This window comes from Coloeus monedula, assembly GCF_965178545.1.
Source record: "Coloeus monedula genome assembly, chromosome: 7".
NCBI lineage: Eukaryota > Metazoa > Chordata > Aves > Passeriformes > Corvidae > Coloeus > Coloeus monedula.
In genome coordinates, this window is record NC_138787.1 from 26,657,883 (window position 1) to 26,802,061 (window position 144,179).

At 39.6% G+C, this 144,179-nt stretch overlaps 1 protein-coding gene across 1 annotated transcript; it reads right to left on the bottom strand.

Annotated features, from left to right (window-relative positions):
- Positions 1 to 37,870: 37,870 nt before the first annotated feature.
- Positions 37,871 to 71,055, bottom strand: GYPC (glycophorin C (Gerbich blood group)). The gene is made up of 3 exons (XM_082285208.1): positions 70,883 to 71,055; positions 45,132 to 45,182; positions 37,871 to 42,924 (listed from the first exon to the last, which is right to left on the bottom strand). The coding sequence occupies exons 1-3, from the start codon at positions 70,914 to 70,916 to the stop codon at positions 42,728 to 42,730; spliced, it is 282 nt and encodes a 93-aa protein (XP_082141334.1). The 5' UTR covers positions 70,917 to 71,055; the 3' UTR covers positions 37,871 to 42,727.
- Positions 71,056 to 144,179: the final 73,124 nt, after the last annotated feature.

Sequence of the window (144,179 nt, forward strand, 5' to 3'; positions counted from 1 at the left end):
TTGTAGCTTCCATAGCTCCCATCTTAAAGGCCTGTCCTAGTATCTGATTACCATCCAAAAATGCACTCTGCTTGAGAGAGACAGAAACCACTATGGGTAATGCAGTAAAATAAGACCAAAAATCCTGAAGTTACTGAGGAAGGGAACATTAACTAGTGATGTTTATGTTTTTCCTCCAGATGTGATTAATTTAGTCAAAGTGAAACTACACAACAGCCTACAAAAGGGATAAGTTTCTGCTTGCTTTAATTCTCTAGGACTTTCCCCTTTTCACAGCATCCATTCATGCAGCACATTTTTGTCTCATCACAAAAGCTACCCTCGCATGTGTTTAGGTACCATTCACAAACTACTGTGAGGTAGCAGTTGGCAGAAGCTGATATTTAAAAAGAAACATTTTAATGGCAATTAGAATAATTTATTCCCATTCCATTTGCAAAGTTAAGCTATGTTCTTCTCTAAACATAAGGCACACAACTAGATAAATGGATAATCGTGCAGGCATCACACTGTCAAATCTAACATTGGTTGATCACAAGGCAAGATTACATTTGGCTTCTCACTCTGCAAATGTTGCATTTCCAGAGATATCTGAAATATTTTTCTACATCCTCAGTGGAATTTTGTTCATTGTTTTGTGAGAAAGTCCTCATAAGGAAAGAAATATTTTCCATACTTGGGATCTGAAAATAAACCTTAACTGGTTTTAAACTCTAAACCACTAAGAACTGATAGAGGTTTGGTCAATCTGACTGTCTATAAAGCTGTTCAGAGACCAGTTCTTGCTGATGAGGCCAGTGGCAAGTTTGCAAATAATGATGTTCTTTTGAAAGTGCTTTTAGCAATTACTTTATCTGGAAATATATTCATATATGTAAAAGTTCCATTTTGAAACAAAAATCCCAGACTAGCATTCCTTTCCCCCAAAATACATCCAGTCAAAATGCTATTACTGACAGACAAATTCTGATCATATCTATTTCATTATTACTTCATGGCTGAATATTTAATCCTCTCATAAGTAATGCAATATTTTAACTTATTGTTTTCAAAATCCCACTGAAGAAAATGCCTCTGCTTGTTCTGGTCTGGATGTTACAGCTGCACAGCAACTGCAACTGTGTGTCCTTTGCTGTGGTCGTTTTCCCCTATCACTGCTTGGGTTCGTGTGGCTATTCCTGAGCTTCACAGGGAAACAATTCCAGGCTAAAATTAACTTTTTTTTTTTCCTCCCCCACTCCAGGAATAGCTTGGAACTGCTAAGTAATTTTATTGTGTTTATCATTAACTGTTTCATCAATAGTGACTCATTACCTCTATTAGCAATGAAGTTAGGAAAAAGCATGGGAAATACAAGGATGACCCTTTGGCAGGTGTCACTGTACAAACACAATGTTGAGAATGCTTTGCTTTCTATGAGAAAAGTGCAGAAAGGATCAATCATTAGGACTACACACATCTGTGCTTGAAATTAAAATATGATGAAAGTTTAAGGATGTATAATGAAGAACTAGAACATCCAGGCTTCACAAGGCAGTCAGTTCAGGACCCAGGGCATTTTATTTGATATATTAATTTTTCAAGTGATCCATACTGAATTTAAATGCTGATAACTCATACGTCTGTCTTTTAATTTACTGCCCTAGAGCAACTGGGTACTTCCTACAGCAAATTAACTCAGGGGATGAACATGCATAAGGTGGGTTGTGCTGGGTTTTTTATTCTTTTTATCAATAATGTATTGCTTGCATCGATGGGTTTATGACATATGAACTGTGGTCTCGCACTGGTGGGCAGCTCTGTGCCATGTCTGGGGTCGGGGCAGTTCTGGGCTTCACTGACAAACAGAGCAGACCTGGAGCTCCAATTACACAGTGGAAACTGTTGTATGACACTGCTTTCTTAAGGGTAACAAATGGATGCTTTTAGGGAAAAAAAGCCAAAAAAAAATTCCCCAACAAATGCACCCCAGGAAAATTTCTCATTGCATTATGAAGCATAAAGACTATTTGTGTTGTCAGCCGAGGAACATTCATGATTCATTTGGATTCCATAAGAAAAAGGATCCAACCAGCTGATAGGAAAAAAGAATTACTTCAAGCATGAAAGGAAAATTTCATTTTTATAAATATACAGGAAATTCAAACCAGCTGAAGTTAAAAATATCCTTTTTTGCAACCAGCCAGGCGAAATTTTGTTTTGACAGAGTTTTTTGCAAGTATTGTAACCACTGACTGATATGAAAGCCTGACATAATGACAGAAGTCTTTATGTGCCTGTATGCCAGGTGATCCTCATCTCCTTCCAACATCCCTGTAACTAACATCACACACACACACATCCCCCAGGACTTGAGATACATGGAAATAGTCAGTTGTGTATTTGTTCTGGAAGTCTTGTTATACACATTGATACATATACTATTAAAATATAAATCAGATATTCACAATCAGGAAGGGGATTGTTTGCCTTCTATTGCTATTTTCTGGATAACCCAATCTACATCAGGATAAACCATATTTTGTACATCTTAATCAATTTATCCAATATAGCAACATTTTTTTTCAGTGATGCTTTCAGACTTTGACCTGATATTTTGTTATTACATCTGTCCTCTTGCATGAAAGGATCTTCATAATTCTTGCAGCAAGTATTCAGCTGACATTGTGGTCCCGAGATAGTATCAGGGAACAAAGGACCTGAGGGAGAGGACAGATGCACAGCAGCCTGCTTAGCAGAATAGGAATGATAGGAACAGTGTGGGATGGTGCTGGAGTGGGGAGGTAGGTCAGATGAAGGCTGAAATGGGAGAATGGATGGATGCGCGAGGAGGCGGCCAAGAGATCAGCAAGGAGGCTGAGAGGGCAGGATGAGGGAGCCGTGGAAGAAGGGATAATGAGATTAGAGGATCAGAGAGTTCAGCTGCAAACTAGCTTGGCAGGGTAGGTGTGAGAGAAAGTTCAAGGAGGTCAATGTGTTCTTGTTGGAGAAAGCAGTGATGCACTGCAGGAGAGTACTTGGGGCTGCAGCAGCCAGAAAGTGGCCTCTGAAACAGGCACAAAGATCATGAGCTCAGATGCTAAACTATTTGAGCAAATTAATTGCATAAATGCTGCATGTTCCTTATTTAACGAATGGAAAATTAAAGAGGCTTACATTGCAAAGCAAACAGCAATTAAACCTGCTGCATCTGCACATGTGTATGTGCACCTGGATACCAAATCACTGTTACCCAGGGCCAGGACAGTTTGCTTCAGTGGTAGCAGCTGAAAGGTAAAAAAAAGAGTGGTGAACTGGTGAGAAAAGCAGTAGCTGCTATAATGGTTTTAGGGGATACACTTTCAACTAAAACATAAATATTTTAATTGAGTTATTTGCCATAAATCTATGGATTTATTTCCATAAGTCTACAGAAAATAGATTCCTATTTTCTAGAAATCCATTTCTAATGTATATGCATGAAAGAGAGTACTGGAAGCCAAAAGTTAAATCCTGTGGTACATAAACATACATGCATGCATGCATGCAGTTGTTGGAAATAAATTTGATGTAGAAGTGGGTCGTTAAGCTGCTGTAGTTTTTAATTAAAACAAAAAGTAAGAAGGCTGGATGCCATAAACAATACCGAAGTGAGTAGAAAAGGGTCAGGCAGGATGTCAGCCTTGAAATTCAGATTAAGGCAATTACTCAAACCAAAGGCACAAACAAGAAAGCCAGATGTAGTGAGTACTCAAACAAATACCTTCTTCAGAGGAGAGCAAGCAGAGTGAAAAGCTGCCATTCACCCGCTGTGTGATGTCCTACGGCTGAAATATAACAGCTGGGGAATGACTGCAAAATTTCGACTGAAGTGCAGATCAGTTTGGTGTTGTGCCTCTGTGCACGGCATGAGGAATGGGCTCAGCGCTCCCAGAGTGGGGACAAAGCAGGTTCTCCTCTTGACAGAGGTTCCATCCATACCAGGGTGTTGCTTAGTCAGGGTCAAAGAACACTGATACCCAGCTGCAGAAATGAAATGCAAACTCAAAAAAAGGTTTATTTTATGTCTTGTGACACACTCCTTCTCACCTTGCCTTCTGAAAACCTTTATCTATTTCACAGGTGCTAACTTCTGTCTCTCTCCCCTCCTGTAATCTCTTCTCCTGTGCTAAATGCATTTCTACTTCTCTTGGTGCTAACCTCCCTTTCCCTTCAAGTACCTGATTGATTAAAACATTTAGGTTAACCTGAGGGTGTAATTTCTAACCAGTGGTCACAGCTTCACTCTTTCTGCATCTTTGTTGGGACTGATGAAGGAACTGCATATCTCCTAGCTTGCATGCTTTTCTACCTCTAAAGGGTGTCAGCTATAGACTATGTCACCTGAAATGCAACAGCTGCATCTTTGACCCATTAAAGTAAATTTCCTCAGGAAATCCACCAATATTTTAACCTGAACAGGAGAAGAAGAAAAAATGCAGAAGATTAATATGTCAAAGTCATACACTTTCCAGCCTGCACTGAATCCACCGTGTGGCAAGTCCCTCTCTTTTGACCAAGGGAATTACCAAAGCAAACAAAAATACCTCCAGAAGTGAGTGTGACCCTGGAAGCACTTGCAGGTCCCCTGGGTAGGAATGACAAAGATTTACTGGTAGCCTTTTTGTCAGCTTCCAGCCATGAGCACAGCTGCCTGTATTTGCAGTGCTGAGCAGCACCCATCCAGACTTGAAAGGAACGACAGTGATATCTGGGCATCAGCCACTGCCCTGTTCATCCTGCTGGGCCAGCCCGAACTATCTGGCCTTCTTTCTGTCTCTGGTCAAAGCAGGGGCTGTCTCGCAGCTCCTCAGTGACTGAAGCACCTTATGCGGGCAAGTGTTTTGGTTTTACCTCTCGTATAGTACTTGAACCCACAGATTTATATCTGTGCAATGTACAATTTTGAAAACACATCAGTGCTCCGCCTGGCCACAAAATGCCTCATTGCCCTTAAAAAGCAGAAGGACAGTTTATAGCCTGTGAGAGGCCACAGGCTGAGACTGGGGCCCTGGTGTAAAGCTCCCAGCAGGAGCCAGGTGGGAGGAAGCAGCCCCTGAGCATCCCCACAGAAACCTGTACAAGCCTGAGCCCTGGGGAGGGAGTCCCCAAGGCCCTGTGGGGAAGTTTCTCAAAATGTTTCTAAATTTCGCTTCTGATTTGGATCAGCTCTTTGCTGATTTAATTTGGGATAAATGAATAAGTGGTTTAATGGATACTAAGAATCCTTCTTGACCCTCCCAGCGATACGTTCTCGGACACAACAGCACTGGGCTGTGGTGCTCCTCTGAACAAGATTTATCCAAAAATAGAGCTGGACACCTTAGAAACTGTACAGATGCTGCTGTTGTCCTATTGAGGTTTAGTGAATCTGTGCTGGAGTTGAGAGGTACCAAACTTTGTTCCTGTACTGTCCCTGAACACTGTAAGTCTGGATTCCCAAAAGGTCCAGAATCACTCCCTTCAGTGTGCTCAGAAAATGACTTTCAGTCAAGACATTAGCAGTCACAGGTTATTTGCAATTCTCTTAAATGTAAGGACTTTAAACGGATCCTCTTCCTTTTGTTCTCTCTGAGCCTCAGGGCTTTTTAGCGCAGAGCTGCTACAGTTTTCCTTTTGTTTACTCAACTGTGTAATAGCCTCAAAGAGTTTCCTTCTCCGAAGCACGGGCAGGAAAAGTCCTGGTGCGGCTGCTGGAGAGAGCAGTGCTGCTCCTCTGCGCTAAATTAAGGCACACTCACACATTTCTTTGTAACCCGGATTTGAGTTTACATGGGGATTATAAAGGCAGAAATACCCCTACCACTAACAAAACCTCAAAGTGCTGAGGTGATAATAGTCCTCCTGTTTCCTTCCGGAGGGCTGTGTTACTTCAGCTACACAGGGACAGATAGATGGATGGAGAGGGCACACTAACCTAGTAATGGGTAGTAGTCTGATAAAAGGCTCACCAGGATCAGTCTTAAAGTCAGTCTTTCACAATTCCTTTTCCCAGGGTGGCTAACTGTGTGTGAGCACTGCAAAACTGAGGGATTGAAATGACCTGCTGCCTGATGCCATTTTACCAGAAGAGTGAAATATAAGTGTCCTCCTTCTAATACCAGCTTCTGGGAAAGGTAGTCCCAACAGACAGCAAGAAAATTGCCATGGCCCCTGAGGCAAAAGTTTGAGCTTGGTTTTATTCTGTTCTTCCATTGACTGATGAAGCTGCATGACATTCAAGGTTGGGAACCAGAAAACTGGATTCCTCTCTGATGGACCATCAGGCCTGCTTCCTCCTCTATTTTGCTGGGAAAAAATATTCGAGTTGCCTGAGGATCAACCCTCTCTTTCCATGCTTCTGCACAACACCCATGATTGCTCCACTCACCTGGGATGCTTCAGAGTCTGCTTTAACATATACAGACCTCAGCAGCTGAAGTCTGCTTTCTTCAAATCATTCAGTAAACCCCAATTTTTTTGCAGGTTACCTTAACCTTTTGCCTCACATCCAAACTGATAGACACCTTGTTAGATGGAGAACACAGCCATTTTAAGGCACACTTTCTTGGAAAGTTTTAGTAAAATCAGAAACAAACTCACTCAGTGTTTCTTTATTTTTTCACTCAGGAGGGGTTGTAATTCACCCTACAGGTTTGGAAAGCAAGGCTAGGGAGTTCAAACTGTGATATGTATGCTCTAAAAATGAAGGAAACCAAACCTGATAAGCAAATGCAAATGAGCCAGAATCAAAACCTGCAGATCAAAACACTTTTGGGGAAATTCAACAGGCTGTTATGGGGATATAGATCTAAATCTTGCAGGTGGCTTTTCCTTCTTTTCTGATAAGCTGAAACAAATCCCTACATCTAAAAGTCTCACAACTTTCAAATGCCCTAAGCTTGGAGCAGTTCTGAGTTCCATGGTGGGAGCTGGGCTCCATTCAAAGATACGTGAATATGCTGCTCGTCTACAAACACATTTGCCTGCACTGACTCAACCTGGGGTTGTGTTCTGCATAAACCACCTCCCATGTTTATATGAAAAGCTGCAGAACACTGCCTTGAGCTCAGTGGTGAACCGTGAGTTATAAGACTGATTCCCTGTTAAGCCTTTGAACAAGCTACAACTTACATCACTGGCTTGAGGGTGGTGGGGAGAGAAGCTGTGAAAAATATGTTGTTCCAGCTACAGACTATGCAAGCTGAGATCCAAAGATGTGTTTCTGACCTAGGCCATCAAACATGGAGCAAAGGATTGGACCTCAGGCCAGAGAAGCTTCACAAGCACCAATGATTTAAAGTCTGGACTTTACAACAGACAATAATGTCTTCATGTATTTGGAAAGATGAATGCCAGTTTCAGGAGGGAAGTTGCTAAGAAGCCAGAGACATCACATGTGGTTTGAACAGCAGCTGTTGTTGAAGCATCTCAATCAACATTTTCTTTAATACAGTGGCCTTGTGTTACCACCCAGGAAGGAATACTTGAAGGAAAAAGTGTTTTAGAAATACTCAATTTTATTTAGGAAAGGGGTTCCAGTGGAAAATGATAAATTTGTTCTTTTCTTCTAAATTTTCTTGGGAAAGGTAATTTTTCATAAATAAAATTCATAAAAATCTCTTACATTTTCAGTCATCTGGCAAAAAATTCTCCACATTTTTGAGAGATGGTGGCACTTCTACTGTCATCTCAACCTCTTTTTAACCTTTGATGGAAAATTGTGGCTTCGTGGGTGATTTCCAACTGGAGACCCCATCAAGAACAAGAGCAGCAAAAAAATTACCAGCCTCAAGAGCAGAAAAAAAAAATGAATTAAATGACACCAATATGTCCAGTAATTACTTGCAATCACTCTTCTCTGTGTTTTATTCTCTAGTAGCCAGGCCACGCTTTATTAATTTAATTACAGCGCTCTGAACTCCTCAGGTGGCTGCCATGTCTGAGTCTGAGTGGCAAAAGGAGCAATGTGGCAGAGAGCTCCCCCCAGCCCTTATTTTTAGTGGTTCAAAGCATGGCATCTTATTAAATAACAACTTAATTGCCAGCAGCTCCAGTGCTTTTGTAGATCAAAGGTTAATTTTTATTTTCTCTCCCTTGCAGCAAAGCATGTCTCCCTGCAGTCACTATGTGGTGGTGACCCTGGCTGGAGGGAAATGGTGTCTCAGAGTTTTGGGGAATATCTTCTCTCTTTTTTATTTCAGTGGCCTGGTAATTATAAAAATCTATTCCCATCCACAGTGTTAATTTTCATTAAAAACAGACAAGGGTAATCAATCCTCAAGCTTGTATTTGAGGGCCTTTTATAAACTGCCTAAACCAAACTGCTCCAAAATGCCGTAGCTTTTATTAACACTGGAGAAATCGAGGGTCCAACCAGAAAGGTTGCAAGGCCTCCCAAGTCCTCAGCAGTGTAGAGGAATTGGCCTTTCAGTGAGAATAGTAAAATGCACCCTTTTCACTCTGTCTTGCTCAACCTAAACAACTGATGTCATCTCATCCATCAGGATACTGAAAATTATATAAGCCCATCATTTACCATCAGTAAAACCAGATTGAGTCTGCCTATGCAGCCTGAGTTTAGTTCAATATTTAATGACTCGTGTTGCATTTTATTTCATCTGCAGTAGTTTTCTGCTTCCTTATTTATTACAATCATCTTTACTCCCTGTAGTAGCACCTTGCAGTCAGGCTGTATTCCCAGCTGCTTTGAGGGGTTAAAGAAGCCAGCTCCAGAGCTATGATGATGTGAACAGAGAAAATGAGAGGGTGAAGGAAGGACAAGAAGGATGAAGAGCAAAGGAATGGCAGAAGTTGTGCTGGTCTATCTGTTTTATGCAATGAAGTAGAGGATTTTTCAAGGTCCTTTTCTATCCTATTTGTGAGGGTTCTACAGTTCATACTAAACTTGTGTGTGAAGGTCTCAGAATCTTTGTGACATTTTGCCTTCATTTCTGTGAGATGCAGCAGGACTCATCCTGTTGTGCACTGCTCCCCATCTACCTGAGGTACCTCAGCTGAGTTTAGGAGTGGTGTTCCTGCAAGTGGGGAAGTGAATGCTAAGGAAAGTCTCCAGGTAAAGCAATTTCTGGAACAGATGGCAAATATAAAGAAGTTGTCAGGGTCACTGAAACAAACAGCAGCTTTGGGCTAAGAAACTTACCCTGTGTAATATTTTAAATCCAAACAACTAATATGAAGACCATGAAGATGAAATCAAAGGGCTCCCTTTTATCTCAGGATGGGAAACTGGGATTGGCGTCAGGGTCTGCTTAAGAGATTTCTGGTGAAAGAGGCTCCCAACAGTAATAAATCCTGTGCAAGGTTATTTGCCACACAGAGCCAGAGCTGAGCCAGCCCCATCCAGCTCTGAGAGTTCAGGTTGGCTCTTCCTCAAAGGAAGGACTGTCACATAAGGATACATAGTGCCATGGCTAAAGGGGCAGAATATAGTGAGTCAAGTAAACTGTCTGCTGTGAAGACAGCCCTGGAGTCAGAAACCTGTCCTTGAGAAGCATTTGGAAAGTTGGTTTTACTGTTGATATAATTATTGGGAGGGATGGAAATCACTCAAAACTTGCTATGAGGTTGATGTGTTTGTCTGCCAGCAGGGATTCTGGTGTGGGAACTGCTGAGACAAACAGGATTGTAGAACAGGTTTTGCTAAATTTGAAAGCACTGTTTTTGTCCCTTTAAAAAAAAAAAAAAAAAAGTCTGGACCTTGTAGTTCACTGGTGTCATAAGTTTAGCCAAAGCATAAGAACAATGCTAGATAATTTGGGTGATTTGTCTGAGAACCTAGTGTACCAACATAAGGGAGATCATGGCCTGACACATTCCTGCACATCAGCCAAGCTGTGATCAGCATCCAAAGGCAAAAGGCAACTCACATCTTAGAAAGTAAGATACCTCTTCTGTTAAGAGTGCTGTTACACCAATCCATCCCCTGATTACCACACCCTTACCTGCATTCCAGACTCACATTCCTCCTCTTGGTAGGAGCTCTCCTGTGGACTTCTGCAGGGCCAGTTCAGCACACGAAGTGGAAAACTATCAACTATTTCACCATATTTTGCCACTACCAGGTAAAACAGCTTTCTGCTACCTAGCTATATTGCTGTAGGTTTCTGTGGCAATGCTGCTTGAGGCTGTGTCTCCAGGAATATTTCTTCTGGCAACTGGGTGAGCTGGGGTCCCTCTGCTTGAGCTCACCATGCAGCTGGTGCACTGCTGTCCTCTGATGAAGAGTTGAAATGGGCTGGGAGGATCACACTGGACAGCAGGTAGTAATGCTCACACAGTCATGCAGTGTAGTTTGGATGATGTGAAATAGTAACTTGTTACCTGCAAAACTGCCATTTTTTTCCCTAGGTCTCTCAATGAAAACACTCATGTTTGAATAGGAATTACTTTTCAAAAATCTGTGATTTGTTCAGTGCCTTGAAAGTAGAAAATACAGAGGAATCAATCACAGGAAAATTCTTTCAAATGGATCACATATCATGAAGAATTTGACCACTTCAACTGATAAATGTAAGCAGCTATAAGCCATTGATTTCATCTGTGCTCCTGACTAGAGTGATCTTAACTTCAGTGTTATGCATTGCAGTCAGGCCTGCAGAGACCTTAATGGCTAACAGACAGCCTGACCTGGAGAAGAAATGAAGCAGATCTCTGGTGTCCATGTGCTCCTGGTTCTCCTAGAGACTCTTGTGGGATGCTCCTGTGTGTGTCTGACATTCACCCACCTTTGTGCAAGAGATGTGATTTTTCTTCTCCCTTATTTTGGTTGACTGCTTTGCCAGAGGGAAGGAAGAATACTCTGTGGAAAAATGTTTTCTCAGTAAAGGAGGATTAATTAATTTTAGCAAGAAGGTCATATTATTTAGATCAAGACAATTTGTGGTGTCTTATGGGGACAAAAATGTGCATCTTTATAAAAACCAGAAAAATCCACCCCTAAATGTAATCATCCTCAAATAGAAGACAAAAGATTTTGCTTTATTAATTTTAAAAGATTCCATTGACTTTCAAAGCCTACTGTTCAGGAAACTCAACCTTGGGAAAATGAGATTGAAAAACTGTTGCTGAAGTTAATCTTTTCCGGTGAAGGTCAGCTTGTGTATAGAGGTTTACTTCAGAAGATGAGCTAGTGACTTGAATCTTAGAGAGGCAGGCGATAATATTGTGTAAATGGGCCACCTTTAGAACCAGGATTCATTAGAATATGACTTTACAGGATTTATGTCTATTTGTCATAGATGGAATTTAGAAACTGTACTGTGTTGTCACTGAGGAGGGGTATAATTTCTGCACAAAAAGAGATAAAAAAGAGGTCTGCCAGGGACTGAGCAGCTGTATGTGTGTGTCCACTGTACTTTATGTCACCTGAAGCTGCCTGGAAAGGTCTGTCCCAGCTCAGAAGGGAGGAGATAAGAACAGATAAGAGCTCTGTGTCACCAATGATTCTGTGCTGTGGAGGAAGTGGTATGGCCATAGCCACAAGACAGACCCTCAAATTCTTCATTATACCTTTCACTGACATAACTGGAACTAGTAGTGGCTGCTGTCTTGATTAAATCTGAGCAGCCTTTGGGGTTCTCTTTCCCTGAGATCAGTCCTGTACATGGCACAGAGCTGCATGTCACCCACAGGAACTTTGTATTTCACAATGGTCCCATGAAACAGGAAAAATAGAAAAGAAAAAAGAAAAAACCCAAACAACAAAACACCCTTCAAAGCAGATGAAAGGGAAAAATCAAACCATAACAAATTGGTTAGTGAGAAAAGTTAAGCTTTCCAAAGTTTTTTGAAAGAACAGGTCTTTTACCACAAACTCTAAAATATAGAAAGAATGGAAGAAAGCCCCAAACAATGTGATGTAGAAGCAAATAGACTGACATGTTTAAATGAACATTTAGTTACTAGGACATCAAGAGCATTTAAGGATCCAAACTTTTGTCTTGAGTGAAGAATTGACCCAGGAAATTTATAAATATGCAGATTAACTGGGTTACTCACTCTGGAATGAATATGAAGTGGATATAGTTCTCAGTCTAACTCATTTGGAGAGTTTTTAGTGACCACTAAAGTGTAGATTGTTCCTAAGCATCCAGTGCAGATAATAAACAGAAAGTTAAAAAAAATTATCTGTCTCTGTGTTTACTCTGGAGATATGGGAGGAATCCCATTCCAACACAGGGAATGAATCTGGAAAAAACTTCTAAAATTGAAGTTTTAGTGTAAAAAAAAGTTACATATACCATAGTTAATTGAAGAAGTTAAGGCATGGGCTGAAATAATGCCTTAGGCTGATTAAATATGCTTGGGTTTTTAGGATGTTTTGGGAAGGTACAATCAAATTACTGGGGCGAAAAAAAAAGTGTAAATAATTATATTTGGGTAAAGCATAAAATAATTGTGAGATAAGGCAAAAAGTCTTATAAATTAATACCTGTTTGCTAAAGTCATCACTTTGCAAAAGCTGCTGTTAAAAGGAGTTGCAACACAGTGCAGAAGAGTTAAAGATACCAGGCACCTGGAGCTATTCAATATATTAATGAATGATCTGAGAAAAGCAGGGAGTAGTGAATGACAGAGTTTGTATTAACACAAAACTTATTTTGGTTTTACCATCCTGAAGTTGATGGTGCAGATAAATAGTTGGGGATTGATAAAATGGAGAGGCTGAGTAATAAAATGGTAAATGAAATTCAGTGTTGCTAGGTGCAAAATAATGCACAACAGGAAAAATAACTTCAGCTATCTATGCAAGTTAGATTTAAGCTAGTCATTGCAGATTTCCCTGAAAACACTACCCCTATGCTTGGCAGGGGTCAAAAATATCAGTCAAATCAAAGTATAGAAATGTCTGTCAGAAATTATGAGGAAAAGGGTAAGAAAAGGGCAGAAAATACCATTAATTCAGTCTCTAGATCTGGGCTGTGCCCACGTTTCCTGTCCACAACATAATGTGAGCATAGGGATGACACAGTTTGGGTACATGGACAAGAACAGGATCAGTCTGCTCAAGTGTTGTGCTGGAACCATGAATATCTCTGGGACACTGCTGAAATACAGCCTCGGGGACAGGAAAGAGGTGCACACAAGGGCTGTCCCCTCCCAGCACCTGGCTGAGATCGCAGAGGATTGTGAAGGCAGTGAAATGCTGCTGGCCCTCTCCTCTTGCTGCTGGCCCTCTCCTCTTGCTGCTGGCCCTCTCCTCTTGCTGCTGACCCCTTACGGAGGCCGAGGCTGGAGCAGTCACCTCTGGCCCGATACAGTGGGGAGGTTTGTTTCTTCCCGTATTTCCAGCTGCTTCAGCTGCATAGCAGATTGCTGTTATTTAGCTTTGGTAAATTCTTGACTTTGTAATATTCAGATTACGCAGCCAGCTGCATTATAGACTATTAGGCCAAAGCTGCCTCTCACTCGCTGTAGCTCTGCTATAATAAATATTCATAGCTTCATTACAGGCTATGGTTTTCCAACCTATGTACTAAGGGATTATTTGGGAGTTTTGCTTTAATGATGCACAAAAACTGTAATAGTCCTTTCAGAGTCTTATGCAACAATATGTTTGCTTCTTCTAAAAGCTAAATAACTCTTGTTTTGAATGATTTAGTAGCAAACTCACTTAGTCACTGTGCTGTGGTTCAATGATCTGCAAAATTTTCTTTTTAGAAATACAAACCCATTATGTAAATACTAAGGAGCATCTTCAGGAAAATTAACTTCAATTTGTTTTTGTCGGGTTTTTTTTTTGTTTATTTCAAATTTTATAAGCTTGAGATCAGTTGTACAGACTTTTTTTCCCCTTTAAAATATGCAAAATAAAATTGTTACCTGACTCATTGATAAAAGTTTTAACCCTGAAACACTGTTCAAAGTGAATTTTATATCTCCCAAAAACAGAAGATAGAAGAAGAGGGGTTTGCTGACCAAATCCCTGAGAAAGGATGTTTATTTGATTAGGAATTGTGGTTTCATAGCCTGGTCAACTTCTATTATTTTGTATATATTCTCTTCAGTTTCATACTTCTAAATGCCTTCCATCTCAAAATGCTATCATCTGCAGAAGGGAGGGATCTAAACTTAGCATTTGTTTAAAGATGTGAGAATCGATTTTTCTGTATGTCCAGCTTCTTCCACACAGGTATCTTGATTCTCTCTGGTACGTTTATATACTTGTGGAATACAGTTCTTGCTAAACAGTATTTAATGCCAGAAAAAAAATACCTCATCATGGATCCTCACATTTTAATGACTATAAAATCTTACACTGAATGAATTTCAAGACTTAAAGATTCCCTTCCTCTGAGGACTCTCCTTGGAGAAAGGCTTTAACCTTACAGAAATGAACAGGGTAGGTATCTCCTAGCATGTGCTAAGTCCAGGATTCATATTTCCCTAAGATAGAGCCCTAAAGCCAAGAAAACTTTTCTATAAGCAGTTGCAGGAGATTGAGATACTGACTGAACCTATTTTTCACCCAGTGGCATTTATTGAGCTATTAAGTCCACGTTATGAAAAGTCAGGTCATTAGAAGAGCGGTGCTGTGCTGATAAAAATAAAATGTGTGAGAGGTGGCAATGGCTGGGAAGGAAAGTCACATTTTGGTTTATTTTTCCCATTCTAAACAGCACAAAAGTAAAGTGTTTAATTAATTGTTTGCTCTGCATTTAACAACTTTGCATTAGTTCATTTGCTTAAGCACAGCAGCAATCAAGAACACATTAGCTGATGCTGTTGCTCAGCGAGGGGGGAGGCTACAGGCAGGTGCTGGGGTCAGTGTGTGCAGAATCAGGGGACCATCAGTCTCCTCCTGTTTTAATTTGTCTGCAGGAGTTTTCCAGAGTCACAGCAGCACACCTGGAGTCACCAGCCATTTTCAGATGGAGCACCGAGGGTTTTTATGAGTAGATCCAGCTGGAAAAGGTCTGAAGTCAAAGAAGTGTATACTGATGAGTGACACATTGCACTGCCCTCCTGCCAGTCTCTATTATTTCTGCTGTGTGCTTCATCCCCTGCCAAGATGGATGGTAAAAAAATGAGGGCACTGTGCAGGAGCCATGGAAATTTGAATTAATTTACTTCTCCTCCCTAAACTCCTTTCAACAAATAATTCATGGCAAGATTTGAAAAGGAACATGAAGGTATGGTTTCAAACTTTCAAAAGAAGGTTTAAAAGAAGTCATCGAATTATCCTTGTTTGGCTTCACTTGGACCAAGACTCACAGTCTCACACAATTTTCAGATGAATAATATGAGACATCGAGACTCAGCTCAGGTTTGGCAGATGCATTGCAAATGAGGTTTATGAGAACTCTATGGGAAAGAACCTTTAATAGGGGACCAGGAAATCTTACTTGTCAAGGGATTTTTCTCAGAGATTTTCTTTTGGTTTATTTTGCTTTCATCGGAATAACGAGGAAGATTTTGGATTTCTGGGATACATGTATTCTAGATATATCTGCCCCAGAGAGGCTAGCTGGGGAGAAGCTGACATGTGTCCAAGGTTTTACCTCAGTCATCCAAATCATGAGCTATGATGAAAATTTAAGCTCCTGTTTAAGAGCAATGAGATGTGTCTGAGCAATGAGGCATTAACATTAATTTTACCCCCCATCAGCTGAACAGCAGTAACCAGCCATATATATACCTCAAGCTCACTGAAAATATGACATGAGTGCCTTGGCTTGAACCACCACAGGAGGGCTGTACATCACATTTGCTCTGAACAGGAAGAAGACAACTGGCCAGTGTAGTGACACCAAGATGAAGAAAACACTCTGTATTTTCATCCATATTCTGTATTGGGGAACTCTGGGCCAAATACCATGCATTCTGATATTTTATAGCTTTTCATTTTGGTCCTTTGATTCTATAACTATCCCAAAGCAGTATCCCAAGTCTGTGACTGGGGAGCAACAGGGAGAAACCCAGGAAAAGGGCCCAAAGGGGTCTGGATAAAACTATTGAGACACAGGAGCTCAATGATACATTTGACTACATAAAACAGACCTCATAGGCAGAGACTTCTCTTATTTTTTAAATTCCCCTCCACTCCCTTCTGGGTAGTTGTATTTCTATAAAAACCTTTTAAATCTTGGGCAATTAAACTTGCTAGCATTCAGCACTTAACAGGCATTTTCTTTTTATTTCTTTTCTTTGTTTTTAAAGAATGGCATTTGTTGATGATAATAGCCTTCTCAACCCAAGAGGCCCTTTTCAAATTAAAACAGATAAAGGAAGGGATCATTAAGAACAAATATGAGTTTGATTTTTGATTTTCAGATGCTTAAACCTTAATTGATTTATTTTTATTCCCTGGCATGCTTTAAAGCATTTTGCTAAATATATCTGCTCTTTTCACCTGATGACAGTGTCAGGGACAGGTAACTGCAAGAAGAAACATCACAGCTGACTGGGGATGCAGGACAGAAAAAAAGGGTACATAACATGGCCAGAATATCCCCCCTTTAAAAGTACAGTGAAAATCCAGGAACACTTACTGAATGCAAACCATGACAAAACTCTCTTGCTCCTACAGTCTCATGGTGAAACCCATATTTGCAATAGTCTCATCTGTTCCCTTACCCCACCTTTGGACTCACTATTCCTGAAGCTTTCATGGCTTGTGCCAGTTTTTGCAGGGGTGCTGGTGGGTTACAGCTGTTGGCTGCAGGCTGCTGTATCTGCAGGGGCTGTACCACCAGCCCTTAGACAAAACCTGTGCCAAAGCTTTGGAGCTGCTGTTGTCATCTATGAGGAAGAAGAAGGAGCACCTGGATGATCAATTCAGCACCTCAATGCCACACCTTGCGCCTCCCGCTGCCACTCTTCATCCCCTCATCCCTTTTCCCTGTCTGCAGCAGGAATGGCCTGACCCAAGTAATCTCTTGGGTGACCACATTCAGCTTTGCCTACATTTCAGAGACGTGGCCTTCCCACTCACCACAGCGTAGCAGAAGCAGGGGTTTCCCCATAGGTCCCTGCTCTTAGCAAGGAGCTGGATGGAAATCGTCAGTGACAATGTCTCTTTGGGTTGCCTGATCATCCCACTGCCTGGCCCAGCTCTCTCACAACAAAGTACAGAGACAATCTACATACAAATATACCATTTGAAAAACCTATTCTGGGAGGCAGAGCAAGATACGAGGCTCTTTGCACTTTTTTTTTTTTTTTTTTTTAATTTAGAAAGACCTATTGAAATCTTTTACAGCATTTAACACCTGCCATTCTCAAATTGGTAGATAAAAGACCGCAGTTGTTTATTAACTGTACCACTGCAGAAGTGAGTTCTGCAAAAGCATGTAGAATGGGCAGTCGTGAAATCTTTGCTTTAAATGGCAGAAGAAGCAATACAGAGCTTCACTGCTTAGCTGTAATGTTGATAGGCTTCAGTCTCTGAAAGCTTTCATATTTTTTCTATTTTGTCACAAAAACCCCTGTACTGGGCTGTCACAAATGACTGGAAGAGAGGAACCAAGGGTGGGATTCTGTCAACAATGGTGCCAATATGAGATTCCAAGGTGGGATACTACCACACACACAGAAATATGATCCCAACCTCCAGGGCTGCTATCTTCATATTCAGCATCACTATTTACATTGATATCATTTTTCCATTATTTATTCAAATTCCATTTCAAACCCATGTCAGCTTTTAAAATCACAGACTAGGGCAAAATCTGGGTCAGAACTGTATAGCAGGGCTGCCCAGAATAATTTCCTTGTCTTAAGTTTTCCTTATTTCTTTGTTTTAGATCAATAAAGTTGTAAGATGAAATGCATCCGAGCTCTTCAAAAACCAGTGGGAATCTGTCAGGAGGTGCAGGTTGTTATCTCTCCCTCCAGTGCTGCTGCTGGCACAAACCCACAGCTTTCCCCAAAATGACATTGGTAAAACCAGGTCAATAAATTCCATGTTCACCAGCCTGGAGGGGATCTCCTGCTCGCTGGCCTATAATGCACGTAAAAAGTTTTAACAGGATTTACGTAAAGCTTAGTCCTCAGATAAAATGTGAGAGCTGGGCTCTGGTTTATCCTTTCACGCGTGAGTTGCTGGCATGCAGAGTGTAACTAGCCAAGGAGGAGATATATCTCTGGAAGGACTGTACTGTCCTATTCCTGGTTCAGCCCACTGCTTAAATTGCAGTGATCCCAGCTCAGGCATCCTGCTGCTGCCTGGGAGTACCCAGGCGTTCATCAGATCATCAGAAATTACCTTACATGTCTCCCAGCTGGCAAGAACCTGTGTTTATGGCAACACTCAGGATAGCAAACTTACAAGGACAGCATTTTTACAGTGAAGTTCAGATCCTCAGTCAAAAATAATGGACCATAATATTCCAAACTGCCCATTGGTTCAAACAGAGGGTTGGCAGTAAAAATGCTTTCCAGTGTCCTGTGTACATCAGATCTATACAGTAATAACCCTGTAAAAAAGAAACATTTAATGAAGTAGCTGAATAAAGCACTTATACAGTGCCCATGGAAGTCAGTGGAAAAACTCCCCGATTTCATCAGGCTCTGAACCCTCAGCAGTGTCCCACATGATCATGAGGACAGCACATGGTGCTTGATCCCGGAGATGCAGTTTTCAGTAAGGGTAACAATAATTTTTCTATTGCCTCAAAGGCGACAGGCCGTAAAAATAAACAGCTTACACCAAAGCTGTAACAGCATTTAAAGTGAAAGGATTTCTCTGTTTCTATTAGGGTACCTGGATGTATTACTGATTGCTGGAATAGGAGAGTGTAAGGACTCCCAGCTTCCTTCCCTATCTGTGCCTCAGAATCTTTTCTCAGCTCAGAGGGAACCAGTTTTTCTTTTTGCTCTGAGTCACACATAATGTCATGAGTCAGGCCTGGGGCAGATGAAGTCCACAAACACACTGTTTTAATGGCATCTCTCATGGATTTCTTCTGAGAAACCCTCCATCTGCTTCTTATGGCAAATTCTTTACCTAGATTTTATTCTGCCAAAGACAATGATGAAGAACAAACTTTTCTGCAGAGTTTCTTGCTCTTTCTACTTGCATTTTGTTACAAACTAAATAATGATGGCACATCTTCCACAGCTCGAGAATTTGTTCTCATTTTGCGGGGAACTCAGACAGCTCTGAGGAACTACTGTGTCACAACAACAGCAGCTGTGTTCTCAGCTAACACACAAGTGTCAGAGGCTTTGACTGAGCACACACACAGCACAGTGCCTGAGATCTGCAGGTCTCATACAGCATATTGCTGCTTTCAGTAGTGAATGAGCTGCTTGAGGAAGCTCTTTCCAGCAAGTCCCAAGAAGTGCATTGGAAAATCCTTCCAGTGTGTTTAAGGCAGCATTGTGCACCTACAGTGTCTCTCTTCAGCAAGAGCTGAACCTTTCATTTCATCCATCAGCAGAAAGAGAAATGAGTTGCTTCACATCACTGCAACTTACTGCTCTCTAATATAAACCTTTGGAAGTTCTGGGAACAGGGATTGCCTTTACTGCATGTGACCAAAGTTATCATTAATAATAAAGATTTTCCAGTTGAGAGAAGTAAAGAAATCCACAGTGAAGCCAATTCTTCTTACAATGGAGTTGACAGAAGATGACAGCCTGTTCAGCACATAAAGAGGGGTTATTGTGATATCCATCGGTATGGCAGCAGGCTTCTGAATGGGCTTCTGAGTATTATTATAATATAAATCACTCAGGGAAAGAGAAGGAATCCCACATGGGATTGTCCTGGGCTGTGGATCAAATCAGAAGCTGAATCAGCAAGAACAGCCTTTGCTCACATTGCTCATGTGGCACTGCCTACCCAGGTTAAGACAAAGTCCTGCCAGTGGTTTGACGCAATCATCAGCCAGGTCGAGCTCTAAACTACCTGCTAAGGACACAGGAAAGGTCAGGGTGTCACATATGCCACTGGGCAGCTTCTGGCCCTACCAGAGCCTAGGATCAAAAGATTTGTTATCCGAGCTGATGGTGTGCCTCATCATCATCATGGCCCTCAGTGGACAGACTAGATAAGTGACAGTAAAACAATGGCACTGCTCTCCAGTGCTGCATCAGAGGTTAGGACTGGTCCAGTAACAGTAAAGGGACAGCAATTACAGCCACCAAACTGTTCAACATTACTCAGTGAGTGGTGCCCATGAGCTTTGCTCAGTGTTGGCTGCATTTTGTTGTACAAGCCAAATCTTCTTCAACGCCTTTTTGGTCTAGAGAACGTAAACATCACATACGGCACAAACTTCTTAATATTTGAGGTGTAGTCTGAGGATGAATTGTATAAGGTAGGCTATCTTCAACCACATTTTTGCTGCTGCAGTGAGGACATTGTTTGGATGACATAATGCTGGTAAAGATAGTTAGATCTGACTCCTTCAGTCCTGCAAAAACTGGTTTTTTTCCTACTCAATTATTGTCTTTGAAACACCCATACGAATTTTATTCAGTTTTTCATAGAGAACAGGAGGTCTCTAGAGAGGAGAACTCCAGCATGTTTGGTGTATATTTCAGAGACAGATGGCAGCTTTATAGCAGAGAGTTTGTGTGTAAAACTATTGAAGAGACAATCAAAACCTCCCAAGAACTCAAACATGCTTAAACAAAACCAGATGAAAATCAAAGCAACAGGTTCTTGGGAGTGTGCAGGATACTAATGAACATAATATATCAAAGAGCTAAGGGTACAGTCTCCCTGTTTGACAGGGTGTGACTGCCAGACCTACAGGTCCTATTGATGGCAGCTGAGGGAGTATTCTAAAGAAATAACAGCACCATTTTCAGAGTTCCCAATACTGACTTGTGCCCAAATATTGTAGTTATTTAGGCGTAAATAGTGCCAAAATGCTAAAGTTTTCATTTTCAGAGAGATTAATCAAAATCTAATGCATAGCAAATGATGAAAGTTAAAAATAGACTGCAGAATTCAATGGCAGCAACTCCCGTGCCAGCAGAAATGTGTGACATGGGGTGCTACTGTTGAAACCATGCTATGACACCCTGCACTGCATAAGAAGATGGGGCAAGGCACACAAGAACTATTGTCCCCCACAAACACCAAAGGTTTTATGGAAAAAGCACAAAATTGGCATGGGATACTTAATTTTGTTTCAGTCAAAAGTTAATTTCATATTGTTTATATTTTATATTTATGGGAAACATTTTTTTTTAAATTCTGAAAGAGTTTTTAACTGAGTATTTTCCCTGTATTGATTATGAATCATCCCAGATGAAAGAACCAAAATTAATCTCCCCTTTCCTAAGCCCACACTGCTTTGAATTTTAGTAAAACTCAAAGTCTGAAAGCCAGAGAGTGATGATCAGCTTAGTGCATTCTCATTCTGGGCTCGCCTAGAAACAGCTCAGAGAACTGTATACTTAGAGAACACCAAGAGCTGGAAAATAGCAATTCACATGATAAGGTAGGGTAATATAGGATAGTGGCATGGCTCTTCTCTAATAGAACTGGAGAGTCTCTTCAGATTTGTGGTTTTGGACAGGGTGGGGAGGTGCTCTGTCTTATGTCTCTGCCAGGTTTCACTTTGTCCTCCTCTCTCAACACCTTCAGTTTTGTGTGTTTTTTCTCTGAAGGACAATTAGCCTTCAAATGATAACAACCCCATTACAGAAACAGCAAGCCTTCTTAGGGGAGACAAGAACAGCTCAAACCCTGCCACACAGGGAAAAGCAAATCTCAAGGTTTCTTTCTAGACTTCCCTTCCCACCCTGTGGCATCCTGCTGCTACCTCCAGCTTTAACCTCTCTGCCTTTCCCTCAAGAGGTTCAATTACTTTCATCTTTATATTTACAGATCTTACAATGACCTGTCACAACATGAGCTCCTAGCAGCAAAAGGAAAGATGATGATTTAGACTGGGGGTGGATGAAAGCTCACTCCTTTTATTCTTCTTCCTAAATCCTGTTGGAAAGAAGAAGTAAGAGTTTTCAGAGAGAGAGGTAAGACCTCCTGGGCTTCCCAAAATCCAGCTGTCTGTAGGTACCTACTTCAGAGCAGTTAATCTATATTTTACCAAGCATCCTATGATCATAAGTGCTTTACACAGTAAATCAAAGCAATCCTGCTATCCTGGAATAAAACTTAATGATCAGGTATCAGACAATTGTATTTAATTCCCTTGTAGGAGGGAGGTCTGCAGGTCTAAAATCTGATTATGTTGATATACATGGCCTGTATTGCTATTTCTATCGCCTTTCAGTCATTTCAATCTTAATGTTTCAGTTTTCACAAAGCCACACTCAGATAAATAGGAACTTGTTTATGCTAGGTAGGGAAGGAAAGTTGCAAAAGTAACCCCAGGGTCCCTGTCCTACTGTTTGCACTCATGCTGAACAAAAACTTCTGCACAACTATGCAGAGGAGGTCTAGAAATACTCCCTTCTTCACTTATTTCTACTGCGGTGTTACCTTGCAGGAAGTGTGTCAGGACTTTTGGCATGTAATGCCCATTGGGCTGAGTTCATAGCCCAGCAAACACTAAATTTAGGGTTGCAAAATGCTTAGAGTGCTTTGTGTCAAAGGCATGGTGCATGCTTAGATGAGAGTTCCCAGTGCTGCAGTGAGCACTTCATCCAAGAAAAGGGCAGGGACCCATTGTAGCATTGCTCTAGGCAACACTGACCTAGGAAATATGAGAGTTTCTTGGCTAAAGGATTTAAAAATGCAGCAGCCTGCATAGACACAAACAGAACAAAAGAAGGTGTCAGTGATGAGCTGCTAACACAGGAGGTGAAAACCCCGGTCTTGGTCTCCTAACTCCAGGAAGCTTGGCAGGAGGTGGGAAGGAAGGATAATCTTGTCATGTTTTCAGTGCACAGATCAGGTGAGAGGTGCAAAACCTGTTTAATAGAAACAATTATGATTGTGAATTGGTGTGAGAACTAAATTCACCACTGTATTTTCAAAGCATTATCAGTAATTTCAGTTTTATTTATTTTGCTAAAAACCAATCTGCAAATTGAATTTTGATGGAATGGAAAATAAAACTTTAAGTCAGGCACATCTCAATAGGTAGTTTCAACTTATATTTTTTCAGCTAAATATGTAGGAGTTTAGTCTAGATAGACTCATTCTTGCTGAAAGTTTTGCTTTCAAAGACAGCTTCAGTTTTTTGAAAGCTAAAAATGGTAATAGAATTTCCATCTCCCTTTAAAACACCAAAAAGCTTAAGAAGAACATCACAGCACTGTTGCTAGAAGTTGAGGTAATGTACATAAAAGGGTTATTCTGTCTGGTCTGTCACAATTGCTTAGGCTGAGTCCCCTGGGAAGTGCTGTAAATTAATCTTTAGAAAAATACCCACACAGTACATGCTACATTCTGAGTTCCTGGACTTCATCTCCAGCTCTTGATTTTTCAGGACACATATTCATTTCCATCAAAACAATTTTGAACTCCTCAGCAATGTACCTTGAGTAATTTGGTATGAAGGAAAGCATCTCTAGGGTAACATGTGCAATATGCCTGTTTATTTCCTGCCTACTCTAAAGGCTGCTGCAATAAATGAGAGGTTTTCTCTTGACTTCCTTGGGCTTTGGAGCCAGCCTGTGGAGGGGTGGTATATTTGCAAATGGTGGTGTCAGAAAGACTGGCAGATGAAAAGCAAATTTGCCAGAGGTATGCAAGATGGGAGGTAATTTCATTGGGCAACTGAGTTACGAGGCAGCACCAGAGAGGTCCTGCTGATTTATAAGTTGTAGATCTCTGTACTTTGCTGTGGGGACCCAGTTTTCTGCTGCCTATTAACTTACATTGTTCAATTTGCAAATAGGCAGACACATGTAAGTTATTTTGGGCATGCTGCTATTCAATTCGCATAGCAAATAGAGCCTGAGACATGCATGAAAAATTCCCTGGACAACTGCATGAAAGTTTTAAAATCTTTGGTTCTGCCGTGAGACATGCAGGTGTCTGAGTGTCATCTCAAGGAATGGATGAGATTTACAACATTCCTTTTACAGGTGTTTGCCCAGAAAATAATATGCTAACGTTGTTTTGGAGCTTTCTCATCTTAAAGAATTTGTGACACAAAACGTGTGTAACTTCAGCGCAAATTTGGGGAAAATCTTCACATCCAACACTACAGAAATTTTATTCCTGTATAGAAGTGCTTCCTTCTATGGTAGTGTCATCTTGTCCAGCAGTACGTTTTAAGAGCTATTTGTTCAGATTCCACTTAATCCACTTAGTGACTCCTCACCTTCTTGTCAAGACCCCTTTATTACATTCTGACTAATTCCTGTGGTTGCCTTTGGGCAGGAGGTCTCTGATTTCCAGACTGTGGATGACACCCTGAAGGAGAGGAACCACCCTTTAATGCACTCTGAGCTGGACTGTCTTCTCTCCTGCTGTCAATCAGGTCTCCCTGTGGCAATCCATATGGCTATTCAATTGGAAAAGAAGCACCAGGAAAATATTTATTCTTTCCATATCCTAAAGCAAAATTAGCTACCTGAGTACAAGCAGAAGCCAATCTCCGAATGAAGCATCCTTGAAAGATCACAGACCTCATTTCAGTAACCTGTGCTATGTTCATGTATGACAACCTGCATGGAAGAACTTCCAGCTTTTTGCCACAAGGGAGCCAAATGGTGTTCCTGGAACCAAGCTGGCTATGGTAATAATCCATCTGCCTCCCAGAAAATGATTCCTCCTTGCATACCAGACACACAGCACAAGCAAGATGTACTGCAGATAAACGATTGTGATGCCAAAAATGATTATGGAACTTGGAAAAAGATGAAACAAATTTCAGACCCCTGTGTCACCTCCTTTTCCCAGTATCTAACTGGGATTATTCTCTTCACTCTTCAGCTGTGAAATGAGCCCCACAGCGCCTCCTTTCAGTGAGTCAACTATGTGGCACAGTATCTCACTATCAGCAAATTTTCATTAAGACTGAATTCCTTTCCTCAACTGGGTTTTAATAACTTTCTCTGTCAAGTCCCCCTTCAAGTGATAGGTCTACACTTCCCAGTTTTTCTAATATTTTCTTACAGATGCTTAGATTAATAATGATATTCTTTTAAACACATTTTCCCATTTAGATATATTTACTGCCTGGAAATCTTACCTAGACAGAATTTGAGGATGTAGGACATTTGTCCAGAATTTCTAGCTGTTCCATACATATGCATGAGCACAAATTACCCAAACCATCATGTGTTTCACAGTTTCTTCCTGATTTTATCTATTTATAACCTGGAAATCTCAACTTGAAATTCGGGAGTCCCATTCATCAGGCATAATCTTCCACACAGAGTCTGCCATTGCACCAAAGGTGAGTAAGCAGCCCAGATCAGATACAGCAGAATTTCTCAGCTGTGGGGTAGAGCTCAAGTGTACACACATGAGGCCCCTAAGGCAGGGCTCTAGAAGAAGCCATTTGGTTTGCAACAATGAAATATGACCTTTTGCAGGCAGGAAAAAGGGATTAAAGTTATGGATTTAATTTGGAGGGGGGAGCTGTGAAGTATTGTATCTAGGAGAATCTGAGGCAAATAGTATTTGCATCAGCTTCTACATCTCTGCTTTAGGTGAATTCTCAGCAATAAGACTACTCATTAATTCATCTCTTTCATCACCCTATTTGTCATTCCTATTTTCCTTCTCTACTGAATTGATTCAAGCTAACCATAGTGTCTGAAGTGTGTGCAGAGAAATTACGGCATCTGTCTTTAAAGTGACCTGCTTTTCTTTTCAAGCAATTCTATACCCTACCCAGGCTACAGAGGTTCTCTTCTAGATAATGTAAAATGGCACCACCTGGGCTATTTATAAATGTAGTACATGATGGGATAATTAGCAATGCTATATCTGCTGGAGTGAGAGACAACACTGCAACACGTTTTTGTGTAAAGCAACACAAACAACAATACCTGCAGGTTAAACAGCACCTGAGAAGCTGATAGGCCTCCTGCACTTTTATTTCAGGAGGCAATAGCTACTGGCTTCACTCATTCATGAGGCACAGCTGTACTGTGCACAGCTGTACACAGTTGTATTACTTCTTGCAGTACTTGCCCTCCATGAAGATAAGTGCTTTTTGCAAGCAGGCTTGCTTTGGGCAAGTGTGGGTATTCAATACATTTTGTGAACAGGGAAGGCTGTGCAGATTTGTAGATCTGCTGACCAAAACATAACCCTTGGATGGAAAAGACCAAGTGCTTGGCCAGTCAATCTCACACTTTTATTCCTGGATGGAGTCCAACAGCCTGTACTATTTTGGCTTACATATTGCTTCAGAAATGTGTAAGACAGCCATTCTTGACCTGAATCCATAAAAGTGTGACTGTGATCCCTTTAAGCCCACATCTAGGCTGAAAGATTATAACTTTGCTGATGAGAATCTGGTTTGTTTTTAAATTATTAACAGACACAGGCACAGAGATCAAGAACTTGCTATGCTCTGATTCTGTGCATTTCAATGGTTAATCACACTCATTAAAAATATTTAATATGAATTAGCTCAATTTCAATTTCAATACCTTTTCTGTTATGCCTTTTTCTGCAAGATTAAAAGATGATTTTGAATATTCTATTTTCTCTTGAGGAAGGTTACTTATGCACTAATCATGGTTATCTCAAGTCCTCTTTGAGATAAGATCAAATTAGCTCCCCATAAATATTTTTCTCCATCCCTTGAGCTATATTTGTGACTCCTCCCTACACACCCTGTAGTTTTTCAACATCCTCTTTAAAATGTCAACACCAGAACTGGATATACCATTTCACTATGCAGGAAATGTGTCAGCATCAGGTGAGCAGGGCCAAATAGGGAAAAAAATCATTGCAGTGCTTGTCTGCTGGTGCATCCAAGGAAAGAGTTTGTTCACCCATTATATCGCCCTTGCAAAGTATGTTGAGTTGTTTTGTTGTTATGAACTATAAACACGTCACACTTGTTCCCAGCATTCTGTTCCTCACTTCTTTAGGTCAGTATTTTTATATTTAATGAAAATGCACTTTGTCAGATGGACCAAACTTTCAAAGTAAAATCTGTAGCTACCCCTATTGATCTTAACTCATCAAATCACTGATGAGCAATTCTATATTTACCTCCATCTCACTGGTATGATACACCATAGGAAGGTGGACTAGGAAATCTACAGGCTTGTAATTCCCTGGTTCTAATGCAGAGCTGATTCATGTTTCATGAAAAGACAAGAGAAGTCCTACTTAACCATGGTAAAGAATAGCTTTATGATTGTGAAAAGAAGCTGGAGAGTGATGTGTGAAACTCTGATGGGTGAAACATTCTGATAATGTTCCCATGCTGGTGAGAAATTTGCTACCGCCATGACTAGGATTTACCCCATCTGCAGCCTGCAGCTGTTTTGTATTAGCAGAGATTCCTGCCACCAATTTATCTGGATACCATAACCAAGTCCACCCAAAATAAGACAAACTTAGGGCTCAAGTCTCTTATGTATCCATCAGTATTTTGCCTTGCAAATTAGTTCAGTCCAGTGAGTTCTGTTCGTTATCTGGGGAAGAGAACAGCTTTACTACAAAGTGTGGAAGCCGAATATAGTTTGTTTGTTTGTTTTTTTTTACTATCAAAACTATTCATGAAGACAGTCCTGAAAACCCTCTAGTGGTCTATAATAACATGAAGATTAAAATGCTGTCTGTTGCATAGAAGCCATGGATTGCAGAGTGTTATCTTCTTGAATAAAGCTGCTTCCACAAAAGTAGTGTCTTGCTGACTGTATTATGCAGAGAATAGTTGTCAAGCTTTAAAAGACTCATTGAACAGAAGTTGAAAGCTATACCAAAAAATCTAAAGAATGTAACTTTCTAGCTAATTCAACATTTTTTGAAACTGCCACTGTAATTTTCCTCACGCAAGACAGGTCATGTTACTGCTAACGTTTTAAATAGCCGTGCAGAAGGTGGACAAGACTTCCAAGGACCACCAAGGAAGTTAATGGAAATAACTCTTGGTCATATGTTCTGATGAAAAGACTATCAGAAGTCTGCTGAGAAACTCAGGGACAGGTTCAGAACAAAGAAAAGAACGTACTGCTTTATTAAATAAATAAAACTGCGTAGCTTCTTGCTTTAGCATGTCTGAGACAAAAAAAGAATTATGTTAATTCAAAATATAACGTATTATTAATGAATTAAAAAAATTAATGAAGGAAAAACCTTACAATCTGAGAATACAGCCTTCCTCTGATATGAGAAATCTCCAAATCATAAGTATTCAGAGTATATTTTAGAGAAATTACACTGCAAGGTTCCTCTGTTCTTGTAGTCTTCCCTTATACACCTGCTATCAGTAAAGATTTGGAGATGAGGTACCAAGTCACATGGATCTTTCTCTGTTCCACTACAGTTCTTTTATATTACTCTTACCTTCTTACAGAGCTACACACATTCCCTACATCACCAGAGTCAGACTCTAACTGCTTCTGAAGTTTACTGGGATGTCACGACAAGGAAGGTGAGAGAGATTTGTTGGCCTGAATCAACTAGAGACAAAATAAGCTGAAAGAAAAGCTCACCACACAGGGAAGCAGACTTGGTATTCACTGGTGGGAAGCAACCACTCTAGTAGCAAAGAAACAAGGGCTGGAAAAAATCAACATGTTGGTAGCAGGGTAACAGCAAGAGAGGGGGGTAGAAGAGGCACTGCCCAGAAGAGCAGGGTGTGTGAGCTGTGCCTGGTGTGGCTCATTCCTCAAGGGGAATGGTGCAATGCTGAGATCTGACTGAAAAGTCCACTCCACACTGGATGAAGTGAGCAGGGAAAGAAAAGGAGGGTGGAAAAAATTGCTCCCCCTCTAAGTATCGTGGTCTGCCAGGAAAACAGCCTTACAAAAAAAAGCCATAGAAAATTATACAGAAATATGGACCTGCTCTTTTAATTCAGAGTACCCTGTTCTCCAAGAAGAGAGATTTTTCGGTCCTCTTCACCAAACATCACTGTATTTTCACACTGCAGTTTTTCTTCCTTTAAACTTTTCTCCATATTTCATCTTTGGCTACAAGTACATTCTGAAACCCAAATGAGCACCATGCTGATTTGCACCCCTCTAGTCAAATCAGAGGATGACTGAAAAACTTCCTTATAAAATCTTTTTCCCAGCTGTGACTATTTGCTAAATAAGAGAGGATTTACTCCCTAGTGGAAGCAAGCACAGAAAGTTAACTACACCTAGTTGCTGTGTTAGATTGCAAACCCTAGGTGACTGGTAGGATTCGTGACTCTTGGATAATAGCAGTATTTTGGGGAATGAAGTGCAGGTGTGCAGCAATTGAGTCAGTGCTAAGAAGCAAAGTGTGCTGGGAGTTCTGAGTCATTGATAAAATGCTTCTGGTCATTGAAGCCTAAAATAGCTTTGGTGGAATATGAGTTTAGGCGAAATGAGTTTGAGGCACTTAATGGTAAAGTGCTATTGTCAGTCTTAGCAGCAATGCATAAATAAAGTCTTTGGTATTGACCCTGCTGGTCAGTAAATCCAGGCTTTCTGAGACACCTCAGGTGCAGAGGTTTACCTCTCAAATGCACCTCTGTTCAATTTTCTGTTAGGTCTAAAGGATCCAGCTGTGTATCTCTATAGCTTACTTTGAAGCTGCTACTGATAGGAAGGCTGCTTCTGAAGATAGGGTTCAACTATGACTTAAAAATTCTAATCAAGTCAGGGGGCTTCAGGCAGATTCTGTCCTCAGTTATCTCTGTGGAAATTGAGCAGCTTTATCAAAACCAGCTGATAGTTTAAGGGCAGAACGGTGGGCAGCAACTGCTCTGTGTAGCTTTGTCTTCTAAATAACCTTCCTTGTACTGCTACTAAATCACTATATTCCAGTTCAAAGAGTACCTGCAATCACTACTCTGCAGAACCAAAAGAGCAGCAAAATTTAGAGTATTCTTCTGGATTCTATTTCACTCAGTCCTGCACTTAATTAAAAAGAAAAAACCCAAACCAAACAATAAAAAAAAAAACCCTAATCATTCAAAATTAAACAACCTTGGACCTTCACCTGCAGTTCACAGATTGGAAGACAGGGGAGAAGGATGTTGATTTTCCTCTTATTTTATTATTTATTTTCCTCTTATTTTATTCCTCTTATTTTTATTTATTTTATGCTTTAAATTTAAGGGTGATATGTTTACTTTGCAAAATTCTTGGGTTATGTATGATGGTAGAACAAATTTTATTTTCCATTTCTGATCTTGTTTGTAACTAACTCCAAGTTCTGCCCTCCTTTCCTGCCTGCAGTAATTCCTGATTGCCATATGAACAAGATTAACCATTTGATAGTTCCATCAGTCAACTCCCAGATTGCTGGGAATTCTGAGTCAGAAACTATACTGTATGTAGCTTTTTAACAGTAATAGGAAACTTAAATATAGTTGGCTTTTTAAAATGTATTTTTTCTAAATCAATGACTTTCCACGAATTTTGATCAAAAGAAATTGTACTTGTAAAATCCATATTTTTTCTCATCTGTTTCAATTTCTTGCCACGCTGTTGCTCTCCACAAAAAATGTGAACAATTGCCTTCTTAAGAGAGACTCTCTAGCTTACACCCAAAGAAGATTTTGTGCAAGAGGTGAAAAATCAATAAAAATTTTTTTTTTGGTCCTCTAGGACGTTACACTCTTGTGACATAAAACTTTCAAGATTTTCCCCTTGATGTGAATATTCCTGTGAGGTAACTAACTTTAGACAGGCCCATAATAGTAAAACATTGTCAGTAAGTCTTCCTTTCCAAAAGAGCAGAAAAACTTGTTTAAAGCACCTTCCATCTTTGAACGCATTTTCCCCCTCATAAACCTTGAAGTGCTACAGCAAAGCTGGCGCTGTCTGCATACAGCAGCAGCCTGTCACTTATGGAAAACTCAAATTTCATATATCAAGGGCTTGTGTGAAAATTGCTTTGAGTGTTAATTGCCCAAATGATTCAGCTTTATAAGAGCCTCTCTTATGTACTGAAGTATGTCTCATAGCACGCTGAGTGCCAAGCTCCAATAGAGAGCCAGCTGTGCTCTGCTCCCAGATGTTTGAAGAAGATAATTCTTGCCCATCATTTCAGTCCTCCATCACAAAATCCTGAAAATTTTGTTTAATGAAGTCATTAATGCACAATAGCATATTTCTTCCTTTTTTTTCCCTGATACTCTCCCAATAATGCATGCAAGTTTGCCTTGGCTTATAATTACAGTAGCACATTGTCAGATTAACTGTGCTGAGGAGATAAAAGCCATCAGTTCTGCAAAATTAAGACTCTGCCAACATAATTTAGAAAGGATCACAACCCTCTGCTTTAAAAGATGCTGGTTTTTTGCTGTGTTTAAGGTCATTTTCATTCTCCAGTTTACCTATTGCAATATTAATTTTTCTTGGAAGCCTAACAAAAAGTACACTCAGTCCTAAGTGTTGGATTCAAGCCTTTTCATAACTTCTCTTCATCCAGATCTCATTTTTCAATGTGTTCATTGGTCCTTGACAAATTTACACTGCTAAAGTTTTTTGGTTTTTTGTTCTTGGTTTTGTTGTTTGTGGGTTTTGGAGTTTTTTTTTGAGTCAAAGTAGCTGAAGTGAATGGCACTGAAGTGAAGGGATCTGTGTTAGTTTATACCAGCTGCTTGTGGGCTGAGTAAAACTCCTGGATACAAACAAGAAAACAGCTTTTACAGGGAGCTTGGACCTTGCCTGTCAGTGTGCAGGTGCAGAGGATTTCATGGAGAGGTTTTTTGTGCTATATGGTGATAAAATATTTGTGAGAACCACAGCTTGATCTTCCCAGCGAGTGACTACCATCAATTCCTGCTGCTTTCTGACTCAGCTGTCAGAAGAGATTTCTCTTTGACTTTGTTGTAGCTGAGTTTGAACAACCACAGATAGGTGGGGCTGGGTTAATTCAGCCTGTCTTTGTGGTCATGCTGCTCTTGAATACAAGTATATAGCTGTGTTTACTGGCTAGGTAGTATGAATTCACTTTTCACCATTCCTAAGGTACCAGGGGACCATTCACTGCCTTCCCAGCCCCATGTGTTTGTGTGTTCACCCACCAACACAGCATTTCAAGATCATAGGTTGCTCTGGTTTTACTGCACCTGATCCAATTGCTCCTTCAAGTTATGGCCTCTGTCCAGCATCTGTGGCTGTTGTCAAAGTTAATACAGAGTCCACCTTTGCTGTTTCAATTGCAGGTGATAAGACCCTCTGGAAACTATTCTGTCAGTAGCTGATGGCCCTCACAAATTGGTGGCAGATGTTGGTGTGGAGGTTATTGATTGCTGAGACATGAACCATCAGAGCTCCTTGTGATAGCAGTGGGATGAAGCAGCTGCTCTGTTATAGAGCTTCTGTCTCTCAAATGATCCAAAATTAGGGCATACACATCTGGGGATAAAAATAACTCCCTGATCTTGTTCAGAATGGTGTTAATGAGTACAGTGGAACAAAGCTTAATTTTCTCTATATGGGCTTAGCATTAGAATGAAGAAATATGATTTGTATTGCTATCTCGTCCTGTTAGCTGGAATGTGAAGTCCTGTATTACACAAGGTTATTTCAGCAAAGTGCTGTGTAACTACAGGTGCTGGTCAGAGTACACATGTGAGACGTGTTGCTGTTTCACTCACTGTCAACAAGAACCCAGAAAACATAGGCAGAATCACATAGAGACTGGCAAACTCCCAAGGTATGGAGAACTCTTTACTGCCGTTCTTTTACGCTCAGGTGTTGCCTGTAGGTCCAAATACTATTTGGACTAGACTAGTTTAGCAGCCAGAGCAGTCACTGACATGCAAAAGGAATGGATGTATGTATGTTCTACATCCCAGCAGCTGGAATAGGAGGCTTTGTATTTTTAAAGAGGTTATTTTATTTTACTTCTATCAGGAATTTTGCCAGCTGGGCTATACTGCTGTTAGAAAAAACCTCCAAACACCAACAAAGAAACAAGCAAAAGCCCTGTAACCCCCCATTTATTAAAATCCCAGGGCAAACCAGGGCACACTCAGACGTATTCCTCATGGAATGAACGGAGTCTCTCATTCCTGCTTTTCCAGCTCATTGTAGACTCTGTTGTCTTTTTGGCTGGGAATTCCACCTTGAGAGAGATACAGCCTAAATATACAATTTTAGGAAACTTTATAGCATTTTCTCAGTAGTTTAATTTGCCATAATAATATCAATAAAATGAAAAAGAGCCCTTGGAAGATGGGAACTTTTGCCTGGACTCAGCTAGACAACGAAAGATTATATATATTTTTCCAGCTCCACCTTAAATACAATTCACATAGAGGGAGAGGGCAAGACCCTGGAAGACACTGCACAAAAGAGTATTTATTTGTTGTGGTGAGCCATGATCAGCCAAATTACGTGGACCAAAAGGTCCATTGGTTTGATGCTTCCACAGCCCAAAAGCCTTGAGCATTCAAAAGGTTGTGAAAAATATATAAACCATTGGCCGCAGCCCACCCCTCCCCTTATTTCTCATATTTGGTTGTCTTTCCAGAGAGTTCTATGTCCTTCGGTAGCTAATTGGCCCTTGTTACTCCTCCCCGCCTACCCCCTCTCCCATTTGCTGTAATTTGGTAACACCCCCTGGCTGATGTTCCATTGGTTACTGTGTGTTTCCCACGCCCATATGGTGGGGTACAAGACCTCCTGCAAGCCACGTTTCTTTGGCTTTCCCTGTGGATTTTCCTCTCCAATGAACCCTCTTCCCCCACGAAGAAGTCCCTCCGCTTCTTTCCCACCTCCTTCGCGCGTCCTCGCCATCGGTGGGCAAGGGGAACCCGAGTGGGTGCCGTGCTTCGCCTGCCCTGCTGCGCTGCAATCGGTCTCCGTCCTCCCTGTTTGGAGCAGGCAGAAGGTTGCCTGGTGCCAGGACATTGGGCTAGCTGGATGGCACCACGGCATTTATTAGCTAAAGTGACACAAACACATTTCATGAATGTACCTGCAGAGGGAAGATGAAACAAAGTGTTACTTCGTCTTTTTGTAGTGTATCAAATTTTACTGTACAACACAGAACTGCTGGAAAAAAATTGTTTCAGTGGATAATGACCTCTTACTCATCTGATTAAAAATGCTGTTTCTTCAGACTGATTATTTATTTACTCTTTATTTCAGAGAGGAGACAATTATGAGGAGTTCACAGGTTTTTTTTTTCAAAAACAATTCAACTTTGGCCAAGAATTTGGTTTATAGAAAAGGTATTGTTTGATCCCTGTCAGAACAGTATTCTGGTACTGTTTTCTTTTAAATCTTCAATGCCCCTATGCTTTGGGGAGGGAGGCTGATCTTCTTTGGGAATGTGACCTTCACTCACAACTATTCCATTATCTTCCTTACCAAAAAGCCTGACGGACTGGAGTTTAACAAAACTCCAGTTTTGTCAAGTTTTAATTTTTTTTTTGCATGGGGAAAAAACAAGCACAACCAAAGCAACAAGAGTCTCCTCTCTCCCCTGAAGACTCTAACCATGAAAAGGTCAGCCAGAGTCTAATAAGAAAATTCCCAATCCTACAGCAGGAGAGGATGAAAATAGGACTTGAGGCCTGGGACAAAATGAAAAAATGGGGACAGGCTTTCAAAGCCCATGTAACTTATACCTGTGAGTGGGGCAAGGAGCAAGCTGACTTGGTGGGTCTGATAAGGTTTGAAGTAATCTGTTCCTGAACTATTTGGTCTTATCCTTGTGCTTGTAATCCATTTTTCATTGCAGGCAGTGAAGTTGCAGAGATGAGAGATCTGGTTAAAGTTAAACACAGCTGCCAGATGTTTCTTTGCAGGGAAGAAGGTGAGAGAGGTATTGAATGAGAAGACAAAGAAAAATAGTTCTGTGGGGGCTTTTGGCAAGTTTTCAGCATCTTGCTGTTCAGGGGAATCAGCTTGTTCCTGATCCTGTGCTCTGCCTTCCATTTTTCATTTTTCTTTCTTGCATCCTGGTGTCAGAAGCATCACTCATGTCATGCATGAAGAAAGACTGAGAGAGTCCTCAGCTCCCTGCATGGAACAATGGTCTTTATCCCTTTGCCAGAAAACTGAGAGATGTAATAATCTCTGATTCTTCAACTTTTGTTCTGGTAGGTAAGTTGTGCTGCTGCTGAACAGAAGGGAATTGAGATATTTCAGCTCTATGGAAGAAATTCTGAGCACAAGGCTCTATTTATGCAGTACATTACAGGAATATGAGAAAAGGTATGGAGAGCCCTGAGGGTCTCACATGCATTTGTGGAACAAAAACTTATGAATGGAGAAGAAAGCAAAAATTGACAGTAAAGAATGGCAGAAAGTGTAATTTAATTGAAATACAATATAAAATCTTATTTATGTTAAATATGAATTACAGGGGGCTTTATTAAAATGCTATCATCACTCCATTAGGTGTTAGAATGAATAAAGGTGATTGTTCCCAGTAAGTAAGAATGTGACACTGAGTTGCATTTTATCAACGTATCCATATGTCACACTGAGAAGTCCTTCCAAATGAATTTGGTAGCAATCCCTCAGGAAGATTAAATACTTTCTTTTCAAGGTACTGGAAACTGATTTGCCATTCGGGTCTTCCTGGTCACTAAGTGAACATCAGAAATTAAGAAGCATCTCTATACATAGTCCTAGCAAGCCTGGTTGTTAAGGCATTAAACCTGTTGGTTTTTGGTTTTTTTAAGCTGAAATAGAAATGTTAATCAAAATATTTTCTGGGAAGCAGGTTTATTACTGCAAGGTCTGGACCCTTTTATTTCTCAGTGTAGTCAAAATATCTTGTACCGAGGCTTTAGGTTGATAGAATAGGTATGAAATGAATCATATGTATGTGTAAGGTGATGTTATGTGAGGGCACTTCATTCTGAAAGCTCTTATTTTCATGTACTACCCTTTATTTGCTAATTTTTTCTTTACTCATCTCTTTGTTTCTGCCCTAAGCTTGTCAAGTGCTGGCCATCCATAAAAGATTCATTTGGTGTGAACACACCTTAATTATTCCTTGGCAATGAGCCTGTGGGCAGCCTCTGTGGAATTGCCATGCAGTGCCACTGGTAACAGTAAAAGCCATCACAGATTTGGGCTGCTAAATTGGAAGCACCTCCAGTAACACTGAATCCTGTTGTCTCATGTGGTACGAAGACCAGGTCCAATTTCCACAATTGGTGGCTAACAACAAAGGATCCAGTTTACAGTGTTCAGTAGCCTTTCCTCTTTGCTTATCTTTGCTTCATCATTGGAACATTGCTAATGAGCCATTAGGCTGCTGCTGGCCTCCAAACAGTCCTACACATCAAAGTCCTATGGCCCACGAAAGGCCCCTTGGAACAGCTTCTCTACAGCTATCAAAACTTAGGGGATCCACTGTCCTTCTGGTACCCTCTAGGTTTCACCATTTTGAGGTATCATTTTGACCTAATAACGTATCACCTGAAGACCTTTTCTCACTGACAGGAGTGATCTTTGAAAAAAAGGAGTGGCAGTGGCAAGATTGTTGGACTTGATGATCCTGCAGGTTTTCTTCAACCTTAACGATTCCATGATTCTATTACAATACTTGTTATACCAGGCATATCCTCTCAATACTCTTTACCCAGGGATATGTTAAGATAAAATAAAAATTGTATGAAGAACAAAGCAGAAGTATTCACATTTGGTACCAGCTGGGTGGAAGGCAGGTCATCCAACAGCAAATAGCCATTAGATGTTTATAATCTGCCCAGAATTTTTAAGAATACCATGCCTTAGATCATAGAACGGTGCACAGGTCCACAGCAGCATCCACAGGGTAATGTTTCTTCAGAGAGAATAATTGTTTGATTTCTCATTTGAAGATTGACTCCTTCTTAGATCTATCAAAAGCTTCTCTTTGTTTGCTTTTTAATGCAAACACCAGCAGTATATCTTTTAGGGTTTGTATGCTCTACTAAGAAAAATTCTAGCTGACTATTCCTTTTTGATCTACATTCTTATGAAAGCAACATAATTGGCAATTCTAAAAGTTCATGGTATTTTGAAAAAGAAGAAAAATATGAGAAGAGCCTTTTAAATGCTGAAAATTACAACTTTAATTATAAAGTTATTAATTTCTTTTATTTTCATAATTTTTTTTCAATTCAAAATATAGTAGATTTACACCATCAGTGTATTAATAGCTTTTGTAAATACAAACATCATAGTCAGCTTTAACATAAAATCAGCAGTAGGCTTTGGATGCTGTTTTCCTCTATTCTTGTCATAGCAATGCTGCAATCCAAATGGACTTTAGTACAACATATCAGATACTTTCCATCATACATACAGTTTGAAACAACAGAAAAGGTGTGAAGACAAGAAGTTATGCTGAAAGATCAGCACTTATAAAGATTGTACTTTAATTTAATGTGTTTCTTTCTGACATGGGTGGAAATACAATTTTTTTTGCAGGAAGGGTAAATATAGTCAGTGAAATGCTTGTCCCACTGAATTCAGTGGGATTTTGTCCCAGACACACAGGAAATAGACATGTAGAATAAGGATTCCTTATTTCCAGTCACTGACAATACTACTGTCTTGAATTATAGAAGGATCTCTACTACAACAACTATTTAACTTCTTTGTAATATATGGTTGGAATTTTTGCTCACCATCTATGTTTTATTTTTATATTATTAGCTTCCTTTATTTACCCAAATTTCCAGACATCAGATGTGGGTCTGTTGATTGTTCAGGGATTCTTTAATTTTCTGTCCTGAATGAACAGCTGCTGTGAGGCTTCTGCACTTTCTAAACATACAAAGCTTTCTTATGTGAAGAACTGGGGGATTTTAGAAAATGCAATAAATACCTTTTAATGTGAGTATTCTTTTGGTGTGTATGTACCATCATTTTTTGATTGGACTTGAACACACAAGGAATCCAAACATCTCATTTTATTCAAAGAAAACATCTCATATAATTCAAAGAAATTTGTTGTCAGCAGTTACACTGAGCAAATACACTTTGATTTCTCCAAACAGGAATATCTATTTTTTTTGATGAAAAGCTTCTCTCCATCCCTATTGGCATCTGATTACCTTCTCTTGCTCTGCACCTTTTTAATGATTTTCTCTGCATCTTGTCTCAGGGTTTCCTCTGTTCTGTGAGGGATTCTTGCAGGCTTTAGCAGTGCAGTACTTTCCTGCTTATCCCTGAACTGTAAATGTTTCAGCACTTTGTCTGCATTCCTTGTTGAAAGACAATAGTCCTTTTTATTTCCCTGTACTGATGCACCACAGTGATCCCTAGATTTGATTTAAGAGAAAGCTTGATACTGAGAAATCCCATAGTCCTATTTTTAATAGGATTACAAAATTATTTGGTCTTGGTGTTCTAAAAAGAAAAAAATTACATATATGTATGTCTATATATGTCTCGTTTCCTCGACAAGGGGCTGACTAAATGCTCCTCAGGCCTGTGTTAATGTGCAATGGCACATTGGACCTGGGGAAAACCTGGAACAATAGAGGCCAAGCCCCAGAAAAAATGCATACCAGGTCCATGGTCTGGTTGGCCAGGTACACATTTGGGACTGACTTCTTTTGGACAGAATTACTCTGCTGAGCTGTAATAATGCTTCAGGGGCTGAGATGGGTGCAGGGGAGGACTGTCAGTTATGCTCATAAAATTAGAAAAAATTGAGTTTCAGTTGTTAAGGCATAATGTCAGAATATTGAATCCGTGAAAACTCTTTTCAAAGAGTGACAAAAAGAAATTACTTAAAAGGAGATTAATTCCCCTTTGCAAGGGATTATTTTTATCAGTGAGAGAATTTGAAAGCTTCATGCACCCACTCTTAAAGCTCACCAGAAATACTGTGTTTAATCTCTTTCATTTTCATATATCATAAAAAAATGTCCTGTGTTCCTACAGGATCATATTTATTTTCTGTCTTCCAACTTCAGCAAATATTGGTCATTTTGGAGCATTGCTTTCCCATGCATCATTGAAAGATGGCTTACTTACGCCTGTAAGTGTGGACCTATGACTTCCTATGCAAAGTGGGATTCAACAAGTTTTCACAGGGCATTAAGGCATGAGGACAGAGGGATCATCATAATGCTCCCTTGTTTAATGAGCACTGGAGGTTTATAGCACTAAATTTAACAAATACAGAACTTGCAGTGCCATTTTTAACAAACATGTTTTCTGTAAAAATGTGCCATATGTGATCACTCTGTAAATCCATCTCAGATCAGGTTGGTCAAATTTGCTCAATTTTGACATAGGATTGGCAATCCAAAATTAAAACCTTTTTGAAAATATTTACTGGCTAGCAGAGAGGGGCAGAGCACCTTCATTGATAAAAATAAATAAATAAATACATAGGTAAATGGCTAATCCCTTACCATAGAGAAGGCAGTAGAGATCCAGATGGGAGCTGGAGGACTGCAAGCAAGAACAGCAGTCACAGCTGAGGAGGTGGGGCACCAAAGAGCTGTAGGACAACAGGCCACAGCATTAGAGGGACCCTACATAAAAGTATGGGGGGGGGGGGGGGAAGAAGAATCTGTTTCATTAATTATTCTATTCAGGCAGCAAATTGCAAAAATCATTTAACCATCAGTGATGAAACACTATGGCTGCCAACTGAGATGTCTCAGCACTGTACATGTTTGTTTTAGCACAGCATGCTGCTTGCAGAAGGATGTTTTGCTAATTAGTTTTAAAAGTTACAGGAAGTTCACAATACACTCTTTTTACAACTAAATTGAATGACTCAAGACAGTAGAGTTATTGTATGAGCGAAAAACAGAGGATGGGGCCATTAGAGTCTGCCAGTCACCACATATCATGAGCTTTCTTCATTGCAAAGCAAAGTTTTTCCTGAAGAAAACAAAGAAACAGACAAATCTCCACAAACCATTTATTCTCTCTGTTGAGTGTGCTTGAGTAATTTCTAAATACACAAAGCCCTGAAACCCAGAAGGACACAGTAAATAAATAACCTCACTGAAACCATAACTCGTGCCAGAATTGCTGCTGACCAGCTATTCAAAGTGGCTTGTTACCAATAGGGAAGCTGTTCCTGAATGCTTGGAGTGTTTGTCAGCCTAGATAAATAGGGAAAATGGGATAAAGATTGTTAATTAAGCTACTAAGAAGAGATGTAGTCAGACACCAAAAGTTGCATTCAGTTCAGATTTAGGGGAGGAAATGACACAAAGCCTGAAGTTGTCTGAACTGGTAAGAATTGGCTGAGGTACTCTTAACCCATGCTGTACCACCAGAAAATCTGGCCTCTATAATTCCAGTGTGGCACTTTGTCTAAGTCTACCACATAATTTAAAAAACTCACACCCACACCAAAAGAGACACTAAGTCAGGTTCCTGTGTGTAACAGGTATGACACAGGTGTCTAATTAAAATCTGCAGGCTCAACTTGCAAAAGCCAGAATTTCATGACTGGGGAGAGAGGCAGGAATTTATTTCCTATGTCTATCAAAATTTCCTCTAAAGTCAATTTTCTTTAACAGTTATAATAATGTTACACGTTCTGAATGCATGAAAGGGGACAAAAGGCTGGTAGTCCTCTATAGGTCCTGCTAGGTCTGGAAGAAAGTTCTTTGGTGTTCCCACACTTTATGTGGGAGGTGCAGCAAATCTCAAGTCACCCCAGTTCTACTTTTCTCAGAGGAAATATTTACATTTTCATTGAACTGGAGGGTCAGGTGTCTTCAGTTTTATAAACTCAGTCTCACAGTTAAGATCAGTGATTTTTTTCTAACACTTGTCCTAGAGAAATAAAATACCTCCTATTTCAAAAGTAATAAAAAGATTAAAATATTAATGTGTCTTAGAAGGAGACAGGTGCATAATATCAAAATAATTTGGGCTCTGCCAGTGCTATGTTTTGTGCATTTTTTACTGCAGTAGCCACAGAATACAGTGTGGCTGTGCAATGGTATGTTACAAAAAGTATCTTAAGCATTTAATACATTTGGCACGAGTTTCATATTCTTTGGTTAAAATGCTAACGCACACGGATTTAAGATCCAAAAGGAAAGGTGTTGGAATTCTAAAAATACTTCAGAGTCCATCTTCTTCGAGTACTGAGGAAGGACTGAGATTGTGATTGAAAGACAAAAGTATCTTGTTTTTTCAGTTGGGGTCCTCAGAGTCTTGTCTTGCTCAGATCTCTTACAGCGTTTTTGTGACCAATGTCAGTAATCGACACTGGAGTCCAGGAGCTTTCTGAGCTTTGGTGCCAAGAAGTGAGCACAAGTGATAGCAACAGTGTCTTCAAAGCACAGCTGTAGATGACTTTATATATATGTACACACATATATAGATCAAAGCACAGGAAAAAATACATCAAGTTGAGCAGAGCTCATCAGTATCTTATTTGTTATCTTGTATTTCTCCACCTCTATTTTCAGTAGCCCAGGGCACCATGACAGCTGTGGATGAGCAGGTGCAGAGAACAATTATCCTATTTCTGGAGCAAACTGTGGGCTTCATTTAGGAAGCCAACTTACTGGGGTAAAGAAACTCATCACTGTTGATTCTTAGGTGAGGAATAAGATCTTTTCATGCAGCCCACCATGAATAATCTATCTGTCTATTTATTTATTTATTTATTTATTTGTAATAAAGCATTGATGGTCAGTGTAATTCTCTGGTCTAGCACACTGCAAAGGATATACAGAAGCCCTACAGAGTGAGAAACAAAGCCAGAGGGATGCAGTTAATCTGAACAAGCTTCTTTATAGTGACAGTCATATGGTTGCATTTGTGAATAATGTATTGGTATCTGCACCAGAACTGAATTCCTCTCCCTGCAAAAATCCACAATCCTGCTGGTGGGCACTCAGAGGATTTTCAAATGCAAAATAAATAAATAAATACTCAGGCAAAAATATCTTGCATGAAAAAATGTAGCTGAGCTCCATTGTTTCAAGGGGCCTGCTCAAACCAGGATGCTTTACCTTTTAATATCTATCTATGCATGTGTGCCAAGAACCTGCTGATTAATTGGAATCATATTTGTACATCCACTGGCTGTTATATACTACATTGTAAATTCCAGCGTTTTGCAGTTCTCAAGCTGCCATGCAGAGAAAGTCAGTAATAAATCCTTCATTCTTACTTTTTCCATGTTTTCCAAGAGTTTTATTTCTTTGAAGTGTCTTTGATTTTTTTATAGATATAAAATTCAAAAATTAAAAAAAAAAAGATCCCAGTGTAAATCCCCAAACAAACAAAATAAACTCCCCTGTTCCAATAAAAATGCACATTTAAGGGGATGGGGGTGTATCTGGACTATAGATTTATTTTTGTTTGAGCTAGATCAGCTTTATCTAGTTTAATGTTTGTTCTGTTACCATTTGAAATTCAATTTCAGGTAGTTCTTCATCATATCAGAATAGGATGCATCATTAACTCTAAGAGGATGTTTTCATTTGGCATCTGCTATTTTCACCAAATGTCAAGGCTTGACATTTGCTATCTTTATCTGGTTTTGGTGTATCACTCATACTGAGATTTTGTTTCTTATCTGATATTGATTTCAACTGTGACCAGCTGTGTTGCTAATAAAATCAACAGGCAAGTATCTGGCATTTAGTTCTTCACTGGTAGAGGAAAAGAAACAACCCAGTGACAAAAAAAAGTAAAGAGATACTTTTCAATTAGGATGCTCGCCTGTATCCTCATATTATCTACCTCTTAGTACTTCTGTTGATGTTATATTTCTGACTGATTCCCTTGGGGAAGTCTCCATGGAAATCCTTGCCTCTCAGATGAAATATTCCTTTTTGCTTTCATCCACTGCTTCCTGGAGAGCGGGGTCATTTTTCAAAGCGGCATCTGCGCTTTCGGCAAACTCAGTTCCTTTGGCCTCGTTGGTGTGGTAGGTGCCCTTGTGCCTGTACATGTACCGGACCATCACCACCAGCAGGCAAATGAGGACGAATACCACGGCAGCAATCACACCTGGAAAGAGACCACTTAAATGTATCACCAGTAATAAACTCACAGCCAGACATCATGACTTGAATCGCTTGGTGGGGAAAAGCCCATGTGTCATAAGATGTTTGCATGTTGCAGTGGCCAGAGTAAGAACACTGGAAAAACCAAGATAGGGTATAGATACTGCAGGAATACAGGACAAATTCTCACTAGCTTTCTTTCAAATCAGTGGCTTGGTTTGATTGAACACATTGGAGCTAAAAGGTCACTGCAAAATGAGGAGAAATAAGAGAACATAAAGAAAAACCAATAGGTTTCCTTCCTCCTTCTGGTAACGTATACCCGGTGTTGCAGGCAACCCAACCCTGCCTTCTCAAGTGTTCTCAATTTCAGGAAATGTTCAGGGCAGAGTATTTCCAAGAAGACATTAAACAAATAGCAGGAGCTGTGTGGCTCTGGAACTGCTCTGTCTTTTCAAGCTGCCATTTCATGCTGTGCTCTAATTAAGAAAGTCTGATTGTAATGAATGTGGAAGTGACACCTGGCAGAAGGAAGGGATTCTGGGTAGATCCTTCTTGTCTCCTGCACTAAGGCTAATTTCCAGCTATGTGTTGACTGGACAAAAATTTCTATGGATGAACCCAGTGTGCATAGGACCAAATGGTGAATGGAAGCGCTCCTAGTGAAAGAAATTCAAGGTCCTTTTCTACTGTGAAAGGTAGAAGTCCATAAAGGGACAAGTCCTGACAAGTCCAAGGAATGACAAGTCCATGACAAGTCCATTGTTAAAAAACTGACAAACTCTAACCCTTTCCTCCCAGCTCAAATTTTTGACTTAAAAATCCTGAAAATAAATTCTTTTGAAGTTTATTCAACTTGCATGACTTTTGTAATTTTTAAACATGTTTTTTTGCATGGATCCAGGATGTGCTTATAAGTGCTTTTGCTGTGATTCTGTAAAAGTACATGATACTGAGGTGATTCTATATTCTTATTAATAAACCAAACATTAAAGAAACACACAATAAAAAGAACTAGAATGGAACATTCCTAGGGCTTCCTCTGCTGTCAGTGAAGAGTGTGTCTGTTTTTGTCTTCCAGAAGTGAACTCTACATTTTCTCAGAATTGCTCTCTGGAAATGCCTGCTACTCTGCAGAGACAATGAGGGGAAGGTAGAGAGTATCTCCTTTCTGCCTCTTATAGTCAAGATAAGTGGCGAGAGTGAGTATCTTCAAAGCTTTAGATTTATCAGTATCAGTAAACTGAGTGGGGATACCCTACTGGTGTGAAAACATAGGAATAGACAGAATATTAGCAGAGTAAATAAAGATTATAACTCTGCCTTAAAACATACTCCTTAACATTATCCCCCAGATTTCATGGTGTCTGGTTCTGGAATGTGAAGTTACTGCTAGCAGAAATGAAATTCCTTATACAAAGAACTCCAGATTTAAAATAATATCATGGTTACAGTGTGGGCTTCATCAATTTTTAGGACCTCGCTGCTATCCCTTGACACAAGAGGCTCTAATAGGCTTTAGATGTAGCACAATATTAATAAGCCTAAGGGACTAAGTACAAATCAATTTACCTGCTACTTGTTCATAGAAAGCCGAAATTAAAGTTACAGGAGATGGGACCTGAGGGAAATATAGCAGAACCTCACCAATTTGCACTAATGATTGGTATAGCCCCTTGTGAATGACTGAAATTAGTGTGTTAGCATGGAAATGAACAAACACAATAAAAATAAAAAGACAGGTTCACTCCGTGAACATAGCTTTGCTCATTTATTCTGACAACTGTATTTAGTTTAAATGCATGAGAGAGCTTTAATGGAGCACCAGGAAATATAGTGTGGTGAATTCTGTAACAATAAAGGGTCAGCCGGTGTAAGCTAACATTGCTCAAATCAAAAGTGCTACACCAGTTCTGTACTGAAGCTTGACCCAGTGAATACTGAAGGAAATCAGGACTGTTTGGTATTTGTTTGTCCTGAAATGGGGAATGGATGGGGGTGTTACTGCTCAGTATATGGCTTATGCTCATTATCTCATCTCGTTATCTTGCAATAGCCCCTCTGGGAGCAGATTTCCCACTGGCCTAATTAACTCTAATTGTGCCGCTCCTGTTGTCTTGTCAGCAAAGTAGGGGATTTGCAAAATGCAAGAAATCAACAAACCTGCTGTTTTAATTCTTATTCTGCTGCTTAGCACGGTCTGGTACTCACCTCCAATAACAGCCACATCTGCTCCAGCTGTGGGGCTCTCCACTTCTCCATCTATAAATAGAACATACAAAAGTTAATTATAAAAAAGGAATTGGATCATATAGAGCAGCAGTGACTGTACTGGCAGTGCTGTATTATTTTAACCTGTGAAACTCAGACCTTGATCAATATCTCTTGTTAGCAAAAGACATTTATGAAACTTCACATTAGAGTTAGCCATACTGTAACAGTTTTCTGCCACCATGACACTGGAAAATAAATAGCTAGCACATTATGCAAACTATCGTGGCCCTCAGGGCAACACCTACTGTTTATTATGAGCACTTACCTGTAACATCCTCCAGTGAATGATTAAATTAAGAGCATTTAGGTACTGTGATTACTCTCAGAGAGGTAGTTTTGGGAAAAAAAAGTTGATGTCTATTTATTTTCCGATTTATGGCTCTTCAGAGTATGGTCTGGATCTTGATTTGATGCAAATTAATCTGTAGGTATTGATTTCAATTAGTATTTATTTATATGCAGTGTCCTGTTTTTCATCTTAGCATTTGTTTTCTTTTAAGCTTACATTTGGAATCAAGGCAAGCCTCTCACGTGTGTGGCATAAAATACAGTGTCCACTTAGAGTAAGTCTGGAGTCAGTGTTGATAAATCAAATAACATTGTTTGTAAGATTATAATTTATAAAAAAACCCAAAAAACCTTTACAATCAACTGTAAAAGAGAAGTACCTGACCATGTTTATTTGTGAGGTAAGAAACTGGTCTGAGATGTTGTAAGAAAGAGCAGCTAGAATTTGAACTACACTTTGATCTTAATTATAGCACTTAATAAGAATACCCAAAACAACTAATGAATAGGCAAAGCTTTTTAAAGAGGAGATGAAAAAACATCCCAAAACCCAGTGAGGATATTTCTCTCTTTATTGTTTGAGATAGACCTTAAATATAAGTAAACACATACAGACAAGAATTTCTTCACCAACTTCCACTTAGGTGATCAGGATACAATTCTGAATTGTTTTCTGCTCCTTATTCCATGCCAGTAGTATCAGCTCACCTAGTCCTGCGTTATGTAGATGTCTGAGAGGGTGATGAACTCCTCGAGTTTTTCTATGCTAGGATAATGACAGGACACTCCTTTCTTTGTTTAGTTTTGTACTATTTATATAATTCTAAATGACACTGTTTTTTGAATAAGACAAAAAGCTTTATGTGAGGTCTTTTTTTTTCAATTTCCCTTTGGTAAGTGCAGTACATAGAAAAGTTCTCTGGAAAAGGTGAAAATCTAACTCCAAATCCTTCTATAAACTCAACAGTGGCACTATGGTTGATACCTGGGATGCCTTTTGCTATGTCTGTATATGTGATTCAAGGACAAAACACTATCAACAGTTTTCTCCTTGCTCTGTCTCTAACATCAGTTTGCAACAAACTGAGGAGAGCTGAGATTCAAAGGATCCACTCATTCTCAAGCATGGGAGGTGCTTTTTCTAGAAAGTAGGAGCGCTTTTCTCTTCCCCAGAGATCCTTCCTGCATTTTCTTCCATCTATATACTGATGGAAAGATTGAGCACACCTTCTGTAATTTAAAAACTCTAATTATGTCTACGTCCATTCAAAACCCACATGCTCAGAAGAGATTAATTGCCTCAAGGTCAAAATGCTCTGTATTCCTTTACACACCAAATACATGCTGCTTGCCAGAAAAGCAGGCTCCTCTACAGCAATCAAATACTTGAAGGTGTGAATTCTAAAGTGCTTCCCTAGCCACACAGCTTGCTGCCAAGCATTAATTCCAGATCAAATTATTATCCCTTTAATTACAAACATTTATGAGTAACTCTCTGCTCGTACCTGGGATTCCCAGGTGCTTCTCAGATTCAGATTACAAGCAGGTGCCTTATCTCTAGTACTTGCCATCACAGTGCTTTTTGATAGTGGAATACAGTATCATCAATTGTCAGAAAAGTTTTCATTTCCATGCTGTACTTTCTAAGTTTGCTACAGAATGCCAGACTCATCTTGAGCTATGGTGTAGCTGGCACTGATCTGCTAAGCTGGCACTGCTGTGCCCTTCAGCAACCAGCTGACACCGTAACGTGGCTTCCCGCACCACAGTCCCCATTTTACTGGGAGCACCAGGGCCTGACTACCCCATTGAATGTTCTCTTTTGACTACAGAACAGGCTTGCTGCCCTACCAGACAGCCTTTTGCTGCATCAGTCAGAGTGCCAGAACATTGCAGCTACCACCAATGACCAGACATTTCCAAGGTCTGCTCCCCAGATCAGTTTAGGAGCAATGTTGATGGAGAGCACAGAGACACTCTTAATCCCTGTTTCGCTGTCTCTGAAATTTCCCTTTGTCCAAAAATAGCTATGTGATTCATGGCAATATCACAGCAGTGCTAGGCAGGTGCGAAAGTGTTGGTGTTGTTTGAGGTTCAAACAGTGTCACCCTTCCTGAAATATTGAGGAGCACGCAAGGCGTGTGTGATGGAATGAGACCCTCTTCCCTGAGCAGGACTGAAACAGCAGTTGCTGTCCAGAAGGGAATCCATGCTTGGCCAGGAACCTCAGCATGGCCTCTCTAAACTCAGTCTATATGAGAAATACAGTGCATTACTGTAGGACTGAATCTTCACTTTCTGAGGCAGAAAAGACATCCAGTTTACTGAAGGAATTTTTAGCTCAGCAATGGCTTTGACCTTCTTGTACCTTCTTCATTCTGCTCTTCTTCACATGCAGAGTGCTCAGAGGTCTGTGTTTCAATAGCTGCTGTTGCACCTGTTTTGATTGTTTCCCTTTGTTTCAAGGACATATTTTGTGTTATCTGTTGCTAAATTGTCCTTGCAAAACTTTCTCTCTCTGTTTTACTTGCCCTTGTCCAGCTACAGTCTGGTTCTGAAAGTGTTTAAACATTCTTGTTATATGCTGCCATTGGTTACCATGACACGCAGAAATCAAAAGATTTTGGGGAAACTTGTTTTTCATAAAATATCTGGCCATCAGAATGAGTTGACTAAATCAAGAATAGAACATGCAAATCAAATTGTCTGTTGTTGGAAAGTATATTTTTAAAAGCCAGAATGACGTGAAATGTGTCGTGACCTGAAATTCATCAAATTCCCATTTTGCTCATAAACTTACAGATAAGGGATTTTTGCAATAGAATGACAATTGCTACCTGTCTCATCCTCATCAGTCACATCCTGCTGAGAAGGCAGCAGCCTCTGAAAGCCCCAGAAATATTCCTGACTTAAATACTGCAAGCAGATCTCTGGCTTTTTGCTTCCCAGGTGGCAAACCAGTACAACTGGTTTGTATGTTAACATGGCCAGTGGTGACATTTTCCTGCTCAATTTGTTGGTAAATTTGTTAAACTTCCTCCTCCTGGTGCTATTTTCCAATAAAACTTGATTTTTATGAATTTTATTAGTTCCTTCCCTCCCCCCCAGTTTTAACCTATTCTCTTCCATTTTGACTGAGGAACACTTGTTTGAAGCAGGCAGGTCCAGCACTGAAAATCTTTGCTCGAGATTCAGCACTCTCCTACTTTTACTGTGCACTTCTCTGACAGCTGTAATGGTTCCTTTTCTTCTATAAATTGCAAATCTGAACCACTAAAAGCCATAAATCACTTCCTGCCCCAGAATTCTGACACTGGCTTTAAAATAATTTATTTTTTTTTAAATTTATTCTTTCTTTTGTATCTGAGCTTCATTCAAGTAGTTCTTTCCAGTCCTTCTTTACAATACCAAGGACTAAATGTGCTTTGTAGGTGGAAACTGTTTTGGCATGATTTTGTGACACCAGAAAACAGGTCTTTAAGGAAAACACAAAGTATTATGGAGAGTCCTGATAAAGATGCAAGACCTATCAGTGAGTTACTTTAGAAGCCAAACCATGTTAAGGCATTCCAATTGACAAGCTGTTCAACTTACATGATGGTGGGAAGGGGCATATTAATTCCCCAAATACTTTCTCCCATTCAGCATAGAAGGCTCAGAGTTTAGATCTTGCTACTTGCAGAAAACAATACCTTTAAGTGATTCTGTGGTTACTATCAGAGGCAGATGGGAGAAACTTGTAGAAAGCATCAAACTTTCTAATTTTCAGGCATCATTTTTGCCTGCTAAATTAGTTTCCAGAAGACAAGTCCAGTATTTTTACTTTTGGTGGTTCTGCAGTCAGCACTCTTAGTTGACAATTTAAGCACCTACATGTTTGATTGCTATGCATTTACACACGGAAAAGGCATGAAAGGAAAACCGTACCTGCAAAAGGATCCCCATTGGGCACATTTGACAGGAGTGCATGGGAATCACACCTACAGGATAGATCTAATCTACTGGTGTGAACTGCCAATTCCCTACTGCTCACTCCACAAGGGCAATTTGATGCTTTAACATTGACCTTACCCCAAACTTCTCAAGGCCTCTCCAATTTCCTAAGATAAAGTTCCAGACTAAAGCTGGTAGTGTTGAGCAGAGAAGGAAAAGCCTGAGATTGCAACTCACATTGCCATGGTTCCCACGGAGCTGTGGGTGATCCTGCATTTTGGAGTTTGTCAGACTGGGTGAGTATACAGATATGTGTGTGTGGTAAGCAGCTCTGACAGCACAGGTTTCAAAGCCACTCGACAGCAGTTAGGCAGCACTGCTCCTGCTCGTGTCTTTCAGGATTTTCCTACCCACAAGCTTGTGTTTTTGATTCTTAGCAACCCCAGCCACCTCTTACACAATGGTCCGTTGCTCCCTTCAAGGTTACACTCTCAGACAAAGCCTTGGCTGCTAAATTGCACTCAGGTAGGTCTTTAAGTGCTTTTTTGGGCAACCCATTTTCTCTCTTGATGTACCCGTTCATTGCATAAGAAGTGCTTGAAATTCGTTCGATCCATGTGAATGGTGGGTTGAACACCTCAAGGCAGTGATTTCCTTCTCAGGGCTTTCCTAGGCAAGCAGACTAGGAAACACACTGGAAGATTTCATCTTTAATCGGCTCACCTAATCGCTTCATGAAAAGCTGCTGCTAATGGGACTTTCCAGATGAGGAACAACCCAACCTTATCTCAGTGTATCCACGGATGTGCTTTGCAGAATCACCCAAGGGAGTGAATCAAACAAGGGAGATGTTCAAACTGAATGATGTCCAGTTCATGACTCAGGCCAGATAGAGAGGGAATTCAGAGGAAGGTTTTGCCTCAGTGTTGATTCTTCTTTCATTTTATTTGGCTTGTATCAATTGGCCTAGCACAACATACCATACTAATCTTTCCTTACTTTTAAAGAGTTGTAATTTAAAAAGATGACTGCCTTTTTATGTAAAGACCTTAGGTGAGGTTCTAACTGCCTCTACTCAAGATGATACTAAGGTATTTGATTGGGTTCCGTAAAACGTTATAAACTTCTGAAAGCACTGAGGAGTATATGGAATCTACCAGGAAGCTTTTGCAGTTGTTAAAAACCTTTACTATAATTACTGCAATTTTAATTTTTTTTTTTAATATTATGTATATAAAAATGTATTTATCATAACTGTTCCTTTCCCAGGTGCTCTTTTTGTTCTTTTTATGCTCTTCTGCAGTCATTGTTCCTCTTGACTGGAAAAGCAGGTCCTAATGTGTCTGTGTTGTCTTTACTGAAGCAAGACTTTTCTTACCACACATTTAGTATAGAAGAACTAATGAAGTCTTAACACCGCCATTGTTTATGCAACAGTGGTATGTCCTCCTTGCCCTTTGGTTTATATTTGTGCCTTGCCAACACACTGCATTCATGAGAAAATCATTAATCTATTAACCTTAGCACACTGATTTAATTTACAAGCTATAGTTAGAACTGGTTCACTGCAGCTGCATCTGTAAAAATGAGCTGAACCAACTTCTGAAAACTTCATGTTAGAAATATGCTAATTGCTCAAGCTGCTCTCTGGCCCGTTATAATATCAGATGCATCACAGTGAGGCCTTTCTGAATTAAAAAAAAGTCATTACCTATTTTAATATTTGCTAGTAAGTGTGCAGTGCCCTGCTAGAGCTGGCATCTTTTATCCCGAAGGGTCATCAGCCTGAACCCATCAATTTGACATATTTGGCTGAAAAAGTCATCGCCATCTCCCATTAGACTATGAAACACATCAAGGCTGTTCTTTTAAAATTAAGGAACAGTTTCTCATCTGTCAATCTGGAAAAGAGACAGAATAATTTGGCTGCCACTTGTATACTAAATTATTATAAGGACAGTAATGGTGTCATATAACAACAACAATCACATGATCTTTTGAGCAAGTAAATAAGCTGTGTTCCAAACGTAAGTTACATCATGCAGATTAAAAATATCTACAAAATAAAATGCTCTGGGCCCAATTCTCTTGCTATCCCAGCTAACAAGTACTTCGTCATTAATTCTAAGCAGACAAAGTATACAGTTTAATTCAAATAAAGGTCTGTTTAAGATTTTTGACACTTTGTAATATAGTATGGACAAAAAGCAATTATCAAATTAGTTTAATTAGGTTAGGATTGTCACATAATTTTAGAAGTTCTCATTTGATTCTGGTACACAGTGTTAGCAAAATATTTTTTCACCATTCTAGAATGTGATGAAGTAAATAAGAGAAAATATGTTTTATAATGTTTGTGGAAGCAATGGCTTCACTTGCACAGTGTTTCTTTCTTTTGCGAAGCTGAATTGCCCTGGGTCTTGGGCAAAATCAGAGATGGAGAGATACACTAAAAGTCACTTTGTCAAAAAGTAATCATATTATATCCCTTAATGATAAGAGGGGAAAGAAGAAAATATTAATGAAATTTGGGAAACTATTTTAGGTTAAAAAATAGTAAAGATTTTTTAAAAGTGAACAGATATTCTATATTTTGAAATAAAAGCCACATATCGAATTTAAAAAGAGAAGCAAGTTTTGTTTTAAAAAGTTATATAAACTAAAAACCCACACATTTTTCTTTTTAAACTAACTTTTCCGTTTATCCCCTGAAAGAACTGACAGCTTCCTCAAATTCCCCTTTCAGTTTGAGCAGTTTGAACCACATACTTTTTTTTTTTTTTTTTTTTGGTTTGAAGTTACTGGAGACTTTAGCTCCTTTCCTCAGGGTTTCTGGATACCTACCACCAATTCTGATGGCAATTAAGGGCGTCCTGTAAGAGCATTACAGTGGCAATTCCCCCTTAGGTGTACTATAAATGTTACAACCTTAAAGCTCCCATTCAGCACAGTACTTGAGAGAAAGCTTTTTGTCAGCCCACGTGCCCTCTGGTAACAGACTTTAATGTGTCCCGTGTACTCACAAGGATGTATACATACAGTAAAAAATTGGAAGAGAAATTTAGACAGTTCTGTCTCTGCTTATTGCAGCAGGAAGGGTGAGAATGTTTCAGGGCTGGCAGAAGAAGCTCAGAGCAGAGAGCAGACAGAGAAAGGAGCTGCCCCCCTGGCAGAGGAGCCGCCTCCCTGGCACAGGAGCCCCTTGGCAAGCAGGCAGTGAGGATGCTGTAGAAATCGTCTTTAGAGATGGGATGTGGGAGCTACCAAGGACCACTCTGTGAAGCACTCTGCTGCTTGTGCATGGTGACTGTATTTTTGCCATGCTTCTATGGGAAAGATGCTCAATGTCTGAAGAGCAAATGTCGCCTCCTTATCACACAAAGGTGCATGAAGTGTGAAGACCTGGAAGAAGGTCTAATCTATTAAAAAAATGCTTCATTTGGCAATTTGGAATTTGTGTCCTGTTTTTTCTGCTTCAGGTATATAGTTATATCACTGCAAAATTTCCTTACTTTCCCATGGAAATAGGTTAATGTAACCAGGCCATCATTTACATTTTTCCTCGGAGCCAGCCCATGTACAACATCTTCCTGGGGAAGATAAATTGACCTGGAATTGTTTCATTAAGGAAGGAGTGACAAATGGAGTATGAATCAATCTTGAGCATATAGTCCACAATCAGGACATTTTCCTGCCTTTGTCTTCTCCTCCTCCCACCTCTTCCCTCTTCATCAGAACAGAGGACTCCTTTTAAGGGCTTTATAATTGGGAAGGTTTTGAAAGAAGCACTAAATATCCAGTGAATCTGACGATTCTTGCTAATTTCTAACTGACTTTCCTCCAAAGTCAACAGTTTTAAGTTCTACTCATTTTTGAGTGAAAATGGGAACAAACAGCCATTTGCTCCTTTACTGAGGTTGAAGCTGAACAGACACTAGTTGCTGGCTTAATTGATTAATCATTGCAAGTGTTGCAGATGACCATAGGTAGTCAAAGCTGCTGACTATGGACACAGTGAAAGCCCATCTGACAACCTGTAACCGATATTTATCTTATAATTCTTAGAATCAGTTAATGAAAGCAGCATACCCCACTGATCTAAACCTTTTATGTTTAAAACATAACCATAAAAATTTGAGTCAGAACCTTTTAGTGAAAAGTCAGAGGCCAAGAGATCTTGGAGTATGTGATTATTCCTTCCCAATCCCTTGTGTAAGTGGTTATATGAAGCAGTAAGACAACTTAACTGCTAAACTGCTTGTAATTATTTACCAAGACAAGCTTTTAATTTGTACCTAACAGGTCTACCACCCTCAGACCTGCCTCTCAAGCCTTTTGACCGTGTCATAAGAGGATAAGGTGATCTCTGTTTCTTAATGTTGTTGTGCTTGATTTTATGACCTTAATAACCCCTAAAGATTAGGTTTTGGTTTACATTTGAAACATACCCTCTTTTATGGACATGGCACTAAGCATTTATGGATTTGGCACTAAGACAAACATTAGTTAAAATTAGTCCTCTTAACTAAGACAGTCAGAACTATTAGAATTTGAAACACTTTAATCAAATACATTCAACAGCATTTTTGCACTGATTTTCTCTGTTCCTGCTGTCTGCCTGACTGTCCTTTTATCCTTCACAAGTTTCGACTCCATTATTCAGCTCCAACTGTTTTTAAAGGAAAAGCAGGCAAAGATAAGGACTGCTTCAATTTTCACGAAAACTGCAGACTGGAGAGGAAAAGGAGACCAGAGTAGCGGAGCACTGAAGGAAAGGCAGTGAGGACTCAGCATTTTTAGGCTCTGTTTAGAGTCAGTTCTCTGGTAACCACAAACTTTCCAGCCATCAGGCACAGAGATCCAGAGGACCTGCAGCTCCCCCTCCCCATGGGGAGCCGCTGAGGGAGGGAGCCTCTGTATGCTGGGGGTGGGATTTAGGGGCCAGAGACACAGATCCAAAAGCAAGAGTGTTTCACTGGCTCTGTTGCTGGCAGAAAACTCATTTTAATGAACACCGACATGCTGAGATAGAAACACGGCCATTATTCTATTGAGGCTGACAAATGCCTATTTCTCATTGAGATGAAAAAGCTTGACCTTGTGCTTAAACTAGAGATGATGTGATCAAAGTACAAGTGATGTCACCTAGAAATCACCTGGAAACTGGTGAAAGCCTGATATTATTGTAAGGGTTCAAAGAATGTAGCAACACGCTCCTGTCCTTAAAAAAGTGTAATAATTTTCCCGACATGGGCAGGGTTCTTCCTTTATGTTCATTCCCACTGTCAATATTTTGTAGCAAAGCAGTCCAACAGGTGATAATTCTCGGACATGGTAGTCCTCTGTGCTCTGTCTCCTGGCTTATTTGATATGAATTGTATTCAGCTCCATCCAGCTCATACACCAGTGCTTGCCTAAGGCACTGTCTACTGTGCGTTGCAAGTGGAAATGTCAGGATGTTTAGCATATGCTCTTCAGGGACACAGAGATCTTTCCTGGAGCACAGATGAGATTAATATTATTAATGGAGATATTGGTAGTGGAAACAATCTTCCAAATGCTTTGAATATTGAGCATATTAAACAAAGAAAATAAAACATATTGGAACACCTTAGAAACTTGCAAGGCAAATAGTAGCTCAGGGCAACAACATTTCTTATTTCCCAAGGTTTCTTTAATGAATATGCAGATTTCTTTTGCATATTTGCTCTAAAGACAAAGGCTACTTTATTATCTGAAAAGCACTTACGTATCAGTCCAAGCTGTCTGAACAGAGTTGAGGAATTTTAGCAAAACTTTACCATCTATCATTCATCTGAGCAATTCCAGACAGATTGTGCAATAATTGTTGGGGAAAAAAGGAAAAAAGGATCATTGTGTATTATTTTTGGACAATTGTCTGGCATTATTTGAAAAATAGCATATTGAACACATTAACAGAGCTAAGCATGAGAAGACCTGCAATGAAGCCATATACTGAATGTTTTTCAGTGCAGACTTATATTGTTGTGAGATTCATTAAGTTTATTGCTAATGTTCCTCTCTCCTAATGCAACACGAATGTCAAGTACCATGTAGGTGGGAGGCTAATAACCAGCCTGACGAGATGTTTGACTGCTGGGAAGGAGTCTGTATGATCTCAGCTGTCTCCACAGGTGCTGCAGGAGGATACTAATAGGCAGCTGGCCGAGATGATAGCTGTGTGTCTCTTCCAACTGGAGCTATTCTGTTCTGTTCTGACATGCCCTCTTGCAAGAAGATCTATTCAGCCTCCACACGGTGTGGTGAATTCTGGTCTGGTGTGGGAATTTCCTTCCCATAAACTAATAAGCAAACTTACAATAGCTTAAAGAAGCCTAGATTTCTAGAGTCTATAATTAGGGAGAATAAATCCCAAACATTATTGTTAGCACTGCTTAACCGTCCCTTTCCAAAGCTTGTTCTGAGGGCTTAACCTTGCTATGAGGTAGTGAGACCTTTTTTTTTTTGAAGAGCTTTGAACATGCCCTGGTCAGAGGGGCTTGATGTCTCCTGTAGGTGTTTAGATGGTGTCTTGCTCTCTGTGTTTTGCCTGTTAAGCTGGAGTCACGTTTATGGAAGGAAACTTATAATGCCAAAACTTGATGCTACTACATTCCTAAGTAGCAAAGAACTTAGTTTAATCTTCTAATAAGGAGTCCTTTTTGTGTTACTGTTCACTAGAATGGCTCTCTGTAGACAGTGTTGACTTTCATGCAACCTAGAAAATTATAATAATTTCCAAGGCTTTTGTTTCTCTTTCAAATCTGGTTGAAACTGGTCAGTGGATCCAAAAGTTCTTGATGAGAAGTGGCAGATGGATGAACAGATGATTAAGCAGACAGATAGACAGCAGGAACACATAAGACTCATTTCATTAGGAAACTGGACTGAAAACAGAAGTAGCAGTGGGTACTTGGATAATATTTATATTTTGGTCACCAATTTAAAAAATGCCATATTTTTGAAACCATTTCAAAGCTTGTAGATGACATCCTTAGTGGTTTAAACAGCAAAAGAAAAAAACAAAGGAACATTGCTGATACTTTTTCCCAGCTCCTTTTTTTGTTCAGAATGTTGCATTGTTATAGTTTGGACTGTATTTTATACCTTTAAAGCCAGATTCAGCTTGGACAGCCCTGGAAATTTCAATGGAGGATTAATGTGTGTTGTTAAGCAAAGAAATATGGTCTAGTAGTTTTCAATAGCAACAAAAGCTTGCTATGGTACTTCTCTGACCAACATATTTTTCACTTACTGTAAAGCCTTTGGGCTGCTCTTAAGTGTATGAAATATCCATGCAGGAAAGTTGACAGTGAATTGTTGTGATTTGAGCTGGCTGCTACATTCCTGCAGCAAAGGGCATTCTTGTTCCTAAACATTTTCCTTCCAAGCTGATCCAGCAGAAAACCAGCTCACCAAAAGGAAAGCCCCTTGCCCCATTTAATATTTACTTATTTACTCATATTTACTGTTTGCTTTAGAGGGCTATTTACTTATTGGCAAATTGATCCAAGTCAGCCTGTAGTCAGACTGTCAGTTGATCCATTAACAGGGAGAGGTTTGCTAGGTGCAGACAGAGAGGGCAAAAAGCAGGAATGCTCTTTTGGGTGGCTGAAATACATCATAAACCTACATGCAGGAAAAACAAGTTCCCCAGAAGAAAAGCATTAAGAGAAAAGCAGCTGGTTAAAGCTGGAGACTTCCTTTCTGGAATGCTCTGAGCAGAGCAGACAACTCCAGACATTCACAGCCTAGTGACTCCTTTGAACTACAGTAGCTCTAGAAGGCCATGGAAAAAGTTGGGCTTGGTATTCCCTGTGTGAGGTTATATTGGAATGCACTAAGAAGTCAGGTGCCTCTCTCAGCTGTCAAAATCAGGACCCTAGGGCAGAGCTGTGCCATCCTTCCTTCAGGGGTGCTGCTCTTCCACCGCTGCATCAGCAGTGACAGGACTCTGAGGCCAAGCAGCAGCAGTCACTGCTGGCCCTGCTGGCTCAAAGCAGGGCACTGTCCCAACACACAGAGTGGAACACCAAGTGGTTCACATACAAGGTGGAATTTGCAAAGGCTCTCACTGCGAAACTGCTTCTGCTTCCTTTGAAATTGGCTCTCTCACACATTCCGCCTGCTCAGTCGGGCCAATGGTGAAAGTTTTGAAAACTCCATTTTATGAGTATGAGAAATATGATAGAATCAAGCCAGGAACATAATATATAGCCTCTGCCCACCTTCTCTGCTTTCTAACTTCCCAGTTTAATTCAGCAGTTGATGCTCCCTAGCAGGTTGCAAAAGTCTGCCTTCTCATGCAGTCATGAGAGAGCCTGCAAACTTCTCAAAAGAATTTTCATAATATATCAAAACCATTTACCACTGCTCCAGAGAAGTATGCTTTGGAACAGTCTCATAAGGTCAAGTTATCCCACTGAAACACCTATTAGTATAAAGAGAATGAAAAAAATAAGAAAGAAAGAAAAATGAACAAGCCAACAGCAGTAGCACAGCCCTGGAAAATATGAAGTCATAAGCAGAGTTCAGCCAGAGCAGACTCCCATTAAATTTTGTTTAAGAGCCAAGTTTCACCCTGAGATATATGTGAGCTGCAGTTTATTTCAGGGAGAGCTGTGCTGTACTTCATGCCATGGCAAGGCTTGGACACAAATATGTGTCTGTTACAAGACAGAGAGGAGTAAAGCCCACTTCCTTTTTGCATTTTTTTGGTTCTGTCCGTATAGATGAAATAGAAAACTTAAAGAAGTGGATAAAACAGGCCACAGGACCTGAGCTTTACAGGGCTTCTCTGTCAATTTAATTCCTTCTTCCAAAAGACCTAAATGTCTGCCTTTCCAAACCCAGTAGGCTACTTTCTTGAGACATGGTTTTCTTTCCCTATGGCCCTGCTACACCCACGAGTGTTAAACACACAGGCAGGAGCTTTAAAGCTTGTCTTTCTAGCTTGTCTGCTCTTGAGAGTCCCTTTAGGAGACAGTCAGCAAGAAGTACTCCCTAGGAGATACACATGCGCTATAAAGAAGGGTCATACACAGCAATCTGGCTTTAACTCTTTAAAACCTTACCCTGTATATTTTTGCCTGACAAGTAGGAGCTCTACTTAATGAGGAGGGAAGAAGGGGTGGCAGAGATATTCCCTGTCCTGGCTTCATTGCAAGACAGGGGCTAGGCTTACCAGCACCTTTGTACTGTGCCGGGTTGCACAGCTGGCTTCACACAAAAGTCTTTATTGTTGCTGGGGTGGACAGCTGCTGCACAGCTGGCTGATGGAGGGGACAAAATGATAAAGTCATGGTCACACGCCCCTGGAGGCACTGGGGTTATCTGGGAGAACTGGACAGAGGAGTTCCCTGCTCTCTGCCACCAGCTGTGCATTCAGTAATGCTGAGCTTCAAAGGTTGAATTCTTTCAACTAGAAGTTTTAAAAGAGCTCGCTCAAGAAGAGAGGCAGTCAAGGCTCAGTCCTGCCAAGCACTGAGTCGATGTGAGCAGGAGGTTAAAGTGTTTCGTATGAGAAACTCTGGTAAATGCAAAAGCTTTTATACCCCAAGGCAACCATTTAAACACTGAATTACTAATTCTGGCTCAAAACTTTCCCATTCCTCAGATCCCTTGATTGTTGCCCTGTGCTTTAACTCTCCATTTAGCATCTGCTACTGGCTCTAGTGGGTTAGACAGACCATCAGCTCCATGCTCAGTGCAGCACTTTCATGGGCAGAGATGAAAAAGCTTTTAAGTCCTGCTTAGTCAAGAATACCCAGCACCATCAGGATCAAACCTGCACTGGCCATCACTTGTCATGGATTCTGTAGCAGGTGGGTAGAAGTGGCAATGTCCCCAGGAAAGAAAGTCTCTTTGCCTTAATACTTGTGTAACCTAACAGCTGGTGAGGGCCAAGGGAGACACACAGGCAGCTCTGGTCATGCCACAGCATCACTTCATTGTGCAATGGCAGTGAAACAAAGGATGGGGAAAATCGGTACCAAATCCCATTATCTAGAAGATGGATTGGAAATATCCCAGCAAGGCTGGGGAATGGAAAAGAGAGATGTGTGTGGCCGTGGGAGTCTGGAGAGACATATGACCCTTGGCCACAGCTGGCGTGCCATGGCTTTGCTTCTGTTAATGGACAGAATTTGCATTTCTTGCTACATCTCCTCTCACCCAGGATATTTTCAGTGGAGCGGGGAGTGGGAGGAAGTGATCCTCTTAGGAATATGGATGCTCATGTCCACAGACAGCAAGCTGGTGCCTTAAAGTGCCAAATAATGGAAAACAAAATCAATTGCAAAACTGAACACCCACATTTATCAGTATTTCCCTTGCAGACTTCCCTCAGCCACCCAAAAGTACTGGACATTGCTCTGCGCTGCAGGCAGCAGGGCGTGACTCGGGAGGGTTGATCCCCTAGGGTTAGACAACTTCTTAGGTGTGAGCTGTGAAGGAAATTGCTTGGGTGGAAAATGGCATTTGCTGTATGTTGCAGTTTCCAAATCTCTTTTTCTCATTCAATGAGGAAAATATGCCCCTCTCTTCCGGAATAAATCACAGATACAAACTTTAAATACAGAACGTGCTTTTCCCCCTCCCACATCTCCCCCCAATGACTGCTGCAGTTTCATATCTGACAAAAATAGCCATCCAGACCTCCAAAGGGAGGAGCTTGTATTTCTCCCTCTGGCCATCTCCAGCAGCTGCCAGCTCTGCAAGGCCCTGGGGCTGCACCACGGTTGAGAGGGGGGAAGATTCACCCAGAGATTTGGTACTCAGATCACTTAAAAGCAGCACAGTGGCAGCAGCAACGTGGAAGTTACGCTCCCATCTGCTCTGCTACTGGACTCTGGAGAAAACAGGACACAGGATATGCTTCCTGTCTGGGGAAGGCTTGTAGCAGCCTGGGAAAGAAGGCATGACCTTTTCCTTAAAGGAAATGCATGTCATGGAGAGGAATAGGGACGAAAAGTCCAGGCTGCATTTTTTTCTTTAAAACAGTGTCATTCAGCTGTACCTCATCTCGCTTTCTCCCCTGTGTTTAAAGCTGATCTTTACTTATTTAGCAAAGCCACATTTTAAAGAGTTTCATCCCTCTCTGCCACCCCATTTTTGCTCCAGTCAGTCACAAATCTTCTGACACAAGTCAGAGGCGCTGAAATGAAAGGTTTCATTCATTGCAAGCAAAGGAAGCCAGAGGAGGTACCTCAAGAGAAGAAGGGCTCAGCTTATGCTCTGTTTCCAGCTCACAAATGGTTATGTCCCCAGGATGTAGAGATTAAGTATATCACACAGACCATGGGAGGAGGAAGAAGGGTCTTTGTCTGAGATTCACAGATTTTAATGGATTCCAGAAGGGGAAATCTTTTACCCCAGGAGCAAAAGCAAAGTTCAGAGAAATGTAAAAGCATTTATCTCCCCAGTTACGTTCCTGCCTGCCAAAAGCAGGAGGGGTGATTTACTCCTCCTTGGTACAAAGAGTCCCTTATGGATCATTATTCCACAGGGAGAATGAGCTCAGGAGCCACATCTTTTCTTAATGTGCAAGAACCTTGAATCAGCAGGAAGTTTTCTTTAGGAGCATACAGGATCAGTTTATCTTTATTTGCTTCCCACTACCCCCTGTCTTCAATAGTGTTTCCTACAAGAGGTCTAGTTACCATTGATAAATCACTTTGCCTTCATTAAAATCTGTGTTGATAGTAGATGAGGCTGCTGTGAATGAAACCAAGGCATTTGAAGCAGAGCAGTATTAAAAACTTAAGATCTGAAATCAGCAAATTCTGATACAAAGTCCAATAAAATCAATATGAGCAATCTCAAGTTCCAGGGTACAAGGACCTCAACAACACTGATTTCAGCACTGTAATGGCAGCTTGCAGTAAGGAAGGCATTTCCCAAGAAAATGCAGAAATGGGAAGGACACAGAAATGGCTGACTATTTGTTTACAGGCCAGGACCTCAGGTGATCTCAGGTGATGAAGCCTTCTGTTTACAGCTACAGCTGTACAGAAAACATGTACCAAAACTTATGGTAGGAAAGGGGTTGGATCTGGCGGGCACCACTTGTTTGATATTTTCTCATTTCTTTAGGAGTAATAAAAAGAAAAGTAGTCTCATTTTGTCTCACTTTGGCTCTGTGAAAGCATCTGAAAATATTTCTATAATGTCTCAGTTGCTAAGTGAGGAACATTATAGACTGTGTCTCTCTATATATATTCACAATACACAGACATTCACAATATGCCACTGCTCTATGGTGGATGGCATTTTATACTCTTTACCTCTGCAAAAAAGAAGTGCAGCAGAGAATTATGTTTCTGTATTCAAATCTCCCAAGAAGCACTCACTCCATGCTCAGATTTGCCAGGTTCCACATAAGTCTGGTAAATCTACATCCTTATTACTGTAAATGACTTCCAAGATCAAAAATGTGGCTGAAAGGGAAAACCCAAAGCTGGCTGGTGTCCTTGGGTTTTATGCTCTCCTGTGTGTCTGCATGTGCACACAGCATCCTTTATTTTGGCTCTTTGTCACACAGTTAGGCTTTGACAAATTGTAAAGTATTAAGATTATAACAATCATGTTTACATGTATTACCACCTGCTACTCCATTTCTTCCATGGTGCTTAAATGTTCAGGCATGTGGCTTTGAAACACTGTACCTTTAATGCACTTAAAAACTCTGCTGGATTTCCAGCTTGCTTTGATCTCCACAGTCCAGAGACTATCTCAGAGAATACAAAAAAATGTGTTTAGGGGAAAAATATTTTCAAGGAGAAACCCCTAAATCCTTTCAGCTTGATATGCATTACCAGTTGATGTCATACTGAAGGTTGTTTTTTGCATTTTATCCTCATACTTCAGGAGGCTGAAATCTCTGTCCAGAATCAGCAACTTGGTGAGGTAGCTTGAGAAGACAGATGTAGTCAGTGCCACATGAGCACCAAAGTGTCAAATAATTATTTGGTGATTTTTGTTTAGAAAGGAGATAGAAGGAGAGATCATTCTGTCCTGATAAATTTGCAGACTAAACAAAATAAAAAGGATACACTTTTGCAATGAAGACTGTATTTTGTCAAGAGGAAATGGAAAGGATGTGAAAGGAAAGCTTGCTATTAACCATAAGTAGGAAGGAGACATTAATTGGAGACCTGGAAACAGAGGAAAGACTTAGATAACCAAGGCTTTGAAAAAAACCGGCTTCTTTTGAGGGCTGAGCAACACCATCTTTTCCATCTCTCGCCATGCCAAGTTAGCATGCATCACTACCCTTGTGGTAATGGCTTGGATTTGAAGTTCAAATTGTCCCCTGTACAGCAAGTAGAAATCAGATCTGGGTTCTTGCGTCAGGATGTGGGATGGTTAACTTGAGGAAAGGTGTTTCGAGGAACCAGATCCATTCAGTTATAAAAAAGGTGAGATAGAAGGGTATTTTTCATTTTTTTGAGGATGTTCATGGGTCCAGTCACACTAACCATTGCTTGAGCTCTAGATATGAGGAATAGACAGCTCTAAGTGGGAGATGGTAACGTGCCAAAGGCACAGCAAGGTTTCAAAATAATTTGTTTCTTCACATTAGGAGTACACAGCCTTCACGAGAAGGACCTACCAAGCACCCTTTGAATCATATAATCATAGAAAGGATTGGGTTGGAAGGGACCTTAAAGATCATCTGTTTCAAACCACACCCCCATGATCAGCGGCATCTTCCACTAGACCATGTTGCTCAAAGCCCCAGCCAACCTGGCCTTCTTCTCCCTGACCTGGTGGTGTTCTTCTTGGCCTTGGTGATGTTAGCAGAAGCTGTTCACTCTTCTTCATGACTGGAGCAGGGATAGGATGAGTGACAGGAAAAGTGACAGAGTGTTCAGACCACACTGTGTGGTTTTGTAGAAGAGTGAAAAAACCCCTTTTTCCCCAAAGCAAAGGGGAAGCTGAAAAGGGGTTCCCAACTGGAGATTTGGTTCCTGGTGTACTCAGCACTTTATTCAGGGTTTTCTGTAGAGAGAGATACAGCCTCATCCTGTGTATAGCCCCTATTTGCACCAAGGGCTTAACTGCCCTTAGTAACTGGTAGCATAGGCTTCTCTAAACTAAAATAAAATTTCTCTATGAGTTCATAAAGGCAAAACTGGATTTTTATGCAACAGAGTCCAAAACTCGAAGGCCATTGACGTAATTATGGAAATTCAAAAGAGACAGACAATAATCGTCTCTCCCAGTCGTGTGATCCAGAATGTAAAAAGCATGTCCCAGTTGTAAATAAAAATTGCTATGTGATGAGAGGAAAGATCTGGAGAGGGGAGGTGTTGTTTCGTAGCAAGCTGTGAAGATGAGAGAGCAAAGAGAAATCAATGGAGAAGAGGGGGAGAGAGTGGAAGTAGGGGCAAGTCCCAGAGGAAACAAAGCCTCAGCCCAGATGGTGACAGGGAAAGATCTATGTCTTCCTGTCCTGTTCTTTTCTTCCTTCCCACTGGCAGAACTGTGGAAGGTCCTTGAGAGAAGTGGGGAAATGGCATTTATCAGCTGGGACCTGTGTCTTTTGTATGTTCAGATATGACCATTTACTTGTGGGCTGAGAACGGGACAGACAGGTGGGATTAGGAGGTGCAGAGGATATCTCAACTAGACAACATGAGAGAGCAGGTGTGAGAGAGGCCACAGATACATCAAGGATTTAATTTCCTGCTTGCTTTGTTGGATGGGACTGGAACTGTGCTCATTACACTTGAATGAAGCATTGATAGTTAGAAGAACAATCTCAGCTAGCTCATGAGTGCTGGTCATAGAAGTTTCAGGAAATAAAAGACTCGACTGTTTCATAATAAACTGGTAAATTTCTAGCCCTAATACATGCTATGAAAATCTTGAAAGCAGAATTCAACAATATATCATAGAAGACAGAAATAAAATATAAAAATCCAGCATGTCATTTTAAACATCAGGATTTTTGAATATGTACACAAGTTTCCTGAACTCTTGGATTACTACATTTTTATGGTAACTCTTCACAATCCACTAGGAATATTTTTTCCCTCTATTAATTCATACATGTAACTCTTCAATCACTTGTGTTTTGTGATTTAACACTTTGTGTTAAGTGATTCGTGGGCTATTTGTTTTACTTAAGAATTATTTGGTTTATCTAAAGTCAGCCATCAAGACCCACTTTTTCATTCCTTCTTAAGTGACTGAAATTTTTGAAACATCCAATTAGTAGACAAGAAGCGTCTTGCTTTTGTGTTAGTGAGAACACTTTTCAAAGGAAATGAGCTGAAGAGCAGAGAAGTTTGCCTAAGTTAAACTGGAATAACAATTCTGTAAAATCCATTCCAGTAAAAATGAATCTTCTCAGCTGTTTGAGTGGGACACAGAATTACATAATATGAGTGCTTCCAAAGGGGTTTAGTTTTTTTTAAAGAATAATTTCAGTATGAATATACTAATCTTATCAGTGTTTCTAGAAAAGTGTCCTAAAGATGCAGCTACCAAATTCTCCCAGCACAGATGAGCTAGAAGAGGGATATAAATCTGAACAAATAAAGCCATAAAAGTAGTGGAAAGGGTGGTGTGTATAAATATGTGTGTCCTTGTATATGTATGCATACAGATATCTGGTATATTGTATACACATACACTCTGGGCGTGCATATGTGTCTGTACAGACAGAATTCAAACTCGTTTTCTAGGTTTGGTATTACTGAAAGAGTCTCTGCTTGCAACTCTAAACACCTACACATATGTAAGGATTTGATGTCTGATTCTGCATGGCTGTGACCTTGTCACATATGTTCTTTATGGTGTGGACTGCCTCATAAAACTAGATACTTTAAACATGCAGTCCCCAGTAAAATAGGCATTTATCACTCACAATAACAAAGAACTGTCTCAGGGTGTGTTCAAAAACCCCCCTGCAACTTACTGATAAAAAGCTTAACTCTGTTTCAGGACTTATCTGAAGAAGAAAGAGGTAAAGACCCTCATGAAGTAACCGACTTTTTTTCCCCTCTTAAGATGAAAAAGGGAGGCAGAGGAAAGGAAAAAAAGCCACTTTAAAACTCCAATGCAGCAGAACAAGTTTAACCCATTGAGATTTTAAGTGAAGTTTTCTGCTTCATCAGGAAGAACCCTGTGGTGAAACATATGTCAGAAGAGAAGAAGATATGAGAAACTGGCTTCCTTTGCATATGAGATGATTAATTAAGAGGAAAATCACTTAGCCAGCTGTCTCATTGGTGAAACTACACGTGCAAGGTACATCTGCAATAAGGAAACAGCATAGCACAGGCAATGTGTTTGATTTCCATGCTAACATAGCAGAGATAGGAATCTGGTGTGAATTAGATCATGCTGACTCTTGGAGAAACAAAGGAGTCCAGACCTTATTTCAGCTACAAATTATGAGCTGCATGTCTGTTGTTATAGCATTGCAGTATTGTTACTTGCTGCAGTTGAGTTATCAGTTACAAATAAATTACCCAGAGAAGAGAGGCCTTTCCTCCATTCGTGTCCATAAATTGTTGGCAATCCAAACCTGATTTCTCCAAGTGACACTTTTCTCCATTCTCCGAGTAGTTTTTCAGAATGCTTAGCAGCTGGTGAATTTTTCATTGACTCATTACTGGGGTAATGCTGTCAAATGCATCTGACTTAGGAAATTAAGTAAGTAAAACACAATTGTCTACTGCCCCAATACTTGCCCTCCTAAGGTGTTCTTACTTTTTTGTCACTGTGGCATCTGGGTTTTTCATGCATTTTCTATCACAACTTGTATGAGAAGCAAAAAATTGTAAACAAAGTTCCTACTTATGCCAAATGCTGTTTTCAAAAGTTTTCTGGTCTTTCTGTGGGAAACAAACAGGGCAGTTGCTAAATGTCTTCTGAGCTATGTTTTTTTTCCTGAGCATGCATTAAAAAATTAGGGAGTGGGAAGCAAAGAGCTGTTGCCCCAGTGGATCTACTGGAATCAAACCAACTCCTACCTCCCCAGCTTTTCCCAGCTAAAAGCTGACTCCCCAGCAGTGTCTATGGAGAGCAGCCATTTCTCTCCCACCTGTAATCTCTCCTTTTTGCCAGCCTTTTGAAGAAGAGGTGACTGTACAGCACCTAGCACAATCAGATCCCTCTGTTGGCGTGAATTTCTCTATGCTATAGGAATACTAATCCCTCCCTGACAATAGAGACAGGCACTGCACAGAGCACACACACAAACAGACATTCATTAGAGAATGCAGTCCTGAAAGCCTGTTTCACAAAAGACTTTGCTGATTGGACTCAGTCATTTGAGCAGTGATGGCTACAGGGTATATTACACAAGAGCCTAGAAAGAAAGGTGCAGCAGTATCAGCAATGAGATGCAGACACTGCATAATTCTGTAATATTAACAGGCTTAAGCACACAACTAGCCATAACCTGGATCTTTAACATCTACTGTGTAAATTTTTTTTTTTTAAATGATGCCCAGCAATGCTGAAAATTGCGTATTTTAAATCAGCAGACTCCTATTTGGGTCGACATCCTCCCTATTCTCTCCAGTTCAGTGGTTTGCCAACATTTCTGCTGTTAATTACTGAAATTTCAGGTGCATTCTGAGCCTTTCAATTCCCAGGCTTTCACATAAATATGTCAGATGGTGAGGGTGTCAGGATAGCCCTGGGGTATAAAGCCAAATTTTCCAATTCGTATGCACAGTGGTGGGAAACAAACATACAAGCAGAGACTTTCAATTTACATAAATGCTTGTGGGATATGTTTTGAGATTTCTGTGCTAAAAATGAGAGCTTATTATAATCTGTAGGTTTCCTTGTATATAAATGCTCACAGGTTTACCAGTGAAGACCAGATTTTCATAATCAATACCTCTGTTTTAGTTTATCACTTACTGTCACAGGCAAGCACTTCTGTTGATTAAGGGCAATGAAATCACATATATTGCCAAGGCGTGAATAATATAATTAAAAGCCTACAGGGTTCATTCAAGACTTTTCACAGGTCATGTGTGAAAGGCAAGTGGTATTGCTCCAGGAACATGTAAAGGACCAGTCTGCAGCACCGAAATATATCTCATCATGAGTTAAGATGGGGCAAGGCTGTTCTCAGAACCACGCTCCCCATTCACAACTATAAGTCACTCTGCCTTTGTCTGAGGCCACCTTTGCAAGGTCTCAGCCTCTCTGAGGGGACAGCCCACCCACACATGACTCATTTTGCCAGAAGCTGTAGGTTTCATTGGGGCAGGTGGAGAAGCTTAGCCTGATGGAGCTGAGACCTCCTGCTTGTAAAACAGAGGCAGCACCAGACTGCTCCCCTGAGCAGGGCAGTGCCTGGGTTACTGCTGGAGGACAGCTGGCAATGCAGATGGAGTGCACACAGCTCAGAAGGCTGGCTTTACTTCACACTGTTCCTCACCCTCTTCCTCCCTCTGCAGCTGGGGCATGGCCTGAGGACCAGCCTTACTTCTTGGTTTGGTTTTGGGCCAAGTCTTCTTCACTGAACACATCACACTGCTTCCCTATCCACCCAGAAGGACCTTATTTGTTGATGGGTGAGGAGGAAGAGAAGCCTCCACAAACTGCTCTCCTTAACCACTAACTCCTTTGGCAGCTGGCATTTGAAGTATGAGAGGCCCCAGACAAACATTCCCAGCCTGCTAGGTACAGATTAAATCCTGTCAATTGCAGAGCACCTTCTCCAAGGCGATGGACACGTTTCACCCATAAAGATGGTTTTGCATGGATCACTGCCTCCCCAGGTTGAACCTTTGACCTGGTGACGTTTATTGTCCTAGTCCTTCACCTCATTTGAGCTGTCCCGCTGCCTCAAAATAGGGTCACTGCTGTCTAAAAGGAAGAGGGCAAACGCTGCCAGCTGAATTGAGATTGCCAGACCTGTGGAGGTCCTCAGGTTTCATAGTAAGTCAGGCAGCTACTGCTTGTACATCTGAGCAGGAAGCAAATGCATCACAGAGTTACTGTCTCCCTGGCCTCTGTTATGTGTACAGAGAGCCCACCCAGATATCTGGTGGATATCTGAGCTGGGCATGGGAAGTGCCCAAGGTGAGACAGTGGGGCATCCCCATATGGAGGCAGAATACATTTACAGTGTTCACAGAGTTGAATACTTCAAATCTGAAACAGTAGTCTGGTCCCCACTGGATTGACAGGATCATACTGCATTTATAGAATGAATAAAAATTTCTTATCAGCTGTGAGTGAATACAAGGAGATAAGCAAAGAACATGAGCAATAGGTAACTTAACACTGTTGAGTCAGTTGGCAGCTGCTCTGTGGGCTCACCTGCAGGTATTCAGCAAAGAATTAATATGTTCAGTAAAGTCAGAAGTTTTTGATGATTTTTTTATGCGTTTTCACACCCGTCTCTAAGATTTTCACTGTGGCTATGAAGCAAATTTGTTTTCCCAATTATTCTGCCTCTCTGGCAAACATCTGCTGTCCATGCTGCGCAGTGCCTGTCAATACACTGAACTTTCAATTGTTTCTTGTCTTGTTTCCTGCAAAAAGAGCAGGAATTTTACTAGGCAGTAAGACCCTTTTCCCAAAGACCTTCCCTCAAAACCTCAACCATTATCAATGCACCAAGCTTGCATTATACAGAAATATGGTATTATCAGACTCACCTCTAACTTTTGTTCTTAATCTATAAATTGGATCCATCTAATTAAAAAAAAAAAACAACAAAAAACCCCAACAACTAAAGACAAGAATATATTGTAACTATTTTTCAGCCAGAATACTTCTTCTAGCCGGATTGCAAGCCATTTATTTTCACAGAGAGTCATATGATCTTAAAATAGTTCAAGTTGAGAATTCCTGTCCACATTTTGGAGAAAAACAAGAGAACCTGGTGCATCCGCCTTTTTTCATTATGAACAGACAAAAGGCCCCTTGGGGCACTAGCTCCTTATCTGGTTTTCCCCTAGGGCCTTCTGTGGGGTCTGACAACCTGGGTCTGCCAGAGAAGTGGTTTTTAACGTATTCAGGACTGTAGAGACGATCCTGCATATGTCACTTGGCCAAGCCTGTCACTAAATAAACAAGATTGGCTCTGGACCCTTGTTGGTATTTCACAATACACAAGAAGAACCTCAGTGAGTCATGACCACCCTCCCGGACACGCTTGGAGAGCAGAAATAGCAGTAATTTACTCAAGCTCTTCCAAACCCAAGCTCTCAGAATCCTGAATTAGCCTGCCTGTATCTTTCCTGTCTATAGCAGAAAACAAGCTGCAATTGAAAACAAGCTATAATATTCTGAACTGCAGAATGAAGTAGAATAAAATATAAAGGTAGCATCTAATATTTCTTGTTGGTTAGAACTCGCAAAAAGGACTAAAGAGTAACTGGAAACTGCTGGTTGAGATTACAGAGGTTCTGCTTGCTGTGTCTTTTCTGCTGGATCAGCCTGCCTCATTCAAAGCTTGGGAAACATTGTCAATGTCTACAGCCATACAGAAAAAGTATCCTTACAGAAGTATCCTGATCAAACCCTGGACTGCAGGTTGCTCCCAGCAGTGGTGTCTGTACTTTCTGCCTTCATTACTGATACCATGGTATGATAAATAATTCTGCTATTGGCAGTTTATTTATTAAAAATAAAACAAACATACTTTCTTGAATTAAAACAGGAAAGATCACACAAAACCATAAGGAAAAAAATAAAAAAGATATATTGCAGCACCAAAAACTCAAGAGTTTTTTCAGCTTATCAAATCATAATCCACCCCCTTTCCCTCACCTTTCTTTTTAATACTGTCCCAAAATGAATACTACCATACTGCAGCTGAGCCTCTCACTTGACTGTTCGGGCCAAATTCTCTTTCTTAAAATTTACTGAAATATGTGGAGTTATGCAAACAGAGGACTTGCCCTCCTGTACCCTCTCTTGCTGAAAAACTAATTTGCTTGTCCTTAAGCCCATGTTTCTAAATTTCCAGGAGCAGAAACACATTGTGGCTTTAAATATAGACTGCCAGTTTGTGGCTTGCGTCTCATGTTACACACAGACAGCTTGAGACTCTAAACGCAAGTTGAGCAGCACCATTACTATCTTAGAAAAGCGTCACTACGCTTTCAAAATGCTCTATAACTTCATTCCTGAAGGCGGGGGGAGGGAAAAACATTCAAATGAAGCTTTTCTAAGCTGGGGTTTAGGCGGAAATGTTACTAACTTTTCTCGGTCCTATTCAGGAACCGGAGTTTGCAGAGCCTGTTTCAGTTCTTCACTCACACACGCGCACACACAAACACAAAGAATTAAGAAAGAAAACAGTTTCTTCACAACTTCTTTCCTTCAGGATCGGTCTCAGGCATTCCTTTTTTTCTTTTTCTCCCCCATATGAAATGCATTAGACAATCTTTTCCTTCAGCGACAGACTGATAAACCCACTCTTATTGTAAGGGGGGGGGGGGGGTAAGGGTACTCACGTGGTTGAGATGTCGCATTGTTTTGGGAACTCATAATTTACGCCTTTGAAAAATGCCTTATTTGTGTTGACAGTCTCTCTTCCCTGCTCAGAACTGACGGCGGGATTGAGCAGAACAGCTGGAAGAACCCAGGAAAATGCTCCTCTTGTTCAGGCTCTCCTTGCCTGGCTCCTGACCCCTTTACAACTGGAAAAGGAAACAGCACATGTGTCATTCTCTTTTGCCTGTGTAGCTCACATGAGCGGGGAGGGGCACCCATTTGCAGATAGCAGTAACTGTATTCAAGTTTTGCAAGTTGGATGTATTCCACCCCTTTGCTTTTATTAGCCAGCAACCAGTGGAAAGAAAATGCTCTTTTCATTCTTAGCCAAATCCAGACTCACCTATTAAATCCACTTCCCAAACCCCTATCCACTGCTGTTGATGTTATTCCTGTTAAGTGCAAAACTTGCTGCTGACTCCCTTTCCTAAAATGTCTACCATTAGTGCGTAAGATTGAAAGTAGGACTTCCAATTTTCATTGCCCAGCATCCCCCTTAACACTCACAGTCTGACTGATTCTGTCCTTTTAACAGGTGAAAATTGAGGATGACATTTACTGGGTCAGAGTAGTTATGTCAGCAAATACCATGAATCTACACTGCTCAACAAGGAGGAACCTGTGGCTGCAGCACAGGCTGAGGCACAGGTAGCTCCAGTCATGGCTCTGACTCAGGCTTCCTATGGCACCTTTGGCAAAACATTTAATCTCTGCCCCAGTTTGCCATTGGTAGGATAAAGATGAGACACCTGGTGTCTCCCTAGTCTTGTTATTTTATTTTAATGTACAGGCAGGTGTTATTTATAAATAAGATGTATTTATTGGTCTGCAGAGGTGAATTTATTCATACTCCACTGCAAGTTTTTCAGCCTGATCTAGGCTGCCAGCTGCCTTGTTTATATAGCTGCCGTTTAAAGCTATCTGTTTGGCTGTCTGCATGCTGTACTGCAGTCAGTGGCATGAAGTTCTTGTAAGTGTGCATACAGAGTCTGTAGTTGACATGGACTAGGATTTCTAGGTCATACCAGAATACAAGTAATTTTAATACATATGCCTTAAACACTAAGGAGAATGGATAAAGTTTCCATTTTCCTGGTGTCTGTTCTGGAGTCAGGATAAATTAACAGCCTGCCTGTAACAGCAAAAACACAGTAACCATCAGGATGGAAGTGGAAAAAGCCAGAGTAATGAAATTCAGGCTGGGACCATCCTGTTTTGCAAAATTGTCACAGGATATTTCTGTGAAATCATCTCAGTGACCTCCTACAAGAAATCAGTGCCGTGAACTTGGCTCACAGTATTTATTTAACAGCTATAGGATGGAAAGAACTGTGACTTATTTACATGCCAACGGCAAATAACAGCTTGTTTGTGAGCATGGATGCAATAAACTACTTCAGTCAGCATTTCCACACTCTGGGCTCATGGTAGAGAGCTCTGGAACATTTAGTGATAGAGCAGAGCAAGGCACAAAACAAAGACAGTGAAATAATAGGAAAAACTCCTGACGTTGCTCCACTGGCTTCAGCTCTATAGCGTGACATTCATTTACACCCGAAAGCTTCTCTATGAAAATACTGATGGGCATGTTTTTGATTACTGCTTCTTCTGTGTAAGAAATACAATGTGCTCAGGTAAAATTGGGGCTTTCTGTTCTGGGGCATGAGAATTGTTGTCATGCAATGTTTTTACATTTAAATCTTTCATCATCCTGATCGAGCACAAGTTGAGTGGGCTTTGAGCAACCTGGTCTAGTGGAAGATGTCAGGAGGGTTGTAACTAGATGATCTTTAAGGTCATCTAACCCAAACCGTTGTATGATTCTATGATCCTTTGATCCCCAAGAAATTTCAGAACTGCTGTTGAGAACTTAGCTGCTGCAGATGAACTGAAGCATGGTGGTAGTGATGCCTTTATTACATTAGAGCCAGTTGTCTGGTCCTTCTTAAGAATTCTGTGGCAAACTACTGAAAACGGCATGCATGATTTGCTCCGGGTGCTTAACCCCTCTGCATCTGTGCAACACTTCCTGCATCTGTCTGTGTTCTTATTAAAGCTACTCTCCCACCACCAAAATCACTGGAAGTTTTGCCCAAGTTTATATAAGAGGATTCTGGCAGAACCAAACCCACATGGGAAAGTCCCCTTAACCCCTTGTTATCTTCTTGGGACTTCTTTCTTTGCTTATTGAATAGACTGGGATTCCCAGAAATCAGAAAGCCATTTCCCAAAGCTGTTGTTTGCCCTCAAACAGGCCATTAAAGAGACCTGCCTGACCTTTTCCACTTGTCATTAATGGGAAATATGTGATGTTGATAAGGGAAGCACCATGCAGCCCAGCACGCTTCCGGAGGAGCCTGAGACTGGGCACTAAACAAAAAGCATCCCAGCATAAGCCAACTGGTCCTGGGGGACAGAAGGCACCAAGGGAACCCAGAACAAAAGATGGGAGTGGAGCACTGGTGGGAAAAATGTGTGATTAATCATTAATTTTCAATTTGACTGAACTTTCCTAATCTTTAAACAGCAGTTGCTTCTGGCAAGAAACAAAAGCTCCCCAAAAGGGTTAAAGGAAGAAAATAACAGAAGAGTATCTGAAAACAATTTTTGTCTAAGGACTGTGGCATTCATACAGGATTCACCACATCTGTGGGATAACACAGGTATGCTAGGAAATGTGTGGGAAATGTGTGTGTCAGCTCTGTGGTTTTCATCAGCCGATTACTTGATCTTGAGGCCATGGTGTTCCCATTAACCTACAGAAGAAGTATTGCTTTCCTCCCCTGGTGAATACTTTTGCATCTCCAACCTTCGAAAAAATGTTTTTCTGAGTAAGGAAATGAAAATTCCCTTTTTTTCTCAGTAGTGCTTTCAGATGTGACAGTGCTTTCGAGTCCAAGAGTGTTAGCTCAGAAGTGGGACCTCTTTTGCCTCTGATAGTGCAATTTATCCTACTCCTCCTAAGCACAGCTATGTAATGAATGCATGGTCAGGCCCACATGGTTGTTCTCTTTGATGCTATCTTGCTCCAAGATAAATGATATTTCACAGTCATTCAGGCTTGGCAAGCTGATACAGCATGCTGCAGCTGTTGTTCCCAACAGGAAGGGAGGGTTTGGGCTGCACTTGAAGGAAAATAAATAAATAAAACAAAGGAAAGAGGCTCTCTTCAGGAAGTTATGCCTTACAACAACAGGACATCACACTAGAAATCCCTCTCTGTGATGGATTTTCATGGCAAAACATGATGCAAAATCTGTAATCTCATCCTGTAAAAGCAGTGGCAAGATTGAAAGAGGCTGACTGGAAAGCTATCAGTAATGTTCTTCACTGCCCGCCCTGCACAGCCTGCAAACTTCAGAGAAGGTGTTTGGATCCATCATCTGGAGGTTTGAGGAGAGGATGTAGCAGCAGTTGTGTCTGGCTGTGAGCTCAGCATGGGCCTCATGACAGTACTGGTGGTCACATTCAGATGAGCCAGTGGTGTGTCCCACTGGGCTGCGTGCCACAGTCACCTGGCCAGCTGGTGGGAGAGGTGGTGTTGGCTTTCTCCTCTCCTTTGCTGGCTACACACTTCAGGCTGTCTTAAACATGCCAGGCTGCTGAGCTGTGTGTGGTTGGGTGGAATCCTAGGTTTTGAAGACTTTGTGCAGGTCAACACAAGCAGAGATTTAACTGCTAGGCTGAATCCTGAAGGAAGGATTCTTCATAGGAAAGCATTTGGCTCTGGATATCCCATGAAATACTATTTTCTACTGATTATCTTCCTCTCCATCTCTATGAGGAATAATAGGTTATTTATTTGTTAACCTGTGGTGTGTTCTCCCCCCTGACTTGTTTCCTTTCTGTTTCACATTTACTTTTGTGCTGATAGGGCGAGGAATACTGGCCATAGACGGTGTGGACCATCTCAGGTCTGATGTAATGTCATGGAGAATGAAACCTTTGTGATGCAAAAGGGATCAATATAGACTTATTGCCCAGGATGGACTGTGATGCTAGTATACCTCATGTTTTATGTGATACCTATGCAGCCTGTGACTTTAAATGCAACAAGATTGTGAAATCCTTGGAGCACAGAGAAGGAATTTTCTGTCTGCATTCATAACACTGAACAAGTTCTTGACCCTCATACGAGGCCAAAAGAGAAGGGTTTACCCTGGAGATAAGAGATCAACTCTCCTTCCTACTTTATATCCCAGGCATTTGCTTTATTTTTACCACTCCTCTGACTTAATCTTGAACCTTCAGAATATATTCCTATCCCTGGAACATGTATATCCCCTGCTTTCCCTTATTGCACAATCATTTGCAGTTAAAGGATGTAGTGTGCCTGTTTAAGGTCCCCACTTAATCTGTCAGTTTATTTGGGCCAAGCTCTTTTCCATTTGTGTCTGTGCTCAGGTGAACATCCAGTGTCACTACAATGCAAATACTTCTCAAAACGTGCCATCTCTCTGTGAAAAGGAAATATAAGGAGACTCTTCATCTTCCCTGTAGCCTGGTTCTTGGCTTTCCATGAACTGTGGTTCATTTAATGATACAATGGAGGGAAGATGTGTAAGGTCAAGAGTTCAGTGGACCGTGGTGCAGAGTCTTTGTAACTCTATAGTATCATCATGTCCAAAGATCAGGCAGAATGTCTTGGAGCCACTGCTTCCTCTCCAATCTAATGTCCAACACTCTAGACCAGCCAACAGGATGTTGACATGTAGTTTGATAGTGCATATTTGGAACAGTGGTAATGTCATCTGGGTAGATGTGGAGAGGGTGAATCATACTATCAGTTCATGCTGAGTTCAAGAAATCAGAGCAGGCTTTGGCACATGGACTTCTCATAACACAATAACAGAATGATAAGTAAAATAAAGTGAATCATTCTGCAATTTAAAACAAAAGGAAAGACTTGCTCACAAAAAGCAGAATTAAACACTGGAAGTTATAATTCCGGGATGATCTGGTGTAGTTAGAACGTCAGTTCAACTGCAAACCTTTATTCTTCTTTACATAGATGGGACTGTGTTACTGCAGCATAATTTCAATAAGCTGGTTTTTTTAGTTGCTGCATATCAAAGAACATCCAAAGGAGGGCAACAAAGGTGGTGAAGGGCCTTGAGGGGAAGCCATGTGAGGAGTGGCTGAGGTCACTTGGTCTGTTCAGCCTGGAGAGGGTGAGACTGAGGGGAGACCTCACTGCAGTTACAGCTTCCTCTTGAGGGGAAGAGGAGGGGCGGGCACTGATCTCTTCTCTGTGGTGACAGTGACAGGATCCAAGGGAATGGCCTGAAGTTCTGTCAGGGGAGGTTTAGATTGGATATTAAAGAAATGTTCTTCACCCAGAGGGTTGTTAGGCACTGGAACAGCTCCCCATGGAAGAGGTCAGAGCACCAGCCTGACAGAGTTCAAGAAGCATTTGGACAATGCTCTCGGGCACATGGTGTGACTCTTGGAGATGGTGCTGTGCAGGGTCAGGAGTTGGACTCAATGATCCTTCCAACACAGCATACTCTGTGATTCTGTGATAACTGCAAAGTGGCCAGAAAGTCAAGAGTTCTGATGATTGTGGAGCCTGCTGTGTTTTGTTACCCACGTATTAAATTTTGCTTTCATGGTTATTTAAGTGCAGATGAAAATCCTCTCAAAGGTTGCTAGTACAGCATCTGGCCTGTCCTTGTGTAACATAATGATGGGCTTGTCTCAGCCTGAGCTCTCTGGGAGATTGGATCTCCTCTACATTAGCAAAGGCTTCAGCCTCTTTCTACCCTTTTCTAGCCTGGATGCATCAGGCACAGAGGGGACATATCCAAAGCAGAGATCTTTCTAATGACAGTGTGGATGCTTCAGCCAATGAAGTAACTGGGTTACATCTAACAAAGCTTAAAATCCATTCCTGGGTCTGCTTCCCACCTTGCAGCAACACTTACCCAAACAGACACAGCAAGATTGGCTGATATTTTCTAAAATATAATAACACTGATGAATTTGCTCTTTCAGCTTGCATGTACTTTTCTCTCCAGAGAAAAAGGCATTAGTTCAAGATTACTTTCTTCTATAAGTGCAAGAGCAAAATCTTTGTGCTTCCCTTCTCTTCTGAGATACTCCAGTGCAGTTTAGTGTTTCAACCCAGTATCTGAGCACAAACCTGGCATGTGGTAAAGTCACAGTTACACTGAATGAAACTAGGGCTCCATAAGGATGTGTGTGATGACCCCAAGACCTTGTTGTTTAGCACTGCTCGTATCACTGCTTTAAAAATAACTCCTCAAAATTATTAGCCCAAGGGAGGCCTGAACTTCGTTTTTCTCATAAGTAATGTAACTTGAATTGGTTTTATTTTAAAACAACCTTAAACTCCAATAAGTTTTTCTTTCATTCTGCAACTTGTTTGAGCTATCCTGAGGATGTTTGTGTTTTCTGACTTAGGCGGCTTAGTTAAAGCAACCTTAGACTTAGGTGATTAGTTAAACAACTAGAAGATGCAGTCAGCAATCCTAATAGAATTCATTAGAATCCCAGAAATAACTTGGCACTCTGGGGGGAAGAAAGGGTTTACAAGAGATTAGAACAGACCTTGGTCCTCCCAAGGTCCCTCAGGGTGTGTTCTCCTCTGATTGCTGACAGTAACTCTTGCAAATCCTTAGGCTCTTGGAGATAATTCCCAAAGTGGCAAGTGGTTACCATATCCTGCATGCAGAGCATCAATACTTTTATGTTGATAGTATTGGTTTTGCTTTTTTTTGGTTGGTGGCTGTTTTTTGTTTGTTTTGCTTTCTTTTAATTCTTATTTTAAACAATTCCTGAAACACCATTGGTATAGGATCCAGAGAGCCCTGGGGTAAACTTAGAGCTACAGTAGAACTAATTTTTTGTTTTCTGCTTACCCCTGCTAAAGGGGTGATTGTAGCTCTCTCAAATAATAAAATATTAATCTCACTGAAGCGAGGTTCCTAAGCCACTGATGATAAGTTTGTTTTACTGGTTTTATACAAGGTGTGGGAGAGAGAGAGTTCCCCAAGTGCAACTAAATGCACTGGACATGGCTGTCCTTGAAGTCCACTCTCCAGTGAGTCCAGCTGAAAATAGGATATGGTTTTAAAGCCAGCTAATCTGCTGTCCTTTTATTTGTGCTGAGTGAGTTTTTATACAAAAATGGATATAGCTGTCTGCTGTGATGGGAGTAAAAATTTAGAATGGTCTATTCTAATAATAAATTGCATGCTGATAATTTTTCTTACTGCAGTAAAGGCAATTCAGCTGTATCTGATTGGCACTACTTCAAGATTTTTGATGCTTGGCAGGAGAATATACAGCTGCAAGAAACAAAACAAAGCAAAAAAATCTCAAACTTCACATGCTGGGATGGCAACAAGCCCAACTGCAACAGCTCACTCTCACAGCGACTCAGGCACTGGGACACACAATGAATGCTTTTGCTGACGAAATTGCACAATGAGTTTTGTTTTGGTTTAATGCAGAGTCCAAATGTTTCCCTCTGGGTGCAATGTCATGGACTTCCTCAAACCCAATTTAAATGACATGTATGAATGTGGCTGAAGGTTTCAACTGTCAGTTCTGCAACACTCACACAGGTCTATTTTATTGTCCATGTGTTCCTGTTAGACATGGTCGGCATTAAACTGCAAGGGAAATGTGAGATGCTGGAAGACAGTGTATAGAGATTATTCCTTTCTTGAAGTGAGCTACGACCAAACTCAACTGAGATAAATATATATACTTCACTATGAAAAACGCAATGCTTTATTTGGAAATAGTTTTCTTCCTTATTAAATCAAAGAGCTGCCCAGGAAGTTATAAGCCAGAACAATAAACAAAACTACAAGGAAAATATCTGAATAAGCTAAACATATCTTTTCTCTATGAGGTAGATAAATATGAATTCTGCCTTGTGAAGTCAGGCCGAAAAAATGTTACAGGGAGAGTTCAGGAATGGAATTGGTTTGTATCAGGAAGTTTTGAGAAAGAACTTAGCTCAGAAATCTTTAGGATCCCTGGATCTTGTCAGATTTTTTCAAACATTGAAATAGGAGCTGGAGTAATGCTACATAGCGCAGTGCTACACTGCTGATTTGTCTCTGGGAGCTCAAACTTTTATTGGGGAAGCGCTGAAGAATGCCCTTATGGGTACCAAGATTTAAGAAAACACAAAGTTTCCTCTTAAAATTAAGCACATGATTAGGTCTTGTTACAAGTTGAAAGCATGCTGAAAGATTGTTCTGATTACTGAAGGCTTTCTATAAATATTCATATAAGGACTCTTCCTCTACAACATCACCCAAATTAAATTTCCTAATTAGACTCTACGATGAGGCAGTCTACTGAAGAAACTTTCTAAAGATAAGGGGCTTGTGTCATTTTATGCAAATTTGATGTTTGAGATATTAGTCACATAATCTATCCTAGTCTTCTGCATTCCCTGCAGAGTCAAAGGAGGAGATAGATGTTTCCAGAAGGTGATTCATTCTGTGGCTAAAATTAGGTGCAGTGGACTACATCACATTCAATAATTCTCTCTCCCCCCCTAAGAAAAAACTAACACCCTTCTTTGCTGAGATCCAGACATAAAGGATGTTGCAGCTTTTCTATGAATATTTAAATTTCCTATTTCTATTCTGGTACTGTTTCATGCTCCTCCCAGAGGCCATTCTGCTTGTACTTAGCAAATACAAATGGGCAGATTCCCTGTCTTTACAATGGGAAAGTGCTGGTGTGCTTTGGAATAGTGGGCAATCAAATCCTCATTTAGTAAGTGTAACTGATTACATGGACTATGTAGCATGAATAAACACTGTGTTAATTAACACTCTCTATCAATATTCCACCATTTGGAATTTCACCTGCCACAATCTTCTGCTTTTTTCATTTTTTAACTTCAAAAACTAATTCTCAAATGTCCTCTGAAATGTCCAGCTGTGGTGGGTTAGCCCTAGATCCACCCCAGGTGCTCAGCAAACCTGATCCAGCCCTCCCCTCCTCAGGTGGACAGGGGAGAGAAAATATAACGAAAGATTTGAGGGTCAGTTAAGGGCAGGGAGGGATCACTCATCAGTTACTGTCACAGCCAAAACAGACCTGGCTTAGGAAAAAAGAATTAATTTCTTGCCAAACAAATGAGAGTAGGACAATAAGAAAGAAACCCAAATCTTAAAACATCTCCTACCCACACCTGCCTTCTTCCCAGGGCACAGCTTCGCTTCTGATTTTCCCTCCCTTTTCCCCACCAGTGGCGCAGGGGGACAGGGGATGGTGGTAGGGGTCAGTCCATCACATGCTGTCTCTGCTGCTCCTTTTTCCTCAGGGGGAGGGGTCTTCACACCCTTCCTCTGCTCCAGTGTGGGGTCAGAGGAGAGGCTGCAGGAGCTGGGCCTGTCTAGTCTGGAGAAGAGACTGAGAGGGGATCTCATCATATCTCATCTCATATAAATATCTCAAAATTGGGTGTCAAGAGAATGGTGCCAGACTCTTTTCAGTGGTGACCAGTGACAGGATGAGGAGCAATGGCCATGGTCTCAAACACAAGAAGTTCCACCTTGACACGAGGAAGAACTTCCTGACACTGAGGGTGGCAGAGCGCTGGCACAGGCTGCCCAGGGAGGTTGTGAAGCCTCCCTCTCTGGAGACATTCAAAATCCACCCGGATGAGGTGCTCTAGGTGACCCTGCCTTGGCAGGGGGGTTGGACTGGATGATCTCCAGAGGTTCCTTCCAACCCCAGCTATTCTGTGATTCTCTGATTATGTGTTTCTAACAATTCTCTGTACTCTGCTAGCGAGCTGATATTGCAAAATTGCCATTTTCTGGCAGACACCTATTATTTGGATCCCTTAGAGGAACAGAACATCATCTAAAATGTACTGCCAGAAAAGGTTGAAAATGCTGAGTTTTTTGATCACTGGTGAAAAGAAGATTTAAAAACATCTTGCACTGCAAATATTATCTATAAAGAGAAATACACCTACAATATTAAGCTATAAAGGGCTTTTCTCCATTTAGAAGTCACATTAGTTTGACATATAGAAAATAAAAAATTTATGTCAGTATAAAAATTATATCAACATGGTCTGTCTCCTTGTAAAATATACACAAGCACAATGAGAATTAAGTTCATGTCTACTTTACCATTAACTCATGTCTTTGCTACAGATAGATATTGATAACTCTTTGCTGAGAAGTCAACCTTCCACTGGGGTCATGGCGTAGTGCTGTGGTTAGCACTCGTTCCTCTTTGATTTTTCCACTATCAGGCATCTGTTTTGAATAGTGCATTAATCATTGTGAAGGCAGAATGTTTGCTGTACAGGATTTCCTTGGATTCACTTTAGTGTTTCCCTGAGCTCCACTGTTTCCATGTGGGAACCCACTGAGTGTGAGAGGATCTGATCACCCCATGGAGAAACAGAGGTTACCTGTTGAAGGAGAGCATGGGAATACGTCTCTGAGGCTTGCTAACTTGCCTTTGGTGTCATTTAATTTCCCTCTGTTGACTGTACAAGGACTTTAGCTCCCTTTCATATACTGGCTGAAATTCCTGGGTAGGCGATTTGACTCCTTGAAACTAAATATGTCTTTTCACTTCTACAAAAACTTCTCATCACCTGTAGTTCTTTGTAGAAAGTCTGCAACGAACAACTCGTGGCTGACCTCATCTATTCTGGAAACTGGTGGTTTGAGCTAACTTCTGTGGTCCTGTCTACATTTGAAGAACAAGAAGCAGCAGCATGGAAGCGCTTTCTCTTCTCCATCTTTAAAGCATGGAAGATAAATATCTTAAAGTATATTAGGTTCATGATTCATACAAGGCCAAGGCCTTGCTGCAGAAATGCCTCTGTCTAGCTTACCAGAAGCAAGATCAAGGAGCAAGATGTTTATTGTTCACAAGGATCTCAATGGGAAGCAAAAATCAGGTACTAAAAGAGGTTTTGAATCTCGTAAATTTTAATGAATGTTAACAATTGTGCAATTACTCTGTAACAATGCAAGTGATAAAAAAGAGACAATTTTTTGGCACTCAAAATTTGGAAGAAAGTACTGAGAAAAAGGATGAATTTTTCTATTTCTTGAAATCTTACAGACACCTTCCTGAAAGATTTATGAGTCAAACATAAGTTATTAGTTCAATATCATTCTGTGGCCTGAGTGGCCTTGAAGATATTAATCTGTGAATCAGCCAGTGAAAATCTATGGCCTGTAAAGGGCAGAGTATCTGACAACACGATCGTGATGTCTCTTATGTCCCTACAGGCCACAGGCAGGCGAAACCATCTGTATTGGCTCACTCCAGAGCTCACTCTTGTAGCACTGCTCAAGGATTTCGCTGTAAACCACCCCCTTTGTTCTGCTTTTTTGTGCATATAAGTAGATTTGGGACCTACACATTCAATCATGAGCACAGAGGGTGTGGGGTGTCACCAAGCAAAGTATCATTGTGACATTTTCAAGCTGCTGGCTGACTGCAAAGTGATATGCAAGCATATACATGAAGCATATGGGGAGGCAGGAGACATGTATCAGACAGCAGCTGGTATATCAGGTCTAGGGCAGCTTCTACTGGGAAAAGAAAATAGATTGCAATTCCAGGCAGTGTCTTAACTCTTCTCTCCTTGCCTCTGAAGATTTCAGTTTCTTATATTTGTATAATCCAAATAATTTATGTCCAAAGTTAGTAACTTTGCTGTATGTTACTTCAGGTCTTAATGCACAAAAGCACAGCTTATTTTCCATTATCTCCCTGTAAAAGTGAGACAAACCTGTTGGATTTGCATTCAGTACTCTGAGCTCAAAAGAGTAACTTCAGATTTATTGCTGTGCAACCAAGAGTGATATTAGGTGTTAGATTTAATATCACCCATCCCTGTGTGAAAGAGAGGGCCAAATTCTCTGCTAATGTAAAGCAATAGGGACTCACTTGCAAGCGAAAGAGATTCTGACCTGTTCAGAATACTTAGAAACTACCCAGAGAGAACAATTGTGTAGGAGGATATATTGTTTTCGACTTTATTTTATGATTTCAGTACAACTACTTTTCTCAGCTTGAGCCCAAGTCATCAAAGTTTCTCACTGTAGGATCATTCACTACAGGCTTTCTCTGCTACCCTGCTGTGGATGATGCCATGAGCTCTCTTTGCACCTGCAGTTACAGCTCCTAAACAGATTGGTATTCCCAAATATCGTGAAATATTTGTCCTTGCAGTGTAACCTCTTCTTCCCTGGTGTGACAAAATGTGCTCTACCAAAAATAACCTGCTTGTTGTTCCTTTCCCAAAATGCTCTTGAAAGGATGTGGTGTTACCAGCAAATGTTACGCTGACAAAACATATGGCAAACAAGGGGGTCGGGGATGGTTTGGTGCCTGAAAGTAAGAAGTAGGAGATTTAGTAGAAGGTAACAAGATAAAAAATAATAGTAGCTGAAATATTTTAGCATGTGATATTGTAAACAATAAGAAATTATGTAGTATTGCAGAAGAAGATGCAAAGGGGAAGAAAAAGGAGTGGGAAAGAAATTATCCTTTTAGAAACAGACAAAGGAGGACTAGAGAGAGATCATGACTATTCTGTTCAGTGGAAGAGTGTAAGAAAGTAAACCAAGCTACCTCTGAATGACATGATCTGTCTGTTTCTGTCCTTCAGGGTGTCAGGAAGCAGGGTAGGTGTGCCAATACCATGTGAAGTTCTTCTGGGAAGGAAAGCCTCTCTGGCTTTAGCTCTACTAAATAAACTAGCTTGTCATAACACACCCTCCCTACACAAAGCAGGCCTTTTCAATGTGCCCTGTAGAAGGTCAACCAGGAGATTCAGACTGGTCATCCTCCTGAGCACAGTTCAAGGACATGAACCACAAAGTCATTCATCCTCTTGTTTAATGTAATCAGAAAGCCAGTTTTGTCTTGGAGACAAATTTATGGATAGTCATGCACTGAGCCAACTCCCCACTGTCTCAAATACTTCTCAGCAGTGAGAACTGGACTCCTTCTTCCTTGGGCTGACTCCAAGGAATGCAAAATATACTTCTTTTTTTCCCCTCCTCCTTTTTGTTTATAACTTGTGTAGTTCATACTCTGTGTCTGGTCTGTCTTGAAAATTGTTGTCACCTCAATTTTCAACACTGTCGGAAATGTTTATCTCATAAGGGCTGGAAAAGCAGTGCAATAAAGTAAAATTAAATCACTATAGTAGCTTGGATATTAGTAACAATGTAGGAAAATGAAGCAAAAAGAATGACTGAGGAGGTTTTACAGCTCCCCAGCACTTAGCGCTGTAGCAACTCTTCAAAACAACTGTTATTTCTTTTTCATGTTTGCTTTTAATATCTACTCATTTTTTTTTTGGCACCAGATTTCTCCAAACAATGTATTAATGTTTCTTTCTTTTATGCTTTGTGAAGTCCTCTGGAGTCCCTGGGTTTTCTAATGTCTGAATGCTATTTGTGAGGCATCTCTTTTCAAAGCTGAGGGCACCTGTCCCTAAATTTCCTCAGTTTGAATTACATGATGTGCAATTCCACCAAAGTTTCTGGAAGGAACTTTTACCAAAGTGGGTCCATGTGCCCCGGCATGGGGCTGCACACTCTGCAAAAAAATGCTACCCCCTTGGAAAACCCCTTGTATTATAGTGCAGTTGATGATTTGCCAGTAGACTTCAAAGGTCTGTGTGCATTTCACCCGAAAGGGAATATATCCTTGGGAGACAATGAAGAAAAAGATGGAGACCAATGTTGGTGAACTGTCACTGAAAGCCTTTTGACAGAAAGGATGCTTCCAAACCAGCAATATCAATGATGAATCTTAATATTCGTTCTCCAGACTAGTGCTGGTGGATGTTTTCAATAGAAAAAGGCTGCTTTGTTTGTGTCTGGGCAGGTATTTTATTATTCCTTTATGCAGAGGAACCTGCTATAGTTTTTCATATATAAATATGGCATTTCTTATCTAAGTGTACCAGTAAAAACTGTCTTGGCAGAAAGCTTGAATCATAATTTGCCTTTTGAGATGTCTTTTATTACTCTTTTTCTTATGATGAATATTTTTCATCATTTTAAAACTCTTGTGTCTAGATAATTCTATACCCAACATGGAAATTCCTGTAATTCCTGTCTGTGCAGAAATATCTGAAGGCAAAAGAAATAAATAACAGGATCCCAAATAACTGAAAACTTTGAGGAGAAGATTATGGCTAAAATTCACCATCTTATCTGTGAGGTTTGCTGATACATTAGTCACTTAGGATATAATGTGCAAATAAAGTGAGTGTAATTACACACTTAATGCATGCAAAAAATAGTGGAATTTGCACATCAACCACCCACCTATTTCTCCTACATCTCTGCATGTGTAGGTCCACTGCACCACATTTGCAGCGGGACCAAGTCCCAGTTCTGGGACAGTTGTTCTCTCTTGTGGTGTCATAATCTAGAGGCAAGAAGAGAAGCCAGCGTCTCCCAGCACATTTCATACAATTCAACCCCTCTAAGAGCTGAACACTGATGTAATCTGCCCACTCGTGTCTCACGTGACTGGCTGCAAAGCAGTCATGTCTTCAGTCACACATTTGCACTTAGACCATGCTAATAGCCACTGAAGTTTATAGAAGCTGAAGACTCTGTGCCCCTGACCACTGCAGAATATGCAGCCACTTGATATAGAAAAATGTTAAATGTCTGGTCAGAAAGGAAATGTTTCAAAACAAAATGTCCCAAAATGACAGGAGTTTCTTTTGTCCCTCTTCTGGACTCTCTAATGTGTTGTCCACTTGGTAAAGTAAGATGAGCGCTTGCTGCCTGCTTTCAGGTTGTCCTTGGAAGTACAAGACCATCTCACTGTTTGTTCCTGTTTAAAAAGAGCAGATCTTTCCTTCCCCTTCTATTTTTGGAGTTGATCCATGAAAGGCAGGACCAATGTTTAAGAGGATTCTCAGAGGCAAACCAGCTGGGTCACTCTAAAGAGCTGCACTTTCCCTTAAGGTATCTGAAATGGCAGTGAAATCACCTGGCAGTTTTCTTCCTAAATTCAACATGTTTATTCTCTTGAGCTTTTTGTCTGCCTCTCCTCATTTCAGACCATAAGGCTGTTCATCTTCTATCTATTCATCTATTGGTGTCTGTTCATTATTGAGGCCTGGCTCTGTGTTGGAGGCTGTTAATTGTTCTGTATATATGTAACACAAAAATATTGAGTAATATACATTGATGTAGTTATTGCATTGCTCACTCAAAGCCTCACTAGTTTCTTTAAAAGAAACTGAGAGTTTTTTCATAATTGAGGGCTTGTTTTTTATCTTTCTCAAATCTTGGAAATCTGTCTCCTCACCAGTTTGCTATTTCTCAGCCAGTAAACACCATTTGCAATTTTTTGATATTTTAACTATTTCAACTAGTGCACTTAAGGTTTGACTGCTCCAAACTGAGAGTGTGACCCTGTGTATCCTGGCCAAATCTCATTTTTCCAGAGCTACCATTTATTGTACCAGTTCAGAATTAAGCCCAAGAAAAGCATGGATAAATAACAGTTCTTTGGATTCTCATGCTGTGGTTACCAGCAATGATTTCTATGTACTTGCAATGGTTAAATGTTACATCTTTGGCTTTCTACATACTAAGCCCCTGGTCCTTTTCTCTGCCTTAACTGATCTCACTCACTACCTGCCCATGCACAGTGATGTATTAAATCCTGCTGTAATCTGTGTAAGTCACATCCACTCCCCTGAATTTCCAAAGATGCTGTATTATGCCTTCAAAGACATGCTTTATGTTATTTTCAAGTGATTTACTCTGAAAGTTCCTTGCCCAATAAATGCTTTCCTTTCCTGGTAAAACATTGTTCCAACTTAAGTTAACAATTCAGAAGTCTCCCTCGTGCAGTAAAGTTAGTCATATGAACTTATAATTAATGTTTTGTCCTCTGCAACCCAGTTTTGAAAGTCAGAGTTATCTGACATTGTCCAGCTGGGTCTCACCCCTCTGCTGACATTAAGCACAAAAGACAGGGGGCTTGAGCACTTAATACAGCCTCCAGGGAATGGTCACACTTCTAGGGGCTGTGTTTATTCCGATCAGGTTAGCAAAGAAAAGTAGGACAAGATGTGACTCAGATACTGTGTTCAGTTTTGGGTCCCTCACTACCAGGAGGACAGTCAGGTGTTGGAGCAGGTCCAGAGAAGGGCAGTGAAGCTGAGGAAGGGTCTGGAGCACAAGTCCTCTGAGGAGAGGCTGAGGGAGCTGGGGTTTTTTAGCCTGCAGAAAAGCAGGCTTGGGGCAGACCTTATCTTTCTACAACTCCCTGGAAGGAGATGGTAGCCAGGTGGGCATCAGTCTATTCTCCAAGTAATACGCAACAGAAAAGGAGGAAATGGCCCCAGGTCATAATAGGGGAGGTTTAGATTGGATATCAGGAATAATTTCTTCACAGAAAGGGTTGTCACAGAAAGTAGTGGAGCCCCTGTCTCTGAAGGTGTTCAAAACAAGTGTAGATGTGGCAGCTAGAGGCGTGACTTTGTGGAGGACTTAGCAGTGGTAGGTTAATGGTTGGATTGAGTGATATTAAAGGCCTTTTCCAACCTAAAAGATTTTATGGTTCTATGATAATAACCTGTACACAACTTTTGTTTCTGATCATGGATTGCCTTAGATGTGTCAGCTCCGAGCTTTCTGCTGCAATTTTTTTCCAGTTTGGAATACGTGCAATATTGATGGATATACCAATTATGTGGATTCATTTTATGACTAAGGGAAAGCAAGAGGTGTCTGCAAGCCATGATTCATCTAGTCCTTTTGAAACATGTGATTTAGGCTGTGACAAAACCATTGAGAAATTCCTATTTCTGTACACTGCCTCTGAAGGGAGTCTAGAGAACTTTAGATCTGGATGCTAACCCTGAAGACTTTACAAGTTAGATGATGTGCATCTCATCTGTGATGAGACTCTTACTATCCATGTTTATATTACTTGTTGCTTTTTGGCAGTAGATATAATAATGTAGAGTGAATCTGCATTAGGTGCTGCAGGAGGTGATCTAAATGTGGTCTGGAAATGTTAGCTAGGATTCACAAGTATATATATATAAATATATTAGTCACAATAAGACCACAGTGAATGGCACACAACAATAAAAAAGGGATTTTACTGCCTTTGGTGTCTTGGAATAGTCTAGACTTCAGTTCTTTATTGTACTCAGTTTTACTAATATATCTGGACTAGATTTTTGGTTTGTTTCCCTCCTCAAGTAGCATGTCTCCATAATCTCTGAATGACGAGACAAGGGGAGTCTGGCATGGCTGGAAAAATGTCTTTGTACATCCAGGAAGAAGGAAATGACTGGGTTCATCATTGGTGGGACAATACTAGGAAACTATTTATGTTCTTTAATAAGTTAATGCATTTTACCAGGTCCCAGGAAAAATGAGATGCTTCTTTGTGCACTTTGTATCAGCTTAGCAGCAAAGCAAAGAAGCAGGAGACACGGGGTCCAGCAGACTTGCAGGCAGGGAGTGAGAAACACTGAACAGTCAAATCTCACAGGGCATTCTCTTGTTCCTGTCCTGTGTCCTCAGTTGTGAAAAAAACCCCATGAAAATGGGAAAGAGATGCACAGGGACTTTGTGAGACAGTAAAAGAACATGAAGGGAGAGAAGGAGGCTTATATAATGAAACTGATATCCAGTGGATATCAACTGAGAGAAAAGTAGTGATTCAGTGATTCCATCTTCAAAAAGAATAATATTTTGCCTGTAATTCTGCAGGCCTATCACCCAAATTGTTTAACATTTTCATGAATAACCTTCCTAGTGCAATAGAATCTATGTTTATTAAAACTGTAGAGGCACTTACAAAGATACCAGAGATGAAGATAAGAATTCAAACTAATTCTGGTATGTTGGAGACGTGGTTGGGAAAAATCTCTAATGACATAACATAAAAAGAGAAAGAATGAGATGCCAGAATGAGAAAGGAAAAATCAAGAGCACAGAGACAAGGTGAGGAATAAGTAACAGTTTTTCAGATAGATGAAGAGTTACAACAATTGAACAAGTCATGTCATATTCATGATGTCATGGGAAAAGCAAAAAAATAAGCAGAAGTATCACCCATAAATTACAGAAAGTTATCTGAGCATTGACAAGGCTTTACATGAGCTGCAATGCAGAACTTTCTACACTACACTGTAGAAAAGATGTGAAGCAATTGAAGAGTTCAGGGGAGATAGAGTGAATGATCATTACTCTAATAAACAGGACCTGTAATAAAATGTTGGTAGAAAAAAATTGGTTGTTTAGGCCCTTGGCCTAAAGAAAAGACACCTGAGTGCAGAAATAGCCACAAATATACACATATATAGAAAGATGCTGTTTTTCATAATTGCAGAGCCAGGACAAGAAGTAACAGAAATGGGGTAAAGGTAGTCACTTGATGATGGCAGCACTCTGTCATGTGAGAACCTGTATTATATGAGTGAGTGTTAATGGAGAAGAAAAGGGCTCCTTTGTTCACTGCTTCCATATGGGCTTCCATACCTAAGTTCTGTTCTAAGCATTTTATTGCCTTGGCTTACTTCTGGCCAAGGCAATGAAATAATGTTTATATTCTACCCCAACATCTAGAATAGTAGAGAGGGGAAAAAGATAATAACAGGAAAAATTACAGCATGAGGAGGAAACATAAGTGGTCTTAGATCAATACAGAAAAAACATTATTTTCAGCATGGATATTTTTTCAATTGCATGTTTGTTTAAAAGCAATAATTTCTCTCAGCTGCCCATTTGAAAGTTTAAAACCAACTCCAAACACTTATTCTCAAACTTGGTAGCATCAAAAAGAATTAATTAATTCCCCTTAGTTAATTAATTTGGTTTAATGGACTTCAGCATTGCAAGGCAGGGTGGCATATTAGATTAGATTCTCCAGCTATGTTTCAAGTCATAATAATGACAATAACACAAATCCTCTGTTTCTTTTTAAGTACTCATGGAGAGTATTTTAAAGCCTTGATTTAAAGTGGGCATTTCTCTTTCCAGGCTGTAACTTGGATTAGTTTCTTCTGGAGTTTGAAGGGGTGAAACTGGGAGCACTCACAAACTGTGTTCAGAATTAAAGCCTGTCTCTGGGAGGTGAGGAAGATCATATTAGCATTTGTTTTGAAGAATTTCTTGATGTCAGCAGGAGCTCTGGGGTTTTTTATCTGCATTGAGAAGAAAACACAATGCAACTGAGGTAGAAAGTTTTTTCCCTGGGAAAAACTCTGATTATCTTAGGCCTTTGTATTTAAAAGCACACCAGAATATTTTCCTGCCTTTTTTCAGCTATCTTATCTGTGAATAATTCTGCAATATAAATTTTCAAAATTATTAGTATTAGTATTAGTATTAGTATTGGTATCACTAGTATTGCTAGTATTGCTATTATTAGTAGTATTACTATCTTCCCCTTCTCTTCTTTGTACTTGAACTAGAAGACCAAATTTTATCATGGTGGGGCCCAAACACTAAGACCCTGAAGCTAGAACGCAATAACAGCAGCTGGACTCATTTCCATGGGAAAGGAAAGGAAGGGGTCAGGATGATGTCCTGGGATCCCTAACACTTGCACTGGCTTCTTCCTCTCTTAGATTCCACTGAGAGGAGCTTTGTAATCACTAAGGCAGGAAGGAGATTTTGGCAGCCACTGCTTTGCTCCTGATTTCCAGGAAGAGCAAGAGGAAGGATAGAGCAATGCTTGGATAACCAGCAAGACAGACAGACAAAAATATCCTTACCTTTTTGTTGTTCCAAATTCTTCCTTATGCAGCTTTGGTACCCCAGCCTGTCCAAGGGCCAAAAGCCCAGAGTGGGAAGATGGACAGTCACCCTCCCTTCCTAGGGATGCCCTGGGCATCCTGCACAGCCAAATCCCTGTCCATATAGGACAACAGCCCACTACTGATGAAGCCCCATACAGTCATCTGCTGGAAGACATCCTAAGGGAGATATCACAGTATCTTTGGGTTTTGTTTGCTGTTTAAATATTTCTCTTCAGAAAAAGGTAATGGCTTGAAGAATGTAGAACTGTGTGTCCATTTTGGAAAACTATTCCTTTTTCCTTTTCCTTATGCCTAGCTGATGCCTTGTTCATTACTTCTCTCCATTGCCCATCATATCTGTTTACTCTTTTCACCCTGCTTCACTTCTTTCAGTTTCTGATTTCTTATTTTCAAGAAAAATGTAAGAACTCCTCGCATTCACTCAAGCCTCCTTACTTCTTGTTTAAAGTCTCTCAACCCCTCCCAGATCCTGCTTTTTTTCACATTAGAAAACAAACAAAAGGCTTAGCATCCTTCTCCTATCTCTGAGCTAAGGCATCCTGAAAGAGGAAGACTCAGATAAATATCTATTCATCTCCACAACTCCCAGATGCAGCTCAAACAGAGTTCTTTATGGATTAAAGATAAGAAAATATCTGTAAGCAGCATTAAGAACAAGAGCTCTGGTCACCAACAAGGGAAAAGAGATTGCTTAAACCCTCAGCTTCTGTTGCAAAGACTGGCGTCCCAGGAGTCAGAAGTGCGCTGGGAGAAGCACGTCCCTCTGACACTGTGTCATAGCATAAGATATCCTTCACAGCCCAAAGGCCAGAAACAGAAAAGAAACTTGTCTCTGTACTGCATGACAGACAGACTTTCAGGGATGCACATCTAAGCACAAAGTAGGTGGGTGACTAACCACTAAGTCTTGTGAGGGGAGATTTCGGTTCTTATGTCCACAGACCTGAGTCTGTGCATAAACACAGTGGAGGAAGAGAATGTGAAACACTGAACACCACAAGCCCTGGTCTCAAGGAGATGTGTTACAGGAGGGAAAATACATTCAGACAAAAACCTGGTTCTGAGACCCTTCTTTTTCCTCTTTGCCTTGCTTGGGAGCATTTTCTGTCACAACTGTTCAATGCCACAGCTCTCTGCTCTTGGTAATCCTGATTGGGAGGGAAGGTTATCCCCAGTGCCGGGGGTGGATGTTAGTGCTGCTTCACCAAAAGCACTGCAAATCCGTGCTTTGGGATAGAATGTGTTGGTTGGGGCTAAACGAATGTTCAAAGATGCAAAAAAAGGGAGTGCAGGGAGGAATGTGGATATAAATGTCCCACTGGAGGACTAAAAGAGAGGTTCTGGAGTCTGAATGCCATTCAGCCAATTTGTGTTTTCTTTGCTTTCTTCTGAAATAAAAAATTAAGAAAAAGAAGAAAGAAAAAAAGGGAAAAAAGTGATCCTTGAGGAGGAAACCCTACCAGATGACCAGGACACCTGGGTAGGTTGAGGTAAATGTTTTTCTGAGAGCAGAGGGAGGTACATAAACAGGGTTTTTTTCTCTTGTGGTATGAAACTTGACAGTGAAATTTCAACATTGAATTCCCTCTTAATAAGGTTCAGGCTGTTGACTTTCATGAAAGGTTGCCTCTCATGTTATTCCTGTCAGAGGTCAAATCCTGAGCAGTTAAAAGAAGTATGCTATTTTAAAGCCTTTTATATTTCTAGGCAGGCGTGTAAGGCAGGACTGGCTTGCCCACAGAAGATTCAGTGAAGTGCAAGCTCTTTCACATCTAGGAAATGAGTTGGGTCAGGTAGGAATCAAGTGCTGCTGGTGCCTGGCAGCTGATGGCCAGTCTATGTGCAATGACCTCCTTGCTCTGACTGCTCTGTGGGGTGAATTAAAGTTGGCAGTTTCAGTCAGCAGAAGGAACAAAGGGCTCAGTCAGGTTGGCTGAGTTGTGCTGTGTCTCTGGATCTCTGACACTTACCTGAGTGATTAGCCCCTGGTCGCAGTATGTGCTGCTGTTCCCTGGTTCAAAAGACACAGCACAGGCATCATAAGAGCAGACAGCAGCCACTGCCAGCAAGAATCTTAGCCTCATTTTTGCTTCATGAAACAAGCACAAATCCTTTAACTCCTCTTTGAGCATCCTGTGCTTCAGGTTACTGTTCTGGGAGCCACAGGTGGCTTGGGTTTACCTACCACTTCATAAAATATAAGAATCATTTCTGATAGATGATTGATAGTAAAATTCTCAGATTTTGAAGGTAAGCCTCAGCCATGGAAGGCACTTTACAAAGTTATCATATGATTTCACCCACTGGGCTCAGCTGGAGTATTAACTTAGAATGGATTGACTTTATACTGAGTCAATCTGCAAACTCTCTGAGCAAACAAAGATTCTGCAACATTTATATTGTATGTGTGTTTTTCTACAACTAATTCAGGGCTTTCAGATACAAGAAGGAAAGACCAGAACTCAATGTTTCTCCTTTAAACTGCGAAGGTCCTTTTGTTCTCCATTTATTGTGTCAATTAAAGGCAATTTACTTCACCAGCTCACTTGTGAAACCATTTATTCGGGACAAAACCTTAACACAAAGCACTGAGTAAAAGGCAACTCAAATGATTGTCACACTCCCTCCCCACTAGCAAGGATATTGGCTTCTGATCCGCATTCCAAACTTGGATGCCTTGTCTAGTACCTAGACAGTACTAACATTCTGGTTTTTGTGGTGCCGAAGAGATTTTTTAAAAAAAATTTTATTAAATTTCTCTGTGTTTTTCTGTTTTAAAAGCCTGATGAATCAGACTACTTCAGAACGTTTTTTAGCATGTTTGTTTAAATCAGTGTTGACTCTTAGATTCCTGTTTGAATGCACAAGTCATGATTTATTTAACCATTTTAACCAATATGCTACTTTGTTCATTATTGCCCTCTTTTCCAAAATAACTGCCAAGTCATCCTGTGAAATTGTTACTTGACCATGTGTTTGTTCATTTAGAGATGAAGGAAGTGGGAAAAGTGAAAACAGTCTCACAGTCTTCCTTGCTAACATCCAGTCTCAAATATTTGTGTTGCTATAAAGTAAATCAAGCATGAAAGGACCAAATTGTTTAAAATTAGTAGCAAAACCCTCAAAAGTCTTGAAAAAATATTTTATACCCAGATACTTTCCACTGGAAACTGCAAAAACAGGAAAGTGTCCAGCAGTGTGTCACAATCTAGAGCAGTTTTTGAGTCCATGAAATGAAAACAAAGCAAACCCTTCATCAGCAGCAAGCCAGACTGCAGAAAATTCCCTCTCCACAGAGTTATGTTAGTCTTTCTTTTGGCACTGTGGATACCCTCAGAGAAATTATTCGATGAATTAATATTTGAGGAAGCAAGAAAAAAAGGAAAGAGAGAATGAAACAAGAAAATAACCTGCACAAGCAAACAAAATGTACCTTAATGGGAAAACAAAAGTTGTTTGACTAAATTTGGCTTCTGTGTGAGGTGGGAACTCTGGGCTCTTGGTGACTTCACAACTCAAATGTCATCTTGTGCCATGGGAAGCTGATGTTCTGCCTCTGGAACCATCCAGGATCTTGTGACTGTGCCAGAGGTGCACTCACAGTGCAGGGCTTCGACTCTTCACAGAAGAGCTGCTGTTGGGGAAAGTCAAGAAAAAAGAAATCCCTCAGAAAAGAACCCCCAATTTTGACAAATATGGTTGCTTTCAAGGCGTTGTACCACCTTCTACCTTCTCATTTTGAGCACTTTTAAATGAAGGTCTGCCCCCTATTCATGTTAATGCTGCTACTGATCAGAGCCTTTCTGTAGCACAGGGACCACTGGCAGCCGAGAAATACTTAAGAGAAAGGGAGTTCAAGAAATAAAAGAAGGACTTTGAATCTTTTTTCAGGAGTAGCCTGTACTTCCATCTGAGGCAGATATGCTTGTTCCTGATAACAGTTTTCTGAACAGCTTTACCTCATGCTTGTAGAGGAAGGGAAAAACAGACACATAGGGAGCCACCACCTCTTGAAAAAAAAATCACTTCGGGGACAATTAAGTTCCTGAATCAAAGAGACATGTTCCAACTGAGGCCTTTTCAGAGAACATGCTCCAATGCCTTACAAAATCCAGGGAGAAACAGAATTACTAAATCAGAAGTGGTAAAAAATTATAAGCGTCATAAAAACCTAACACCAAGATCCATTTTCATAGACTCCCAGTGGAAATATTCTGATAGATTTTGATAGAACTGGATTGTTAATATTTATGAAGCCAGGCAAGACCTCCAGATGGAAGCTGCTATATAAGCAGAAAGCTTTGCTATTAATATTTATTAATCTGAAGGTGCATATTTAGTTTTTAGGCAATTTTTCTTCTGTCCTTTTCCTAAGCTAACTAATATTAAATCTGTGGGATCTGTGAGTTCTTAGCTTCCCACTGCTGTCTGTGATGTAAATTGCACTTCAAAGAAAAATGAAAAGAAATACAGAAAAAGTTCAGAAAGTCACAATGTGAAGGCTGGAGAGCTGTTTGCAGAGAGCATTCCTGGCAAGTACCAAACACTTGGACACCACACTGAGCAACATAAACAAAGTTTTCAAACCTGATCCTGTGGCCTCTGTGAAGTACAAAGTCACAGGGAGAGGGTTGTGCCCACAGGAGCTTCCTCACAAGGCCATGGATATTTTGGGCGTGTTTGTGCTGATGGGTGTTCCCAGGTGGTGTTTCAGGGTGGCAAAGATGAACATCACCCTCCTGTCTGGGGCAATGTGGAGATGCTTCAGTGGTGCTGGGACTCAGGGCAGTTATGGGGGGACCATGACTATGCAGCTTGGGTAGTCTTTGTCTTTGGCTCCTGGTTCTGTCTGTGCCCATGTTGGGATGTCCTTCTAGAGGAATCCAGGGAATCAAACATATGGAATTTTGTCGCTGTGAGCAGCTAGGAGATGGCCAAGGGGTTCATCCAGCATCCAGGACTTCAGAACTGTCATAGCCAGTGCTCAGTTCCCTTATTCAAGGGTCTCAATTGTGGTACTAAGTTAAAAAAGAAAAACTGATGAAAATCTTTTGTGTGCAACAAAAAGAATGAAAAGAACCAAAATCTATGTAGGCAAGTTAAAATTTCCTCTTCACTCATCAGATCTAAACCTAATGAATAGAAAGAATCAATGAAATGTGCTGCCTGTAATCTCACTGATTTGAAAGAAATCACCCTTAAGTGCAACTCAGAGAAGGCTCTTTTTAAAATAAAGTTAAACAAAAGGAAACAGAAACTGTACTATCATAAAAATATTGTTTTGTAAATTACCATCCTGATTTCAGCCAATGGGTTCATATCACTTTTTTATTCTTTTTGGTGAAAAAGAATCACAGAATATTGTTAGTTCTCCTTTAATCTATCAGTCATATATCTTTTAATAAGATACAGGCCTGGGGAAAAAAAAAATACATGATTATAGTGAAAAGTAAGCTGATAGTTTATTTCTCCATTGGCATGAATGTGCTTCTTATTATATACCAGTATTTTCAATAATTGCCCTTGCTTATTCAAGAACCAAGATTCTTGATTTTTGCTAATACAATTAAAATCTTATTCTCCCACAAAACCAACATAAAACAAAACAAATATTTTTTCCCTTCAATTAAATATATATTAAAATAAATAATTTTCAAAACAAAAGAGAACAAGGCAAACTCCTCTCATGCACTGAGTCTCCAAGTTAGCACAGTATTATCAGAGACATGAAAAAGCCACTAGCAATTTCCAGCTCTTGATATATAACCCTTTGAATCACATAATCATAAAATGGCTTGGGTTGAAAGAGACCTTAAATTTCATCTAGTTCTAACCCCCCTGCCATGGGCGGGGACACTTTCCACTACACCAGGTTGCTCATAGCCTCATCCAGCCTGGCCTTGAACACTGCCAGGGATGGGGTGGGGCATCCACTGCTTCTCTGGGCAACCGGTGCCAGTGCCTCATTACCCTCACAGTAAAGAGTAACTTCCTAACATCTAAACTAAACCTACTGCCTCCAGCATGATGTTATTTGCAGATCTATTCTTCATTCCATCATCCAGGTTCTTCATAACTCAGGCTGTGAGACTGCTGGGGAACCTCACACAGTATATTCTTCTCCTTTAACAAAAAAAATTGGGACTTGCTTTATGGTGTAGTTTTATCATATTTCAATTTATTTCAAAGTACAAGCTTTTCTAAAATTTTAGTGAAAATTTATTGAAAAGATTACAAATGTAAAGTTGTATTAGACATGTCACTTCTCTTTTTTTTGGTGTAATACTTCTCTCCTGTTTGTCTTGCATGAACAGCCCAATACATGTATTCTTTTAATAAGTTATTGAACCTAGTCTTACCAGTTGAGTAATTAATGTTGGAGTTCAATAGCTCTCTTAATAAACCGCAAATTTTTCTGTTCATTCAACATGTGCTGTACTTATTGTCATGTTTAGCAGCTTTTGAAATTATGATAGTCTTCAATGAATAAAATGGTTTTCAATTTTGAATGAGTTCCCCAACTTCAAGTATCCAGGGAGCTAGAAGAATAATGACTCTTTTCTACTACTTTATCACCTCTGATTCTTAAATCTTTCTGTTCTTACTAGCTGCTTTGTCACCTCCTCCAAGGGTTTTTCCTCATGGGTGTGTGTTCTCTTAGGATGAAACAATCCTTAAAATGCCTCTGTCAAGTGCAGTAAGTTCTAGTTCAAAATGAAAAGGCATCTCTCATCTTTTTGCTAGGATAGTCTATGTCCCCCAGAGCAAAGCTCCTTACACTTCAGCCCCTGCCTGTCTCTTTAATCTTCACTTGTATCTTCCCCAGGCTTGTTCCTTCTAGCCACGATTATCCCCTGAGCAAGTTTCATGCTTCATACTCTATTTTTTATGAGGCATCTCCCAATGCATACAACACTCTTACAGAGAATATGGGCCTGAGGCATCTCTGTCCCCCTCACATGTGCCTTGGTCCTTGTTATCTAAGCTTTTCAAGGTGGGAACTACTCATTCTGATTTCCTGAAAATGTAGTTCATTGTCCTGATAATACTGTTTGGATAAAAATATTAAATTAACTCAGTGATGATGACACATTTATTCTATTATACTCTTTAGGTGTTGGGAATAGAGACCTTGGGATCACTAAAAGCAGATCTTCAATCTCTAATATAATTATGGCTAAGGCTTTAGCTTGTTCTGAAGTAGTTTGGTTTTCTACTTATTTAAAGAAATTAATGATAAAAGGCACCTGAGAGAACAAAGGGACCCCCAAACTGCTTTCAGCTTATGGTCAACTGGTAGAGTCCATCTGGTAGCATAAAATATTTATATTCAGGTAGAAAATCAATGAAGTCAGAAAATGAATCTTCATTTATTATTCTTCACACATGCCAACACATACATATTTGCTCACTGCAAAAAGCCTTTGTAACATGGCTGGATGTTTGCTCTATCATACACATCAGTGGGAAGCAACCTTCAGCTCATTCTGCTCTTGCACGGAATGCTTTTTCTTTGAGCGGTCTTCTTTTATAATGGGAAAACAGCTGCTCACTGAAACTGTGGCCCTGAGAGAAGTGGGCAACTCAGGCAGACAGGTGACATTATACTTAAGGTGTTGCATTTTTAAATCTATTCATTTTATTTATGATGAGTTCTCTTACCCATTCAATGCACACACACCCCCTCCCCCCCTCCCCCTTTCCCCCTACCCATTTTCCTTCCTTACTTCCCTCTGCACTTGATTTCAGGGTTTCACAGCTTAGATGTGTTCTTGTGCTGCTCTAATAATTTTGGGAGGCACTGCCTCAATTAAAAAAACTCGAAGCCAGTGGAGGGATTGAAAGGATATGTGCAGTTACTGGTGTGGAACGCACAGCACTTCCACAGGATTATTCCCACAGATACCACAGGGGCAGCTGTGTGAACTTTTGGAATGAGGCAGCTCATTCAGTGTCTCACAGAAAAAGTGGTTCAGGCCCTGACAATAAGGACTTCTTTTCTCTCCCAGAGAGTGCAAAGGGGTTGTATCAAACTTTGCATGAATTATGTGTAAGAAGAGATGTTTCACAGGGCATATGGCTTTGCTTGTGAATCCTTAATTACATTTTCCCATACTCCATTCATTGTGTGATGTGGTAGACATGCTTTGACTGCTTCCATCCTCCCCAAACTTATCTCACACCTACTCTGTGTAGCTGCAATTCTCTATTTAGACACAGGCTTAAGCATATCTTAGGGAGAGCAGCACTGAGCTAAGAATGTGAACACAGAAGTAAAACCTCTGTGTTTTCTTTTTCCTCTGTGTCTGCCAACATATTGCTCATTTGCTTTTGCAATGTGTGAATATTGACAGTGTCAAGTGGAGTAATCTCCAGACAGAACTTCCTAAAATATGTCATAAGGGCATCAACGGGTTAGCCCAGGACACCTGGAATTTAAACTGCTTTGCATACAGACAGGATGCACTGCCTTGTGCATTGTGTGCAGAGCTGGATCAAAGGTTGCATAAGGCGGGCTGTCACCAAAAGCATGATCTGTGCTTGGGCACTGATTTTGTTGCATAGCAGGGATAAATCAGTTTGCCAAGTGGAAATACTCTTTCCAGTACAGATTTCCTTTTCCCACCTGCTCACAGCATTCACCTCAAGAGTTAGGGTTCAGGTCTCTCATTTAACTGAAGTCTGCTGGGAGCTCCTTCTGTGTCCGAAGGGAATTGTTATGACCACTACCCACACCCAGTCCTGCAACTTATATGATCATTTGCTTTGCCTTGGTCACACTCTGCCATGTGTGCTACATGAATCTCTCTGCAAAGTTCTTGAAAGTTTCATGACCTTGTACATGGCTACTCAGTATCTTGGACAAGTGGGTTGCTAGCTTTTACTCAAGTTACAGGAAAGAATAAAAATATACCCATTCCAGGAAACAGATGTTCATATCTTAATTATTCCGAAAGGAAACTGTTTCACAGGTATAGACCTATGGTCAGAGAGAGGGAGATGCACTTTTCTCTACCCTTGCTTCCATTTATTTTATCCAGAAGCAGAGAAACAGCTCTTTAAAAGAAGCTGGTTTCAATTATCGTAGCTTTTATAACAATGGATCTTTAACATCTGCTAAGCCAGGTCAGTCCCACAGCACAACATCCTATTCTGCTTTTGAAAAGAGAGTCCCTGTGTTCTCAGTAAATATGCAAGGCCTGCCTGTGAAAAAGTCACAGGCCTGTAGAGGAGACTACTGTGTAGTATGACCTCTGCTGTAACACAGATCATTGAATTGCTTGGAATTAAGTCCTGTTTACATGAACAACATTTTAGAAAGGTGAGTTACTGCAGATCTGTCCTAGTCATTGATGGGGTGTTGCAAGGGTCAGTTACTCCCAGGAAGATCTCCAATTTACCAAATAAAGCACATTGTAGTTCTCAGATTATTCCCTTAACTGTTACTAAAATACATATCCCAGTGTCCTGGACTGGTATCAGTATCTATATGACCTTACTTTTGAATTTAATGATTAGATTGGTTGGCTTCTGAAAGGCTGGAGCACTATTGAAATAAAAGAGCTGTCTGTGATGAAACAGTTCTGGAAATGGTCCTCTTTTGAGACAGCTTTTCAAAGTCTTGCACAGATATCATAATAGATGCCATTTTGTTCTCTTTTTACACTTCTTTCTAATATCATGCTTGATGACTCTTAATTTCCTACAATAATCTTATTAAGTAGTGCTGCAGATGCAAAAAAATTCCACAAGTTCAAGACTGAATGACAGTTTGGAAGAGGTAACCTTTGGGGGAGTAGACATATGGCATGGAGTCAGAAAATCCCAAAATAAAATAATTGGAGATACGGAAAGTATTAGGAAGGAAGTATCACTTTTTATTGCCTTTCTGTGTTTTCCTGTCCTGATTTCACATGATTTCAGTGCTGGATTCTGGATAGAGACACCTTGATGCTGAATCAATAAGACATTTCTTATATCTTTTCTTATGGTGGGTGCTGATCCTAGGGAAGTAGAATCTCTTGATAGCTATTTTTTTTTTTTTATTTGGAGAATGTGGTACTCTCTTCACTCGTTAGGGTGCCCGTTTTCTGTTGCATCTTAAATGTTAAACCTTCTGCATCCATCTGTGTTTCAGCATCTGCCAAGCATGACTTTTTAGTAAACGTGTGAGAAAATAGTTAAGTAAGTGGAACTGGGAAGGTGATGATAGAAATACATTTGCTGAGTTACCTAGACTGAAATCACTTTCCAAAAAACATTCCACAATTAGGATAGAATTCAGATTTTTACCTAATTTCAGTCTAACAGCTCTGTACAAGCACAGTTCTAGCTCCTTATAGGATGACTTCAGTAAGTCACTCAACAGTGGAATGTTTTTGCTTCACCAGATTTGCATTAGACACTTAAATGACTGTCTCCCTCTGACAAAGGTTTCACTTAGTGTGACTACTGTATTAAACAGCCTCTATAATGTCATCCCTGCAAATGGTTTCATTTTCATTCCAACAGGACTGTCTGTTCATCTTGCATTCTTGTATGATTTGCTACCATTACCTTAAGTGCTGTCTTTTCATACAAAGTTATTAGAACGATGGTGCTGTGTGAGGTGGGTAGTTAAAAGATGCATAGATGCAAAAGCTGATAGAAAATTTGCCTAGCTAGTTGGGTAGATGGAACACAAATAAAAGTACATCTGATTGTGCGCAGGGTGTAGGGAGGCTACTTAGCAGTATATGGCAAAACTGACTACCACAAACAAAAATACATTGAGAATTGGCCATTTGAAGCTGGTGTCTGTTAGGAAATGAACTTGGATTGAGTTGAGAAAATAATGAGCCATGGCAGTCCTAGCCAAGTACAAATACTGTGAGCATTGCAGGCTTGATTGGAAGCTTGAATTTACACAAATTTTCATTTTTCTTTTTAATAAACAAATACAGTGCAGGCAAGAACATAAACATTTAAATGTAATGCATTAAATACATTTCATGGCATCATCAGATCAAAAGAAAAAGTAGACAAACAATTATTTTGCATTCCTATTCTAAAGAAGAGTAGACTGGCAATAACAGCTCTTTAGAATACATTTCCTGTGGTAAATGACTAAAAATATTTCATAGACTTATAGAATGATTTGGGCTGGAAGGGACCTTAAAGGCCATCTAATTACAACCACCTTGCCATGGGCAGTTATCTTAAAGCATTTTTTGAAAAAACTTCTATTTTAAGAAGTGCCTGTTTCAGAACCAAATGGAGGAACCTCAGGAAAATGGTGAACATGTAACCTGTATCATTTCAGTACCAAGAAACACCAAATCCATGGAAATGGTTTTCTGCTGAGTGCCTTATCAAAAACATGGTGAAAAATAGCCCTAGCATCATCTTAAAACAAAAATAATGTCATTTTCCTGAGAAAATAGGATAGACCTATGACATTCACGACTTTGTAACGATGGGCCTGTTATTTTCAAGCAAAGACACAAGTTTCTTAATAAACTCTGGCAGATAAGGAAAACTTTAAGTTTGGCTGTATTACATTAGCTATGATGGAAAGTAACTGTGGGTCATCAAAAGTAAAGTGATCACTTTTTCATTTATCACATGCAAATCTTGATGAGGAAAAAGAAGTTTTCTAAATCAGAATGGGGAATCCAGGACTTTGTGTCTTTGTAGTAGATCAGGAATTTTCCATAAAGATCTGAACTCATGTACACCATGTTCTATGTTTTAATTGGTGCTATAAGGGAACTGGAATTTTAATGTGAAAGTACATTATGTGACTCAGAAATTATATTTTGCTCCAGATAAGGTTCAGATATTGAAGTTTCTTAGGGAGGAAAATGTCAGTTCAGGGTAAACTAAATTTTTGAAAATTTATTTTTAACTTTATACAACATTTTGAGTATGGTGGGTTTTGGAAGGGATTTCACTTAGTTTTAATTTTGTTTGGTTTGGGGCTCATTTTTTTGGAAGAAATTCCTATCAACATGGATACATTCCCACCTAAAGTTTTTATCTGTCTGGGTGAACTAATTTTCCTGAAGGAAAACATATTATGCAAGATTTATTTCTTGAATGTTTGTGGTTTTGGAGATTGTTTTGTTTCTTCATCTGTAAAAGATGAACTAATGTAGTCTGAGCATGTGTGTTGAATAAAGGGCAGCGAGTAGCTACCCTATCTCAGAGGAAGAAATGGGGAAGAATTAATCTCAGCAAGTCCCTGTATCTGGTTGAGACTGACACCATTTGCTGAAGTTATTTCCAGGCATACAGTCCACAGTGTCATGGGATAAGTCAGTCATTCAATTGATCTCACAAGGTAAATCACATTTATAATCCCTCCCTTTAGAAAAGTGTCCACAATGTTTTTCTTAACCTCTGGCACAAAAATATCTAACATATAAAGCCGTGTATTATTAAACAGTGACATGCTGTTTTCAAAAGATATTTGCCAAACACCCTCACTGAATTACTCAATTTATCTCTTCAATGTTGATAACCAAGCAGTGGTTGGAGATAATAGTGCTGTGGTGATTCAGGAGTAATGGGCTTCCATTCATTGTTGCTTTCCCTGGGACGCAAGACGTGTGGCTGACAAAGACATCTTCTGCCTCTGAACCCAGCCTGTGTTATTATAGAGACCAATGCCATTTCCTTAAAAAAATTATTAGCATCTGTCTTAAAACTGTTATTCCTGAATGTCAGTTGTACAATCTTGCTAACCTAGTGAGTGGGTAGGAAAAGTCTGCTAATTTACAAGTTTAATTTATTCAAGGCAAGCTTCTATCAATGTGTTAATGGTCCCAAATTATCATGCAGTTTAAAGAGTTCCTTTGGCTCTTCTTTCTCTTTGGAGATTTATTTTCTCCCCACGATGTGTTTAAAGGGATCAGTTCTGTAATCTCCAAAATTGTCTTATATTAGTTCAAAAAGGACAAACTCTTCTATCTGTGTGTGACAAGATAAGCCCTTCATGCCCCCAGTCAACCTGTTGGCGTTCTCTTATGTCTCCTGTTGAATCCTGTACTCCTTCAATGTAGGTGGCCAGAACAGTTCCCAAACCTTCCAGACAAACTCCCCATATCATGCAGTTCAGATTTCTCAGTCCATAGTACAAAATCTTTGCCCAATTGCCAGCCAGGATTGTGTCTGAAGTTTTGATGTAGTTTGAAATGTTGTCCACAATAAGTGTCTTGTCTTGTGCTCTGTGATTTCCCAAGCCAGATCTCATGGCCTACAGCCAACAGGCTTTCAGTCTCCAAGAAAGTGACCTTGTGGTTTATGCAATTTACTTTTTTCCCAGTTCTTCTAGCATTTTCAAGGTCATCCAGCTCTTCTTGTCTACTATTCTGATCATCCTCTATTAATGATGCTTTGCAGTTTAATTGGAGCACCCCCACTTTTGTGTCACGATTCTTAACGAAAATAAGTAATCCTGGAGGAATTCCACTACTAATGTTTCTAGGACAATAGTTCTCATTTTAAGACAATGTGTTGTATCACCTTTGGCAAGCTACTTGCTCACATCAACTAGCTGAAAAATGTCCAATTTTTTCCATGCAAAAATTTCCAATTTTTTCTGTCAGGATGTTTCATGCATCCTGACAGAAACATCTTCTAGGGGATAACAATAGAATACCAGGGCAAGAAGTAGAGGGATTATTTCTTTCAATATTTCATGCTAAGTTTGAAAAACACAAGCCACTGTCAAAGTACAACACAGAGGAATCTTGCAGTGTTAGGGGATTGAACCTGATGATCAAGCAAATAAACATCTCTACATTTTGTGGCTACCTAAAAAAATGAAAAGAATTTGTGATTGTATCTAAAATAAATGTCAGCAGCCTCTGCAATGCAAAACATCAGTTGAAATCAATGTAACTATCAGACAAAATAATTTTCTACTGTGTCTTGTTAGCCTGCCAAGCTAATCCATGCAAATAGTCTTTATGCATAACTGTCTTATTCAGATACTTGGATGCAATCCATCAAACACTTCTCATCCATTAAATATAATTATATGCTTTGTTGGAATAACCAGATGTTTAGTGCTAAGCTGAACAGATGTCTGTGCTTCATAATGGAAGGTTATAAACCTATTTACACCAGCAATAAAATACAAGGATTAAAATGATGAAGGAAGAGAGTAGTTCTCACTTCATTTTGGCTAATTGCCAGCGATTCCCTTTCTTTGGATCAACTTAGTAAAGGCACTAAGTTTGCTACAGGGTAAACTTGACACAGGAGTTAGTAAAATTAGGCTGACCTTTTGTAATATATGCAATGATGACCACTTTGGGTCCCTTAAAAAGACTTAATTAATCTTACAGCGAGTTTGTTTTCAAAGATTTGGGGCCAGTTTTTTATAGGGCTAAGTAAAAGACACATTTTTAGAATGGCCCCCTTTCACTCCATGAATGTCTTTGGGGTGGGGAATGCAGTCTGTATTCTCAGAACAGTCCTTTAAAATATAACAGTGGGTTTATGGGAACAATTCCCATTGTTCAATGCACCTCCTTCTCCCTCAAAATTTGAGATCCGGATTCAAAGCTTTAAAGTGATAATCTACGTGTAAACAATTTTCATTCTGAGACAAAAATGAGTGATAGCCTAGAACTTGTCTTTCACACAAACATATATAATTTACCTTACTTGCCTGTACTTTATTCTATTTTCAGTGTTTTATCTGCAAGTAGAGCTCTGCTGAAAACAAAATTTCTGAGTAGAACTCTTCTGGAAACATGAGTATGAGAGTTTTTAAGGTGGTGACTAGAGCTCTAGGCTTCATTTCCACAGGAGTTCATCTGCTATGACATGCCTGCAGTCCAGTAAGCCACTTAAATGCTTATGCACATACATGCTTTTTCAGAATCCACTTTACAGAAATTTATCAGACACACACAATGAATATTTTTGTTTCAAATAACTTTGATGATCTAGAGAATTATCTTCTTTTTCTGTTTGTGGAATTTCTTTAATTTCTAAGCATTTCAGGAGTATGATATAATCCTGAAATATATATATTTCTTCAACAGAAAAAAGTTAGCTGGGACAAGTAAATAATTAGTACATCTGGTTTCTTGAGTCAAAGCAGTTCACGATGAGTGTCGTCAGGAAGAATCATTCACAAATGGAGTATCTTACAGCAGAAAAAAGTCTAGGAGCCCAAAGAGGAAGAGAGAAGGCAAGGACATCTTTTACTGTGGAAGAGTGAGAAGAAATCCTCAAGCAGGAACAATACATAGAGGAGACATGAGGGAGCAGTTAACTCTGCTGACTTTCAGAAGAAAATTCCCAGGGAGGTAAACTGTGCTACCATTTTGAACAAGGAATGGATAATTCCTTGTTCTGGGGCAGAAAGGGAAGATATCCAACAGAAGGAGTTGTGAATAGCAGTGGAGGGAACAGGTGCTCATTCACTAGACATCTACCTGATTGGGGTTCATCTGCTTTACAAAGTGGGATTCCTCTCGGGTTAGTAAGGACCAAAATCACTCAGAAGCAGATAAAGAAGGAAATATGACATTGGTCAAAACACAGTTATTAGCAAAGAATTAGACAAGAATCTGAAGGAAAAGACCATAGTCTTGTGAAAAAGTCTCACCAGGGACTCAGAGGCAGGGAAGATGTGGTTCCTTACAGGGCACAAGTAGTGTGGCTCAGGCCTTGGTTCAACAAGAAAGAAGTTTTTAAGACAGTGAAAAAATTTCACTTTCTTTTATTGCTCATGGAAAATTGCTTTGAAAAGTCACATGACATTATTTCTGTTTCATGACCTGATGAGCTTTGCAGATTTCTGGAATTAATTTTTCCTTAATAGTCTTCCCTGCAAATTTGAAGAAAAAACCCCTTTTTTCCATGCTCATAAAATATTATAATTCCAGTTAAGCACCCCGAAAATGTGGTTACAATAGTACTGGGCAACTGAGCTAAAATTGGGATATCCAATGGCCTTTATATCCATTTCTTTTCCACAGAACACATCCCATCCTCTGACAGAGCCTGAAGAATAAATAGACCCTTTTTAAACATTATGAAGGAGACAGCTTGTCATTGCATGTTAGCTGACTCATTAAGATTTCTATTTCAGTGATCATCTAGGCTGATGGAGGGCCATTGAGCTGTTAAGATAATCTCACTCTAATGTCTGCAAATACAAGTTGTATTTGAAAAGTTTTCACGTGGTTTGCAATTATTGAGTCATATTTTTTACTTCTTCTGAATGCAATGATGAAATGTTATTTCCAAAATGGCAAAACAGTTTGAGATTAAATTATTGAACAGCAACTATTACCTCTGTATTTGTCTTCAGCTATTGGGAATCCTGTTTGAGCAGCTCTGGTCTGAGTCTTTCTTTAGGTGCTAGATTCCCAGCCTCTCTTTCCATTACTCAGCACTGGTAATGCTGATATAAAAAGGAGGGCAGTCTTGTGACAAAGAAGTTGGGTTTCTTTCTGGTCTGTGACATGGATCATCTGAGAGATATTAGATAAATCATATTAATTTTTTTCTTAATCTTGATTTATTAGAAGAAATAGAGAGACATTACTGCTCTATTTTCATTATTATTTTTCCATTTTATTTACTGCATCATGACAGTGGGAAATAAAAGCCCACTGACATAAATGTTTGGCAATCAGGACTTCACCATTTATATACACTAGAACTTAATTTCCTGGTTTTCTTTGCTACTGAATATTTCAGGTCGACATTTTGCAGGTAGCCAGTTGTGAGGAATAGAATTCATTTTCACCTTTTAATAAAAGTTGAAGTTGTCTGATAAGAATATGGTTTAGGCAAATGAGCTCTAAAAAAATTTGTTGAAGGTCGCAAGTCCCAAGGTAAAAATCAGGAGAGATGAGAGCTATGGGAGCACCTTGTTTTGTCTTGAACTGGTGATGACCAGAAAAAAGAAAATATTTTGCTATGAAAAAACTACATATAATATTAAAATCCCAATATCTATTTTATTATTCCAGACCAAATAACACTCCCGATATAAATTAATTGATACATTTCACTGAAATATGTGAAATAATGCTGAGGTTTATTTCTTCATTTTTAATCATACACGGCAATCAATTAATGATCATGCTTCCCAGGGATTCTCTGCCAGAGGAATGGTAGTAACCAAGGGATTCAATTATCACTTCTGTTCAGTTTGATTTCATATGGCACCATGATAAATGGCTCCTACTGCTTGTAATAACAACACTGTGCACACATTTATTTTTTCTTGTTTACTTAATAATTAATATGCCACCCATGGGGACAATATGTGGGCTTGTTTATAAAACCTTCCCTAATCAATAATTGTTTCCCACGTGACACTAAGAAGAAATAATTCCAATCACTGTTATGACAACTCTTTTCTAACGCTCTCACAGTAAAGCCCTGCCTGGCTTTTGACACTCATCAGCCCAAAGTCCTGGAATATGAAGGCTGAGTAGTTGTGGTGGTTTCTGCTCTATATTTAGGAAACTTGCCTCAAGATAGCCAAGCTGGCTTGCTTGGAGCAATTCACCAATGGCAGCACAGAGTGCCATTGGGCAAATCATCTGGGAAATAAGATTTTAGGAGTAGTTTGGGCATCTTAGCACTATTTCATATTGTCTAGGACAGAAGCACCTGACCAAGTTCCCTAAGAGAGGCAGCAAAATTCTTACTCACTTTCATCAAAACAGATGGACAATCCTCCATGATATACAGGAAAGGATGGGCAAGAAATAGCAGTGTAAATGTTTTCCACACACTGCTTAAAACCTACACTGCTTCTGTGATCAGATAGTTAATTCTGTGTTAGATGGCTTATTCTTGTCTTTTGTAAAGGCTCAAATGACCAGAGAGCAAAATATTAATTTACTGAGCTACTTAAATATTAATATAGTCAGTCACATGAGTCACCTCTCATGAGGCTGAGTCCTACCTACCACACCATCACTAACCTGAAATCCTCAATGCTTTCCAGGCTGGGAGGGACTGGGCTGCTCAGCCAGGTGCACGCAGGGTGTGGATCAGCAGCAAACTCGGGACGTTCTTCATTGCATTCAAGATTTTTGTGTATTTCTAGGAAACACAGGTTCTTAGCTTGTTGTTTCTCTGACATTCCAGGTGCCATTGCCATATTAGTGGATTTCAGGCGGAAAAAGGGGAAGCAGTAGCACACCTGGCCAAGGATAATGAAATGAAGTTCACCTACTTAGACAGGTCATGTACAAATCACTGGCAAGCCTGACCAGAAGACTCATCATCTCCAGGTTTGGTCAAGATGGAAATAGTGAGTGATGGAGGCTTTGGATTCCTAACCCCTGCATTGTTCAACCCAGCCTTAGCCTTTTACAGTTACTTCAGCTTCACTCGTTTGCTCCACGCTGTGCATTGCCACTCTAGACCGGGAGGTAATTCCAAAGAAAAAGGAATGCCAGTTTCTGCTTTTATGCATTATAACAGAGAGATGTAAAAGTTCAGATCTACAAGACTCAAAGTTTGTGTCTTCGAATCTAGATTTCAGGTAGGCTTGTTTCTTCTAAACCCGGCACATATATTAATTGGAAATGCTGTCAAGTACAGCAAATTTAAGTCTTTGGGCTGTCCTCAATTCTCGATCCAATCCATACTCTGCTAGAAGAGGGGAAAAAAAAGCAATGTGATAGCATCCTCCTAAACACCTATACAGCAGGGACATAAACTCAGCTTTATTAGAGGTCACTTTTGTACCGGAGGTAGACAGAATAAATTTGATTGCACCATAAAACTACAGATCTTTTTGGCTGTATTTCAAGAAGAATCTTGTTTCCCAGTCTCCTTTTGGGAAAGGGTATTTGCTATAAGAACTCCACTAAACAGGCATTGATCAGTCCATTCAGGCAGCAGAGATTAAGGCTGGCCAATATCTTAGCTGTAGAACAGGTTATTTCATTCATACAGCTAGTTGCCAAAATAATTTGTTATAACATTGGACTAATTGGTTCTCTCTGTGTCCCTCCTCTTCCTCTCTTCCCCCGAAAGACTGGAATAAGCTTAGAGAGACCAGAAGGCAGGTGTTATTTCAAGTTTGTTATGGTTCATTCTGTTTATCTTTCATTTTTTCCCTAACCAAGAAGTTTAATAAATAGACTAATATCTATTTAATCCTTAAATTAAATTCAGAAAAAGACCACTGAAAGCCCACCATGCTGTGGAAAATGATGTGGCAGCTTGGTTGTCTGCATTGGTTCTGCTCATTGTTCTGTGGAGTGTCCAGAGCTGCCATGTCACCAGCTCCCCCTTTCCAGGAAAGGTGACACCAGCCTGGGGCCATGAAACCTAAAACTATGTTATGCCCCCTTCCTTCTGCCTTTGAGAATATTGATTAGAGTAGCACATATCCTGCAGATACCCTCCACTCTTCCAGTGGTACCAACCACGTGTTAAGGCACTCATGAGTACAAGCAAAAAAGACACAGTGAAGCAAAAAAGACACACTGGTCCAGTGGATGCACTCCACAGGAGCTGTGAATGTATAGGTGCTGTAGAGCTGTGAATAGTTCTAGAGAACAGGGTGTGACATGAAAGTAGCTGCTTACTGATGAGTGTATGAGTTTCCTTGTCTAGTTGTTGGGTTCTAGAACAGAAATCAGAATTGCAATTGCCCCTCTACAGGTGTAGTGGCGAGGGCTGCTCTAGTAGCCGTTCTGGCTGAGCTTGAGGCATAGAATAACTGAAGTTTTTTCACCATAAGAGGCAGGTGCCCTTCCTGTGACTGGGTCTATCAGCACAATATGACATGGAGAACAGATGAGGAGAACTTCCAGTCTAAACTGGGGCATGACATTTCTGAAGTTCAAACGATACTGGCTTGCAATAGCTCTGCTGGTTGGAAAAGAAGTGAGGAGGGAAACCAGTTTTCATTAACTTAAAAATATTTTTAGAGAGTGATTTTTATCAAACGAAAAAGAGATATGTCATTGTGGGTCTACCAGCAACACGTATATTAAATTGATGAGCTTCTGTACCACTTTTTGGCTTATTTCTAGTCTTGTCCCCTTGTTTGTTTCCTTGTCTGGTTTTGCAGTTAAAAATTTAGTTTAGGAAGTTGTGAAGGACTTTGAACCTCCCTTTCCCCCCCTTTTAATATCCAGTGTGAGATCAGATCTTTAAATATTTTATCTGAAACTCTATTTTTCTTCAGTAAAAGTTTCTATCTTAAAAAAAACCCGAAATAATTGCAGAAGAGAAAAGAAGTTTTCTCTAGTTTTGTAGAAAAGAATTAAATAAAATGAGTGCCATCTACTGGTTGTGAGTTCTAACCTGTAGATTCCTTAATCTCCCATGCACTTTGGCATTGCTGTGCTTGCCTTATATTAGAACTCATCTTTATGCAAGAAAGATAATAAAATACTTCATCTCTCCACTCTCTCATGCTTCTGGATGAGCAAGAGACGTTCCGTCGTAGTCTTAAATTATAACTAAAGACACTTTATAATTAAGAAGGTGCCATTAATCAAATCAGCCAGCAGTAGCTCAGTGTTTTAATTATACACAAATATTGTATTTAGTCTCTTCCTTTTGGTTATTAATCACCTCCATCCACTAGACTGCTGTCTGTTTATTATTTATTAAATCCTACTGAAGACTTGCTATATTTTTTATGGGTAAAAAAAGGGTGTTTTCAGAATTAATATCAACATTGCTTTTTTAACCGTAAAGCAGAAAGTCATATTTATATTTATAACTGGATTATGTGTACTGTGCTCTTAGCTGTATACCCATTTGCCTGTAGGAATAATTTCCATTTATTATATATAGTGACTTTTGATAATTCTACTTTTTCTTCCACACTTAGAATGTACCCACACTAAATGGGATTTTTAATGGATTATTCACCTTTCCCTTAGGTAACAAAGTTAACTTTCAGGCATAAGGCAACAGACAATAATAGACTTTAAAATTATCAAATCAACGAGATGCAACTTTAGTCTTATAAACTTGCAGTTCTGAATTACATAAGGTTGTCAAATCCATTCAAAATTAGCATGAATCACAAACTCAACACTGGTTTTAAACAATGAATAATATTGTTTTTCTTGCTAAGAAAGCAAAACAGAGATTAAAAATTCCAGGTTTTCAAAAGTTATCAGGTTTCCAATCTATCTTTCATTTTAATTTCTGTAAGCCTTTGACCTTTCCAAACAGGTAGTTGTTGAGTAAATAAAATCCCGCCCCTCAAATGATATGATTCCTAGAATCTGATATGTGCAGAATTTACTCCTCACCAAGACGACTGAGATTTCAACCTGAATATGTTCAGATGTCAGCTCCACCACGCAGCTGAACATGCTGAGGCTGGTCATGCAGGCTGCCCTTTGAAATGAAATTTGCATCTTGGGAAACCACTGATGTCCAGGCTAATTTCTGTTTCTAACTTTTTTTTCCAGTAGGATATTCCAAACCCTTCGGATGTGCCCAGCTATTAAAAAATAATAATTGTGGGGATATTGTGGTCAAATCAGGAGCTATGACCCAGCACTATGTGAAAATGAAACCTTGGTGTTATGTTTTCTTTCTAATGTTAAAAAGTCATGAGCTTTTCAGGATGCTCATAGGAATTCTGGACACCTCACTGATCATGGAACAGTAATTTGACAAATATAAACAAGCACGAAAAACAGAAAGGCATTTTAGTCAGAAAGCAAAAGGCTGGAGACACCTGCTAGGAAAGAATGAAGCCATGACCTCTTTCCACCCCCCCCCCCCCCCCCAACAATGAACCATATACCTGCTTTGTACTCATTGATTATATGTTTCTCATGTTGTATCATTCCCAGCTTCACTTATTCATTCATTCTAGTTTTGAAGAGCCTTAAAAAAAATTACAAAATAAATATAAGTAGAAGTACAAAAGACAGATCTAAGCAGAACCCCCCCCCCCCCCCCCCCCAGCATTTATTCTGGCAGATTATTTGGAGGGCTAGGAACAATTAGTGTTTTCTTTTTTATAGCCTTTAAATATCCAGCTTGTTTTCTGGGCTCGAACAACCTTACTCCATATTTAATACAGGGAAAGAGGTAAAAAAGAGAGGAAACTTTGGGAAATCTGTTGCCCCTGAAGGTACTGCTCCTGATAAGACTTCCTATTCTCTTCTCACTTGCTGGGTCACAGACACAGATGTCCAGCAGCACTTTTCATAGCCAGAAAAGACACTTGGCATGGGACTATCTCTGGGTTTGCAAAAGGCAAAATGACAGAGTGAGACAGGACAGAATTGGATCTCTTGAGGTCACAGGTGGCACATGTCCCCTGTCCCAAGTCTTTAGTATCCTTTAAGATAACAATTGCTGCCACAAATGAGTGGAAAGCAAACAATTTGTTTCCAGCAAATCTCTTGTGACCCCATGGACTGATTGACAGCTTTATTTACAAATTGTGCCATTTGGCCTTGGCCTTTTGACAACTTCTTTCACAAAGGGTAGCTCATGCCTGAAGGAAAGTCATTGAAATACTTCTTTTGATGGCAAGATAATGATTCAGTCATTTTTTCTGTGTGTGCTTGAAGGGTACTGTTGCACAGATCAATGCAAGAGGAGAGCTTAAATGCCATAGACATTGTAGGGCAGCACTATCATAAAGCTCAAGTTTTAAAACAGTTGTAATGAACTGGACTTCTGAAATACATCATGAAAATATCTTTTAATTAAGTACCATGCCCTTTTCCTCCTCATTTGATCTCATCACTATCAACAGTAACTTATACTGTCTTAGGGATGGCTCCGTAGACATGTTGATTTAATTTCAGCTAGTTTTAGTCTTCCTAAAAATAGGCATTTAATTTAAGATGGCCATCAGAGGGAATGGATATGCCCCTTCAAAATGCCTCCAAAACACCTTAGGACAGGATAAATTATTGCTTGTGTCCATCTCATTCAGAAGGAGTCAGTGCCACTTGCCCTATTTCCAACAGCCATCAAGAGTTCTTGGCAGTCACAATCTTCACTATGAAATCCTTTATACTTATCCTGCCAGTATCAGACTTGACCTACCCTGGTCTATGCAGACTGTTTCATTTCTTTGCTCTCTTCTTTTTGATGGCAGTACAAAGACAAAGCTACCTGGACTAATTTGAAAAACTGTTGCTGAGACCTCAGATTTAATTTCTGTCTTTCAGAACAACTTCTCCAGAGTCCATCAGTCTCTTATATTTGCAAGATTTATCTGCAGTATAAATACAGAAATACAAAGTTCCATTAAGGGTTCAGTTTTACAAAGTTTTGGGGTTTTTTTTGTTTACTAATTTTTTTGGATTTTTTTTTTAAATTTAGAAACCACTTCTATAGCTTACATAATAGTAATTCCATTATTTAAAATCCTTTCAATCTCTAGATCTTTTCTTAGCTCCTTATTTATGCTGATAGCTATTAGTGATAGGATGAAGAAAATATGTATGAAAAACTAACATGAATACCTTGACTTAGAACATACCCAGTCTGAGTTTTCAGGAAAAAAATAAAAAACACCTCCAGTACACTGTGAAGTCCTTCATGTATACTGTGGCAAATAAACCTTTAAAAATGTGTGGTCACAGATTTTCCAAAAGCCACATCTTCAATTCAAAGTGAGTTGGTGCACTTTTGAATGGTTGACCCGGAGTCTATAGTGTTATATTGGACAGGAAAATCTTGTGTAATTTAACATAGACCCAGAGATGCCTCCCTAACAGGCCAGCACTCATTAAGAGTGAAGGACATGGAAACCTGTGTGGAGTAGTTGACATGACACAGTGGAGTTTGATGAAGAGTGGCCTAAGGAAGCAGACACCCAGCTGGCTCAAGAACTACAGAAAGAGTAACTGGTGGACAGAAATGCCCTACTGAAATGGCCACTCTGCTGTTGGGGCTGGGCTCATGTTTTTCTTCACTTTTAAACCACAGCTTCTGGCCACATGAGTTGGTTGAGCAGGAGTTGGAAAGTGTGCTACTCTCATTTGTCATTCATCTATTAAAGGGAGCAGAAATAACACCACACTCTCTTAGACCTGCTCACACATGTACACAGTCCAGGGCAGTCAGTCAGTCCTGAAATTCACTTTGAATCCCCAAATAAAACTAGCAAGTATATAAACCCCAAAAGCTCTGTAGCAACATGCCCCATAATGGGTAATAGCTTGCAGCAGACAGGAACATGATCAAGTTTCTTTTGGATTCTAGAAATCTTAACTCATTAATCTATTTAGTGAAATTTAGTCTCACTTTCTCTCTATCATCCAAAGAGAAATCTAGACTTTCTCAGTGTTGAGTATCTAACAGATTGTGTAAATGACTTCCAGTCTCAGGATTATATGTGAGATGGAGCCTTTGTCCCTTTCCAACAACCAGTTAAAGACAGCTTTGATTTGGAGGAAGTTTTGTGTGCACTGCTCATGGGAGAGGGAAGGGTAAGTTGTCACTTCTAGGTGTCTGTGTGAATACCAAATAGGAAATTTGCCTGCTGTGCATGTTCAGAAGCATGTACATATATTTTACCAGTTTCATGAATGGCTTTTCAGCACCTTCTGTAAAGTGATTTATAATGATGGCTCATTAAATACTAGATTCGTATTCAAGGGCAATTCCTCTCCCAAAGCAGGGTATAATATGGCTGCTCTTCATATGAGAATTACACTTGATAGTGAAAGCGATATTTAACAGTGACACTAATCCAAATCTGGAAAGGTTTGCACTCCTGATTTTTATACTTTCCACCTGAGGGATAGATTATGTTATCTTTATGGAGAAAAAAAGGATGTTCATGAATAACTATTGTGAATAGGATACATATCACCTTAACTCTGTGTGAGACATCCAGACTAAAGGTTCTCTGTTTTGTCAAGGAGGAAAGAGAAGTAAATCTAAAGGGTGATCCAACTGGCTTTTGTGGTATCCAATCTGTCTTCCTCTAGGGTGGTTTAAACACTGTTGTGGTTTAAACCATACTAAATGATCAACTGAGACAAGGCATTTGGCTTTTCAGCAACAAAAAATGAAAGGTTAATTAAGCTATAACTATTCCTTTAGGGGTGGATAAAATAGTAGAGGAAGTAATAAGTGGAAAAAAAAAATTAAACCAAACATATATTTTACCTGTCCTTTTAAGATCTCTATTTAGTGGTATCCTCAGTGTTTTCTACTACTCTATAATTATCTCTTTCATTGAGTCAAAATCTATTATCCTGCTGTGCAACATCTCTCATCCCCAAATCAGCACCTGCCAAGTGTAAACTATTCTCACTTTCATTGCCTTTAATTTTCATGTCTGAAGATTTCTGAATGTACTGTGGAGTTTTTTAAAGCTACGGCTGAGGTTTGACTGCCAGACTTATATAGTTTAATTATCCCCTTTTCTTAAAAGTGTTTAGGAAATATTCCCTGGTCAGAAACCTGACTTCTTAACTGGATCACAGTCATTGACAGAAAGCAGCTGTCAGCATTATGATCTAAGGGTTTAACTCCGAAGTAAGAAATTGTCTGCTGGGGAAAGAGTAGAGCAGTGAATAGTAGATTAAATTAATAAGGGAGGGGAAGCACCAGAAATCTGACTCATGATCTCACTAAAACTAGATTAGGTTTGGGTTTATTTTGCTTCTGCTTCCATTTTAAAATTCAACCCTTTTGATGCAATACTTGTTAACTTATGGTGAGCTTTCTCTACTTGGTGCCAGGCACGTCTCCTTCTATGACTGTGCTGCTTTTATAGGTCTCCAACATGAAGAATAATGACCCAAAGAATAAACTCCAAAACAAACAGGATTGAGTGTAAAACATTATTGTTTTCTTGATTAAGAGCAGAGATATGGAGGAGATGGTCACATTTTTTTGGTAGCAAAGTTGTCCTGACTTAGCTCGGGCAAGTGATGGATGAATTCTGTTTGGTGTTATTGGTTTTGGCTGCTTGTTTGTTTGTTTGTTTTCTTTGTTTCTCAGTCTTTTATTCTGTTCAGTCCTGTACATTTTGGGGAGTGGTAGGATGTTTGTCCTGTTGGTCAATTTAGAAAACGGATACCTCCTCAACATATGATCACCTACATTGAGATTTTCTTGGTATGGTATTTTGGATGAAGTTATTCTCTGGTAAATGGAAAACATCAATGTGCAAAATGATATCCTGGTAGTCACAGGCTATGATTTTCTAGAAGAAATGTGAACTTTTTAGAAGCTGTGGCTTTAAATTCAAATGCTCAGTGTAAGCTCTCTCTTTTGCTGTGCTCCTGAATTGCATCAAAATTTCTTAAAAGAAAGAAAGAGAATCAGTAAAACCTCACCAGCCCTTCTTTTCAAACTTCACACTCATCAGTATGTCCTACCATCTTTCTCCGAAACATGACACTTAGTTGTCCTTACAGAAATAAATGGAGAATTGTCCATACCCTCACTCTGAATTTAAAAAGAAGTCATACCAAGCAAGTCAGACCAGTGTACTGTGGTGAGCTGAGCTGCTGCTAAATAAAATTCCTGCTGGGTTTTGACTTCATTTCCAGAGGATGTTTTTGACAGAATTGTGTCAGCACCACACTTCTAGACCCAAGGCAAATGATGATAAATAAAAGGATTATTACTGGTCATGTAGTATTTTATGCTAGCCATCTTTTGCTTCTGAATATTAGTTCAATGCCACTTAAAGAAAAGTCTGAATAAAAATGCATTTATTTTATTTGTATATAACTATATGCATGCTCAACTGTAGAAACTTCTTTTTGACTTGGGAGCATGTCTACATCAGTGAAGCCTTTTCAGAGCTCAGTGAGCTTATTTAAGGACTGGAAGAAGTACAGCGGAATCAGTGCAGTGCTGTGCTTGTCCTACTTGCTCCTGCTGAGAACTACCTCCAGTGTACATCACTTAGTCCAAAAATAAGTTATTATCCCTGTATGGTGTAGGACTGTGATGTGTGGCTGTGCCAGGGTCACTCAGGGCCAGGTTACAGTATTCTTACAGGAATTGTAGTGAGCCAAGGAGATGTATCAGGTAATTATTGACTATAAAGTCTTTCCTTCTCAGTGGATGTCGGGGAGAATGGTCTCCTGAACTCTCCTGCCCCCGTGTTCATGCCTCAGAAAGTACCTGTTCTCAGTGGATATGAGTAGTCCATGTTGTATCCTACACTGTCACTTCCAGTAAAAGTTATACATCATGCCACTGGTGGCATGCTCATCTACTAAAAACTAATTAAGTTGGTATAAAGTGTATGAAATACCTAACTGGTATTTTTGTGTTAAAATTGTTAGATTTTGAGGTATTCCTTCCCCCAACCCCCAGTTCTTCCACATGATGGACATTTTTGGAAGAAAGATAGCATAGCACTCACCTGATATTTCTAATAATAATTAATTTTGTGGAAAATGAATAAAGATAAAATCACATACTGACTTATTAAGGAAGAGATTGCTGGAGATTGTCTCTTAAAATCTCCAACAACCCCTGCTCAATCTGGGCCATAATATTAATATGCTACTTTAGTGCTATGAGAATGATGACTCAGTCAAAGAAACGATAACTTTGAAACAGTTCTTGAAACACAGATTTTCTTTTAGATCTGTAGCTTACTAAGGTAATGGGAGATTTTTTTTTTTTTTAAAAAAAGGGCTTTATGTAGTAAAACTTTCTTTACATAATTTTATGACTTAATCTTGCGTCCATACTTCTTCATGACCATCTCTCTTAAAAACTCAGACACCAGTATCATACATACTTTTTTCCAACAATATTCTGAGCAGCATTTCTAAAAAAATATCAAAGGAGGGAATTGTTATTTATAATTCATTAAGGTAGAGCCAGGACTACAAGATATCATTTATTTCAATTCTGTGAGTTATGTTATTGATGTTATTCCTCACCAATTCCAATAACATTGATAGAAGCCAATCAATCCATCAGAGACTATAACATAAGTAACGTACCTTATACCTGTTTTTTTCATCACTAAACTGGAATATTGTTGGTGAAATCAATGGAACAGAATCAATTGCAACAGCAGAGTGTCTGGTACATCAATTTTAGGATGCTTGGCAACCTGTCACACTCACAATACTCCCTTTGAACCCAAAGAAAATTCCAATTTCATAGGGATATGAATCAGTCCTTGCATTTCAGATTTGTATAACTTTTAAGCAGTTGAAACTTTTGGAGAATGAGGATTAAGAGCTTGGAGAGTTGGCTGATGAGGTGCACTCTCCTTAGCCTATGAGCTGAAAAGTGTTGATGGATCATCACATCTTTTATTTATTGGTACCTTTTATTATTACAGTGATGGGGTAGCAAGCCCCAGGAAGGACAGGAGGAAGGAAATTATTCATCCTTAGATCTGAGCATTAAGACTTTCCACTCAGGATGCCTTCAAAAGCATTCTGACATTACAACAGACCACAACAAGCTCCCAGGTACTGCATGAGATTCATGCCAAAAGTAAAGCTCCTAGAAAAAAAAAAAAAGTGGGAATAATATTGTTGCAGAAAGGGAAGAAAAGGATTTAAACAAAACAGATAATAAAAGGACTAAATAAAGGGAAAAGGAGAAGCAAGGTAGGAGGAAAATCAAGCAACACTGAGAATTAGACAGTGATCTTAATTACTTCTCTGAAATTTCTTCTGCATTGAACTCATAGTATATTTATTTATATCACAGAATATTGCATGCAATTATATGCAACAAAATAATCCAGCAATCTTAGAGGGACAGAGGTGGTTAATATACATCCTTTCATCATGAAAGTGCTTTAAAATGTCTTCAACATTATATGAGGCAAAGATAAGCTGAGTGTCTTGACCATGGAGACAGTTTAAACTAAATTCCAGCCTTCTTCCCAGTGATAATTATTCTTGGAGAATTTGGTTGAAACCAATCTAATCCAACCCTTAGCATGTTCTGGTACTTCAGTGATGGAAGTATCAAAATGTCTTAGTGACAGAGAGAATGAAAGACTGGTGAGAAAGAAACAGATCAGGTTGTAAAGACATGGCTTACCCTTGAACTTGTTTTGCACAGCTAAATTACTGGTTACCGGAAGCAGGCACTGGGGTGAGGAACACTATTTCATGTTAGTGTCTCTTTGGCTGTGACTTGGCTCCCCAGGACCCCAGACAAAATGACCAACGGGCAAAATGCAGAGTGCTCTGATTAACATGATCTGCTTCTGTCATGACCACAGCATATTGTCAGAGGCTTTCTGCTGTCTTCACTTTCAAGTTGAACAACCCAGTTTCATCATTGTTTACAAGCTGAAGGACAGTACCATGCAACAACTTCCAGTCCCCTTTTCATTGATTCTGATATTTGACCCATGTTTTCATGTTTTTATACGTTTCTTAAACACAGTTTGAAACTGTTAGAACTGTGCATTAAAAACAAGAAACTTTCACTTAGCACATTCTCATAACACATTTTTCTTGTGTTTTTACTTTAGTAAGTACAATGATCTGATCCAACTTCAGTGTATTCTGTGGTCTCTTATTTTTACATTATTTTGTTCTTTAAAAGTTTAACATATAATGGAATGATCGCTATAATAATACCTGTCCATTTTCAGCAGTAGAATATCCAAATTTGACTCTGTAGATTTGCCATGCATGAAATGCTTTCTGCAAAAGCAGATGTCAAGTTCAAGCTTCTTTAGGACCACCACCACCAAAAAAATTGCTGAAGAACAATAAGTGTGAGTTATCCTAATGCCATTCCTGAATTCTCAACATGGAAGTGCAAATATCACAAGATAATATGTGAGATATGGAGCTGTACAATTTCTTTCCTTTTTGTAATGATATGAAGTCTTTGGAGTGACAAAAATATTAATGCCTAGCTTCAATTAGACATATGCTACTTTCTGGCATAAATACTGATGATTATGATTAATTTCTATTATGGCATCATCCTACTCTGGATGGAAATAAGACATATAAGAGGCATAAAAATTTTTAAAGCAAATATTTAATTGCCATAGTCTGTGAAGATTGCTTGATCATAAATTTGTATATGACCTTTGTTTGTTTCCTTAATTTTTTCCCCTTTGATTCAACTCGTCAGCGTAAAAAACTTAGGGAATTCATCTTTATTAACCAATGAGGCTGTGTGAAAAATATTTATTGTTTCTCATTTCAAACAGTCCTCTTTACTCATAAATGAGTATAAAGGAAGCATGACAAGCAATTTGCTGCATGGCAGATGATATTAATGACCTGCCACACTCATGTCTCCTTGTGTGATATGTGGCTATTATTTTTTCTGAGTGACAGATTACAACAGAGAATGTTTGGTGTCAGTTGTGTCCTGTTATCTGTTGTTAATAAGAAATGAAAAAAATAACTTTATTTGCTGTCAAACTCACACATCACCAGCACTATCAGCATTCCTCTCACAGGGCCAGTTGCGAATGCTTAGGGAAAGATCATAGCAGACTGGGAAACCACAGCGTCTTCCTATTAAGCTGGAGCATCTCTTTTTGCTGATAGTGGTAGATGCTCAACCTGTTAATTACAAGCATTCCATTTATCATATGTGACTCTCTCATCACTCTGGGAACTCCTTCTGAAGCAGGCATGACAGCCATCTGTAATCACTCAAGAGTCCTGACATATGAAGCCTTTCAAATCCTTGTTGTAGAGATTGATCCACAACTGGATCCCTGAGAGGCCTGAAGGAGTTGGAGGTCAGGTTGAAGGGTTGAGTGACGATGGCTGGGGCTGCTGCAACAGTGACCAGAGCTGCAGATTGGTGTTTGTGCTTTGATGCCAAGCCCATGAAACTTGGGAGAGCTGTCCATACTGCCAATGCACAGAGCAGTGGGATTTGCTGGGCTGTCCGTGTATCTGGACTGCATCTCTGTGCCCTCTTTGAAGAGTGTCTGGGCTCAATGGAGATGCCTATCTTCCTCATCCAACCCCATTACAAGATGGAGAGACACCAGATTTATCCATCAAGTCTACTGTAATTTTCTATATATAGGACCTGAATTCTACTTGCAGTTGGGCATAGTGATTTTTCACATTCCCTACTCTGGCCTTCAGGCACTGGGTGTGCATAAACCCAGGATTTTCTATTCTCCTGGATGAATTTTTTTGACCAAGTTTATTTTGTAGAAACAGAGCTACCTGCCACCATGAAAAAAGAGATTTTGAAATCCAATGGAATTCAGAATGGTTCCCTAAAATACCTATCTATACATAGACTTTTTTGTGTCTTGAACAATCTGCTCCTCGGTAGATTTAACAAGAGCTTTTTAACTGGTGTGGGTAAAGAGAAATATAATGCAATGTGGGATGTTGTGAGAACGGAAACTCTTAATTTTTTCAACAATAATAAAGGATTGCTTAAGAAAGTCTCCATTTGCAGCTCACCTATGCTGCCTACAGGAGTAAGAAACACGTGGTAGTTAAGCTCTTTAGCTGCTTTTGGACAGTTATGGGGTGGTTTTTGGTTTTGTTTTTCTACCTTGGCCCACAGATTAATAATTCTAATCAGTTCCATTGAGATGTTCAGTGTGATGTATTTAACATTTTAGGTGTGGTAGAACTCTTAATGAAAGCAGTAGAGACAATTTGAGATTTTGTTGGAGGGAATGTGATTCCAATTCAGTTAACATGCCAACACCAATAGCTCAATAAATTTATAATGTATTATCACCAATAAACTAAAAACCTGTCAAGTTGCTAGATTAATAGACCCCAATAAACCTTTCCCAGACACAGGAAAAGGGAATCTGCAGAAGGGGCAATCCATCTGGTAGTGAGGGCTAACACAAAAGCTCTGGCACTTACAACTTGCAGGCTGTCACCTCACACTGTTACCTCACCACCCCATCACACCAGGACCACAGAAATGGCCTGCTGTGACATGATGCCATTGTGCTGATCCACATTCACCTCGTCACAAGTAAATTGACATTAGTCTTTCCAGTGGCAGCACCCTCAGCTTTCTGGAGTCGTAAGGTGGAGTAGAAAGAGTACAGTCCCATACCATAGGAAAAAGATGTTAAACTGGTCAGCACTGGAAAAATGTAGCCAAGGTATTGTTTCATTTTACATCAGCATTCATACTGTTCACTTTTGATTGATAACACTCTAAATGATTAACTAAATTTTGGTAAATGATAAAAATACCACAAAAATGGTACATAAACGAGATTCGGAAAGGGCTGCGTCCATGTGTAGATTGTAACAGGTAACATGAAAAGTTTTGAGCTCTGTTATAGGATGTTGGATATTTTGCTTTTATGATGTATTTTCTGAAAAGTTATTTATTCTCTTTGGAGAGCAGATTTATAAAAAAAAAAGAAGTTGATGATGTATACAGATATGCAGCAAATAAAAGCACATCGTTAATCATTATGAATGCACCTACAGGGCTCAACCCATGAGACATCTGCATAAAATTGCCCAGATTCTTTCAGCTAAGAAATAGGCACAAAGCAGGGGACACATCTATGAAGTATATTAAGTTAGACTGTTATATATGGAAGGGTCTTACAGTTCAGCTAATGTTACACTTGAGGCTGTTCAGCAAAATATGCCAGCACAATTAATGTCAACACCAGATAACCAGTCACTGTAAATATCCTTGGAGGGATTTCTTATATCTTTTAGGAGAAATCCCATTTAAGAAGTAAAGTTTCCAAATGTATCCCTGCAAATCAGAGGTCAATTTAATAACCTACCAACCAGCAGGCAAATTTCATCTCCCGTTAAAGGCGAGTGTTATCTCCTTTGACAGGAGCAGGCTAGTGGGAAATGAATAAATGGATGTCCTTTTTGCCTGAAACACACTCTACAGCAAGCACTCAGACCATCCTTCATGCTTGTGTTGTGTTTGGCCATTGCTAGGCTGGGCTATACCATGAACAGCAAAACAAGTCCCTTTTACACCACAGAATCTCACCTGTCCCCTTCTGGCTTCAAGCTTGTAAACCAACTGACTCCACTGCCTTGCTAGCACTTCTGCCTGTGCAGGACTGAATCTGTGTTGCTCTACATAGATTTGTTGTTGTTAGTCGATTGTTAGTGAATCAAATGTTGTACGGTAGAATTTAGAGGACTGGATGAAGACAGAGACTTCTATAGTGTGTGTTATGATGTGGCGTGAAAACACACCAGAAATTGTGTTGTCTGTTTTGAAAGGTGATGGAAAAGGAGAGAAGCAGAAGCAAAGACTTACCTTAGCTTGTTGAAGCCCTCCTCATTGGCACTGCTGCCCTGCATAAAACTGGATAGAATGACTTTGGGACCAGGTTGCATTGAATTTTCCAGCAGCCTGGTTCCCTACACGCCCCAGAGTTGCATTTCTCAGCAGCACTTTTTCCTGCAGATCTGTTGAAGAACAGCTGCTGTGCTACTATCAGAACTCACTGTTGATGTTCTTTGTATTGTTACAACCTTTACATTTTCATTTACTTTGCAATCCCACTTAAACAAGTTAGTAAGAGTTATTCTAGGTACACCCACTTCCCCCAGCCCCACACTAGATGCTCAAGAAAGATACCCACTGTGGAAAGGCAAAAACTGGAACCCAATATAAACCCATGAAACTTACCAAAATTTTTCTTTTCCCTATCTCTTTTCAATATCCAAGATTTTCTTTCAAGTAGCTGTGATTGAACCAACTTTTGCTTGCCATGTAATAACTGGAAGATGATGTGGATTACAACCCACCTCCCCAAAATAATAAAGTGACTAGATACACAGAGTGTATCTGCACTTTCTTTTTCTTTTGTTGTTTGCTCCTATAAGCCCCATTTTAGTGCAAGACAGAGGCAATTCTGGTTTTCATCAACAACTGAAACCTGACTGAATTCTAAGAAATTCAAAAAGATATATATGGACTGTACAAATAATCTTTGTTCTTGGTTCTTGGAAAAGGCAGTTGAGAATTCAGCAAATTTTGGATTGCCAGTAATTGCTAAAATTTTGCAGAAAAGTTTTTGTGGGATTTTGTGGGTTTTTTTGCTTGCTTTTTTTTCAAATAGAGTAGTACTTAAGTGAAAAAGAATCACAGTTCAGAAAAAGTGGTTTCTTTTAGATCTTTTACTCCACAATATAATCTGTGTTAGAAACTTAGACAATGGCCTTAGATGGGACAAAGAAGTAGAAATATGTCTAAACCATGCAGGAAGATATGCTGAAGGTGTACATCTTTTAATTGTTTTATGAGGCATTTTTATTTTTATAGGTTTTAAAAATAATTTTGGAACTTTGTGCATAATTAATTAAATGCTTCATTAATGCTTAAGTCTCTAAGGCATTGTGTCTCCTGACCTCTGACAGACACTCAGAGGATTTAACCTCTGAAAGAATATCTTTAAATCTGTGCTACATACTTTTCAAGAGTCAGTAATTTTCTTAACAGTAACTTTTATTTTACACCAACAGTGAGAGATTAGGAAATTATTTAAAATAATGAAGAAAAAAAATAACTATAAACAACATGCAAGTGGCTCTTTTGAAAATTCTAATCTTTTGGGATAGCATAGCTGTAATCTAAAGTAGCTTTGACAGATTCAGGAACATCCCCCTTTTCACTGAGGAATCACTTCAGCTCATATCCAGCAGGAGCTGTGAGGAGCAGAGCTGGCACAGACCTAACCAGGTCCATTTTGTGATAAACTTTCAAATTTGTTCTTATTCTACCATGGAACAGAAACAAACTTTGTTTTGTTGTTTTGTGAAACTGTGTGAAACAATCCAAGTCTGAATCAAACAGGTGCTTCAGCCCACATCTCTCCCCACTCACCTGCAGTACATATCATGCCCACCTGCCCTCCTGGACAAAGCTGCCACCACTGGACATGGCCTGGCAAAAGTCAGTACTGCAGAGAGGCACAGAGATTCCTGGGATTGGCTTTAAGATGAATAATTTTTAAATCTTGCATCTGTGTGTAGTGTAGTATAGTGCTATTGTATGTATGGAAAAATTGACCAACTTACAAATTAATCAAAGATAGTTACAAATTAATCAAAGATAGTTAATGGCAAAAGACTCTGCTTGGCTATTTTAGAATTGGATGGCCAGACAGTGTAAAGCCACACTGGGCTGGAAACAGTATTTTAAGTTATTACTTCTTTAGCCAGCTTCACAAATTTCAGAAATTATGAAGAGAAAATAGAAAAATCTCTTTAAATTTTAAGAAAATACTAAAATTACCCCCCAAAACTGATTAACAGTGGCATGAAAAGTACAAGCCTGTTTCTGGGATTTTGCATGCTTTGACTCATTGTGCGTCTTCTACACCCATTCTTATAATTGAGATAAAACTTGATTGGCTCTAATATACAAAGTGCTATTGAACTGTAAGTAAGTCAAGGGTTTATTACTCATGGAAAACCTGCTGAAAAGAAATGACAATGTGACAAATAAAAGATCTCTCTTTATACCATTCAAGTGAATATAAAGACTAAACACCTTTTTACCAGCTGATTCCACTGTGTTATTATCTTAGAACTAGACCAAGAGTGTGAAACAACATTTGTTTATTTAGGTTTTATGCAGCAGTTATTTTACTTTATTATATTTTTGCCTTATGAGCCACATCAGGTTTATCCTCATAACTGAATATGTGTTCTAGGTGGTGTCTTTACAGCCCATGTACTACTTATGATCAGTGAATGATGGAGCGTTTTATCCGTCCCTTCATGAGGTGATGATAAAGATAATTCCCAGATTTCTGGGCAGTTAAGAAGCAAGCAAGTGATGGAAAACAGCTATTTGCTGCATCACAGCTTGCCACCCTCCTCCCAAAAGGATTTCTGTAAATTTTAACTGACAGACTTGAATATTTCTAATTAACATATTTTTGTATTTAAAACCAATTATCTTCTTTCCTCTGATTTTCTTTTCCCATACTCTGCCATACATATAATTTGTTGGTACAGTCCTCCCAGCTGTAAATCAAAACAGCTCACTCGACTTTGGCAGAGCTTTACTGATTTATATTCACAGTGGACCTGCTACAAGATCTTAGTTTTTCATTTATTTTTCTCATTTCTAAATTCAAAAAAAGCACCCAAGGATTGTAGCCAAGACTCCAGTCCATTCTGTCATGGACACTGGGACGTGTAGGATTAAATCCATGAAAGGAAATTGCCTGTCATGTTTTCCACAATGTCTGTGACAGAATTGTTCATATTCTTTTATAGTTCATCAAGACAAGTACCATGATGATCAATATAATAGGTATCACAACTCTGATACTTTTGTGGATCTTATATTCACTTTAATTCTAATTATATCTTTCTTCAGCATTAGGTCACAGTGGAATGGAAATAGATTTTCATTTGACTACATTAGAGAAAATCTTAAATCTCATGTTAGTTTGGATCATACCTCCTGATCAATTATAATTCTTTTGTTTTATTTTACATAGTTACCCCCAGAGAAAAAAAAATAAAGCATTTTCAATAATTAAAAGAGTAATTTATTAATGTAAAACCTTCAATAAAAGGTTGTAGCACCATTGAGAATGGCAAGAACTATAGGAAAATACTTCACAGTTTGTATGATTTTTATCTTAGTCTTTATATTAAAGAAATGGCATCAGAGGCAGAACCAGACTAAGGTGAAAGAAAGTAAAAACCACGGTTTTTAAGCTATTGTATGGAATTTGTGTTCTTATTCCTTTCATCCCTGAAACAGATGGGGAAGAATAAAGAATAAAGCTGTTCTGAAAGAGCATATGAATCAGCTAGATACGGGTGCATATTTATTTTAAACATACAGATACTTTCATAGATCTCAGCCAAAACTGCAGATAATTAGGGCTGGCAAGAAAAGAAGTTAAAAACCCCCTTAAACATAGTTCTGAATTTTAAAAATCTTTCTTCCCCCCCATGCCCATCTCTTCCCCCCAGGGCTTTTTTCTTCGAATTTCAACTGAAATTTTATGGAAATTACAGCAATAAATATTTATTGTTTTCAAAACATATACACCTATTTGCAGTTGGTTCAAATCCTGCTTCTGAAGTAGACTAATATTTCAGGAAAATATAAATTTACTATACAAATATATTTATTGATACAAAATTAGGAGCATAATTGGAAAAAAGAAATGCAAAATGAACTATTTTATTATGTTCTTCACATTCACTTTGTGATAGTTTTCTAAGCAGAATTTTAAAATCAGTTATTCTGAGAGGATTTTGCATTTTAAAAAAAAGTAAATTTTTTACCTTCATATCTTTGGTGTTATCCGGGTATTTTAATTATTCTCTTACCTGAAAATTGGGGTGCAAGTTTGTATTTTAGAGGGAGAATACAAATTTCTGAGTTATTGACAGCACTTATTGGTGATGAAGCCCTATATTGTTTTAGGACTATGGTTATCTGCGGTCTAATCTGCTTCAGTTCATTTGGGTTTTTTCTCATTCTGCTTTGACCATGATCATAGTAATTGAAAATAAAATGCACCAGACAGAGATATATCTTAATATATGATTTGCTAGTAAAAACCTCTGAGATTGTCCAGTTCTGCACAAATCCCCAAATTACTCCTTGGCATCTGAAAACTCTACTCTGCTTTGGTAAAAGAAAGTCCTGCTTTCATGGACTGCATTCCTCTGGCCCAGAACCTTCCCAGCAATCCCAGGAGAGCAGCAGATTTCTGGGAAGTCACTCGCAGTCTGAGATTTGGCCTTGGTGCAAGCAGGAGGGTTAGAAGGGAAAAGCACCAAGCAGAAGGACATGGAAAAGGCCAAAAGCTGGCAAGACAGGTGGGAAGGGCTGGTGTTTGGGCACAGGTTCATCTGCATGGATGGTTGCTGGAGCTGGACCATGTGGAGAGGAAGAGTGGGACATAGTGAGGGAGAGCACATACACTTAAAACTAGGTGGTTATTTTCACCTAGTTGTTCAGTGTAGGGGTTTTTGAGCCAGAATTAATGGTGTGATTATGGGCTTTGTTCTCACGGAATAGGTATGGGATTTGCTGGGATCCAGGAGACTGGAGTGTAGTGAGGACCAGACTGCTCCAATGGGAGCCTCCACCAGGAATGAGCACTATTCATAACTAGCTCAGGCAGTGATTTTTACAGTCCTCAGCTAATCCTTCCTATAATCACCAATTAATGCCTGTCACAACACGCTCCACAGGTGGTTGACGAGAATTGAGGTTCTGGCAGGTTGGCAATTGGACTTGAGCTCAGGAGCTAATAACTGATATTCAGAGCAGAGCTGTGATGTCTCATGCTTGGAGCAGGCACTCTCCCCTCTAACCTCGTCATCCAGGGATGTTGGGATGTTATTTGTCTCAGTGCAAGCCTTTAAATAAGCCATAAAACCACTGGAAAGACTCATGTACACAAAACAGTGCTGTTAATCACAGAACATGTTACTGGCTTATTTAAATTTTTGCAGTGTTCTCAAAGCAATTCGGGGGGCTGTTTCTCCTATTCTTTTCTCTACAGATGATTCACCCAATATCATCTCAAACTCAGCAAAACTCTTTTTTATAGGTTACAGTGCCTAGGGTTTTATTCATGAGTTTGAATTTAAGTACGTGAGCAATTTCAATAAAGTTTGCAGAACGACATTAACCATATGTTTCATTAGATTATTGAATCTGGGCTCTCACTTCATTACCACTGAGGAAAGTAATATCTACATAGAATCATAGCTGACCAGATCCATATGACCAGAGTTCTCCTTCAAGGCAGAAGCTGGACCAGAGATACTCCCAAGGTCATTGGCAGCCAATAATCTATGGTTCTGTGAAGTAGTAAGTGAGAATATCCACACAGAAGGCTTGATGGAACTTTTGATTCTTACAGCTGAACCTGGAAACCACATTTATTCATGGTATGTCATAGCCCCTCTGGGATGAGATGCCACCAATAGTAGGTTAATGTGTATTATTTAAATAAGCTCAACTTGTGTGCATGGCTACATTAGCCATTGATACTCATTTTGGATAAAGCTGGGAGATGCTAAGGTGTGGTTATGTGACAGAATAAAATTATGACTGTAGGGTTTACATAACCTCTCACATCTGGAACTTTGATAACTAATTCCAGCACAAGACCATGGATTTGTAACAAAAACCACCCTTGCTTAAACCAGCGAGGCCAGCGAGTGGATGAATGTCTGGTTAGCTTGAATGAGGATGGTAAAGAGATCCCGAGTTGGTACAAACCAGAGCTGAGAAGTGTCCCTGTTTTCTGCGGCTTCAAAACACTGGCAGAGTGTGAATATGCTATAAAGACACATGAATCATAAATGGAGATAGAAAGGTGCAAGTCAGAATATTTCAGCTCCCCAAAGACTGCTGAAGTTATTTGTGTGATTGTGTGAATGTTGAAGCACTGTTCTAAGCAGAGTGTTTTGGCAAATGTATGGACCATTTGAAGAATATCCAGTTCATCAAGAATGATGTAAGACCCTAGAAGCACGACCTGTAAGACAACTCTGAGAATGTAGATTTTAAATACAATATGAGGACTTTTAAATTATTTGATTGAGAGTGAGAGAGAAAGAGATGGATAAGGAACATGATAGTGATCTTCTAATATATAGAACATTGTTGCAAAAGACAAGTGAATAATCTTTCCTTCATGTCCACTGTGGATAGTACAGAAAATAATGGTCTTTTTAATAGTGGCAAGGGAAATTTAACTTAGACATTTATAAAAAACAACTTTGTAATTGTAAGGATAATTAGATACTGGAAGAGACTTCCTGGGAAGGTTGAGGAAACTCCATCATCATGAAAGCCTTTAAGTAGCAAGCTGGACAAATGCTCATTTGGAATAACAAAGGTCTAGTTGATCTATGGAGGGCAAAAGATGAACAATATGATTGACTGAAGGCCTTTGTAGGTCTATTTTCTACTATTTGGTGATAATTGCTAAGCAGTATGGAGGGCAATATGTACTTGTTAAACTCAAATCAGATAGACTTGACAGAAGCAAAAAAATATCACATATTGTTTTTTGATAGAAAACCTTGAAAATAAATCACATGGTACGGGAGATCTGTCCCATTTGAGTACCAAATTTTCCCAATGTAATTTTAAAAGTTCTTCTACTGTGATGACAGATATATTGGAAGATGATATTTAAAAAATAACTGGAAAATTGCAAGACTAGGAAAAAGCATGTAAATTCCTTTGGTACTTTTAAATGTAATTTTAAACATATTGGCAACAGTAAGAGGAATTAAGCAGATTAGAGATCTCTTTATGTTGAGGATTGTGGAAACAAAAAAATAAAATCTGTTTCTTCCTACAATGCTTCATTTGCATTAATCCAGATTTCCAGAGCTATAACTGAGATCAGACTTCATTTCCTGATCCTTTACCCACACCATACCCGAGTTCAATTAAATCTTTTTCAAGTGGTTCCTGAGTACATCAACCCAGGAGCAGGAAATAATCTTCCAACTTAGTGGCTTACATGGAAGGGGAGATAACTAAAGACATACTATTATTTCTTTGGTCTCGCTGGGGTAACCATCTCACAACTCTTGAAGTACAAGCCTGCTGTAATCATTAGGGCATGGTTAATGAAAACAGCTCATTATTATCTTGGAGATACTGTCCTCTAGTAATGCCCTTTAGATTGAAATGTATGCAAATGAAGACTATTTGGTTTAGAAGTTTTACTACATAGACCTTGTAAATATGAAAATTTAATTACTAAGTGTAATATTTGTCATGAGGAGCTGTAGCTCTCCTCTTTATCCTACCAAGAAAATGAAAAAAATATTCGTTTTGAAGTAGATGATTATTTAACAGATGCTTCTGTCCAGTGTTTCCAGAAACCTGAACAGATACACACCAAGCCAAATATGCATAGATTTATCCCCTTATCCTGGAGACCATTATACCAGCATGCTTCACATTTTGATAAGGGTCCAGCATTTCTTAGCTTCTGTAAAAGAATTTGCACATCAATCCAGAAGGAAATAAATTGCTGGGAGAAAAAGTATGGTATAACAAAACTGCTGTCTGACAGCTTGAGAACAATGAAGTGCTTTCATAAGTAAATGGTGCATATCTCATGATCTGTTCTCAGGAGGGGATCATCTGATCTGGCCTGTACAGAGAAGGAATGTTTCAGACATGAATGTTATCCTGACCATATGGAGGAGATTTTGAGCTGTTGGAATAATCAATCATTTTTTGCTTCTGCAGTTCTGATAAATAAATGCAGAAATCCAGAAACTGATTTGGCTGGATCAAAGGGCTTTTTTGTGTGTAGAAAAATCTTGGATGAACTGAAAAGTTGAAAAAAACCCAAATAGTAAACTATACTTTATTTTTAGACACTTGGTTTTGTAAAATGACAATATGAAGCTAAATACTGAAAAATCTCCAAGTTTGATTCCTGGAAAAATTTAGCCCAGCATTTTTTGACATATCAGAACTTCCTCTGCTTTTGTTTTCACCTTGAAAAATTAGAATAAATTAACAAGAAATATTGGTATCCCCAGTTTTTCAGCTACCTCATCCATGTGGTCTCCTCTTTCACTACTGAGTATAGAATAAAAATAGATAGGAAATATCTAGGAAGCATGTATATTGTCACAAGAAGATTTGTTGACAAATGTAATATATATTATTAGATCAGTTGATGTAAGTGAGGGAAAAACCAAAACAGAAAACATTTCAATCATACAAGCACTTCTTCAGATCTGAAACAGAATTGGTCAATAGCAAATAAAGTACTACTACTGGCATTTTTTTGCTCTAGTAATATATATTCCTGTTCCTTCAAAATTTTCCTTGCTTGTATCCTTGGATTTTCACAACTACAATGTGACTGCTACTACACACATAATATTTTCAGTTTTTTGCTTGTGCCCAGGAGGTGGATAAGAACTCATGTACTGTGAGTCTCAGAATTAACCAGCTCATCACCCCCATTGAGTCACCTGGGCTGTCTTTTCTGGGCAGACAAACATGAGAAGGGTGAGGAAAGGCAGATAACCATCACTCCCAGGAGTGGGATGTTTGTCAGTTGAACAACATTTTCTGATTCTTACATTTCTCTGTTTTTTGATTTTTCCTTTCAGAATTTCAGCTTTCCCAGTCAACATTTTTCCTCTTGTATCCTTGAGCTCCTGATTATCACGATTGTCCCAGCAATTACAGTGTTGTCTGCGTTTGCTTTTTTTATCTTACGTGACCACATCTCTTGGACTCCCTCACACCTTAGCAACAATTTTCTTAGGAAACTTAGCCAAGGTCACAGAGCTGTGCTGAATCAAACTAGGCTTTGGGTTACAGACAGCTGGTCCCCAGGGCTGAACATTTCAAGGTGAGAGTGAGTCCACCTTGCACATGAGCAAAGGAATATAGTTCATGGCTGTGTGCATCGCTCTGAACTCAGAAGACAAGAATGTTTTTGTTTGTCTTTTCAGATCCTGTTTGCTTTGAAGTTGAAGCACCAGGAAAAAAACAAGGACTTTTCATAAAAGCTTCCAAACATCATCTCTTTCCCTTATTTCTCAAATCACTCAAAAAAAATTAAAAGGGGAAAACACAAAGAAAACTGTGTAATGACTCACATTAATTTAGTGATTTTAATCTCTCAGGGCACTTTAAGAAATGTCATAACCATACATATCCGTGCTGTGGGTTGTCCTTCAATTTATATTACAAATGTCAGACATGATCCCAGTATTAATCAATATATTTACTACAGCGTTTAATTATTCTTCCATAGTCAGCCTCACCATTCTTTTAAATCTGGAAAATAATAGCATGGCATTTAATATGTGGCAATATTTTTCTTTCTTTTTTTTCTGCTAACTGAGGATAACTTTTCTGGAGAAATCCCATCATCATACCTGGATTATATAAGAGGTCTAAGAGTCTTTCCCCTGCAGTTTTTGAGCTTTATTACCAGCAGTAGATGGAGGATGACCCTTGCACAGATTATTTTGGGTTCATATACTACTGTTTGTTCTGCTTAAATCAGCCAGCCAAAATTCTGGCATTTGAGGTAGACAGAGACAAGTGGAGCAGTTCTATTGTTTACAACCCAGGGAGTGCTGCCTTCAGGAGCAAACATCGATGTGACCTCAGGGTTATGAAGTGGTGCCTCTGTGAGTGATTCACAGTCTGCAAAAGATAGTGCTGTCCAGATTCTCCACAGCTGGATCCTTCAGGAACTACCTTCAGCTCTCTGAAGCTTCTCTTAGAATCTATCTCATTGTTTCTGGTTTTTTTTTGGCATCTGGCATGACAGGATGTATCTCATCTCTCCACAGTGCTCCTTACTGATGGAAAATGACAGCTATGTTAACCTGTTTTCAGGTGAAAGCATTATACAGTCCAATTGCCACCTTAGCCCTGTAACAGACCTTTTACACACAGTCATCATTCTCCTGAAATGCCTCTGTTTCATTCATATCCAACAACCAAACCTCTTTCAGGAGTTCCCAGTTGTTGTCTCTGGGTGTGAGTGGATGCACCATAATCTCCTGCTGTGAAACACCCAAATTTTCTGATGCATGTGGATTGAAGGCTTCCTTTTTTTGATTCTGGCTCAGTGCTGGTATAAAGACATTACATACAAAATACATAAACATAAAGCTCATCGTTGATATAAAGATTCAGGATGCTTCATAAGGCCTATTTCACTACTCTGTCAGGAGGACAGTAATAGCTGCTCAAGTCACTGAGCTTATTTGTACCCATGCTTATCCCAGTAGTTCTGGTCACGCTGATGTGCCACAAGATAGAGCTCACAGCTCATTACATAAGGATAAAACAATCTCATCAGACCTCTGCTGAACCCAACATCTGTTTTTATGGATAAATACTTTGTAACTCATCTCACACATGAGCAAGTTGTTGCTGCATGACTAAGGATACTGGGAAATAACATGTGAATGATGTACTCTGGACAACCAAATTATTTCTCTTTTAGATCTCCTGGGAGTTTAAAGTTTTATTTCTTTGTTTTATTTTTGGCCTTTACACTTATGAATACAGGCTGGTATGTGTGTGTGATCGAGGAATAAGAATCCTAACCCAACGATGGTTCACAAAACAGCAAAATGGGAGCACATTTGGCAAAGACCAAGGCATCTCCTAGATGTGAATGTCTTTAAAATGAAACTTTACACAGGAATGAAAACATTCAATTAAAATTGATATTATGAGGACTACATAAAGAGTCTGCTTTGGAAACAATCAAGAAATAATATAGTTCATTCTCCAGGAATATTCTGAGGAAGTGAATGACGACCAATAAAAGACCAAATACTTGAATATCAGCTTGCCTGCTTTCCTTTGAAGAAGTGCTGCTCTTTGTGATCCATTCATTTCACAGAATGGTACTTGGTAATTTGTTCAGAGAACATTTTTGAAGGCGTGTATCTAACATTTCCAATTACATCTTGAAAACTTGGCACAAAGAGGGATGAGAAAGATCTTAAAAATGGGGAAATGAATAAATAATTCAGGCTGCTCTTCCTCCTTCCCCCGTCTGCCCTCCCTGCATCCTCCCCCCATTTAACTTGTGAACAATCTGATCTGCTGAAGTTATTAGGAGGCTTTATTTAGTAACTATGATCATCAGATAACAGGTTCTGAAAATAATAAACCTACTCAGGAATGAGAATGAAGAGTTTGGTACCTAAGATCTAAATGAGCTCTCAGATGCATGTATATCTCAGCTGAACAGAATAGTTTTGAGCAAGTGATAAGAGCGAGCAGGAAAGACATTCACTGCTATCATAATCAAGCACTTCATAAAGTAATTAATTAGATAAAGCCATAATGCACCATAGGCAAATACTGGTGGTGAATAAGTATTCACATGCTCTTCATTCAGACAGTGCTGGGTATTGTATTCTGCTATGCTGTCATTCAAGACCCTTGTAATCTATGTAATTGATTCCTGGATTTCATTAGCCAATGCAATATGCTGTGAAAGGGCAAATGTATTTATGGGTTATCTAATCTAGGACAGGAGAAGAAGAGGGAAGACATGAGAGAAATCTTAAAATATGTAAAAACCGCTGCCAGAGAGGAAGGAATAATTTGCTCCCTTCAGTTCCCACTTAGAAAAAAAGATACTGAGTTTAGATTTCAACAAGAGAGATTTGGTTTAGATATCTGGGAAACAACTTTGTCGGAGAAAGGAGACTGACTTGAGGGTCTTGTTGAGTCCATGAAACTCTGGAGTCTTCATCTGTATAACTAGCCCTTGTCAGGAATGGTTTAAGAGTAGCCCATCCTGCCATGGAACAAAATGAAGGATTACACAACTCCTGAAGGACTCTGCCAATGTAATTTTCTCCTCTAAATTTTCTCTGGTGTGACATATTACACTTTCCTTTTAGTGTACATCTCCTCATGTCAGCAGCATATTATTGAAATTACAGAAAATGTGTAATGAAAGCAGAATGTGTATTCTCCCCTCAGCTCACCTCTGGCTGAATCGCATTTTCTAGCGCTGCATGTATCAATTTGAGGAGATCCTCAGTTCCCATGTGTGAGTTGCAGTTATGGCAAACACATGAGAGCTGTGGTAGAGTGAAAGGGTCTCAGGCTCAGCTGTCCATCAACCTTCCACTTACCTTTCAGTGGCATGTTGCTCAAATGATAAGCTTTACAAAGTTCTAAAAGAATCTTGCTTTCAACAAGTGCACTAAAAGCTCCTTTTTGAAGCATGCATTAAACAAAGCTCTCAGCAAGAACGTGTGTCTGAATGGGCACTGTGAAACCTGCAATCTGAAGAAGCCTCAATAACAAATCAAATCCTTTCTGGCATGGTTTTCTGCACTGGCATGTGTTTATTCTCTCTGGGAGGTCTTCTCTTTAGCACTCTATGTCTGGAATGCAAAAGGGGAAAGAATTTCCTTTTCTAAAGTGAAGGAAGTTTTCCTGGATAGTTTTCTCTGGAATATTTTTCAAAAGACCTTAAGAGATGCTTCTTTTTTTTTCCCTCTTAGAAGTCTCTGCTGTCTTGAAAATCTCAGTCTTAAGGAATTGTGACAGCACTTTGTGGAAGTTTGAGTATCCTGCATTTCCCTTTCATCACTGTTGCCAGGTCTTCTCACTTGGATCATTTCTTCTGTGTTGTTTGTTATGCCAGGATTCCCACAGCACATATGGTAAACTTTCAGCAGAGACAATGGGGGTGAATCATGGGGAATATAAACCCCCACAGAAGACTGGGAGGATGAGGGATCAAAGCAAGGAGATATTGCTGCACTCTCTGTGTTCGGGGGTGAAGGAGGTGTCATGGGGGATGTATATCTGGAAGTGCTGGGTGTGGATCAGTGCAAAACTCCTGAACAATTTAACACCTGGCTAATACATCTTCTTCGTGCACATAGACCAAGTTAGCTCATCCTCAAGGAATTTTTCTGTGCAGTTTTAACAGCAAATTGAGTTGGTGTTTGCCTAGGGGTGCTGTCTAACCTCCAGAGTTGCCCTCAACATCATGGTAGAAAATGGACAAAACCCTCAAGTTTTGAAATAACATTTTGTGAGTGAAATGATGGAAGCCAAGCATTGGGGTTTTTTTAACAGAGCAAGAATGTTGACAAAAATGACTCCCAAATTGTTTTCTCATGAGGTACAATTGTGCCACACTTATTGACTGTCATCAAATCCTGACAAGAGCTACAAAGAAACCATTGCTATAATACCATGCCAGCACTGGCTGCGCTCAGAGCTATTTCATGCAGGTCTCACAGAGGGGGTAATAATTTTGTAATCAGAAAACATTTGCACTTGGCCACATATTTCCTGCAGGCAGCCCCTCAGTCTCTGACAATTGAATCAGACACGGAGATTCCAGGCTACTGTAGGAAAGTCACTGGTTATCCAGAGCTATTTCCAAAAATAAGAAAAACAAATACATGTACAATAGTTCTCACCTGGGACTCTCTGTCAGTTTGGGTTTTGCATGCTCCCCAAAAGTGGATATTAGATAGCTTGCCCCTGTTTAGAACTTCTGCCTTCTATATAATATATATATAATATATTGTTTTATAAACCTCAGGTCAGCAATTCCCTCTTTTATTGTCTCTTCAATTAGAAGTGCTATAAAATCACCAGGCTGGATAGTCTGTGATGCAAAGGCTATTCTGGCTACTGACTTTGGTGAATAGTGTGGTTTTCCAGGGGCTAATAAGGCTGAACCTCCCTCTGTATCACTTAGGTACATCTACAGTCTTGGCAACAGTCTTTTGTTCTGTCACATTTCATTTACTCCAGCATTGGTCCAGATGACACTAATGATGTTGAAAGTCAGGAGGATGCTGTTAATAAATGTGGTCCAGAGGTCTGGTATGTATGTGACCTTTATCTTTCAAATGACCTGTGTAAATTCAGTCCAGTCAATACACCTAGATAGATTGTCGTGTTTCCAGGGCTATGAAATTAGGTTAGAAAATTCCAGGACAAGAGAAATTGATGGGATTGCATGTCTGAAACTGGCCATTGCTGCAATTTGTCTGTAGGGACTCACTGATGTGATACTTGGATTCATCACACCTAAACATGAATGGATGAGGATGTAGCTGCCTGCTGAAGGTTATTAAAAATCTAAAATGTGTATTATTCCCTGTATCCTGGGCTTCACCTTAATGTGGTTACTCAGAGTTTGATTAAAACAGAATGTAGACACAGGCCTATGAAGATCTCTGTCCTACTGAAGTTGCAGGTGGATGTCAGACACCATGTTTGAAGGCATCTACAGCTGTACTATGAAAGTACTGAATCCTACTTGAAACAGAGTCCAATACCTCAAGTCACCATAGAGAAACATATATTGCCTCGAAAAAGCTTAGAAAGAGGTATACCCTTCTACTCCACTGCTACATGTATAAGAGAAAGCCCTAAACCCCATCCACCTCATGGTCATATTAGCCTCAAAGGTATGTGCATTTCACAGGTGGTGTTCAAACCTGTTGTCTGAAGATGACTTCTGTTCTCCTGAAGTTTAATCTAGACTCCAAGAAATAAAGTAAGGGTAGATTTGATTCTGTTAAAACACATCTCTCTTTCCAGTGGTTGTCTTTCAGAAACAATACTGATTATCTTTCTTGAATATCTATAAGAAAATGAGAACCGAGGACTGATTGTTGTCAGACCAGGAGTCCTGGTAGCCTAATACAGAGCCCCCCAAAGGGTCAATTTTGGATGCTTAGGGAAACACTAGTACAAGCCTGACAGTATGGATTCCCTCCTGGTTATGCAGGCTCTGTGTTTTATCCCACTCCCCATCTCCTGGTGAAGAGTTGTTTAGAGATTTTCTGGGATAACTACTACATTTAAAGCTCAATAGCTACTCAGAGGTCTGATTTGATTGTTGGTAACTTGTTTGAGACAATAACTGTATAACAAGATAATCCACTAATACATGTTTGAAATTTTAATACAAGTAGGTCTTCTGATAAGATAGGGTGATGATGTCATTTTTAATGTTCATGTTAAAATGGTGCCACATTTACTTTCTGGAAACACTTGGGCAGCAGAGCATAGCTAGAGAAAAATGCTCATGAATAGCAAATATTAAGCTCAAATGCTTGACTATTCCCTGAAGACAGGTTCCAAGTTGTCTATTCCATTTTGTCATTTTCATCTCCTTCTCTAGCTGTACACAGTATAAATCTGCCAAAAGCGAAGGAGTCAGCAGTAAGAAAATTGAAATAGGCCTACACCAAAATTCACACTGCAGCACATCATTCATTAAATGATAAAAATACAAGAATAGTGTCTACAGTGAAAATATACAGGAAACAAGAAACTCATTTACAAATATGGTCTATAAACAACAAAACAAAGGCTGGTTTTTACTTTGATAATCATTTGGCTGTGATCAAAATGTTAGCTTCCATTTTATCACTTTTGAGGAAAGACGAAAAAATTAAATATTAGTACTACTTGAACAGTAAGTGTTGGCTTGTCAAAATCACCCTGGTGTCAAAACTCCATGTCCTTTCCAAAGGGCATTTAGCTCCCACCATTTCAGCAGGTCCATCCACACCTGAGCAGTGAGTCTGCACGTGCTAACTTGGCTGCTCAAATTCATGTGTACATACCCTCACTCGATTTTGTGCAAATACATCTTTCATGTTCTGCTTTGCAAAGGTGTTTTTTAGATTTCCTGAGACAAAAGACTCATGCAAATAACTGATCACAAAACACGTCATGCAGTTGGATGAATGTATCTCATTAAGGATCTTACAGGGCAGAAATTGATGGAAATGATTGATCCATAGACAGATATCAATGCAGAAAGAGTTAAGAATTCTGATGTAACTTTTCAAGCTTCAATCCCATCTTTAACATTAGCTCTGCTCTCTCAAGGCAGTCTCTGAAAAGCCTCACATGTAACATCACTCTCATGAGAGTTCTCCTCTCCATGCCAGTAAACTTCACTCCAGTTGTCAAAAAGTGTTGTCTATAACATAAAAATTATCAAATAATGTTTGATTAATTAACCACCAGGATGATAATGTTAAAAATTTTAATAGTATTTGGATAAAAATTGCCTGTCTGTATCATCTTTGTTTATAATTTTAAATTTTTATATTTTAATGTTACAGACCCACTTTAGAAAATATATGTCCTTTCAGAGGCTAACCCCAGGTCTTCCTTCTAAATATCCTTTGATTCACACAAACAGCCAGTTATCAGTTGTGTTATTTCTTTCTTCAGATGCAGACAAATAAGTGAAGAGCAAAATCAAGGACCTATAATAACTGGCATTTTCTCATCTGCCCTTTAATGATAAGCTGATCTTGTCAGAGGACATCAATTAAAGGGAAGGAGGCAGAAAAGCAGTGAATGAGATTCCTCAATATTAAGTTAAACAAGTTTTAAAGTGCAACTGATGCCAGGGAAGTGTTAAATACACAGTATTTTCCTGGTGAGTTTAAACAGTAAAGTGTGCTTTCCCTCAGTAAGGTAACAGGGAACGATAAACTAACAGCATTGATCATTTAAAATGTGACTCAGGATAAAAGGATACAACAAAATGTTTTAAAGAACAAATTATAAAAGTGCCCAATTTTTAAGGTCATGGTGGTAAAAATAATTAAAAACCATTACAGAGGAAAAGTAATTTAAGGGTGTCAGGGGAAATATTATTTTATTTATTTAAACAAGCTGACTATGTAAACAAACTGTTTCTCAGTTCTAGAAATGCTATAAATTTTATCATCTTAAGTTCATCCAAATTACTGCATTCCACCACTGGAATGAAACATTAACAGTAGTATCAACATCCCAGTTAGTTTCCATTCAACCCCAAATTTTAATAGAAATAACCTGTAGGGTTTGACTGAGTGTGATATTGCTAGAGAAGCCTTGAATTTAAACTGTCTGGATAAGGAAAACTGCACGGTTTGTGAAGGCAGTTTTGAATAAAATGGAATTTTTTCTTCTGTCCCATTTATCTGTCAAGAGGCCACTTCTAATACTTTCATAAAGCTATTGCCTACAGAGCAAAGATGAAGACCTGGAAAACCCCCCCAACATAATTACAAAGCAAATAATCAAAAGATAGCAACTAGAAAAATTATCCTGATTTTCTAATTTCCTTTGGTTTTAGTTTAATTTGTGTGTTATTTCTTGATGATGTTATTTCCTTAAAAATGTTTAAAAAAAGCAGATGAAGATTTATTCCAATTGATTATTAGATTGCAGCAAGGTTATTAAACACATTCATTTTAGTTAAGATTTTAAACTGGGAAACAGCAGAGAAAAAACAGAGTGACATGTAAATGAATGATAAGATAAGCAAATTAAAATCTAGTGTTAAAGTTGCAGAGAAACTTACATCAAAATAGATTAAAAATTATAATTAGAAGTTCTGGCTGGACAAAGCTGAAATAAAGTTTGGAATTTTTACAAGATAAGGGAAAAATTAATGTCTCCTTCCTAGCAAAAATGCTGCTTCCTGGATTCACATTTGCAGAATATAATGATCACATGCACTGAGAATAATTTCACATTAAAGACACAGCTGGCATTAACTTAGTGACTAGAAGAATTGGGGAAACCTTTTTTTTCCTTCTTTTTTTTTTTCCCCTGCAGCCCTACACGGGATGCAATCCATTATCTGTCTGCGCTTCATCTGATCAAAGTACAGAAAGAATGAGCATCCAACACACACTTCTTAAGATTTTAAGCCTGGAATACACTACACTCCTCAAGTCACTTCCCATGTAATACACAAAAGGGTGCTCCCAAAGGTGGTTGAATGAGCAGGGCTGTTTTTCCTTATTATATTACTGCCTTTTTGCCCGTGCTGATCCTACACTGTGCACTACAGAGATCATAACACAGACACACACAGACATAGAAAGGTCTGACAAGGGTGTCAATATTCACTCAAAATTTGAGAAGTTACAGAGTGTCAGATATTGAGCTAGCCCTTTGCCCCTGTACAATTCTCCCTGAGGAGATTTCCTGTTTCTTCCTTCTCACTGGACAGTGGGTGTCAGAGGAAATGGCAGTGCTGTCATCTTTCTGTCCCTTCTCAGGATCACGGAACACTTGAATAAAAATGTTCAGTACACTCATAGAAATCATTTTTCAGAACCTGGGTTGTGCCCCTTTTCAAAGCAGTTGCTCTACACCCTGGCTGAACAACAGTCATGAATGGCATACACACTGATTTTGAACACAATATATGCGGATTTTTAGACTTTTGGAATATTCCTGTCGTGCCCTGGGTTTCAAGAAGAAAACTCTTCAGGATAAGAAAGCAACAGGGAAAACATCAGTGAAGGAGCAAAAGAAAGGATTTCCTTACATTAGGGAAGGGTACTGTTTTTGCAAGATCACAAATAGAAATCTGCTTTCTGGAAGGGAGGAGTTTCATGTTCAGGAGCAGGCGTTCAGCATGAGGAAGTAGGAAAACAAATCAGAGGTGTCCTTGTTCCTCTCTAAGCTGCAGAAAGATGAGAGACACAAGACAAGGGGAGATCCGTGCACCTGCCAGGGGAAGTTGCTGGGGTAGGTGCATAGGGAAATGGAGTAAAGGTCCTCTCAGGGCCTTTGGATTCAGTCCCTCATGTCTACCTCGGCCTAGCAGAGAGGGATGTTGATTATTCAGCCACTGTTTGTGGTGAAATCAGGCATCAGAGCTGTATTTGGACTGTAGAGGAGAAACATGGATAGTTACCCAATGGCCATGCCTGCTGTGATTTCAGCCCATGGGCTTCAAGGAGGAAGCCAAACATTTTGGGGATACCACTTCTGAATAATGACTTCCCTTCACAGGCAGGGACATTCTGTCATAGCTGTTTGGGTGTGTATGTGCTGTCTGTGCAAGTTCTCATGGGCGAGTCGCAGGGTCTGGATTCACTCTCTCAGCCAGTTCTTGACCTGTCTTTTGCTGGGGATACATTTTAACTTTACTTTTTTGTAGTGCTGGGAGAAAGTACCTCCTGAAGGAATTGCCTATTAGTGTGGCCTGGGTACAATGTTCACAGGTTCCTGGAAATGGTAGTTTACAGTAAGTTTGCTATTATTATGGGGTGGCAGTATGTCCTCTTCTATAGTGAATATGACATCTCATGGTAACAAGAGAAGTAAATGTGATGGGATTTCATCTGCCAGCCTGTATGGATATGACGGGTACAAATTGTGTAAAAATATGCTAAACTGAAACAGAATATTTCACTGAGAGAGGGAGAGTGATCTACTTGCATGGATTATTGCTTCTTTCATCAGGTAAAGACAAGAACATCCACATAAAGATAAGAACATCATTAATGAATGAATGAATTAATTCATTAATTCTTTTTCACTACAATGGGCACACTTGCAACTCAGAGATGAGGAACTGTTATCATCAGAAAATAAACAGTAGAAAATAGTGGGACACATTATAAGCAACCTTAAACAATAAGGAAAAGTAGTCCAGTCCTTTTTCAACAAAATTCTTAATTGTGTGCATCACTGTAAGCATGTGAACAGTCCTATTGACATCAGTGAAGTCTATCCTGGTCTTCATCTCAATGTTTTGTTGAATGGGATCCAAAGGGATAGGAGTCAACAAAGCTTGGTTTGTGATATTTTGGAGGGAAGGTAACAGTGGCTCTAAACCTTACAATAATTAGCATTAACAACAGATTTCTCTTTCCATAGTAAAGATTGTTCCTAATCCAGCAAAGGATTAAAAATATCATTATTTTGCTGTCACCTTTCTGCTAGGTCCTTTTCGTTCTAGTTGACAACTGAGATAACAGACAAGGAGACTCTCCACCTGATATACAGTTTTCCTTTCCTTCAGAATGATCTGTGACAGTTTCCACTTGTGACAGGCGGGTTGGGTTAAAGCAGGGTTTGCTTCTCGAGTTCAGCCTCAGAATAGGCATGCTTCTATTTCCTTGACCTGCATTATTTTAGAGAACACTTGTGAGATTTAGGAGAAAATAAAAACTCAGCTCACCTCCCAGACTATAAAGGACACACAAGTGGAATTCATACTGGACAGAAACTACTGAGAAGCATCAGGCAGAGAAGCAAACAAACAAACAAAACCTTAAGTC

Bases quoted from the DNA above. Each gene is read 5' to 3' on its own strand.
- GYPC (XM_082285208.1), bottom strand. From the start codon at position 70,916: ATGAGTTCCCAAAACAATGCGACATCTCAACCAC. The intron at 45,183-70,882 runs GTGAGTACCCTT...TTCTATTTATAG, and splicing joins CAATGCGACATCTCAACCAC to ATGGAGAAGTGGAGAGCCCC. The intron at 42,925-45,131 runs GTGAGTACCAGA...GTCTCTTTCCAG, and splicing joins AGATGTGGCTGTTATTGGAG to GTGTGATTGCTGCCGTGGTA.